The sequence below is a fragment of the Balaenoptera physalus genome (genome assembly GCF_965194825.1).
Source record: "Balaenoptera physalus genome assembly, chromosome: 12".
Lineage (NCBI taxonomy): Eukaryota > Metazoa > Chordata > Mammalia > Artiodactyla > Balaenopteridae > Balaenoptera > Balaenoptera physalus.
Genome location: NC_138897.1, coordinates 20,664,904 through 20,809,082, shown reverse-complemented (window position 1 = coordinate 20,809,082; position 144,179 = coordinate 20,664,904). Strand labels below are relative to the sequence as shown.

Sequence of the window (144,179 nt, the reverse complement as noted above, 5' to 3'; positions counted from 1 at the left end):
ACTGTACATACTCAATAATGTATGCTGAATGAATGCACAAAAATGGCAATACTCACACAAAATTGTATCTGTGCAGGAAGGATGAACCCAGAAGAGAGAGAGCAAGTTGTAAGAATCAACTGCTAAAAAAGCAAATCTCTGTGTAAAGAGGAGACATAATAGACTAAATTGAGTGATGTAAACACATCACAGTTGTAATGAGAACAGTATAAACTGATAATAAAAATAATGGGAGTAAGGAAAAGGAGAAATGAATGACTGAAAAAGAGACTGAAACTTGAGGAAATAATAATGTCCAACTAAAGATGGAGCAGCTCACTGATATTCATCAGTTGATAATCTAGAGTGAACATCCAAATAATATCAATCAACTAATATCAGCATCCCATACATTGATTACAAATGATTTTCATAATGTTTCATCATCTTAAAAATGAATACATCTTCCTCCTTCCCATTCTCTAACATTTGCTGAAGTCGGCCCACAAGGCTTGGGGCCAAAAGAAGAAGGTAGCCGGGGAAGGTGATATACCTGTCAAGGTCAAGAGTTTGTTTACATGCAGGGAACTGGACCAAACAAGTAAACATACTGAGAATAGCAGGAGTAAATGTCTCACTGTCAAAGAAGGGCGTTATAAATATAGAAAGGAACGGTCTAGAACAAACCCTCTAGTGTTGGATTAGAATTGGAGGTAGCAAAGTGAAATAGTGGTTTTCAATCTCTACAGAAAGATATAAAAATAAATATAGGTACCAATATATATACATAATCTATATACATGTTCTGGTGAGTGCTTATGTTTAAATATGACCATCCACCAATCCATGTACCTCCCCCCGACACACACATACACATATGTAATTTATCAATGGATCAGTAGTTTGTTTCTTTGTTGGTTGGTTTGTTTGTTTTTGGCCGTACCCTGAAGCTTGCGAGATTCCCTGACCAGGGATAGAACCAGGCCCCGGCAGTGAAAGCACTGGGTCCTAACCACTGGGCTGCCAGGGAATTCCCAAGTAGTTTTTAAACTTAAGTGTGCATCATCAGAATCACCTCGAGGGTTTGTTAAAATACAAATTTCTGGGTCCCTCCCCCAGAGTTTCTGATTCAGTAGGTCTGGGTGGAGCCTGATAAGTTCCTAGGTGATGCTAATGCTTTGGTCTACACTGGTTTACACTTTGAAAACCACCAAATGAATACACACACACACACACAGATACACACATATATTTCCAAGCTCTATCCACTAAGAGGTCAAGAAGGAGTGACATCCAAGTTGTAATAAGCATGTCTAGCACCATATCCTGATTTTTAAAGACCATTTTCCACTAAAAGAACCAGGGCCCCTTGAAGAAAAGGCTGGCCCCAGAACTGAGGCAGGGAAAGTACGAGATGCTCCTGGAACATGTTTTTGTGGAAGAAAGTATGGAAGTGCTCTAAGAATGATGGGGTCATGTCAAAAGCGCACAGAAGCCAGCTGAAGGATCTAGGGCAATTTGAGCATCAAAATAAATAATGATAGCAACTGATTAAAACCCACTGAATAAAATAGGAATGAATGAGTATATACTGATAGAGTTCTACCTCATAGTAGAATCCAAACTAAATACACTCACTTTTTAACTAGCAAGTAACAAAATCCTTATTAATGAAGTTTTCAGTAGAGAAACCTGGAAGACATCATCTTAACTGAATGATAAAAGTTAATATCACCGGAAATGTGAGATTGTGTGTCTCCTGAAACAGTGCAGAATACAGCATCATATCTAAAATGTATAATCTCACTCATGAGGAAACATCAGATAAACCCAAATGAGGAAAAGCCTACGATGCAATTGACCTGTACTCTTTAAAAAAGTAAAAACCACTATAGGTAAGAAAAGACTGAGAAACTGTTCCCAACTGAAGAAGTCTAAAGAGATATTAGAGCTAAATGAAATGCCTAATCCTATATGGGATCCTGGATGTCATTATGACAATTGGAAGAATTTGAATGGGTTTGCTGGATTCTGTGACAGCAATGTATCCATGTAACTGCTTATTTTGATAGCTGTACTGTGGTCATACAGGACAGTCTTTGTAGGAAGTGCACCCTAAGGTATTTAGGGGTGACAGGCAGCATACTCTCAACGGCTCAAAGAAAAATATAGTAACAGTGTGTATATGCATCTACAGAAAGAGAGCTAGAATGATAAAGCAAATGTGGTAAAATGGCAACAGTTAAGAATCTTAGTGAGGACATACCAGAGTTCCTGGCAACCTTTAAGTAAGTTTGAAACTTTCTAAAAAAGTAAAACAGCTCACAAAATCGTTATGAATAGAAACTTCAACCTTCAGTTCACTCCAAGCTAGACAGTCCTATTCTTGACCAGATTTTTTTGAAAACCACTTTAAGGCACAGAGTAAGGTTAGCATGTGACCTTGACATTTCAGAGGGGGTATGAGTTTTAAACAGAATCCTGATGCTAACTTAATTTCTTTTAATCACGAGCTGATATCTTCATACCTAGATTTATTTTGAGGCAGAACACTAATGGAATTATTGTCATTAACATTTAAATGCTTATGCTTTCCAACTGTGACTCATAATTTGGAAGAAATTTTTCTTTCACACATTTTCCCCTCATTAACAGTTTAGTTTTGTAGCAGAACAAGAAACATGTGGCATACAGATGGAGAAGTCATCTTCACTGTAGACAGAGAAAGCACCTAATCTTCTCTTATTTTTGGCAATGTGATCATTTAGAATTTTTCTTTCCCTTTGAGGAGAAATAAATGTTTCTGAAAAACAACCCAAAAATGCACACGCTGCCAACTCCTGTATATCTTGATGATTTGCTAGTTTTCTCTTAATCATGTAGACAAATTTGTTCATTCTGCTTGCCAAAATATAGTTTTATTATGACTTGTAATGTAGTAACTTTCCTCAGAAAAAGTGTTTACAGCCTTACCCAACTATACATCTTTATGCACCAAGCAACAACACAAATCACTGTCTGGGGAGTCACTGCATAAATAGAGATGTTAACACACTGAGTCAAAGATGCAATTGACAAATATTTCTTTGATCCGCCTTTTAGATCCTGCCCTTTTTCTGGTGCCTTCATGTCTGTAGATTACATTTCTGTAAATTTCACATCATGGCATATACTAAGGAATAACATATGCATGTGTATAATTGTAATTCATTGGAATAACATCTCAGCTGGAAGTATTCCTTTTTTCATTGTTTTTGTTTCCATTGTTATTATTATTAAGCTAGTAACATTTACTATTTTCATGACACTTAACACATGCGGAAGCTTCTCTATCCCCAAACATTCTCCTCCTTCTGTGTCCCCAGTCTCAACAAATTTTTCTAGCCACTTGTCCATAGGGAAACTTGGGAGTCATTACACCTTTTCTTTCTTCTTCTCCACCACCATGTCATAAAAGGCTAATTTCTGTTGGTTCTGGCTTCACAATAGGTCTCTCATCCAGTCCCTCTTCTTTACTCCCATTGCCCTGACTTTGCCCAGACTCATTATCGCGCCCCTACATTAGCCATGCGTTTCCTCTCCCTTCCAGCAGTCTGCCCACCTCCACACTGGTGTCAGATTCGCAACATTCTAGTGATCCTCTCAGCCCTTACTTAAACCCTTTAAGGACTCCCTTTCTCTACAACCTACACACTCCTTACCTGATCTAATTTGATTTCCACTGCCTTCTCTAATCCTGGTTCTTGCTATGCATAAAACTTTAATGCCCTATACCTTAGACCTCAGCCATAATGAACACTTTGCTTTTCCCAGAATATGTTCTACTTCCATGGCTGTGCTAGTCTTTCTGCAATGAAACCTTTACCCCCTGTCTTAGTCTAGGCTCTATAAAAAAGTACCATAGACTGCATGGCTTATTTTAAAGAACAGAAATTTATGTCTCACAGTTCTGGAAGCTAAAAGTCTGAGATCCAAGTGTCACCACGGTTGGGTTCTAGTGAGGACCCTCTTTGGGGTTGCAGACTTCTGTTTTCTCTTTGCATCCCCACATGACAGAAAGGGGGTGAGAGAACTCACTGGGGTCCCTTTCATAAGGGCACTAATCCCATTCACAAGAGCCCACCCTCCCAACCTAATCATCTCCCTAAGGCCCCACCTCCTAATATCATCACATTGGGGGTTAGGGTTTCAAAATATGAATTTTGGAGGGTATACCAACATTCAGTTCATCGCACCCCTCATCACCAACCCAAGTTCATTTAAACAGTTCTATTATCACATCATCTATTCTACTTTACTGCACATAGAAGGTAATATTGTGTTATCAACACTCTTAAATCCTTAACATCAATAACGGTACCTGGCATATATTAGTCATTCAACACATGTATGCCAAATTAATAAATTCTGGATCTCAAAGCCCAAGCTAGATGTTTTCTAAGTAAAACTCAGGCCAGCTGGGAACATAGACAGTGGCAATGTTAGAGGCACCAGAGATGCTCTACCAAGGACATTCAGCCAGGAGCAAGGACACCCAAAAATAAAAGCTGAAAATTTTCAACTGAGGAACAGAAACCCAGAAATAATAGTCAAGAATTTTCCAGGCAAAAAGTCAAATGAGAAAGCAGGTAGGAACAGAAATTAAAATACATGCAAAAGATAGAAACCATGGGATTGCACCAACCTGGGACAATGCCCTGGACCAACATGCAAGGCACAGACCAAGTATGGGACAGAGCTAGGAACTGTGTGTAGCCGAGAACCAGGAAACTGATAGAAGGAGATGGTCCAAGGGGTCAGAGGCAGCCAAGTGGTCAGGGAATCTGAATGCAGTGACTTAAAACAATCAGCATTTATATAGCTCTCACGTGAGCTGGTCAGTGATTCAGACTTGTTCCAGCTGGATTAACACCCTTGCCTGGCAGTCAGCTGCAGTTCAGCTATTCCAGGAAGGCCTCTGCTGGGATGACTGGGGTAGCTCAGGGCTTCCTCGTGTATCATCCTCCAGCGGTGCTCATGGGGGCGAGGGCGGAGGGTGGGCAGAGAATCAAGACAGCCAATGAAAACACATTACGGACTTTTTCAAGCCTCTGCGCACATACCATTTGCCAAAGCCAGTTGCATAACTAAGCTCGGATGGAAGGTGGCGGATTTGGACTCCAGCACTGTGGTGAGGGGAACTGCAGAGTCACATGGCAGAGGGCACAGATAAAAGCAGGGTGAAGAATTGAGGCCACAAGAGCCAGTGATGACTGTAACAGAAGGTCTGAGCATTTGCAGTGTGCAGGGCACTATTCTAAGCACCGCACATCGTCTCTCTAATAATTCTCAGGGCTATTCTATGAGGTAGCATCTACCATCCCATTTTATAGATGAGGAAACTGAGCCTTAGAGAGGGTAAATATAGAGCAGTTAATGGCAGAGCCTAATTTAAACACTGGCATATCTGACTCCAGTGCTTTTTTTTCCCCCCAATTTGGACTTTAGAGAAAATTACTTAAAGGTAAACGGCTGATTTAAAATAAAGTTTGAAAAACAATGAAATTTTGTATAAATTCCAATCATAAGCTCTATATTTATAAAAAGATGTTTCACAGCTCTTCTTTAATAATATTTGTTCGATAGACCAAACCACTAAACATTATTGTTGAATGTAAATGCATCACCCTATTTGCAAAACCCTTAATGAGAATTCATGAAAACAATGGTAAACCTAACATAAATACCAATTCTTTTTTTTTTTCTTTTTTGCTCTGGAAGCTGGGAACTACTTTGAGTTTTACATTCTTGGCAAATGATTGAAAAGAGCCTGAGAAAAGGAGCTGATATGGTTTTACATGTACAAATTCAAGAAGATACTACAATTTATCTTTTTAAGCGAGATTAGAGCTTCTCAAGGAGCCAGAACACCACTGCACTGAATTTAGAAAACCTTAAGTGGGACAGTCACAAGCCATGCCATTTGCCAGCACCGTCCATTACATTTTGCTCATTACCGCAGCACATTTATTACCAACAGTAATACATCACTGAGAAGTACAGGAAAATCTGGCCTCTGACACAGTCACAGCAGCATGATTCGGTAAAAGCTTCCATCAAGACAATCCCCACATGGCTAAGAAATTGTAACTCACCTTGCACAACAGTACCCTTCGATTTCCCTTCCATCCCTCTGTTCCTTAGAGCTCGTAACTGGGATTGTACGGCTTAGGTTTGTGCTACTCCCCTCTAGTTTACTAACAAAAGGCTAGGGGAGTTGGAAGAAGAAAACCCTAAGAGTCATGAATTACATGGTCTAGTAAGGAGTGCCCGAGCCAGGAAGGAGCCAGAAGGACTTTCAAGAAAGGGATTCTGCCCTTGGTTCCGTGGTTGGACATCTACTTAGGCAACAGACTGGTTGTTACACCCTGCGTTTCAGATGGTGAGTCTACTGCAGGGCAATCAGCATCCCCAAGGTTTAGTGGGACAAAGACAGTGTCCCATGGGCAACGTGGATACCTCAGATGGTAATTGGCTTGAGCACTCACCCAAGAGGGTTGCTCATCAGCAAAGAGACCGCATCCAAAAAGTCTGTAGAATAGACCACCAGCCTTGGGAGGTGGGTGTGCTGACTGCATGGATAGCAAAGGACAATCCACAGCCCAATCTCGCAAGATCTCCCTAAGTCCCCCAAAGAACTCACGTGTTTGCCCCCCAGGGAGCCAGCACTTGGACATCTGCTGCAGAGAGCGCATTGAGCTCCCACACCCAACACAGGACTTCAGCCCACTGCCCAGTTAAGTTTAAAAAATAAACATCCTATTTCCTCCTGCCATCTCCAACCCCCAAGGAGCTAGAGACACAGTAGAGGGAGGAAGACTAGAGCATGTAACAGTCAACTGTGCCCTGTCTCCCCTTTTCAAGTCCTTCAGGACCAAGCCTGGTCCATGCTAGGAGGAGGCAGGGAGACAGACAGTTAAAATGTATTAATATTGTTTTAGATTGGCCTAGACTGGACTGGAGTCGTTAATAACTGAAAGTGACTGGAAAGCTATGGGATAAACCTATTATGTCATAGAGGGATGGAAAAGGGCGATTCAGCTGAGCATGGATGAAGGCAACGATTGGAGAAAACTAAAACAATTTCATCCCTGTTCCCTTCCTAAATCAGACTTTTTAATTAACTGGTTACTTGTATCTGGGTCTCCATGTTCACCTCTAAAAATTGGAACTCTCCAGTTCTAGCATTCTCTAAGAGCCGAGCTCTTCATGACTGGATTTTTCACGTGACAACAGGATAGTCTGACGCTGTAGACAAGGTGTGAAATAGCCATGTTTCATCTTGCATTTCTGGTTCTGCTATAGTAAACAAACCCACCAAAATTCATATTTGAAACCATCAGAAATGAGTAATGAACATTCACCAGTGTTTCCATCATCATCGCAGACCTCCCTCCCTTGCACTGTGAGGCGTTAATTCAGCTGTCAAAACATGATTAACTTTGGTCCTGCTTCAGAATAAAAGTAAGTTTCCTAGTTTCTCTTTCTCTCTCTTCAACCCAATATATGCAGTCAGGCCTCTGACAGTGACACTTTACAATATTCTATTTAAGTAGCTAATAATGCTTCCTGCGTTGAGTTTTTCTTTTGAGGGTGTTTTCAGTTTTCAAGAGAGGCTATAAAGGGCCATTGGTCTCCTACTAATTATTAACAAATCACCTATGATTTCACTTGTGACTATTTCTGTCTTTATTAAATAGCAACAGCAGAAACTTTGTTCTGAGTTCTAAAGGAGCCCTTTCCCTGGTGAGCGTGTACAGGTTTTTTGTAAGAGTTTAGCTAATTTAACAATGAATCAAGTTTATGTTCATGGTTGTGATTAAAAGGAAATCCCAAATGAGATTATTTTATGAAGGAAACCATCTCTAGTCTATTTTCTTGCCTATAAACTCTACTTCCCATTCATTAGGCTGCCAAAAAATTAAGTCCAGCTGATTTATTAAAGCTTTGTTATTGGCTGAGCCAAGAAATACCAGCACTTCCGCTGCAGAGGGGGCTGTTCTGGAAGCAGGGGTTCCCCCCCCCCCCACCAGGCTCTGGGGTGGATAAAACAGAGCCCATTGGGAAGATAAGCCTGAGTTGTCTCTGCTTTCCCAAACCTAGAGCCTAAGAGCTGACAAGGAGTTCATGGTAGCTTGGAAGACAGAGATCTTTTTAGCAGGCCGACCTTTGAACCAAAAAGAATTGAAAGGCTTAATGAGATTAATGTGAACTTAATGAGACAGGAGTAAGTGACTTAATAGACCAGCATCACATCCGGGGAAGTGTCAGAGCGTCATGGGGGCTGTGTCATGGAGGAACTCATAGAGGCTGGGGATGGATGGACCATTGTTTTTACTCAGGTATAGGCAGGCTGTATACTGTGTAGTGTGAAACAATCCAGTTTCAAAGTGATCTAAGTTTTACTTCTTTAAAATTCCAATCTAAATTATACTTGTTATATAAGTGGACTTTGGTTTACTTCCTACCATTTAAGCAAGTGATAACAGATAGACTCAATACATTTTTATTGAATGAACAGTTCACCCAGCCCTGGACCCTGGGCCAAAAAACTTTTTGCAAGAGTAACTGGGGAAAAAAAGATCTGTGTCCTACCTACTGGAGCTGCTGAGAGCCGGACTCACATATGCTTACCCCCAGCATTCTCTGGGAAGAATTCTCTTAACCACCAAAGGTCAACTCAATCAAGAAATCCATATCGCTCAGGGAGTATCAAACATTTTCCAAACATATAGCAATGGTAGGTAAAATACAAAAAATTTTTAAATGACATAAGCATGGTACTATGTCTATTACTGAAGAAGACTTCAGGTATAGTAGAGGATTAAGAAAGTACTCCAACCTATATATGACTTGCCGTTTACTACTATAAACTCAAGGGATATCTTTTCATCCAAGGATACCTGATGATGTCAGTTCAAGGTTGTCCTCTGTCTCTTTTTGAGTCTCCCTGGGTCACTCTCAACAGTCACAAGGAAAGTACTGGCACATGATTTAGACCATGTACCTAAATCAATACCATAGGTGATTACCATAGGTGAGACTAAGGTGATTGGAGTCAGGTAGACAGATAGCAGGGGGAAAAAGGATACTGTGAACACAGAGAGAACCAAGCGGCTATCGTCCCCTTAAAAGTAAAATTGTAAATGAGCAAGGCAACATCCGAGATCCTAAAATTCAACGCAGCTATCTGTTCAATGTACCAGATTACTGCTTCCAGAACTGTGCTTCTCGACCAGCATTCACCACTTGGGGGCACCCTTTTGCTTTGAAACAGGAAAAACCCCATCAAGTGGCCTTGCACAAACAGTTTTTAGGGAATGTGATTCTTACCTATCTGGCCTGCCCCAAAGACGATGAGCCAGTTGGTCTCAAAGCTTCTCTCACTTTCCAACCTAGAATGCATCCATACCATGACCATCCATCTCTACCAAAACATGTGCTCTCTAAGCGCTGTTTAAAACCAATTTTTCAAAGCTTTTCATTGATTTTTCAAAATGAACCACAAAGAATAAGCAGTAACCCCATCATTCATCACTGGTGAAGCATATAGGGAGTGTCGCATCTAATTTGGGTGAAAGCCACACTTTAGTGGTGTCTGGCTTGAGTGCCAACAAAATGGAATTGAGTTTTAGTGCTGGAGGGGACACCCTCATTTCACGGGTGAGAAACCCGTGCTGCACGAGGGTAACGAGGCTCAGACAATGAGTGTGTTGCAGACGCAGAGCTGGAACTTCGCTGTATCACCACTCACTCCTCAGTCCCTGCCTCCCTTTCAGGCTGGCTCCACCTGTTCTCAGGTTAGGGTTACCACTTGTTACTCGAGAAGTTGGTCTGTCTTTTAAGCAAGTCCACCCTGCCCGGCAGTCTATGCTGGCAGCTACATTATAGGGTCATCCTCTCCCTCTGCAGCCCATCATCATGCTTCCTTAAGTCTATAGATCGGAGCCTGTAAGGTAAGAGGTGAAGGGTCATCTTTGATCTCAGCCCTCACTCCTCACCTGGCCTCACCAGATTTTTCACAACATTTGTGATTTAGCAATACCTTCACGTATTATTCTTTCATTATATCTTGTTTTGACTCTTGGATTCAATGAATAAAACTTTCCTAATTAGGCTCTGATTCCACATGACAGTAGGTTTCCAAGGGTTGCCTCAAACTAACACTCTTCCCAGACTGACCCTGTTTGGGGCCCATTTACCTGATCTTCCTGGCATGGTATTTTTTATTGGCACCCCGCCCAGATCATCTGTACTGGCTGATACGCCCATCCTCGCTGCTGGGAGTTTTAGAAGCAAATGACTCACAGTTGCCCCCTTCCCTGGATAATTAACCACAAGTAAGAGCCCCCTTACCCAGGACGGGGGGAGCACGGAGAGGAAGCCAAAGCCAGAAACTGATTCAGTGAGCACATAGGCCAGGCCACTTACCTCAGGGAGGGACAATTGTGGTGTGTGACTTGATTTTTTTTTTTCTTGACCCTCTCTCCCCTCTGTGGACCACGCCAAGACTAGACTTTCCCTGAGACCACGTCTTCACTGGGGGCCCCTCCTCTTCCTATCTTGCCCTTCTCCCTCTCTTACAGGTTCTTCTCTGAAGGGATCTCCCTCATTAAATCCCTCTTATCCAAATCCCCATCTTGGACTCTGCATCTCAGGAACTCAACGTAAGACCCCCGACCTTGCAGGCCAGCTGCTGGCAGGGTCCACACCCCATGTAGTGAACCTTGGAGGGATTCAGATTCCAAATCCATTCTGGGATTTCCTAGCTACCTAAAATTGGCCAAACTATTTAACTTTTGTAAGCTTCAATGTCCTTATCTCTAAAAGGGGATACTAGCAAAGAACTGTTGTGAGAATTAAAAGTTATAATGTTGCTAAAAGTCACCACTTTAAACATGCCTAGGCTAGTGCTGAACATACTTTTAATACGTTAACATTAGTAATAAGAGTAGTTAATGTTTATTGGACATTTATAATACTATGTTCCAAACTCTGTATTAAGCATATTACATTCATTAGTTTATTTACTCTTCACATCAACTCTCTGAGGTAGTTCTGCTATCACCCCCACTGCACAGATGGAAACACTAAGACTGTAACTTGACCAATGCCTCACACTTTGTGACAGAACTCAGATTTGAATCCAAGTACTAGCCTGGCTCCAAGAGATGGCACTGCCCATCGCCATCGGTAGCATTACATCTGCTTTCTTCCAGCCACTTCTTCCCTGTCACTTCCATTCTAAGCCCTTCAACTCCTGCTTCCCTTATGACACCCATTCACCCATAGCATTTCACAATTAAACGCCCTCATACACTTGGTCTCCATCCCCCAACAAAACTTAACACTCCTATGCCATGTTCTGCCACAGCTGATTCTGAGGGTCCCAGGCTCACACAGTTATTACATGACTGAAGACTGAAGACATGTATGTATAGCAAGCTCAGCTAAACTTTGTGCTTTAAACTTGCCCTTCAATGACATCACCCCGAGAAGTACATCATGTCGTAATTGCAGGCATCTTGGTGGGTCAGTGGGAAAAAATATTTGTGAGCAGGAAGTTTATTCCCAGGATCTCATAAATCCTCCCACATGGGTGATTGCCACTTTCTCTCTGTAAAACATTCAGAGCCAAACCCGTGTCTCAGAGGATTACACACCTGATCGCTAGGGGATCAGTTTTCCATTAGCCCACCCAGACAGCTCCTATTCAGTCACCACTACCATCACACACATTATGTTTTTGTTTTATTTTTAGACAGAAAACATGCTTCTATTTCTAAAAAGCACCAGGGTCAGGTGAAAAGGGGAAAGGGGGAGAGAGAAAGATGGAAAATAAAGATTAGATAAGATCCTCTCTTTTCTAATGTGTCTCATTTTATTTTAGTTCACTTGCACAATTATCTAAATTATGCTTAAGCAGCAAAGCTTCCTTCTTTTGTATTTTCCTTGCAGACTTCTGCATTAGGTAGAGGAAAGAAAGTTTCAGAAAAAGTTCCTCTGAACAAATGAGCCTTTAGATGAAACTTTTCATTAGGCACAAAGCTCACTGAATCTAATCGGAGAGATTCAGACGAGAGTCACACTTGATCTCAGCCCTCCTCCACTGGGGTGGAGAGTAGAAGCTCAGCCTGGCCTTCAATTTCAGAATGTCAATGAAAGCAAAAATGTCCAGAAAACATGCTTACATGGATTATGCATAATGAAATGGGGCCTTTAAATCTGTTTCTTTTTTCTTTTTTGTACCCATAGGGAACCCAACAACTTTCCTTAATAATCAGAAAATAGGCTTAGCAATTCAAAAAAGCATTATAGGATCACATTTCAGATATAATGGCTAAAAACCACAGTAAATAATCCAGAAAACAAGGGTTGCAAAGTGAAACAAAAGAAATCAGATAATAAAAGTTAATCTCCTTAGATCATTAACTGGAAAAAAAACCAACAACAACAACAAAAAAACCCCGAGAAAAACAAAAAAGCAGACTTACAAAACAGCATACACAGTATCATCTCATTTTAGTTAAAAATTGCATATATGTATATATGCATTTGTTAAGATGTGGGAAAATATATGATACATATGTATGTGTGTATATATAGATATAGGTATAGATATAGATAGATATGCATTTTTTTAAGATGTGGGAAAATATATGATAAAATATTACCAGTGATTATATCTGAGGCATAGAAATATAATTGTTACTGGTTGAATCATTGTGTCCCCCAAAAAGATGTTGGAGTCCTAACCCCCAGGACCTCAGAATGTGACCTTATTTGGAAATAGGGTCTATCCACATGTAATTAGTTAAGAGAAAGTTATACTGGAGGAGGGTGTGTCCTTAATCCAATATACTGCTGTTCTTTTAAGAAGAGGAGAGAGAGAGGGACTTCCCTGGCAGTCCAGTTGTCAAGACTCTGAGCTTCTACTGCAGGGGGCGTGGGTTCCACCCCTGGTCAGGGAACTAAGATCCCTCATGCCATGAGGCTGGGCCAAAAAAAAAGAAAAAGAGGAGAGAGGCACAGAAGAAAGACATACAGGGAGAATGCCAAGTGATGACAGAGGCAGAGATTAGAGTGATGCAGCTCCAAGTCAAGCAAAGCCAAGGATTAACAAGCAACTACCAGAAACTAGGAAGAGGCCAGGAAGGATTCTCCCCTACAGGTTTCCCTTTGAAATCCTTGTCAAAGGGGCATCCTGCCAACACCTTGATTTTGGACTTTTAGCCTCCAGAACTGTGAGAAAATTAATTTCTGTTGTTTTAATAAAGCAACCCAATGTATGGTACTTTGTTACAGCAGCCCTAAGACACTAATACAGTAATACTTTCCAAACTTTGGCTTATCTGTTAAGTTTTTACTTTCAACAAAGCATACATATTCATTTTGTAAGTTTTAAAAGGTCATTTTAATAAAAGAAGGAAGGAAGAGAAAGGAAAGAAAGAAGGAAGGGAGAAAGGAAGGAAAAACGGTGAGACTGATTTTTTCATTGTTAACCACCTTGGATGAGGCCATGGGGTGTATTTAAATAAAAGAAAAATAAAAGTCATGGCTGACCACAGGAGCACTGGGATACCAGCAACACAGTTCATAGGGCTTTTCTCTGCATCCCTTGGTCACACCATTGACTGGTTCGTAATTGTGTCTTGCCCTCCGTTAAATTCTCCCAACTACAGGCAATGTGCCCCCTGATGTGCCCCTGGTAATGTACCCCTCCTCTTCCATCAGTCAAGCCCTACCCATTCTCAGTCCCACTGCCCCAGGGCCCTGCTCTCTGTATGCCATCCTTTTATTTATTCATTCATCAGATTGAGCACTACTGTGGGCTGGGCAATGGGCTGGAAATGTAAAAGTAAATAAGAGCAGTCCTTGCCTACACAGAGTTCAAAGTCTAGTGGAGCAGAAAGACAAGAAATGGAAAGTTCATTAGCGTGTAGGCAGTGCCTCAATCTGGAGAGCCTTGCAGGGGTCTGGGAGCCTGTGCTGTGAGAGCCGGCAGTAAAGCCCCTTCACCCAGACTTGGGAGGGAGTGGGGAACTAGGGAAGGAGGCAAATTTTGAAGCACATATAAGATCCAGTCCAACAAAAAGAGGAGAGGGACTTTGCAAGCAAAGGAGGAAGCAAGACTGTGCTAATTCAGAAATTTGAGAGCCTCAGGGTCAATCTGGAAAAACCTTGGGATGCAAGTGGGGATTGGGGAGCAATGCTGCTGGGGTAGAAACCAGCACCCCATCGCCATGAAGGGTCAGAGATGCAAGGTGAGAGCTCTGAAAAGAGTGGATATATGTATATGCATAACTGATTCACTTTGCTGTACACCTGAAACTAACACAACATTGTAAATCAACTATACTCCAATAAAACTCAAAAAAAAAGATGAGAGCTCCAAACTTGACTCTTCAGGCTTGGAGAAAACATTGCAGAATGTTAGCAGGACAGGGTTATATGATCAGAGTCATATTTTAGAAAGATTACCGTAGGTATAGTGTGGGGGGTTGTTTGGAAAGGGCAAGAATGCAGGCAGGTAGAATCATTGGGAGGCCAAGGTGAGGACCCTGTATGAAAACACTAGGGAGAGGGGAGGGGAGGATGGGCTGGAAAGGGTACAGGCAGCAGAGTGGATGAGAAGAGTAAATTCTAGAGCCCATCCCAGGCATGAATCCTAGTGCTGCCATATACATGCTGTGTAAAATTGGGAAGTTATTTAACCTGTTTGTTGTGCCTCAGTTTTCTCACTTATAAAGTGAGAACAATCATAAGATTTACCTCATTGGGTTGTGGTGAATATTAAATGTGTCAATGTAACAGAATAGTGAGAGGGCATAGGAAGAAGGAGTAGACGTGTCAGAAGAGACTGAGGGAGTCTGACATCTTTGCCCTCTGAGGTGTTGCCCTGACATTTAGCAAAACCAATAGGAAATCTCTTACGGATGATGGGGGTTTTCACAAATTCTTTTTGTAGATGGAACTCTCTTGGAGCCCCTCAAAAGACACCATGCGGGCAGCCATACTTCTAGTATACATCAGCCCATCTCTACTAGCTAATACTAACTGAGTGCTTACTATGCACCAGGGACTATTCCAAACCATGTACTGTCTTACTGAACCCTCGCAATAATAGCAGGAGGCAGGTCTAATCATCAGCCCCATTTCACAGATGTGGAAACTGAGGCACTGAGATCGAATCTGTTGTGGCTTTCTCTTAAACCATAATGGTAGCTCTCTAGATACATCAGAAAACAAAACTGTGGGGACTTCCCTGGTGGCACAGTGGTTAAGAATCTGCCTGCCAATGCAGGGGACATGGGTTCAAGCCCTCATCCGGGAAGATCCCACATGCTGCAGTGCAACTAAGCCCGTGCGCCACAACTTCTGAGCCCACATGCCACAACTACTAAAACCCACGTGCCTAGAGCCCGTGCTCCACAACAAGAGAAGCCACCGCAATGGGAAGCCCGCGCACCGCAACGAAGAGTAGCCCCGCTTGCCACAGCTACAGAAAGCCTGCACGCAGCAACGAAGACCCAATGCAGCCATAAAATAATTAATTAATTAATTAATTATTTTTAAAAAAGAAAAGAAAACCAAACTGTGTGGTTGCTAAAGCCAACTGTCCAGCGGATGAGGAGAGTCTCCAAGTTGATGAAACCCATCTGGTTTATATAAAAGGTCTGAGGGTTTTATCCGTTAAGAGCAAGGCCCTATCCTCCCTTATTAGAAACACCTCTTCCTGACTTTGTTCGCTGGCAATTCTTCTCTGGCACTCATTCCTGGCAGCTGATTGAACACATTAAATCAGCCCATAGGAATAAGTCAAACTCTATTAGTCACTCTGTAAAAATGCTATGTCTATTTATTTATTATGAGTTATTCATAAACACCAAGACTAGACTCTATAATTTAATACCAGCTGCAATGATTCCTGAAAGTGGCAAGGTTTTACCTGTACAATCTGATTAATTGACCTGGTCAAACAGAGCTCCAAATCAAGCATAACTTCCCTTTGACAGAAGTACATTCATCTTCATCTAAAGGCAGCCTTCTTGACTCATCAGGGGAGAGCAGAACAGTGCATCACTTGGAACCAATTAACATCATCTGGATAATACGCACGTTCCACTAAAGAAATATTTATAAGCTTCTAATATTTCCTTAATATATATATATATATATATATATATATATATATATATATACACACACAAGGAAGTACACACTTTATGATTTCAACTATATAGTGTCTGAAAACACACAAATGTAGTATATGCTGTCAAAAGACAGGACAATGGCTTTTCTTGGTGGCCGAGGTGGGGAGACCCAACACCTGGGACGGGGCAGGAGAGGGGCCCCTAAGGGACTGGGTGTGTTCTGGGGGCTGTGGTCACTCTGTGAATACTCTTCATATGAACACTGTATTTATATATGCTATACTTTACTAAAATGTTTGCCAAAAATTAAGAAAAAAAGAAACTCATACTTAAGTAGCAACATAAGCCTGGCATTTACCTAAAAATGATGCTATCTCAACTCTCCCACATTCTAGAGGCATTTAGATGGGCAAGTCACATTAAATTAGCCTTGATTTGCTCACTTGTAAAATGAGAATAATATGTACATGATAGATGGATTAAATATGACTAAATGTATAAGCAATACATGTATATACATGTTTACATATAAACAATATATATATACACAATCTGTCAACTTGTAACTTGCCATGCAAATTAAGCATTGTTACTATTATTATTATAATTATTGCACAATCCTTGCTTTCAGCAATAATGCACATCACTCTTCCTGACAAGAGTCTGAGCAGAGAAGTCAACATGTTGATTTTTTTAAATTTTGTATTTGGTTCATCCAAATAGTAGTAAGAGGGTAAAACTAGTTAGTTACCACAATTTTGCTGTTGTCTATGAGTCATGAAATCCCATTGTCCCTGAAATTCCCAGGCAGGGCCAGCCTTTTTCCTGGAAGAGTTAGCAGTCTCTTACACAGAAGTTTTCCAGAAATTTTCCTCAAGGCTTGAACTAAAATTCAAACATGAGTCATTCCTTTGCTTGACAATAGAGAACAACACTGTTCACAAGGCAATCGTTTGGAAGAGAGAATTTAGTAGACCATTCTCAGCCATTAACACCTTTTCTTAAATTACTCACTTTTCCAGCCTCTCACCAGGGAAGCAGTGTCCTGGGGGAAGGAAAACAGGAAAGGTGGGTTTATATCTATAGAAGATCAGATGCTCCACCACTGTATGTTGGATGTGTAGGGACAGATATCTTGTCCTTTCAGTTCTTAGGTCACCAGTGTCTAGGAAGCCATATCCAGTTCTGAGGAAGAACACTGTAAACTCCTAGGATATTTTTTCCCAGCAGAAAAAAAAAAAAAATCACATATTTTATGTGACTTAATTCTTTTCCAAGGTATCTCCAAGAGCTCCCAGGTGATGCCAGTGCAAATGGTGCAGGGCCCACACTTTGTGAAACACTGGTCTACTTTAAAGGTATATAAATGTGTCTGGCATAAATGATTCTGAAAGATCTTAAATCGGTTTGGAGGGAAATAATCTTAGAGACGTTGGTAGGATCTGAACTTCCATTTTAAGGCAACAGTAGATAGTTTCCATCAGTGTCCAGGGGCGCTCCCCAGGACCCAGGAGAAACAGTCAAAATAGCTAAAAGCAAACACAAGCTTGAGGTAGACACTGAAATGGAAAAGAATTCATTTGCAAGAAGAAATTGCCATCACAGGGACAGTAAATACTTATGTAGCATGACTAGCCCACTAATCCTTTATGTAGACCTACAACCAAGATAAGGCCAAATCTGGAAAAAAAAAGAAAAAAAGCAGTATATGCTTTCAATATTTAATGTACCAGTCTGGCTTGACACATTCATCTCATACAGTGGAAGCATCAATACTCAAAATCCAGAATCCTCTACATTAAACTCCAGTACGAGTATAGCCTTATTCTTGGGACCAGAAATACTCAAAGGCTAAAACCCTCCCAGCTGGACATGTCCAACCTGTGCTGTTAAGACACCACTTTTCTTGTATTTCCACAGACAACTGCCTTCAGATTGTCCCATTCTAAAAAAAAAATTAAAAAAAAAAAAGATTGTCTCATTCTTTTCAATGATATGGTAATGCAGTCAAATCATTTACATTCAGCAACATTCATGCCACAAATGATTGTGAATACGTGTCAGGCGTTGAAGAAAACCCCTAAGCTCCCTCCCCTTACTGGGCTTACAGTCTAGAGACTGTAAAAGGGTTTCACGGTCAGGTAAGTACAGTCAATACTGCATCCAAGATCCACTTATCAGAGATTCACAATATTCCCTAGGAGTAAATAAACCTGTATCTCTCTTTTATCACCATGTCTCAATCTCATTAGATGCTTTTAGCATGGCATACACATGAACTCTTCTGGAACCCTGAGAAACAAGTGATATGGATTAAAATAGCTCCAAGAATTAAGGAAAATAAGCCAACAGTAAAAATGGTGACAGAAAGGCTTACACAGAGAAAAATGAGAAGTACCTGCATAACTTGGTGAAATTCAGCCTCTGTTCTACTAAATCGTCCAACGTAAACAAGCTTGGAACTGAACTGGCTTCCCAAGGACACGCTTGACCCAAGCCTACCTGCATTATAGAGTAACCATGTCTATCTCTTGGACCTTCTAGAATGAAGCAGGAATCTGGAGGAGGAGCCTTAAAGGGGAAGAGCAGAAGATTCTGCAAATGAATGTGGCCCATTTCAGGATTTCATCTAAAGCTGGTCTGGTGGCCACTGGGCAGCCACTAACACCCAGGATTCCAGGAGCTAACATGCCTCCCACCAAACGGAAGATGCAGAAAATCACATTCTCATCTGGCAAAATCTAGTTTGATTACTTCAAATATGCTGACAAATCTCATAAAAGGAAAGAGCTATTCATTCACTGGGAAGAGGTATTTTCTTACTTAGCAGCAATTCCATGATCCCTCATTATTCTACTTTAGAGTTTTTCTGCCTAAAAAAGACCTTAAACACTATCTAGGGCTTCCCTGGTGCTGCAGTGGTTAAGAATCTGCCTGCCAATGCAGGGGACACGGGTTTGAGCCCTGCTCCGGGAAGATCCCACATGCCGCCAGCAACTAAGCCCGTGCACCACAACTACTGAGCCTGTGCTCTAGAGCCAGCGTGCCACAGCTACTGAGCCTGCGTGCCACAACTACGGAGCCTGCGTGCCACAACTACTGAAGCCCGCGCACCTACAGCTCCCGCTCACTGCAACTAAAGAAAGCCCGTGCACAGCAACGAAGACCCAACACAGTCAAAAATAAAATAAATAAATTTTTTAAAAAAGGAAGCACACACATGCAGACACACACGCACACAATCCAAAGAAATAAATGGAAACCAACTTTATAAAAAAAAAAAAAAACACTATCTAGCCCAGTGTTGATAAAACTTGATTGCAACCACCTATGAGTGAAATGAATTCAGTGAGTCTCAACCAGCATTTTGCTCTAAATGAGATAGAATGGAATGAAATGAATTAGAGGATATCAGAGCATCAGACACAGCAGGAGTGATTTTTTTTGCAAAATTTTAATTTACATTTATATATCTATTCATATATGTATATATGTACAGTTTTATAATATAAAATATATTTCTTACTGTGAGCTGTAACCAGAAATATTTAATAACCAGTGATGCAGCCTAATGCCCTCATTCTATGTCTAAGTATATTGAAGCCCAGAGAAGTTAAGCAACTTGCCCAAAGACACACAGCTAGAAAAAGCCATACTTAGAATCTAGCAACTCTGACTCCTTGTTCAATATTCTTGGCATTCTGCCAACTAATTTTGTTCAAAAAACAAAATTATACCTCATTTCTACCTTTTAAAATAGAACAATCCTGCCTATAAGGCTTGTTTAAAGATGCCTTTTCAATAACTCTCCACTCATTGCCTTAAACAAAACTCTAAACAAAATAGTAATATTGACCTTCGCTGAGATCTATGCCAGACAAACATGAAGCCTGAGGCAAAACCTGAAGGTGTTTAATGTTTTGCCTTGTAAACTTCCTCACTAAATATGACAGAAGGGAATATAGCTAGAAGCGCTATAAAATTCCTATTAAACAATGTATCTCTTAAGTAGGTACTGCTTACAAAATAAACCATACTGTCCCATTTTCTCCTTTATGATCTAATTTTCTTGTCATCAGAGCTTAGATATTTTTTTCTGAAGAAGAAGGAAAAGATTACTTCAGCAGCAGTAGTGACCTTCCGCCAACCAATGAGAGCTTGTTATAAACAATAACGAGACCCTAAAGTTTTATGATAGCCTTTAAATTTCACAGAACTCTCTCAAGGGCATTGAGTCAGACATAAAACCTGAAAACGTAGTATTTTCAATGAAGCTGAAGATGGGCAAAATTGGTAGAGAAAAGGAGAAAAGTGGATATGGCAGTGGGGAGGGTTTGTTTCTTTTTCTTTAATTCTTTTACAAATAATTATACAAGGAACTTCAAGCCACTCAAATTGAACTCAGAGATGGCAAAAAAAAAAAAATTGTGCGTGGTTTTGAAAACAATTCTCTACAATAACTGGCACATAGGAAGATGCTTGCTGACAGATGTTTCAAAGACAACTTTTATTTTTGTTTTGTTTTTCCCCTGGGGCAACTTTGCGGGCCATCATTTTTCTTGAAGGATTTCTCTCCCCTGAGGTGTTCCACATATATGCCATAATAAGAAAGTGAAACAGATGCAATTCAAAATGTATGTAAGGGAGAATGTGGACAGAATAGATTTTATAGTATCCCATGGTACTAGCTTGAGTGATGGGAAGATTTTCCACTGAAATGCCCGAGTCCCCTGATTTACGTTATATTCAGAGGAATAAGAATTTCTTAGTATCCATCCTGTACCTAGTTTGTGGGTCCACAGAGCAATTGGGTTAATTAATATGACACAATGACCTCATATGAATCATTCATTAGGCCCTGACACATATTCAATGAAGTCAAGTCCTGACTTACCAATATTAACCTTTCACGTATTGGATTTTAATTCAGCTATCTGCTACTAAACTCTCGTTTTGCCATTAAAAAAGTGTGCAGTGCTCACAATAACAATCATTGTAATTGTAATATATATTAAATAGTTTCTTTATGTCAGCCATAGTTCTAATTGCTTTACATGTTTTAACTCTAATTTTCACAAGCTGATAAAGTAGATGAGGGTAAGTTCTAAGAAGGCAAAGATTTTTGTCTGTTTTGTTCACTGCTTTATCTCTATCACTGAAAATAGTTGCTGGCATACAGTAGATGCTCAGTAAATGTCCCCTTTATAGAGCTGAGAAAAGTGAGGTCTAGAGAGGTCTCTTGTCCAAGGTCAAAGAGGTAGGAAGTAGCAAAGCCCAGACGTAAAATGTGTACCTGATGACTTGTAGTGTTAGTCAGTGGTGACTTGCTATTCAGTTATTCCTCGTGCTGTATTTTTCAAAACATCCAATTTTTAATTGAATGTTTCTAACTTAAAAGTTCTTTTTATTGAAAAGTTTTAAAATTCTGAAGATATACACAGAAAACAAAAAAAAATGTATCCCACTAATTGGATGATAACCACTGATAATGTTTTGGAGTGTTTCAAAATCTCTGATAAATTTCTATGAATGTACTTATGAGATTAAAGGATATGGTCTCCAAAATATGCATTCTGAGTTTGGAAATTATATGACCCACCAGTTTTTACGCCCACATAAAAAAAAAGCTGGGTTAGCCTTGCCCAGTGATGATGGAAAAGGTCTGTAGGTGCCAATAATTTGCTAAAAGTGCATTAGATACAACATTATAACAAGATATTACAATTATATAATATAAAAATATAATGTTACAATGTGTTCTATCTCTTACAAACAGAGCTACCTTCGCCTGTAGTCGGGACTCAGAGTCTCCCAACAACCATTCATGTGTAGGAGCCCAAAAGTTCAACCGTCAACAACAACCCACCTAACCAGGAAGAAGTGAACTTGGATTGCCAAGTAACTGGGTTCAAGTTACGAGGAAATTAAATCAGTATGAAGATGTGCCCAGAAATCAAGGAAATGCGTGAGAATGCCTAAAAGAGATAGCCTAAGACAAAATCAGACCAGTGGCCTCCAATTTTCCTTCGTTTCACCACTATCAGGAAAAGTATTTTAGCATATGCTTTTAATATAGGGGGTTTTATTAGAACATATATACATGTATCACTGTATTGGTATATTCTAAACCACAGGAAAAATAAATATTTTTAATGTGATGAAATTAATTTAAAAATAAATGTTAATGGGGACTTCCCTGGCGGCGCAGTGGTTAAGAATCCGCCTGCCAATGCAGGGGACACAGGTTCGAGCCCTGGTCCAGGAAGATCTCACATGCCGCGGAATGACTGAGCCCGTGTGCCACAACTACTGAGCCTGCACTCTAGAGCCCACGAGCCACAACTACTGAGCCCATGTGCCACAACTACTGAAGCCTGAGCGCCTAGAGCCCATGCTCCACAACAAGAGAAGCCACTGCAATGAGAAGCCCATTCACCACAACGAAGAGAAGCCCCCGCTCACCGCAACTAGAGAGAAAGCCGGCGTGCAGCAACGAAGACCCAACGCAGCCAAAAATAAATTTAAAAAAAATTTAATTCCTTTAAAAAAATAAAAAATAAATGTTAATGTTATTTTTCCACACACCAATGGATCATTGCACATCCTGGAATACTTTCACTCTCTTATATAGAAACTACTGATGAGTTGACTGAGGCAGTCTATGTTTTTAAGGATTGTACCTGTTTCTTTTCAATTCAAGCCATTTTGCCTTACGGTGGTTTTGCTCATGGTAGTAAATAAAGTCTAATTTTTTTTTCTGTTCACAGGTTTGACTGATCCAGATTTTTTTTCACACAAAAGTCAATAAAAGACCGATAATGCCCAAAGTGCTGTGCTGGGTACCATATCACAAAGTCATTTCACGTCATTCCCCAAAACCAAGAGAGATTAAGAAACTTCTCTTTTCAGATGAAAGGATAAAGAAGATGTGGTATATATATAGACAATGGAACACTACTCAGCCATAAAAATGAACGAAATATTGCCATTTGTAGCAACATGGATGGACCTAGAGATTATCATACTAAGTGAAGTAAGTCAGAAAAAGAAAGACAAATACCATACAATATCACTTATATGTGAAATCTAAAATATGACACAACTGAACTTATCTATGAAACAGAAACAGATTCACAGACATAGAAAACAGACTTGTGGTTGCCAAGGGGGAGGAGGGGTGGGGGAGGGATGGATTGGGAGTTTGGGATTAGCAGATGCAAACTATTATATATAGAATGGATAAACAATAAGGTCCAGCTGTATAGCACAGGGAGCTATATTCAATATCCTGTGATAAACCATAATGGAAAAGAATATGAAAAAGAATATATATATATATATATGTATGTTTAACTAAGTCACTTTGCTGTACACCAGAAATTAATACAACATTGCAAATCAACTATACTTCAATTTTTTAAAAAAATGATCACCTCAAAAAAAAAAAAAAAAACTTCTCTTTTCACAAATCAAATGAATAAGTAATTAACTGCAGGCATTAATAGGCAGTTCAAAAAAGAAATAGAAAAATTAATCAAATCATTAAAAGAATAACCAAAACAATCTTGAGAAAGAACAAAGTTGGAGTACTCATATTTTCCAATTTCAAAACTTCTCCAAAGCTACAGTAATCAAGACAGTGTGGTATGCTAACACATATATATGGAATCTAAAAGAAAAAGAAAAAAAGGTTCTGAAGAACCTATGAGCAGGACAGGAATAAAGATGCAGACTAGAGAATGGACTTGAGGACACGGGGAGGGGGAAGGGTAAGCTGGGACAAAGTGAGAGAGTGTCATGGACTTATATATACTACCAAATGTAAAATAGATAGCTATTGGGAAGCAGCCGCATAGCACAGGGAGATCAGGTCAGTGCTTTGTGACCACCTAGAGGGGTGGGATAGGGAGGGTGGGAGGGAGATGCAAGAGGGAGGAGATATGGGGATATATGTATATGTACAGCTGATTCACTTTGTTATAAAGCAGAAACTAACACACCATTGTAAAGCAATTATACTCTAATAAAGATGTTTAAAAAAAAGAAAAAAGAAATAAAAGTGTGATACTGGCATAAAATAGATGTACATATCAATGGAATAGGATTGAATGTCTAGACATAAACACATACATTTATAGTCAATTGATTTTTTTTTTTTTTTTGTCAATTGATTTTTGATGAGGGTACTAAGACAACTCAATGGGGAAAGAATAGTCTTCAACAAATGATGCTGAGACAACTACATTTTCACACCCTAAAGAATGAACTGGACCCTTCCTTTACACCCCACATGAAAATTAACTCAAAGTGAATAAAAAATTTCAGTGAAAGAGTTAATGCTATAGAACTCTTAGAAATCATGAAAAAATATTTTAAATCACTGACAATCAAATATTAAAATTAAAATAATTAGAAATTATTTTCATCTCTCCAACTGATTAAAGAAATTCTAAACACTAGTACAAGCTAGGTTTGGAGGAAAAGGAACTCTGATGTACTTTTGATGATTATGTAAATTGACAGCTTCTGGAAAGCAGTTTGGTAACATGGGCCAATGTTAGAATGTACATCCACTTTGACTTAGTAATTCCACTCGAAGGAAACTATCCTTTCAAAAAAAAGATTTGATAAGAATACAAAATTGTATGTGTGAAGATGCCCATCTAGGCATTGTAAAGAAAAAGAAAATTGGAAGTAAAATTGCCCATCAGTTAAGGTTTGGTTAAAAATATGTATCTAACAAAATAATAAGCAACCATTAAAATTGTTGATGAATACATATATTTTATTGAAATGGAAAGATGCAGACAATCTATCATTATGGTAAAAAAAAAAGTAGGCACCCCCAGGCCAGATAGGGAATACAGAAAAGGGAAATTAACACCCAAAGGGAGTACCCAAGGTGCTAAAGTTGAACATTGTGTTCCTCTCTGCTTTTTCATGGGTCAGACCTGGCTGTATACTTCTTCCAATATGCTAAAGGTTAATTTTTCTCTTATCAATATTTCCTGGCTGGAAACAATTTGAACATTGGGACCAACAATCATAGGTTAATGTAATAATTCTAGATTGGCTGGCAGATGCTAAGGAATGTGGATGCATGATTAGACAGCTTTTTCCAATTACTCTAGTCAATGGCCAGAGATTCTTTTTTTTTTTTTTTTTTTTACTAGCATTTTAATGAACTTTTATTGGGGGACAGAAGTAGAGATAAATGCACGTGTTAATTCTGCCATGCTGAACCAGAAGTTGGGATGATTTCCTTTTTAAAAAATTTTTATTACTATGCAAATACTCTGTTCAGTTCCTTCCTGTGCCAGTCAGTGTCCTGGGCACTAGAAGTCCATTGGTGATCAACACAGACACTGCCTTTTCCTCACAGCACTTACAGTCTAGTGGGGGAGATAGACAGTCAAACAGGAAATTTACAAGTGAGAGAAACACTGTGAAGGTACAAAAATATTTAAGGCTTGTGGAAGAAGTAATATCTAATCTAAGGTGATTTAGATAAGTAAGAGCTAGCCAGGTAAAAGAGGTGGGAAAGACGTTCCAGGTAGAAGAACAACAAATATTAAGGTTTTGGCCAGAGATTCTGATCTTTGGATAATTGGGAAGGACGACCCTAAATTACCAGATAACCCCAAAGATTCTAAATCTGTTTAAGAAAAAGAAATAGTAACAGCCAACGTTCTCAACTAAGTGGTAGTACTCCTTTGTAGTATAAAACATGAGTCTGAGGAATATTTCCATGTTCACCCTTAGTTAGAACCCTCTGGAGAAAGGAGCTGTCTGACCCAGGGATATATTTATTCCTCCCAACAAGTTCCCGGGGGACAAACATCTGTCAATACAACTATAGCCTAACCTCCCCCAAATGGAGCAAAAGTCAATAACTATGTTTCCTAGCTCCTTCAAGAGAGTGCTTAGAGTATTAAAACAGCCCATAAAAGATTAGAGATCAACTGTTTTATCACTTGCCAGCTGCCTGAGCTACATTTTGTAACAATTTTGGTCTGACCTCCAACAGTCACCAAAAATGTTCCCTGGATGAACTACCTTATGCTAAAGTCCACGGGATCAAGCAGCTTGGAAAGCCCCAAAGTGAGAAAATGCTGAGGACCTATCACAGACGCTCTCCTTCCCTCCCAGGTCTTAGCCCAGAGCACACACTCTCATAAATTATCCATGCATTGCCCAAGCAAAAAGGAGCTTGACATTCCAGGGAATCACTCAATCAAGTGTATATTTAGTTTCACTTCTGAAATGCTCAGTTAAATGTGGCTGTAGAGAGGAGACCTTCAAGATGGCAGAGTAATAAGATGTGGAGATCACCTTCCTCCCCACAAATACATCAGAAATATATCTACATGTGGAACAGCTCCTACAGAACACCTACTGAATGCTGGAAGAAGACCTCAGACTTCCCAAAAGCCACTGGGCTGACAGGGTCTTGGTGCTCCGTCCAGGTGTCAGGCCTGTGACTCTGAGGTGGGAGAGCCAAGTTCAGGACACTGGTCCAAAAGAGACCTCCCGGCTCCACATCATAGCAAATGGTGAAAGCTCTCCCAGAGATCTCCATCTCAATGCAAAGACCCAGCTCCACTCAACAACCAGCAAGCTCCAGTGCTGGACACACTATGCCAAACAACTAGCAAGACAGGAACACAACCCCACCCATTAACAGAGAGGCTGCCTAAAATCATAATAAGGTCACAGACATCCCAAAACAAACCACCGGATGCAGCCCTGCCCGCCAGAAAGATAAGATCCAGCCTGATCCACCAGAACACAGGCACCAGTCCCCTCCACCAGGAAGCCTACACAACCCACTGAACCAACCTTAGCCACTGGGGATGGACACCAAAAACAACAGGAACTACGAACCTGCAGCCTGCGAAAAGGAGACCCCAAGCACAGTAATTTAAGCAACATGAGAAGACAGAGAAACACACAGCAGATGAAGGAGCAAGGTAAAAACCCACCAGATGAAACAAATGAAGAGGAAATAGGCAGCCTACCTGAAAAAGAATTCAGAGTAATGATAGTAAAGATGATCCAAAATCTTGGAAACACAATGGAGAAAATACAAGAAATGTTTAACAAGGACCTAGAAGAACTAAAGAGCAAAGAAACAATGATGAACAACACAATAAATGAAATTTAAAATTCTCTAGAAGGAATCAATAGCAGAATAACTGAATCAAAAGAATGGATAAGTGACCTGGAAGATAAAATAGTGGAAATAACTACTGCAGAGCAGAATAAAGAAAAAAGAATGAAAAGAATTGAGGACAGTCTTAGAGACCTCTGGGACAAGAAGAAACACACCAAGTTTTGAATTATAAGGGCTCAGAAGAAGAAGAGGAAAAGAAACAGACTGAGAAAATATTTGAAGAGATTACAGTTGAAAACTTCCCTCATATGGGAAAGGAAATAGTCAATCAAGTCCAGGAAGTGCCAAGAGTCCTATACAGGATAAATCCAAGGAGAAACATGCCAAGACACATATTAATCAAACTATCAAAATGTAAATACAAAGAAAAAATATTAAAAGCAACAAGGGAAAAACAACAAATAACATACAAGGGAATTCCCATAAGGTTAACAGCTGATCTTTCAGCAGAAACTCTGCAAGCCAGAAGGGAATGGCAGGACATCTTTAGAGTGATGAAAGAAAAAAACCTGCAACCAAGATTACTCTTCCCAGCAAGGATCTCATTCAGATTCAATGGAGAAGTTAAAACCTTTACAGACAAGCAAAAGCTAAGAGAATTCAGCATCACCAAACCAGCTTTACAATAAATGCTAAAGGAACTTCTCTAGGCAGGAAACACAAGAGAAGGAAAAGACCTACAATAACAAACCCAAAACAATTAAGAAAATGGTAATAGGAACATACATATCGATAACTACCTTAAACGTAAATAGATTAAATGCTCCAACCAAAAGACATAGATTGGCTGAATGGATACAAAAACGAGACCTGTATATATGCTGTCTACAAGGGACCCACTTCAGACGTAGGGAAACATACAGACTGAAAGTGAGGAGATGGAAAAAGATATCCCATGCAAATGGACATCAAAAGAATGCTGGAGTAGCAATTCTCATATCAGACAAAATAGACTTTAAAATAAAGACTATTACAAGAGACAAAGAAGGACACTACATAATGATCAAGGGATCAATACAAGAAGAAGATATAACGATTGTAAATATTTATGCACCCAGCATAGGAGCACCTCAATACATAAGGCAAATACTAACAGCCATAAAAGGGGGAATCGACAGTAACACAATCATAGTAGGGGACTTTAACACCCTACTTTCACCACTGGACAGATCATCCAAAATGAAAATAAATAAGGAAACACAAGCTTTAAATGGTACATTAAATAAGATGGACTTAATTGATATTTATAGGACATTCCATCCAAAAACAACAGAATACACTTTCTTCTCAAGTGCTCATGGAACATTCTCCAGGATAGATGATATCTTGTGTCACAAATCAAGCCTTGGTAAATTTAAGAAAATTGAAATCATATCAACTATCGTTTCTGACCACAACATTATGAGACTAGATATCAATTACAGGAAAATATCTGTAAACAATACAAACACATGAAAGCTAAATGATACACTACTAGATAACCAAGAGATCACTGAAGAAATCAAAATCTAGAAACAAATGACAATGAAAACATGATGACCTAAAACATATGAGATGTAGCAAAAGCAGTTCTAAGAGGTAAGTTTATAGCAATACAATCCAACCTCAAGAAATAAGAAACATCTCAAATAAACAACCTAACCTTACACCTAAAGCAATTAGAGAAAGAAGAACAAAAAACCCCAAAGTTAGCAGAAGGAAAGAAATCATAAGGATCAGATAAGAAATGGATGAAAAAGAAATGAAGGAAATGATAGCAAAGATCAATAAAACTAAAAGCTGGTTCTTTGAGAAGATAAACAAAATTGATAAACCATTAGCCAGACTCATCAAGAAAAAGAGGGAGAAGACTCAAATCAACAGAATTAGAAATGAAAAAGGAGAAGTAACAATTGATACTGCAGAAATACAAAGGATCATGAGAGATTACTACAAGCAACTATACATCAATAAAATGGACAACCTGGAAGAAATGGACAGATTCTTGGAAAACACAACATTCTGAGACTGAACCAGGAAGAAATAGAAAATAAAAACAGACCAATCACAAGCACTGAAATTGAGACTGTGATTAAAAATCTTCCAACAAACAAAAGCCCAGGACCAGATGGCTTCACAAGCGAATTCTATCAAACATTTAGGGAAGAGCTAACACCTATCCTTCTCAAAATCTTCCAAAATATAGTAGAAGGAGGAACACTCCGAAACTCATTCTACGAGGCCACCATCACCCTGATACCAAAACCAAAGATAACACAAAGAAAGAAAACTATAGGCCAATATCACTGATGAACAGAGATGCAAAAATCCTCAACAAAGCACTAGCAAACAGAATCCAACAGCACATTAGAAAGATCATACACCATGATCAAGTGGGGTTTATCCCAGGAATGCAAGGATTCTTCAATATATGCAAATCAATCAATGTGATACACCATATAAACAAATTGAAGGAGAAAAATGATATGATCATCTCAATAGATGCAGAAAAAGCTTTTGACAAAATTCAACACTGATTTATGATAAAAACCCTCCAGAAAGTAGGCACAGAGGGAACTTACGTCAACATAATAAAGGTCATATATGACAAACCCACAGCCAACATCATTCTCAATGGTGAAAAACTGAAACCATTTCCACTAAGATCAGGAACAAGACAAGGTTGTCCACTCACCACTATTATTCAACATAGTTTAAAAGTTTTAGCCACAGCAATCAGAGAAGAAAAAGAAATAAAAAGAAACCAAATCAGAAAAGAAGAAGTAAAGCTGTCACTGTTTGCAGATGACATGATACTATACATAGAGAATCCTAAAGATGCTACCAGAAAAGTAGCATCTAGTAGCATCCTAAACATGCTACTAGAGCTAATCAATGAATTTGGTAAAGTAGCAGGATACAAAATTAATGCACGGAAATTTCTTGCATTCCTATACACTAATGATGAAAAATCTGAAAGAGAAATTAAGGAAACACTCCCATTTACCATTGCAACAAAAAGAATAAAATACCTAGGAATAAACCTACCTAAGGAGACAAAAGACCTATATGCAGAAAACTATAAGACACCGATGAAAGAAATTAAAGATGATACAAACAGATGGAGAGCTATACCATGTTCTTGGATTGGAAGAATCAACATTGTGAAAATAACTATACTACCCAAAGCAAACTACAGATTCAATGCAATCCCTATCAAACTACCAATGGCATTTTTCACAGAACTAGAACAAAATATTTCACAATTTCACAATTTGTATGGAAACACAAAAGACCCCAAATAGCCAAAGCAATCTTGAGAAAGAAAAACGGATCTGCAGGAATCAGGCTCCCAGACTTTAGACTATACTACAAAGCTACAGTAATCAAGACAGTATGGTACTGGCACAAACAGAAATATAGATCAATGGAACAGCAAAGAAAGCCCAGAGATAAACCCACATACATATGGTCGCCTTGTTTTTGATAAAGGAGGCAATAATATACAATGGAGAAAAGACAGCCTCTTCAATAAGTGGTGCTGGGAAAACTGGACAGCTACATGTAAAAGAATGAAATTAGAACACTCCCTGATCGGTCCTCGGGAAGATGGCGGAAGAGTAAGACGCGGAGATCACCTTCCTTCCCACAGATACAGTAGAAATACATCTACACGTGGAACTGCTCCTACAGAACACCCACTGAACGCTGGCAGAAAACGTCCGACCTCCAAAAAGGCAAGAAACTCCCCCCGTACTTGGGTAGGGCAAAAGAAAAAAGAAATAACAGAGACAAAAGAATAGGGACGGCACCTGCACTAGTGGGAGGGAGCCGTGAAGGAGGAAAGATTTCCACGCACTAGGAAGCCCCTTCGCGGGCGGAGACTGCGGGTGGCAGAGGGGGGAAGCTTCGGAGCCACGGAGGAGAGCGCAGCCACAGGGGTGCGGAGGGCAAAGCGGAGAGGTTCCCGCACGGAGGCTCGGCGCCGAGCAGCACTCTCCAGCCCGAGAGGCTTGTCTGCTCGCCCGCCGGGGCGGGCGGGGCTGGGAGCTGAGGCTCGGGCTTCGGTCGGATCGCAGGGAGAGGACTGGGGTTGGCGGCGTGAACACAGCCTGAAGGCGTTAGTGCACCACAGCTAGCCAAGAGGGAGTCCGGGAAAAAGTCTGCAGCTGCCGAAGAGGCAAGAGACTTTTTCTTCCCTCTTTGTTTCCTGGTGCGCGAGGAGAGGGGATTCAGAGCGCTGCCTAAACGAACTTCAGAGACGGGCGCGAGCCGCAGCTACCAGCGCGGATCCCACAGCAACAGGGGCGCAGAGGGAAAAACGGAGAGATTCCCGCACAGAGGCTCGGCGCCGAGCAGCACTCTCCAGCCCGAGAGGCTTGTCTGCTCCCCCGCCGGGGCGGGCGGGGCTGGGAGCTGAGGCTCGGCTTCGGTCGGATCGCAGGGAGAGGACTGAGGCTGGCAGCGTGAACACAGCCTGAAGGGATTAGCGCACAACAGCTGGCTGGGAGGGAGACCGGGAAAAAGTCTGCAGCTGCCGAAGAGGCAAGGGACTTTTTCTTGCCTCTTTGTTTCGCGGCGCGCAAGGAGAGGGGATTCAGAGCGCCGCCTAAACGAACTCCAGAGAAGGGCGCGAGCCGCGGCGATCAGCGCAGACCCCACAGCAACAGGGGCACAGAGGAAAAAAACGGAGAGACTCCCGCACAGAGGCTCGGCGCCGAGCAGCACTCACCAGCCCGAGAGGCTTGGCTGCTCGGCGGGCGGGGCTGGGAGCTGAGGCTCGGGTTTCGGTTTCGGTTGTATCGCAGGGAGAGGACTGGGGCTGGCGGCGTGAACACAGCCTGAAGGGGTTAGCGCACCACAGCTGGCTGGTAGGGAGTCCGGGAAAAAGTCTGCAGCTGCCGAAGAGGCAAGAGACTTTTTCTTGCCTCTTTGTTTCGCGGCGCGCAAGGAGAGGGGATTCAGAGTGCCGCCTAAACGAACTCCAGAGAAAGGCGCGAGCCGCGGCGATCAGCACGGACCCCAGAGACGGGCGTGAGACGCTGGGGCTGCTGCTGCCGCCTCCAAAAAGCCTGTGTGTGAGCACAGGTCACTCTCCACATCGCCCCTCCCGGGAGCCTGTGCAGCCCGCCACTGCCAGGGTCCCGTGATCCGGGGACAAGTTCCCCGGGAGAACGCACTGCCCGCCTCAGGCTGCTGCAACGTCACGCCGGCCTCGGCCGCCGCAGGCTCGCCCCGCCTCCTCCGTACACCTCCCTCCCCGTGGCCTGAGTGAGCCAGAGCCCCCGAAGCAGCTGCTCCTTTAACCCCGTCCTGTCTGTGCGGGGAATAGACGCCCTCAGGCGACCTACACGCAGAGGCGGGTCCAAATCCAAAGCTGAACCCCAGGAACTGTGCGAACAGGGAAGATAAGGGGAAATCTCTCCCAGCAGCCTTAGAAGCAGCGGATTAAAACTCCACAAACAACTTGATGTGCCTGCATCTGGTGAATACCTGAATAGACAACGAATCATCCCAAATTCAGGAGGTGGACTTTGGGAGCAGGATATATTAATTTTTCCCCTTTTCCTTTATTTGTGAGTGTATATGTATATGCTTCTGGGTGCGATTTTGTCTGTATAGCTTTGCTTTACAATAGCTTTATTTTACTTCACTATATTATAGCCTCTTTCTTTCTTTCTTTCTTTCTATTTTTTCTCCCTTTTACTCTGAGCCGTGTGGACGAAAGGCTCTTGGTGCTCCAGCCAGGCATCAGGGCCGTGCCTCTGAGGTGGGAGAGCCAACTTCAGGACACTGGTCCACAAGAGACCTCCCAGCTTCACGTAATACCAAACGGCAAAAATCTCTCAGAGATCTCCATCTCAACATCAAGACCCAGCTTCACTCAACGACCAACAAGCTACAGTGCTGGACACCCTATGCAAAACAACTAGCAAGACAGGAACACAGCCCCATCCATTAGCAGAGAGGCTGCCTAAAATCATAATAAGGCCACAGACACCCCAAAATACACCACCAGACGTGGACGTGCCCACCAGAAAGACAAGATCCAACCTCATCCACCAGAGCTCAGGCACTAGTTCCCTCCACCAGGAAGCCTACACAACCCACTGAACCAACCTTAGCCACTGGGGACAGATACCAAAAACATCAGGAACTACGAATCTGCAGCCTGTGAAAAGGAGACCCCAAACACAGTAAGATAAGCAAAATGAGACGACAGAAAAACACACAGCAGATGAAGGAGCAGGGTCAGAACATACCAGACTTAACAAATGAAGAGGAAATAGGTAGTCTACCTGAAAAAGAATTCAGAATAATGATAGTAAGGATGATCCAAAATCTTGGAAATAGAATAGACAAAATGCAAGAAACATTTAACAAGGATGTAGAAGAACTAAAGAGGAACCAAGCAATGATGAAAACCACAATAAATGAAATTAAAAATACTCTAGATGGGATCAATAGCAGAATAACTGAGGCAGAAGAAAGGATAAGTGACCTGGAAGATAAAATGGTGGAAATAACTACTGCAGAGCAGGATAAAGAAAAAAGAATGAAAAGAACTGAGGACAGTCTCAGAGACCTCTGGGACAACATTAAACGCGCCAACATTCGAATTATAGGGGTCCCAGAAGAAGAAGAGAAAAAGAAAGGGACTGAGAAGATATTTGAAGAGATTATAGTTGAAAACTTCCCTAATATGGGAAAGGAAATAGTTAATCAAGTCCTGGAAGCACAGAGAGTCCCATACAGGATAAACCCAAGGAGAAACACACCAAGACACATATTAATCAAACTGTCAAAAATTAAATATAAGGAAAACATATTAAAGGCAGCAAGGGAAAAAAAACAAATAACACACAAGGGAATCCCCATAAGGTTAACATCTGATCTTTCAGCAGAAACTCTGCAAGCCAGAAGGGAGTGGCAGGATATACTTAAAGTGATGAAGGAGAAAAACCTGCAACCAAGATTACACTACCCAGCAAGGATCTCATTCAGATTCGATGGAGAAATTAAAACCTTTACAGACAATCAAAAGCTGAGAGAGTTCAGCACCACCAAACCAGCTTTACAACAAATGCTAAAGGAACTTCTCTAGGCAAGAAACACAAGAGAAGGAAAACACCTACAATAACAAACCCAAAACATTTAAGAAAATGGGAATAGGAACATACATATCGATAATTACCTTGAATGTAAATGGATTAAATGCTCCCACCAAAAGACACAGGCTGGCTGAATGGATACAAAAACAAGACCCATATATATGCTGTCTACAGGAGACCCACTTCAGACCTAGAGACACATATAGACTGAAAGTGAGGGGATGGAAAAAGATATTCCATGCAAATGGAAATCAAAAGAAAGCTGGAGTAGCAATTCTCATATCAGACAAAATAGACTTTAAAATAAAGACTATTACAAGAGACAAAGAAGGACACTATATAATGATCAAGGGATCGATACAAGAGGAAGGTATAACAATTGTAAATATTTATGCACCCAACATAGGAGCACCTCAATACATAAGGCAAATACTAACAGCCATAAAAGGGGAAATCGACAGCAACACAATCATAGTAGGGGACTTTAACACCCCACTCTCACCAATGGACAGATCATCCAAAATGAAAATAAATAAGGAAACACAAGCTTTAAATGATACATTAAACAAGATGGACTTAATTGATATTTATAGGACATTCCATCCAAAAACAACAGAATACACATTTTTCTCAAGTGCTCATGGAACATTCTCCAGGATAGATCATATCTTGGGTCACAAATCAAGCCTTGGTAAATTTAAGAAAATTGAAATCGTATCAAGTATCTTTTCCGACCACAACGCTATGAGACTAGATATCAATTACAGGAAAAGACCTGTAAAAAATACAAACACATGGAGGCTACACAATACATTACTTAATAACGAAGTGATCACTGAAGAAATCAAAGGGGAAATCAAAAAATACCTAGAAACAAATGACAATGGAGATACGACGACCCAAAACCTATGGGACGCAGCAAAAGCAGTGCTAAGAGGGAAGTTTATAGCAATACAAGCCTACCTCAAGAAACAGGAAACATCTCGAATAAACAACCTAACCTTGCACCTAAAGCAATTAGAGAAAGAAGAACAAAAAAACCCCAAAGCCAGCAGAAGGAAAGAAATTATAAAGATCAGGTCAGAAATAAATGAAAAAGAAATGAAGGAAACAATAGCAAAAATCAATGAAACTAAGAGCTGGTTCTTTGAGAAGATAAACAAAATTGATAAACCATTAGCCAGACTCATCAAGAGAAAAAGGGAGAAGACTCAGATCAATAGAATTAGAAATGAAAAAGGAGAAGTAACCACTGACACTGCAGAAATACAAAAGATCATGAGAGATTACTACAAGCAACTCTATGCCAATAAAATGGACAACCTGGAAGAAATGGACAGATTCTTAGAAATGCACAAACTGCCGAGACTGAACCAGGAAGAAATAGAAAATATGAACAGACCAATCACAAGCACTGAAATTGAAACTGTGATTAAAAACCTTCCAACAAACAAAAGCCCAGGACCAGATGGCTTCACAGGTGAATTCTATCAAACATTTAGAGAAGAGCTAACACCTATCCTTCTCAAACTCTTCCAAAATATTGCAGAGGGAGGAACACTCCCAAACTCATTCTACGAGGCCACCATCACCCTGATACCAAAACCAGACAAAGATGTCACAAAGAAAGAAAACTACAGGCCAATATCACTGATGAACATAGATGCAAAAATCCTCAACAAAATACTAGCAAACAGAATCCAACAGCACATTAAAAGGATCATACACCATGATCAAGTGGGGTTTATCCCAGGAATGCAAGGATTCTTCAATATACGCAAATCAATCAATGTGATACATCATATAAACAAACTGAAGGAGAAAAACCATATGATCATCTCAACAGATGCAGAGAAAGCTTTCGACAAAATTCAACACCCATTTATGATAAAAGCCCTGCAGAAAGTAGGCATAGAGGGAACTTTCCTCAACATAATAAAGGCCATATATGACAAACCCACAGCCAACATTGTCCTCAATGGTGAAAAACTGAAACCATTTCCACTAAGATCAGGAACAAGACAAGGTTGCCCACTCTCACCACTATTATTCAACATAGTTTTGGAAGTGTTAGCCACAGCAATCAGAGAAGACAAAGAAATAAAAGGAATCCAAATCGGAAAAGAAGAAGTAAAGCTGTCACTATTTGCAGATGACATGATACTATACATAGAGAATCCTAAAGATGCTACCAGAAAACTCCTAGAGCTAATCAATGAATTTGGTAAAGTAGCAGGATACAAAATTAATGCACAGAAATCTCTTGCATTTCTATACACTAATGACGAAAAATCTGAAAGTGAAATTAAGAAAACACTCCCATTTACCATTGCAACAAAAAGAATAAAATATCTAGGAATAAACCTACCTAAGGAGACAAAAGACCTGTATGCAGAAAATTATAAGACACTGATGAAAGAAATTAAAGATGATACAAATAGATGGAGAGATATACCATGTTCTTGGATTGGAAGAATCAACATTGTGAAAATGACTCTACTACCCAAAGCAATCTACAGATTCAATGCAATCCCTATCAAACTACCACTGGCATTTTTCACAGAACTAGAACAAAAAATTTCACAATTTGTATGGAAACACAAAAGACCCCGAATAGCCAAAGCAATCTTGAGAACGAAAAATGGAGCTGGGGGAATCAGGCTCCCTGACTTCAGACTATATTACAAAGCTTCAGTAATCAAGACAGTTTGGTACTGGCACAAAAACAGAAATATAGATCAATGGAACAGGATAGAAAGCCCAGAGATAAACCCACACACATATGGGCACCTTATTTTTGATAAAGGAGGCAAGCATATACAGTGGAGAAAAGACAGCCTCTTCAATAAGTGGTGCTGGGAAAATTGGACAGGTACATGTAAAAGTATGAAAATAGAACACTCCCTGACACCATGCACAAAAATAAACTCAAAATGGATTAAAGACCTAAGTGTAAGGGCAGACACTATCAAACTCTTAGAGGAAAACATAGGCAGAACACTCTATGACATACATCACAGCAAGATTCTTTTTGACCCAGCTCCCAGAGAAATGGAAATAAGAACACAAATAAACAAATGGGACCTAATGAAACTTAAAAGCTTTTGCACAGCAAAGGAAACCATAAACAAGACCAAAAGACAACCATCAGAATGGGAGAAAATATTTGCAAATGAAGCAACTGACAAAGGATTAATCTCCAAGATTTACAAGCAGCTCATGCAGCTCAATATCAAAAAAACAAACAGCCCAATCCAAAAATGGGCCGAAGACCTAAATAGACATTTCTCCAAAGAAGATATACAGATGGCCTACAGACACATGAAAGAATGCTCAACATCATTAATCATTAGAGAAATGCAAATCAAAACTACAATGAGATATCATCTCACACCGGTCAGAATGGCCATCATCAAAAAATCTAGAAACAATAAATGCTGGAGAGGGTGTGGAGGAAAGGGAACACTCTTGCACTGTTGGTGGGAATGTAAATTGATACAGCCACTATGGAGAACAGTATGGAGGTTCCTTAAAAAACTACAAATAGAACTACCATACGACTCAGCAATCCCACTACTGGGCATATACCCTGAGAAAACCATAGGTCAAAAAGAGTCATGTACCAAAATGTTCATTGCAGCTCTATTTACAATAGCCAGGACATGGAAGCAATCTAAATGTCCATCGACAGATGAATGGATAAAGAAGATGTGGCACATATATACAATGGAATATTACTCAGCCATAAAAAGAAATGAAATGGAGGTATTTGTAATGAGGTGGATGGAGTTAGAGTCTGTCATACAGAGTGAAGTAAGTCAGAAAGAGAAAAACAAATACAGTATGCTAACACATATATACGGAATCTAAGGGGAAAAAAAAAAAAAAAGGCCATGAAGAACCTAGTGGCAAGACGGGAATAAAGACACAGACCTACTAGAGAATGGACTTGAGGATATGGGGAGGGGGTGGGGTGAGATGTGACAGGGTAAGAGAGTGTCATGGACATATATACACTACCAAATGTAAAATAGATAACTAGTGGGAAGCAGCCGCATAGCACAGGGAGATCAGCTCGGTGCTTTGTGACCACCTAGAGGGATGGGATGGGGAGGGTGGGAGGGAGGGAGATGCAAGAGGGAAGAGAAATGGGAACATATTGTATATGTATAACTGATTCACTTTGTTATAAAGCAGAAGCTAACACACCATTGTAAGGCAATTATACTTCAATAAAGATGTTAAAAAAAAAAAAAAAAAAAGAACACTCCCTAATACCATACACAAAAATAAACTCAAAATGGATTAAGGACCTAAATGTAAGGCCATATGCTATAAAACTCTTAGAGTAAAACATAGGCAGAACACTCTATGATATAAATCACAGCAGGATCCTTTTTGACCCACCTCCTAGAGAAATGGAAATAAAAACAAAAATAAACAAATGGAACCTAATGAAACTTAAAAGCTTTTGCACAGCAAAGGAAACCATAAACAAGATGAAAGACAACCCTCAGAATGGGAGAAAATATTTGCAAATGAAGCAACTGACAAAGGATTAATCTGCAAAATTTACAAGCCACTCATGCAGCTCAAAATCAAAAAAACAAACAACCGAATCCAAAAATGGGCAGAAGACCTAAATAGACATTTCTCCAAAGAAGATATACAGATTGCCAACAAACACATGAAAGAATGCTCAACATCACTAGTCATTAGAGAAGGGCAAATCAAAACTACAATGAGGTATCACCTCACACCAGTCAGAATGATCATCATCAAAAAATCTACCAACACATGAAGAACCTAGGGGCAGGATGGGAATAAAGACGCAAACCTACTAGAGAATGGACTTGAGGACACAAGGAGGGGGAAGGGTAAGCTGGGACAAAGTGAGAGAGTGGAATGGACATATATACACGACCAAATGTAAAACCGATAGCTAGTGGGAAGCAGCCGCATAGCACAGGGAGATTAGATCATTGCTTCGTGACCACCTAGAGGGGTGGGATAGGGAGGGTGGGAGGGAGGGTGACACAAGAGGGAAGAGATATGGGGATATATGTATATGTATAGCTCATTCACTTTGTTATAAAGCACAAACTAACACACCACAGCAATTATATTCCAATAAAGATGTTAAAAAACAAAATCTACCAACAATAAATGCTGGAGAGGGTGTGGAGAAAAGGGAACCCACTTGCATTGTTGGAGGGAATGTAAATTGATACAGCCACTATGGAGAACAATATGGAGGTTCCTTAAAAAACTAAAAATAGAACTACCATACAACCTTGCAATCCCACTACTGGGCATATACCCTGAGAAAACCATAACTCAAAAAGAGTCATGTACCACAATGTTCATTGCAGCTCTATTTACAATAACCAGAATATGGAAGCAACCTAAGTGTCCATCGACAGATGAATGGATAAAGAAGATGTGGCACATATATACAATGGAATATTACTCAGCCATAAAAAGAAATGAAATTGAGTTATTTGTAGTGAGGTGGATGGACCTAGAGTCTGTCATACAGAGTGAAGTAAGTCAGAAAGAGAAAAACAAATACAGTATGCTAACACATATATATGGAATCTAAGAAAAAGAAAAAATGCTTCTGAAGAACCTAGGGGCAGGACAGGAATAAAGACGCAGATGTAGAGAATGGACTTGAGGACACAGGGAGGGGAAGGGTAAGCTGAGAAGAAATGAGAGATTGGCATGGACATATATACACTACCAAATGTAAAATAGATAGCTAGTGAGAAGCAGCTGCATAGCACAGGGAGATTAGCTCATTGCTTTGTGACCACCTAGAGGGGTGGGATAGGGAGGGTGGGAGGGAGATGCAAGAGGGAGGAGATATGGCGATATATGTATATGTACAGCTGATTCACTTTGTTATAAAGCAGAAACTAACCCACCATTGTAAAGCAATTATACTCCAATAAAGATGTTTAAAAAAAAATGTGGCTGTTTGTTCTTAAAGTCAAAAACAAACAAACAAACCCAGACCTGAATAAAGTGAATGTTCCCAGCAAGTACCACGTCTTCATGGGTCAGCTATTTCCCAAGGAAGAGGAAGAGGACTGCATGTCACGTAATTCCAAGAATCACTAACGCAGAAGCTTTACCTTTTTATTCTTTTCCACTCATGAGAAATCTGGTGCTCCTGGACCATTGCATATGCAGACCTTCCACATTTCACCTCCATTATATTGTATCTTCTTTTGTATTCTGTCCTTCTGAATTCTTCTTGCCACCAACTCTATTTTGAAACCCTATGGGTTATTGGGTATGGTATTTTTAAAGAGAATCTCTACTTGGCTGACACATTTGGGAGAGGGAGTTATTTAATGTTGCATGGGAAACACCTGGGTGCCCATATTTCTGTCCAACAGGAGATCCATTTTCAACTCTACTTCTGATCAGAAAGCTAATTTTTCCATCAACAGCAGTGAAATCCTCTTCTTCCAAGCACTAAGTGTAGCTCATGGAAAACACAAGAGCCAATGGCCAAAGCCTTGAGAACAATTGGAGCAGAGGATGAGAAAACTATACGAACAAATAGCTATTATCCCATTCTTGGGATAATAATAATCAATAACCAACAGTTTTGCTGAAAGTAATATTCATCAGGAACAGAGTGGAAAAATACTGTAAGTAAAATAATTTGGGGCCTCTTCTTAAAAACAAAAACGTAGTATTTTCAACTAGCTAGGGCCATGATAGAAGCAAGCGAAATCTCTGGTACACAAATATGGAAAAAGTACAGTATAAAAAATACATTAGAGGATAACCAAGATTTATGTAATGGTGGGACAGATGTCCAGATTAGACAAGAACAGGGCCATTTCTCTTTACATTCACTCGTCATTTCCTTAAGAGGAAGAATCAGACCACAACCCTACTCTATATCACTTTTAATTGGTTGTCCATAATTATTTTAAGGGTATAGAAAACCTGTGTTGCTTTCATCTCGAAGTATGAGTTCAGTCATTATGAACTAATACATCGTCACAAATTTCTGAATTAAAGACTACCTCCAGATAGCATGAAAAGGGGATATCTGAATATGGTGGACCCAAATGACTATGGCGGTCAGGATTTTTGTACCTGGTGGGGAAGGCACCAGCTACATAAAGAATAATCCTAGAATGTCACCCTCTTCTTAATATGTTACTTTAGCAGGTATTTAATCTAAGAATACACTTTGCATTTAGTTTTTTACTTAGATGACAAAGATGTGATTCTGATTCTTCTTTCTAAGCAAGGCCTAGAGAAAAGAAGTCCTATATTTTAAAACCTGATCTGCCTATGTGAACAAGCAAGGTTTCCAGCAAGTGGAGTTCTCTGTACTGACTTAAGTGACTTAGTGTACAAGGGGGGGTCAGCCACTGAGATAAACAAGAGTCTCAGGAGTAACTGTATAGTCAAAGCATTTCAATGAAACAGTCACAGTTTTCTTCCTCCCCTTCCTCCCCTTTCTCCTCCTCCCCATCTGCCCTCCTCCTCCTCCTCCTTCTTGTCTTTTAGTGATTCCAATGCTTCATAGTTATTAATATTCAAATATAGTCACGATTTCTAAGTCAAATACTAATTTTTAGTATCTGATATTTTAGATGAAACATGTTACTGCTGCCTCTCTGAAAAGAGAGAACCTATCAGTGTTTCACCCACTTTTTATAGACTTTGCTCAGATGTCAAATCCCTGTTCCTTTCTAAAGGTATCAGTAACTGTGCAGGTGATTCCCAAGTCTTTCATGCAACAAGCTTGTGTGAAATACTCCTATGTGCTAGGCCCCAGGTGCATAAAGATGAGAAAAACAAAGTTCCCGCCCTCTAAAACTTTTAGGGGAAACCATCAAAAACACAGATTGCACTATAGAAACATAAGTAACATAATAGAGATCTCGACAAAGGCATGAGAACATGGAGGAGTTGATGATCTGAGTGTCTGTTCCAATGTGGTTTACCAGCTGTAGATAACATTCTGGATCCAAGAAACAGTTCTATGCTGTTGTTCAGTGTTCTGCAGGAATGTATCTGCTTTCCCTTTGCAGGATTTTACTACCAGAGAGGATTACAGGCTCAAACCAAGCATAATACCACTATTACTATTCATCACGCTAAAGGGTCATTTTTCTGGGATTCATCTTTAGGTGTCTTCTCTGCTAATTCAATCCTGATGAAGTCTTTGACTTCATAAGGATGTGAAGTGATAGATTTATATGAGTTGGTAGATGAATAACAAGAAGTCATTCCAGATTATAGACTTAAAGAAATTAGAATGAAATGGAGAAAAGAAATGAAACGGGTGGTCAACAGCTCTTTCAGAAATGTATTAATAAGATGCCCAAAACTACTATCTGTGCAATCAGGTCTCAATTTATGTATTACATGCCATCTCAGAAATTGGACTGTGAATCAACATTTGAGTCAAATTCTATTTGAAATGTACCCCAGGGCAATTTAAAGAAATAATTTAGTAAATCTCCTTCTAAAGCAGAGACTCTTACAATGTGAATAATCACTTCCTCATTTTATGTCTTGTAAGTTGGAGTTTTGTCAAGTTTACTTAATGCAAGGCAAACTGCACATTGCAGTTTATGTAAAAAAAAAAAAATTACTATGAAGGAAATGGCAGCACACTGGCTGACTTTATCTCCATATGCATTCTAGTCACTAGGTTCATGAGATCAGTTGTTCTAGTTTTTAAATCACTTGTACCAGGTAGATGAGTATCCCAGGACAGAGGCAGAATAGGAAGAGGAAAACTGAGTTGCAGACAACAAAGGAAAGGAAAGGAAAGGAAAGGAAAGGAAAGGAAAGGAAAGGAGAGGAGAGGAGAGGAGAGGAGAGGAGAGGAGAGGAGAGGAGAGGAGAGGAGAGGAGAGGAGAGGAGAGGGGAGGGGAGGGGAGGGGAGGGGAGGGGAGGGGAGGGGAGGGGAGGGGAGAGGAAGGGAAGGGAAGGAAAGGGAAGGAAGGGGAAGGAAGGGGAAGGAAGGGAAAGGAAGGGGAAAGAAGGGAAAGGAAGGGAAGGGAAGGGAGAAAAAGAAAGGAAGGAAGGAAGGAAGGAAGGAAGGAAGGAAGGAAGGAAGGAAGGAAGGAAGGAAAGAAGGAAGAAGGAAAGAGAGAAAGAAAGGAAGAAAGAAAGAAAGGGAGGGAAGAAGAAGAGGGAGGAAGGAAGGAGGGAGGGAGGGAGGAAGAAAGGAAGAAAGAAAGGGAGAGAAAGAGGGAAAGAGGAAGGAAAAAGGGATTATCTAAGCCATCACTTATCAAAATTTAATGCACACGTGAGTCACCTGTATTTTGTTAAAACGCAGATTCTGATTCAGGGGTCTGGGGTGAGGCACAGAGGTTCTGCTTTCTAACAAGTTTCTGGGTGATGCCAATGCTGCCAGGCCATGAACCATACTTTAAGTAGCAAGGATCTAAACTGAGTCTCTAAAATAATGGTTAGAAGCATACCTTATACTATGCAGTTTATCAGCAACTTGAACATCCAGGCAAAATGACTTTGAGGTCTTCAAACCATATCAGTGAGGGAAAAAGATCAAGAGAAAAAGGGAACTCACTGAGACAATATTTCCTGTTCCTCATTTTATTTTTTCTATTGCACTCCCAACCCCACCCTCTCTTTTGCTGGGGAGGGCTTTATTTGAAGCAGGAAGTCAGCTACCATAACATTTTTCAGAGAAGTCCTCATAGTATTTCATAACAGCAATGAAAAGGCAGGGCATTGTGGGGCTGGTCAAAGGTTTTAGCTTTGATCTCACGCAATATCATTTCACTGAGCCACCCAAGCTCAGTCTTCGAGCAAAATTAAGGCAGTGTCTTTTACTCTGGCTCTCTCCCCCTCCTGAGATGTCTCCAGAACAATAGTGCTGTATATGTAAAGTTTTTCCTTTGAACTAAGGCAAAGGGAGTACATAAGCCCCAGAACACCTTTGGGTTCCAAGCACTGTATCAACTTTGAAACTAACTATGAGACTATAGCTCTACATTTTTAGAAACACATATTTACTGAAAAATTGTAGGTATGCTATTGCACCAATTTTTTTAAAAAACCTTGGCGCAAATAAAAGCTTATAAAGAACTTCCCCTTATCTGGGCCTCAGGATAATTTCTACACCTTGGTTTTCTCAACAGCCAAAGAGAAATACATAATTAGTTGTACTTCACATTGCCATTATAAGGCTTCCATTTCTACATGGTTTAGAGAATTCCCTAAAACCACAAATCAGCCATAACATTCACTATGATTTAACTTCCTACATAGTAGAAGTAAATTGGCAAAAAGGATACTCAAAATCAAAATAGTCCCACTTAGAAATTGCACATAGCTCTTCTCCAAGCTGATGAAAAAAAAATCTTGAAGTAGAAATAAATCAGTATATCAGAATTGTTATTTCAAGTATATATCAGGCAAAACTAGGATATGACAGCAAATGTTCTTGCAAAATGGCATGCCATGCCAATTAGTTCTACATTTATTTCTTCTTAAAATCTCCTGTGATGTATGTTCTATGCTTCAAAGGAAATCTGGGGTAACACAAACCAATTTCTATTGCTAAATACCCTTTCCAGGTCCATAAAACCACTATAAGTGAAAGTAGAAGTAAAACCACCATAAGACTATACATATTCACTTAGGATAGATATCAGTGTTATACATACTAATATACCCTATAGAAGCTTATAAATATTAAAGATATAGAGAAAGATACAGGAACATAATTTTTACATTACATTTTTTATTAACCTGGTCTTTCTTTATTACAAAACATACCCTGAGTGTTTCAATAGCTATGACATATCTGCCCTCTGGTGGAAAGATTGGTTTAGCATGTCAGGCACCACTGTTCTGGATGCTGCAACAGAAATTTGCCTGCAACAAGAGGGACATCTTTATTGAACCAGCAGAAGAGTATAATTCCATCCTGACTTGATGTTAAAGACACATCGAGGGGTGTCTTTCAGAATAATCAAGTCAGCTCTGCAGAGATATAGTTACATGAGAAATGGAGAAACCCTGGGTAAGAAAGAGCGAATCTACGGGAAGCCAACAGACCCTTATACTTGGTTGCATGACAGTGTCCTAGAATCTGAGGGGAGGAAGAATTTTGAGTACGGCAGGTATCCTTCACTCAGATGGTCCTATGTTAGGGTCTTAGAAAGCTAAGGGCTGCTTACAAAAACTGAAAGATCTATTTTCAGTATTATTTGGGAAGCAGAAGGTAGCACTGCCTTGGAACCAAGAGGATGCGGCAGAAAGCTAGGGAAAGGATGTCCCCTCACTTCCTCTGTCCATGCAGCATGGCACTGTCACATCGAGGGGGCTGGGCATCAAATGGCTTCAGCAGCATCAGTGCTTTAGCACAAGGCAACGCTGCAGGGCCCTTTGGGGTTGGCACAGCACAACTTCAGGGCCATCAGCAGATGTTGGTACCCAGAGCATCTCCGCCAGCAGCAGCACCGGAACCAAGAGCATCACCTTGGCAGAAAATGTCGGGATGTGTCGTCAAAGAGAAGAGACATGAGGATGCCTTGCACGGGCTGAAAAGGATTCTATTCATGAGCAAATGAGATTCTCAGAAGACCCCTAGAAATAACTGGCTGTTGGAGATTTTGAAATTGGAGGAGAGGAAAGAGCCAGAAGAGTAGTATTTACTATTATCGTCAGCATCTTTTTAAGCTCAAACTGATGTGGCCTGATAAAGTTACAACAGTCTTGTGTACAACTGAGAACCTTTAGACGATGTCATGGAATTAGCCTTGTCACGACTCACTGATATTCAGCATAAATACTGTTGCTGATAAAAGAACAACAGTTCTGATGAGTGAACGCAGATCAAGAATGAAGGAAACAGAAGAAGGCTGGGAGAAACTAGTTTAGTTAAGGATGGAACAAACCAGTCTTCTCAGAGAATAAACCCTAGAGAATCTTTAGTTGTATAAACTTCAAACATACAAGCAACCTGTCAGCATCTTCATTGTATTTAATTGTTCCCACCACTGGAATTCATGTTTGGTGAGTATATTTCAATAGGGCTTTTCATTCAGGTATCTGATTTCTCCGTTCTGTAAACTCTATCACAATTCCTGTGATACTGGTCCCATAAGTTTCTACCTGTAAATCTTTCCTTGCTACTTCTTAATGTCATTTCCTCCACAGTGCCTGGCACAGATTAAGGGACCAATAAGTTTTAAACAAGCACATTTTTATGAGTGAAATATTTTTTAAAACACAGAAGGCAAACCATTTGAAAAACTCCCATAGAAATCAGGTTTACCTTCGCCCCTCCTGCTGTTCCATCTATTTCTTTAGAATTAATAGGCCATCAGGAATATCCCAGGAATGGGATGCATCAGCATCACAAGATGCTGAAATTCTCTTCCATAATTCCTGCATTATCCAGGTTTTCTAAAGTAAGCATGTAGTTACTCTTAACATCAAAAGCAAAAGCATTTCAAATTATCCCAGCTTAATTATTTTCCCCCAAACCATTTCCATCTACTTTTTTATTCTCTGTTAACTTGGGGCCACCACCCTCCCAGTCACCTACTATCCAAATCTCAACTTTCCCTGGATCTTTCCTCTTTCCATTGCTTGCCTCCCCTATGCAAAAAAATCTTCAGATTTCATTTGTTTTTTTCCCCTCCACAAAGTCTCTTGCAAACATCTTTCTTCCCATTCCTCTGCCACTCAACATCCTTATGACCTAATCTAGACTCCAGCTCCATCCTGAAAAAACTGCAAAGTTAACCTTAATTTAAATATATATGTATACATATTTGCTTTGTTTTGAGCAAATCACTCCACTCAAAACTGTCACGGCCTTGAGTAAGACATCCAAATGTTCTAGCCTGACAGCTTGGCTTTCACCTTCCCCTCTGGCTTCTACACCCCACCACTCCACTCCAAGCATCACCACCTTCTGGGAACCCCCTGATCCAGGCAGATGGATCTGCTCTTGGCTCTTTTATACAAACCCTTGGGTCTTCCCTCATTATATTTGTGTTCACCCCCTTTTCCACACTTCAACATTTTCTCCTACCTCCTCTCACCGTACCAAATCCTCCTCTTCCTTCAGGTCCTATAACAAGGTGCCCCTCTCCAGAGATTCTGTGACCCCTCACCTCCTAATGCTTTCATTCTCCTCTGAAACTCTGACATTTATAGTTCACGTTAAACATCTGACAGTTTTCCTTAGTGTGACCGTATGTCCCGGTGTGTGTGGGACACTCCTATTTTGCATCTATATTTCTGGTGAAATACTTAATAGCGCCCCCTTTCATGCTCAAAAATGTTTCCGTCCAGATGATAAAACATGATCACCCTACTTATCAAACCCAGCTTTGCAAGAATCTTGCCTCCTGAGCAGGACTGTCCGTGACTCAGTGATGAGAACTTCACCACATTCCTCTGACACCTCTGCACGTGCTGCACATTTGCCCAAAGTAGCAGCTCAAACAGCCCCTGAAAAATCAACTGGTCTTATTTGACAGTGGGCAAGCCAGGAATGCTTATTTTGCTTATCAACTGTCTGCCCGACAGATAATTCTATGGGGAATTACCTATTCTACTCCTCACCACCCTCCCCTACACACACACACTCACATGCACACACACTCACAGTCTGGCCAGAGTACATGTCTGAGCTCTTCCACAGACACTATCTTTACTGTGTGCCTCATTCCAGGTGGGTGGGGCTAGGGGCGCCTTTGTGTCTTGCAAAACCCAGAACTTCTAGATTGTAAATATCTTTACTAAGAATTGGTCTGAAACATAATCCTAACAGTTTGTCGCTGATGACACTCATTTCCTGTTTTAGCACATCCACTGCCTCCTTCATTCACAAAACAATTGATGGGCATCTGCCATGTGCTAGACACCATGCAAGGTGCTGCAGACTCAAAAAATAAGCAGACGTCCTTCCCTGTAGGAACTTAGAATTTCGGTGGCTGAAAAGACACCCAATCAGGACTCTGCATGGCACGTGCTATTGAGAAATGTATAATATCATATGCTAGGGGGACACAGAGCAGAGAATACCGAATTCTGATTGGTCTACTTGGATGAGTTGGAGAAGGTTTCACAGCAGTGACCTTTGAGCTGGGGGACCAAACAGAGAATTACGAAGAAAAGCTACACTGGCAGATAGCTGCAAGAACAATGTCCTGCACGGGGAAGGGGAAGGGTAAGCTGGGACGAAGTGAGAGAGTGTCATGGACATACATACACTACCAAACGTAAAATAGATAGCTAGTGGGAAGCAGCCGCATAGAACAGGGAGATCAGCTCCGTGCTTTGTGACCACCTAGAGGGGTGGGATAGGGAGGGTGGGAGGGAGATGCAAGAGGGAGGAGATATGGGTATATATGTATATGTACAGCTGATTCACTTTGTTATATATTTGTTACACGGGTTCTTTTACTACAAGGGAAAAAAGGGGGAGTTAAAGTGAGGTGAAAGGCCAACAGGCTTCTGCCCACCCTGGGGGTGAAGCTTTGAGAGGACAGTGGGCAACCTTCCAGGTTCAAACAGAACAGGTGAAAAGCAACATATTTGAAAACAGCACAAACAGTCCTGAATTTCAAATTAGAGCTGCCTTTGATTGTACATGTTTAAAGTTACATTAAAGGAAAATGGCTATCTGGGAGATTGTTCTGGAGCCAGCCTCGGCAGGAAGTAATGGGACCGGTCCCTCATTAGGATGAAATAGGGACAAAGCTGTGATTGAAATCTCTGGGATTCAGCTCAGCTGCGAGCCTTGGCCATTTTTTACGTTGCACTGACCCCTAGAGGTTCTTCATTTCCTTCAGAACATGCTAGGCGTTTGGCCCAGGGGAAAAGAAATAATAAAGTATGGGAAAATGTTGCTTCGCTTTCTTAGAATCAAAAAGGGTGTGGAGAGTAGCGGTAAAGCAGAGAGCGGGATCTCACTGCCAAGTGCCATCAATTAAAACCGTCTTAATAGGAGCAAACCATCAGCGTTATTTCTCATGACCCGAGCGCCAGCAGTTAAGCTTGCTGCTGTATTAGTCAGACAGATTGGAAACAAGCGCTTGCATTTTAAATGTGCAACTTTGATTTCCTGCCCCGTGTACCAGCTGAGACCCTAGGCCAGCTGCCAACCACCGCAGTCCCTCCAACACAGGGAAGGCAACGGGGAGCTGTGTCCCTGCGTGGAGGCCCCGGGCTGCCTGGGATGCGGCATCACTTGCATCACCCCTTGCCTTGCTTCATTCCTCATCTCGAAGAGAAGGTTGAGTCACGCTAGGTTGAAATACCAGCGCTGCCACGGAGGCCGGGGGCGCGGCGGACACAAGTTACAACATTGCCGCCGAGTGGGGGGAAAACAGCTGTGGCGTGTCAGCTTCTCCCAAGAATCTTAATGACACACTTCTGGCAACTGAAATTTTGATTTGTAATACACAGATCACCCAGGGATCTGTCCCCATATACAGGGGGATTGAAGGAAAAGAAGCACATGGAACACTGAGGGAGCTGAGATTCCGAGTCTGCAAGTCTAACTTTGAGGGATGGGCGATTTGGGGGGTGCATTCTAGGGTTGCAATGAGGAATGAACCCCCCTAGGGGCAGACAGCCCATGTCGATCAGTCTGAAAGGAACTGGGGTTGTACTCTGAAATTCAAATGATCCGCAGTTATGGTCAGGGAATCTACATAGTGTCACAAAGCGGGACAAAGGAAAAATATAAGGAACTTTGGAAACAGCTCCAAAACAATAGCTCTATCACCCTCTAAACGTCATGTAAAGCCTCCTTATCCTTGAAGCAGCCCAGACTTACCTAAAGGGGTCCTCCCCTTCCAGGACATCTCTGGTTTAAAGCGGCTTTGTTTGCACCTGGTCGTACACCGGGGCTCAGGGCTACCTGATTGGAACTGGAGGATGCTCCCCGAAGGGGTTGCCAGCTAACCTGGAGAGGTCATTGCAGTCCATGGGTGAAGCAGCATAGTGTCCACTCATCGGTCCTCCATTGTCTTGGTCTGAGCAGGCAAGAGTTCGGATGAGGTTTCCAATCTATTTTCCTCTGGGCAATAATACTCTCACCTACAAGATCGCTACCCTAAAGCTCCTTTCCTCAGCGGTGGTAATCGTTAACATCTCAAACAAAGCCAGCCTCTCCAGAGCATACACCTGGGAAGAGGCTGAATTTATTGAAAAATGGTGAGTCTGAGAAATATAACCGCAGATAAATCTCTTTATCCCTATGAACTGTGGAAGAAGGAATTTTAAGCCGGTATATACGTAGGTGACTTTTTTTCTTTTTAAAAATGAATACCTGTGGGGGGAGAGGGGATGACTTCTCATCTAGACACTTGATTTGACACCAAAAATAGAAACATAGACGGTAATTAAACAACTCGTGTCTTGTGGCTAAACCAGTTACCCATTTCATGAAAATAACAACTGTTAGTGTCACTATCCTTGACATTATCCATTTGGAATTTCAGGCTGTCTTTACTACTGATAGTCTAATAATTGATCAGGCAGTGATCTGATTTGATGGGTGACTAGCTGAAATAATTGGATTGACAGTTTCCACAGATGAGGAGCTTACACACCATCTTTTGCCCATTAAGATCTCATGCATTTCCTTCAGTAGATCCATAGAGCGTCATAATTATTCACAAAATTTTCCAGTGCCCTACTGCAGTTGTCACTCAAAAAGTATGTCCAGAAACCAAGGAAAAGAAATACATAAGTATGCAAGCATTTATCAAATGTATCCACCTTACTGCCAGTCTAAGGGGTTCCCACTTTCATATACAAGGAGTCCTGATGCAGTCAGTCCTAAGACTTACAGCACTGATTGTGCCTTCAAATATATCCCTTTTCCCCATGTGTAGTTTGAGTTCTAAAAAAGTATCAGAGCAAGCACTTGCTACCAACTTGTAAGCCTTCATAGTTATGTCTATAATTTCTAAAAAAAAACCTGGGAGAATACCAATCTTCCCAAATTACAAGAAGATGTGATTTATACTTACTTTCCTTTTCAATTGTGTTTTGTTAGTTAAGCACCTTTTGCCCAAGGGAATGAGGCATTTCTATTTGTCCTCTGGGCTTGGAAGGTAGAAGAAAGTAGAAAATACAGCGGCTAAGTAGGCGGGAAAAGCAAGTGCTAGTTGGCTAACTCCTGTACCCACCCCAGTCCAAGGATGCAATTTCTCCTTTAATTTTGTCTTTTGGACTAGAAATGATAGAATGTTGCTGGTTTGCATTCTCGGGAGTTCCCCTGGTGAAATTCAAAACCGGCCCCAGTATGCAGAGGACAAGGAGTGACCATAGGCAGGCCACTCCAGATTGGTAGGTGGCAGGTGTAATAAGCAAGAGAACTTACCTACAAGGCTTGTCTTGAGCCGCTGCAAGATGAGTAACTCTCCGCACCTGCCCACCAGAATCTTAAGTTTATATAAAGCCCTTAATGGAGTTGTCACATACATGGTCCAGGTGGTCTCAATCAGACATTACTCTCTCAAGACTTGTTCCTTGCAATGGCTGCTGATATGAGAACAGCAGACAGGTGGAACATACACCCCAAGGACATGGGACGGGGTGAGAAGCCTCTGATGTCATGGTCAACTGGTGGCCATATCCTCTCTGTGACCTCCTCCAACTGTATTTAAAGAAGCCTAATGCATGGACATATATACACTACCAAACGTAACATAGATAGCTAGTGGGAAGCAGCCGCATAGCACAGGGAGATCAGCTCGGTGCTTTGTGACCACCTAGAGGGGTGGGATAGGGAGGGTGGGAGGGAGACGCAAGAGGGAGGAGATATGGGGATACATATATATGTATAGCTGATTCACTTTGTTACACAGCAGCAACTAACACACCATTGTAAAGCAATTATACTCCAATAAAGATGTTAAAAAATATATATTACCTTCCTCACAGTGTCCCTGTGAGGATTAACTGAGTTCATACGTGGAGCACTTGAAAGAGTGTTGGGTACGTTATAAGGGCTGTACAATGTTGTGTATGCGTGTGTTGAATGTGGAGACAAAATGTAGAGTGCTTGTTATTTATGGGAAAGTTATTCTAACAACACCACCCGTATGTCCACCATTAGACCCTAGCATTTTTTGCACTACAAACGCACTAAGAGTCTGATGGATGTGTGCTCATAATGTAGGACACAAGTTTGCTTTATGATTTCAGCATGTTTATGGACCCCAAGTAGTCCATGGGCTCTAGCCTCGCCTTATGCTGAAATCAGGTTTACAGTGAAAACATGATGGCACAATGAGCATTAATATATTTTTAAAACTTCACCATCTAAGATGTGGTATCAAGGATGTAGGGAGTTATGGACTGAACTGTGTCCCCCCCCAAATTCATGTCCATATGTCTAGTCATAGCCCCCGGTACCTCAGAAAGTGACTCATTTGGAGATAGGGTCTTAAAGAGGTAAAAGACTTAAAACGAGGTCATTTGAGTTGACCCTAATCCAATCTGATTGGTGTCATTATAAGAAGAAACTGGACTCAGCCATATAGAGAAGGAAAATGATGGGAAGACACAAGGAGAAGATGGCCATGTACAAGTCAAGGAGAGAGGCCTCAGGAGAAATCAAACCTGCTGACTGCTTGATCTTGGACATCTAAGCTCCAGAAGTGTGGGAAAATAACATTGTGTTGTTTAAGCCCCCCACTTTGGGGTGCTTTCTTATGGCAGCCCTGGCAAACTAACACACAGGGTAATAGAAACAGTGACAGCATTGGGGTGTGATGAACCAAAGAGCTGAAAAAGTTGCAAAAAAGAGGGGGAACACTTATTCCTTTACACTTAGATGTGTGAATATGGAAAAGAGGTGAAGAAAAACAGTTGCGATTATGAATTTTACTGAGACCTTGTTTGAAATACTACATCCTTGTTTTGAAATTCTCAAACTGTTATCCCACGTGAGACTCTATGAGACTGTCCGAATGAACCAACAATAAATACAAAACCTTTGTATCGGATGAATTTAATTACATGGCAAGAGGAAAAGATTCCATAGGCAAGTGTATACAAGCATGAATGATGTAGATGCAGGTGTTATATTTCTGATAGGGGGAAAACTGTCTCTGTCCTTTGTCAAAACACTAGTCACGTTTGGCCAGAGAGCAGAGATTGAAATCTCCCTGTACAATACTCAAGCTACAGCCATGCATAATTGAGGGTAATGGTAGGGCTGCTACTGCAGGCAGAAAGGACATGAATGTTAGCACCAAATGTTGTTTCTAGGAAAATAAGAGCCCAAGTCTGTGAGCCAGGTTGTTTTTCTCTTTTAGAACAGGTCCTGAAACAAAGCCCTGCATGCCATGGTGATGACTAAAGAGAAGGAAAAGGAAGGGAGGGGAAAAGCAAAGAAGGAAGAGCAGCCCCACCATGTAAAGGCTTCCCTTCCATCCAGCCTGGGCAAGAATTGCCTACTAGCTCTGGAAAAGACTCAGGACAAAATTCTGAAAGAATATGGTAAATGGAACCTCAGAAGAGTTCTCTTGGAAACTCAGCACTGACTTTTCAACACGTGCTTCTTGGAGCACATTTCATTGTTAAGTATTTCGTGGACATTGATGCATGAGCTGGCAATGCTCCTCTTAAATTTTTTTGAATAAAAACAATTCAGGAACTAGCTTGCCTACATTTTGTATATGATTTTTAGAAAGAATGTAGCATTCAGGAAATATATTACATTGATGACTTATTCCCAAGAGTACAGAAAGTTTCCCATTTACCCTGCCTGGGTCATTACCTCGGCTTGGCCCATCTGAACCTGAGCTATCTCGACAGCCAGTAAAAAATGAAGGTAATGAGGTTGCCTCTCCAACCAAAGGCTAGGAAAAGTGAAGCATTAAAGAAATAAAGCATGCCATTTGAGTGAAGATGCAAAATGCTGAAGAAGCAACATTTTCTAAAATATCTAAATGTGGCTTCTTTCAACATGGGACTCTTGCTCCTGTTTTCTTGCAGATTTTGACACAGGCTTTTTCTTTACAATTTTCTTTACCATTCCCTGTTTAAAAAATATATATATATATATTATTGAATATGAATGAATATATATATCTATTTCTATTTCAAATCATATTTTCTCACCTTTTCTCATTCTTTTCTCATTCCCAGGTCCACTACTCCACTCAAATATCCCTACTTTCCACTCATTTGAGTTCATGCCATTTCTCTCAGTTCTGGGGTTTTTACAGGAATGTTGCCAAAAAGGTTGTTCTCCCACTTTAACATAATCCATTCCTCTCTAGAATTGGGGCACACCCTCATGCTGTTCTTCCTGTGAATATGCTAACCCGATCCACAGAGACAGAATGGAGAGGTGAAAATGGTGTCCTGAATGGACTCTGGCACCAGCTGGGTGGCCTTGATGAAGGTCCTCTAAGACTCAGTTTCCTTATCTGCAAAATGGGGATAGTAATGTCTTTCTTGCAGGGGATATTGTGAGTCTAAAATGAGTGTATGCAGACATCTGTCATTATTATATGTTATCTCATAAGCGATTTTCTGGGAGTTCTTCAACTCAGTAAGAATTGATAAGCCTTTTCCATGGAAAGAAAAACAGATTGTAATAGGAAACAGAGTAATGCTTCTCCTGGAAGTGTTTGGTCTGTGTCTCTTCCCTCTGTGCCAGCAGAACCACATGGAAGAAGGTCCAGTCACTGCAAAGATCATCTTCCTTCCTTACGTGGCATCTTAATGTGATCACAAGGGTGACCCTGGGCTTATGCCCCATGGATCCTTACCCCCGCTCATCTGTATCTTCATACACAGTTCTAAACATAATTGGATCTTTTGAAGGCCCATCATTGGGTCAAACTGAAAGTTAATTATTAAGTTCACTAGTCCAGCCTGCCAATTTTCCATTAAACACCACCATAGAGTGTGAAGTCAGAAGTCAGCATTTTTCTTCAGGCATTAACCAAAACTGCCACCAAAACCATCCAACAAAAGAAAGAAACTGGTCACAAGGAAGGAAAGAAATTAAAAACTGAAATTTACAATAAGGGAGATGCTATGGTAACATAAGTTTCATATTTGACAACTGCTGACCAAGATTCATCTGGAAAGTCTGCCTCTTCACGGAGATTCAGGAGGGTCACACACTGATAGATGAGACAGGCAACACACTCCTTTCCAGCCAGATCAGCTGGATCCACCCTCTGGATCTACCCTCTGGATTAGCAGTATAGGAGATGTTGCAGCCAGAAAGCCCTCCTATCCATGTTTGTTTAGTACTAGAGCAGCCAAAGAAATTCTGATTGCCAAGGGTGAAAGTAGCTAAAACAAGAAAAATGTCACTCAAAATACTTGGTAGGGAAATGTTCAGATGAATATACAGTTAGGATTCCAAAAGAATATCATTAAGGTTATGTGATAGTGTTTTTTCTTTTCCTCTTTAGACCCACAATGGCTGTGATTACCAAGCAAACAGCATTCCCATATTATGTTGGGTTAAGCCAGAGGACAAAGAAGGTGTCTAACTCATGTGTTGCATTTGGAGAGTATTTTGTACATTCGTTACTGTATCCAGCACAATCCTGAGCATATATTAAAGTGCAACTCTCTGAAACAAAAAGCAGAATGATTAAAAACAGAGCAATTGTCTCCTATTTGAATTTGACTTACATTGAATTTGGAAGTTCACTATGCATAGAATATGATGCTACTCTTTTGTTTGATCCTCTCCACCATAAGATGTGTTAAGATGATCAAGTTTTGATCTTAAAACAAAGTGGAGTAATGTCCTTCAACAGATGAATGGATAACCATGGATAAACAAACATCCACAGCAATAAAAGAATGAACTTTCAATACATGACTTATTCTCAGATGTATCATGCTAGGTGAAAGAAGTCAGTCCTGTAAGGCTACATACTGCATGATTCCATTCATATGGCATTCTGGAAAAGGCAAAAGGCTATGGACATGGAGAACAGATCAGTGGTTGACAAGGGTTTAGGGTAGGGAAGTGGTTAACAACAAAGGAATTCGGAAGGGTGATGATGATAGAATATTTCCATATCAACTATGGTGGTGGACATATGACTTTCTTCCTTTGTCAATACTCACAGGCCTGCACATCAAAAATTTTAGTGTATATAATTTTTAAAATAAATATTTTTTAAAACCAAAATTATGTGTAATCCTCTAGGCAAGCAGGAGCACTTTAGAATTCTCTACCGGGCTTCCCTGGTGGCGCAGGGGTTGAGAATCTGCCTGCCAATGCAGGGGAAAACGGGTTCGAGCCCTGGTCTGGGAAGATCCCACATGCCGCGGAGCAACTGGGCCCGTGAGCCACAATTACTGAGCCTGCGCGTCTGGAGCCTGTGCTCTGCAACAAGAGAGGCCGCGATAGTGAGAGGCCCGCGCACCGCGATGAAGAGTGGCCCCCACTTGCCACAACTAGAGAAAGCCCTCGCACAGAAACGAAGACCCAACACAGCCATAAATAAATAAATAAAATTTAAAAAAAAAAAAAAAGACTCTAAGACTGAACTGGCTGAAAGCTCACCACTTTATAAAAAAAAAAAAAAAAAAGAATTCTCTACCCACCCACCCATCCACCAACCCCAGTTCACATCTAGAGAGTGACATTTACATGAAAGGCAAAATAAAATGCTCAGATATATCCACATTTTGACCATATGTATTTTGGAACCTCAGGACCCCCCAGAGATCATGACTCTATTGTAGAAATAATGTGTCAAGACTTGTTCTCCTGTCCTATAACCTCACTTATTGGTTTATCCCTTTTACTAGATTTTTATGACTAGCATCGTAAGATTAGCATCAAGAAAGTTCTAATGTGATATAGATGAAAGGATGGATTTTTTAAAAGGTCTAAAAAATATTGAATTAGGGGTAGGATAGACCTACGACTTTGTAATTGCTGCAATAATTATTATTGTTAAAGTTTAATGGAGATTATTGCTTTTTCTTTCTAGGAGGTAAAGTGTTTGCATGATTACTCAGTCTGTGGCCTTGTTGTTTATTCCTACACCATTTATTTGCTCCAGATTAAGAAAAAAGAAAGCAATTATGTCTTAAGTATCTTATATAACTTGTGAAGAAAAAGCAACAGAGAGATACTCTTGCTTATTTTACATTACAAAGTGCAAGGAAGTATTCCTGTATAATAAGAGCAAAGTTGAAAAATAAGGTTTTAGTGGAATGGCACAAAATGCTAATTGCTCTTCAAGTATGATCATTCTATAGCATATCTAAATATTAATTTGATTATCACCGATCTTTGCTGAAGGCTCTAGTAATAACCAGGTTAGTATTTGTTATTACTAAAATACTTACCATGAAGTGTGTAGTAAAGAATTTGGCCTTGCCTAGAGAGAAGAGTGGCCATTGCCCTTGGCTTCTGGGAGGTAATCTATATCATACCTGAAGCGAGTCTCTCTTTTTACGGGAAGGCCTGGTCACAATAGATTTTAGAATGGGGCTGACCATGCCGCACTGTCTTAGGGGAAGAGGGACTAGCCACACCAGAAAGAACCAACCGTGTGACTTGGGTAGAGGCTTTGGGTCAAGCAGTATCGTGGAGACTGAGTTTGGCCATGTGGGCAATCAATCAATCAGCCATGCCTAGATAGTGAAGCCCCAGTGAAACAATGAACCCTGAAGCTCAGGTGAGCTCTCTGGGTTGGCAATACCCGGTGCCTTTTATCACGTTGATGCTGGGAAGGTAGTGTGTCCTAACTCAGCAGGGAGAGGAAAATGGGGATTTTGCAATTAATGCCAGGTATTAAATTGACGAACTCACCCCCAAATTCACTGCTCACATCCTGGAGGAACTTAACACCTAGTTAAGATGAGAAACACTTGAGGAAGGCGCCATATGGAGTCACATACAGTGTGTCAGACAGAGTCATGCTATCTGGAAGGGATAGATCGGAGGGAGGGATGCATGAGAAGCATTCCGGAAAGCAACGCGATGTTCTCGGGCTTAAAGACAATATAGGACTTGGACAATTGTGAGAAAAACAAGCTAGTTTTTACGAAGAAACAAGTAAAACTGAAAGCACAAATGTGGGGAAACCATGACACAGAAGAATAGTGAGTCGTTTGAAGCAGGTATTGTGGTTGACTCCTAACAGCCATATCACTCCCATATGATTAATCTAAGCCATTTGGGGTAATTCCAACCCCCTTTTTCAGTGACTAGTTTAGGAATGGGCAGGTACCCAAATCCAGCCAGTGAAGTATGGAGGAAAGTGTTTGGGGCTTTTAAAATGCAGACGTAGGAAGAAACAGTCTATCTTCTTCCTCTGGCCACTGTCCTGTCTAAACATGTCATCTGGAACCATCCTGCTACTGAGATGAGGATGTAGCTAATAAGTGGAGGGGAGGCCAGAATCAGAAGACTACACAGAAGCAAAGCTGGGGGGCAGCGCTGATGGTCTGCCCTGGGTGTCTGTCCTCCACTAGGATTGTCTTTAATATACGTTTAATATTTAAACCACTTAAGACTGATTTTTCTGTTACTGGTAGCTAGCAGTATGTGACAGACAGAACGGCCCCTGCAAAATGTCCACGCTCTAATTCTTAGTAACATCAAAATATTAGGTTCCGTGGCAAAAGGGATTTTGCAGATGCAGTTAAAGTTGCAGACCTTAAAATAGGAAAAATTATCCTGGATTATCTGGGTGGACTCAGTCTAATCAAATGAGCTCTTAAAAGCAGAGAACTTTCTCTGGCTGGACTTGGGGACATGAGGCAGAAGGGGAGATGAGAGAGATACAAAGCATAGAATGCATTTGACCCGCTTTTACTGGCTTTAAAGATGAAGGGAGTCATGAGCCAGGGAACGTGGGCAGCCTCTAGAAGTTGAGAATGATCCCTGGCTAACAGTCATCAAGGGGGACCTCAGTCCTATACTGCATGTACCTGAATTCTGTGGACAACCTGAATGCACCTGGAAGCAGATCTCCCCCAGAGCCTCCAGATAAAATCTCAGACCAGCCAACACCTCCATTTCAACCATAATACTCTGAGCAGGGAACCGGCTTGTCACACTGTGCTGGGATTTCTGATGCACAGAAACTATGAGATGATAAAGAGGTGCTGTTTTAAGTTTCTAAAACTTTGGTAATTTGTTACCCCAGCAGCAGAAAATGAATACACAGTGTCTGAGCTAATTAAGGGGTTTAGTTGGGAGTATCTTCAGGTAAGGTGTGTCGACCAAGGGCCAGACATCATTTGAGGAATACACACCTGGTCCAGAAGGATAGAAGCCCACTGTAAACATGACCGAGAACATCAGATCATCTAAGAGGTATAGGCGAAACATCTGGTAGCAATAGGCAAAATGGAATGGAGCTGGAAAAACTAGAGGCAGGGACAGCAGATAGAAGTCACTGCAGGAATCCAGGCAGGGCTTAACAAAAGCATACGAAACCATGAGCATGAGAAGGAAAACTGGGTGGGGCTTCCAGTGACTAATTGAATATGAGTGTTCAAAGCTGAGTCTAAAGTTTGGGTATGTACTAATTAGCAACGGCTGCTGAAGATCTAGGCATCCGATCTTAATTAGGAGCATAAGTGTGGCACCAGTACATCTGTGAATGGCTGTCGGGTTAGCCAACCTTCTCTGTGTGCCACACATCACATGGTTAAATAACCAAATAAGAGGTTTCCCTTTTTTGGGACTTCCCTGGTGGTGCAGTGGCTAAGACTCTGCACTCCCAATGCGTGGGGCCCAGGTTTGATCCCTGATCAGGGAACTAGATCCCACATGCCGCAACTAAGAGTTCTCATGCCGTGACTAAATATCATGCGTGCAGCAACGAACCCCACGTGCTGCAACTAGGACCAGGCACAGCCTAAATAAATAAATTTTTTTTTTTTTAAAAAAAAAGAAGTTTCCCTTTTTATTTGAGAATATGAGCCAAGATTTTTATAGCTATTTGAACTAATAAGTGAGTGCTAAGTGGACATACTTGTGAGAGTGTACATTTCTTCATTGTCACATTTGTTTCTTCCCCAAATGTCCTCTGCGATATCTCTGTGCCAGGTAGAAATCTCCTTGAGTGCTTTGAGTTATCTCTATTCTTTACCTCTCACCTGTATTTCCTCTTGCCTCTCAATTGGTCTTTAAGGATATGGCAATGGAGCCTATCGGATTTCATTTAAAAAAAAAAAATTCAGAAGAACAAAGATTGTGACCATTCCTTGGATGAATTTAAAGTTCCAGGAAAGTTGTGAGTGTTTTTGACTCATTGAGTAATACTGCATTTCTCCCCAGTGTTAAGTGTTTTCAGGGTTAGGTGACTAATCCATCCCCTTCTCACAGCAGATTCTGATAAACTAAAATCTGGCTTGCTACAAAGAGCCACAATATTATTTTTTTAAAAATAACAGTCATAGCCGTAAGCCTGTGGTTTTCTCATTTACAACATTATACTAAGTGACTTTATGTTCTGGGGGTGACAGAAGAAAGAAAGGCTTTAAAAGAAGGCATTTATTCCCTTCATAAATAGAACATTCTACCATGCTGCTATTCATATCTTTCCCTTTAAGTTTCCAAATGTTTCTATTTTCACACAACTAGCTATTGTTGGGTCCAAGGCTCTTTAGTGTAAATCATGCTGCGATCAACAAGGCACTCTGACAGCTGGGCACCAACCTCCCACCAACACACCCAACTCCCCAGTTTGGCTCTCTCTTGCTCCAAGAGGTATCTGTCAAGTCAGCAAAATTCAGGACAACTCCCCCCAAAGCAGATTCCAATCCTGAAAAAATCATTGGGGTGTTTTTTGAGGGAGGGGGTTGGTACCATTTATGAAATACGGAAACGGTGATATGTATTCCCTATTGAGAATTTTATGGGAGCTCTGGATACTAGCCCAGGAGAAGGGCACATCGCCACAAAACTTTGCACTTGATGGCAAGAGGTTGGTGGGCTCCTTGACGCCAGGGTACATGAACCCCAGATGAGGAGTCCTGCACTGGAGTAGTGGTCTCAAAACTCTTTTAATAGGGCTTCCCTGGTGGCGCCGTGGTTGAGAATCCGCCTGCCAATGCAGGGAACACGGGTTCGAGCCCTGGTCTGGGAAGATCCCACATGCCACGCAGCAACTAGGCCCGTGAGCCACAACTACTGAGCCTGCGCGTCTGGAGCCTGTGCTCCGCAACAAGAGAGACCGCGATAGTGAGAGGCCCGCACACCGCGATGAAGAGTGGCCCCCGCTCGCCACAACTAGAGAAAGCCCTCGCACAGAAACAAAGACCGAACACAGCCAAAAAATTAATTAATTAATTAACTTTTTAAGAAAAACTCTTTTAATAGTAAGAGTTTAATAACAAACCCTTTTAATAATAACAAGCCCTTTCAAAAACAAAAGTATATGTCCCCAATTTATGGATATTTACTTATAAATCATATACATGTACTACTCTGCTAATGTATTATATCTTTAATTAAATACTCAAAAATTAAAATCTCAAACAGATGAGATGAAAACAAATAATAAAAGGTCAGATACTTTCCTGTAACTGAGCAGGACCCTTTGGGGCCTTCTTGGGACGGATCCCCTCCTCCATATCCTCGGCTGCAGCTCCTCTCTGAAGTATCTAGAAAATAGTATCTGACACAGATTTCCTGAGTTTTTCAGATGCTAAAACCACCACCAAATGGAAGAAATTAACTACCTGATGATCATAAGCATGTAGCCCCCATACCTACTGGCACCTAAGGATTGATATTGTTAACCCTTGTGACACTGCCCTGTTACCTCACCATCCACAGATCAGAGAATTGTGCACAAGCTGATCACATACCCTGGGACATTGCCTTTAAAAGTGCTTTGCTGAAACCCATCAGGGAGTTTGGGTGTTTTGAGCACTAGCTGCCCTAGACTCCTTGTCTAGCACCCTGCAATAAACACTGCACTTTGCCTCACCAAGACCCAGTGTCAGTAGATTGGCTTTACTGCACTCGGGTGGGCAGACCCAAGTTTGGTTCGGTAACATTCCCACCCCCACTGAATGCGTTTACACAAGCCCTAGATGCACGTGCCCCACTTTACAGCCCCTTCCCCAGGCCCTGCGGTCCAGTTGCATCTTGATGCCAGACTTCTCACAGCATCAAGCTCATGAAGCAAAAAATAGAAAGTACTACAGCAGAAAGAAAATGCTAATCCCCTCAGATAAAAATAACTCCCAACGTTCTGCGACTGAGAAGCTGCACCTCTTCTCACCTCTTATAAAAGATTAATCTTAGTAAAGATTTCTCAGCAGAAGAATTCACTGGAAAAGCTTTGACTATTCAGACTGAAAAGAACCAAGTTTCCCATAAAGAGTCACTCTGCCCTGTGTAAGCTTTCAGACCACAGTCACGCTGTACTTGATAAACCAAACTGTTTTGTTCTCTGTCACAGAGAGAAAGGCAGCTTCAGATGTGAGTGGAGAAGAGTGTTGGAAGGTTGCATGGCGTTCTAGAAACAGAAGCCCTCTGCATGCAAATGCCCCTCTCTGCACCTTACCGGCTTGAGTAAGTCAGTCATTAAACCTGTCTGCTTCTTAGATTTCTCAGATCTTAAATGGGGGTAATAGCATGCGTATATGACATGCCTTATATGTAGCTTGAAATTCAAACATGCCATTCATGGAGGTAAACGTGCTCTATACATCATAAAATGCTATATAAAGGAGAAGAAATAAAAACTTGTGTCCTCCTGTCACAAAAACAAAAGCCAAATAATTGACAGAGTAACTTACATGTGCCCTTCTGGAAAAATCAGTATGCAACTGGAAATTTTAAAGTCCACCCCAGACCCTTTGAGACACGCAGGTTTGATAAGCCACTGCTGCGATTCGCAATCCCATAGCTAATGCTATTCTGACTGATGTGATGACTCCACAGGTGGATTTGGTAGCCACTGAAGTAGATTTCATATAGGGGTCACATATGCATCCCAGCAGTGAAGGCGGGCAGGACAAGGGAGCTATGACAGTCTTCGTGGAGGTTCGGAGGCTATGGCCTCACGAGGTCAAGTGTGGCCGCCACATGATTCTGTGGAGAACCCTTCCAGACCTTTCTGTTCGCTAGACATGCCAGCAGCATGACTGAGCAATTTGTCTCAGTAACAAATGAAAGCAGTATCACTGGATAAGCTTGAAAGCTTTGGGGCCCTAACCCCAGTCTGAAGCCCCTATGTCTGGGAAACACAGGTCCTAGATGTTCTCCATAGATTAAGTCATTGAAGATAACTTACACAAACATTTTTAAAGCTTCAAAATTTATTGCTGTACATTTTCGCATAGCATTTACTATGGAAATACTAATAGTGCAAATATTTATTTTGGACTTTGTAGCATTTGAGGGATCACAAAGCTTTTTGATATCTTTTGCAATCATTTATGAAGATCTATATTGTTCAACTTATTTTAGAAATTCAAACAAGTCATCTTCTATTCAAAGAGATTACATAATGCTTTCTAGATCTCCTCTCTAGCACAAAAAACTACCCCGGAAGCCGCCAGGGGCATCCCTTTCTGTAATAATACATACGTCTTGCAAGATTTTTCCAACTGCAAGGCGCTTTGTTCACTAATTCATTCAACAAGTATTTATTGACAAACTGTTATGTGCCAGGCACAGCGCTAGGCTCTGGGGACATGAGGATGAGAAGATGCAATCTCTGCTTTCACTGTGCTTACAGTCTAAAAGTAGAAACAGACATCCAAACAAATTTACAATACAATACAGTAAAGTGCTTCCGTGGAGGTATTGACAAAGTGCAGTGGGAATTTGGAAGAGGGGGGAAAAGAACATCTGCCTGGAGAAATCAGGGACAGCTTCACAGAGGAGGGAGCTGTGACTTGACCAGTGCTCAGGAATTGGCCATGTAGACAGGCAGGCAAAGGGAACGACAGGTGCAAAGGCACAGAGGCCCAAGGGGCACTTCAAAGGAGCAGGTGATGTGGTTTTTCTTGAGCCGAAGGTGCAGTGGGGAAAGTGGCAGGATGAGCTAGACAAGTAGGCGGGCATCAGATCGTGAAGAGGCTTTTGATCATTCGTCCATTTATTCAACACGCACTTATTGAGTGCTCACTGTGTGCCAAGCACTAGGCTAAGCGCTGGGGTTATAACAGGGAACAAGACAGACACATCCTTGCCCTCACGGAGCTTACATTCTAGTAGATAGACAGACAAAAAGTCAACAAATAAATAAAATACAGATTTAGAAGATTTCTACAAAGGGAATAAACAGAGCGCCAAGGCAGAAAATAAAGTATTGCGGGTATTTATAAAGTGGAGGATAGTTAGGGTTATCAGCGAATGCCTCTTGGAAGTGACATAAAATGACACCTGCAGAGATAACAGCGAGAGCGCCCGCTCCAACAGGAGCCCTCACTACGCGCCAGGCACTGTGCTAACACTTGACAGTATCTCCTTTAGTCCTCACAACGACTCTATGAGGTAGGTATTATTATTCCTATTTCACTGAGGACGAACAGGCTCAAAGACATTAAGTAACCTGACAAGTCACACAAATGGCAAAACCAGGGTTCAGACACAGGTTCTCTCCATTTCAAAGTGCTCATTAAGTATGATTCTAAACTGCATACACAGAGAAGTGAGGAATTTCAAGCAGGGAAATGATAAGGTCACATTTGCTTCCAGGACCATTCTGATGACTATATGGAGGAGAAAAAGGAGGGATGGAGAGGGAAGAAGGGAAAGGGGACAGGTGAAAAATAAAAGGAAGCCGCTGAAGGAGCAGAGGAGAGGAGAGGAGGCAGTGGTTGCAGGAATGGAGAAGAGATGTAGACGAAGGTGTGAGAAATGCGGTTAACAATTCTAACAGGATTGATGGGATATTGGAGGCAAGGGGAAGAGTGGCATCTGGGATCACTCCTGGGCTTCTGCCTTGGGCAACTGGATCAGATGATTTGCTTTTACACAAGTCAGGGAATGCAAGACGGTGGTAGGTTTGGGGGATAAGATGATGCATTTATTTTTGGACATGTCCCGTGGGTATACTGGGAACACCTGGACTTATGGGATAGTTCCCAGCTAGACACCATGTAACGGCTTTCAAACCTTGTTCTCTACCTGAGCAATGTATATAAGGACAAAAATCAAAGTTTTGCACGTGTGTGTTTTTCCTTTTACAAAATTTGTTTATAAAGGCATGTACGTCTTGGTTGGATTGCTTTGTGAAGAGAACATACGATCACCAAGGTGAAGTTACCCGAAGCTTGATTACAAATGAAGACTCGTGACTTTGAGGAGTCTAAGCCAAGCCTTTGGACATTCATTCTAACTAGTCATAATAGCTCTTAAAAAGAAATCAATATTATTGTAACTTCCCACTGCCACCCCAGCTGGGACAGTCGGAAGGGCCCAGAGCAGGTACCCTCTGCCACTTGTCTTCCCAGAGTCTGCAAGTATCTCTGCTTATTTGCCAGCAGGATTACTCTGTGGAAATTGGTGGCCTAAAGCCCAGAGATCAAAGTTGCTTGTAAATCAGGAATTCCAAGAAGGTGATATCTAGGTAGTTTTGCATAAGGTCCGCAGAGACAGCAGCTCAAACCTAGCCAGTCATATTGCTTTCACTATTTTCTTTTCTCTCCCCTCCTCGGAAACTGGAAGGGTGCTGGAGGTAGTGATAAAAAAATGTACAAGTGACATTTAGAGGGGTTTGGTCACGTCCTTGATCGCATCATCCTGCGTCTGATTTTGAAAGAACTCAGAGTTAAGAAGTGCATAAACCCTTCGTACAGAAAGATAACATGTTTGCTCTATTTCTCAAAATGTACTTAAATTTGCTTATAACCACTCCCTCCTTTTTTTGGCATCAGATTACCTTAAGTATGTTTTGATTTTTAAAACTCATTTCTCAATGCTATGCCAGTTTTAGTAATTAGATATCAAGGAATTTAACTGGTAATGAAGTTAACGCTTGTGAGTTTCAACAGAAAAAAAGATGTTAATACTTTGGAGGCCGGCTAGTAATTAGCAAAGTATTACAATCTGGTTCATTAAGCAACTCTGCCCAGAAAAATGCCTCTCTTTGTGGCAAAGGGTCTGACCTGCACCTGTTAACTCTGTAAGCCAGTAGACACTGGAAAATGTAAAATGTTCTAGAAAAACAGACATGGACTTCCAGTAACATCTGAAGCGCACCTGTGTACCTAACTCACGCCCAAGGTAAGAAAATGCCTTATTTTTATAGAACTAACAAAAGTACTCGTTACAGGCAAGGGGGAAAAAATTACCCATGCTACACGACAACTTACAATTCTGGTGAAAGCAGCGCAATTCTCATGATATCCAGAGGCATACTGCAAATGTATGAACTATTTGCTACTACCTCCATTTCAAACCTAAGTCCCAGGGATCACAGTTGAATGTGAACCAGGAATCCTAAGGAGGGGCTATGTATTGTGTGCTCCTTAACAGAAAGAATTCCAATCAGTCTGTGAATAGAATCATTTATTTGTCTTTACAGTGATGATGGAAGAATGTACAGGTGTCCTCTTTCAATAAAGTATAAAAATCTGTTTATATACAGTGAAGTCACAATAAGCTTTCATTGGGAAATTTATTTGGTACTCCTGATCCGTTCATATTAAAATTGCGGGGGAGACGAATATTTCACGTTAAGTGCTACATTTCCAGTAGATTGCACCTGGCATGAAAAGCTCAGCTTCATCTTCAGGGTCCTGCTTGATAGATATTACAAAAGGCTAATTTTAAGTCCTGGGACTCAAAATAAACATCATTTTTGAATAATAGATATATACATCAAAAATACATCTAAAAAGGCATTGGTTAGTGCTATTAAAAAGCTCTATGTGCTCGGGTGCATTTTTTTCTTACAGGCAAAACCCAGTGGAAACGTTTTTGTTCAATTCTAGGAATTTTCTCTTGGGGAAAGTCTGTCGAAAGTTACCTGTAAGAAAAACAAACAAACTTAAGTAATTCAGTGATTTCTCAGGTGAGGTTAGCAAAACCTGGAAAAGCAGTTAAAGAGGCCAAATTTCACTTAGAATAGGATTTTTAGAGCCTTGATAGCGTTTAGTTACAGCACTTTGTACATAAAAAGTGCTCAACATTTCCCTTCATTGTTTCAAGTGTTTTATTTTGAAAATAACCCTTAATACTCACTTCATTTTCAAATAAATCATATGTACCCCTTTGTATGCTTATGAAAATATTTTCTATCATTAATTAAATCAGCATAAAAAGAGAAATCACAGGGCATACAAATGAAGAAAACATAATAGACGCAGCCAAATCCAAACATACCTTGAGAAGATTTAGGAAAATTTCTAACAATGATTTATTTTATTTCACAATAATTTATTTTACTTCTCAGAATTTACAGATGACAGAAATGTACTGAAGTTTTATTACTGCTTAACTTGGGTGAAATGGTAATGTGCAATTGCCAATTCAACTATTTATGTATTTGATACTCTAGCTCATTTATAGCTAAATGTTTTAACACCTTTGTTTTTATAGTTATCTTCTTCTTGCAGTCACTCCTAAAATGTTTGATAACCTGGGCACTCCTCTTGAGTGTAAAATCTTAAGTAACACAGCAAACCTCAACCTGTTATTGACGGTGTGTGTGTACACACACACTCACACACACACGCGCACACACACATACACGCACACACATACACGTGCACACACTCACACACACACATGCACGCCTGCTCGCCCCGATCAATAACAGCCTCAGCTCCGTCCTCCCTGACGGGCTCCTGTGTTCCGGCAATCTCTGGAGCAGATTCTGGCGGGAGAAACACATGCAGAGGTGGGCTGAAACCACAGCTGAGCCCCAGGGGCCGTGTGACTAAGGAAGAAGAGCTGAAATCTCTTCTTGCGACTGCACGAAACTTGGAGTTACACCTCTGCTGACAGCTTCCTAAACTCTGCGCCTGCCAAATATATATATATATACACATACAAATTAAGGTCCACTTTGCTAATAAGGACCATCAGAAAGAGCATCCATGTCATAATGTGGTGAACAGACCTAAACAGAACCACATGTTACGAGTTCCATCTCTTAGCAGCCATGTGAACCTGGCCATGTCCCACCTTTAGCCAAGCTAAGTCCTACCTATTCCACAGGTTATTATGAACACCTAATTAAGTCATGTGGCAGTGCTCTGGTTTATTAAACACTTTAGGTGTACGTGGGGCTAAATTAGTGATTTAGGTAAATTTAATTTTGATAATCAAGAAGTACATCTAAATCTTCCATAACCTACAAGTCTAACGGCCTGGTCTAATAATACCATTCTCAAGTTTAGAATATGATACACGTAATGCAGATCTCTCCCTAGCACATGACAAAGTGATGGCTACTCTTTAAGTACATAAAGAGTACTTTAATCCCTCAACTTTAGTTTGTTCGTGCATCAACCACAGGCTCGCTTACATAAATTAGGGTGCTGCCCTGACGTCAACCTGCAAAGTAATCTGCAAAGTAAGTGAGGGTCTCGTAAAACCTCAACTACATGACCCTTGATTATTCTAAATTGTTTTCAGGAAAAAAGTCTGAAAAACAACAAAAAGCTCTGGAGAAGAAGAGGGCTTTCCCAGAGTCAGTTCTGATGTGGTGCAGGAGCAGTGGTCCAGATTCCCACACTGCACTGAAGTCTCTGGAGAAAAGAAGCACGCTGCAGACTTGCCTCTGAGAGACTTCACACACATTAAGTACGCTCATCAAAGTCCATAAAACACATCCTGATCGGGGTGGAAAACAAGATTCAGTGTCAACACGGCACCTTCCTGTCCTCGACATGGAAAACAAAACAAAACCACTTAAAATAGCACTGAACTCGATTTAAAAGGTTCTGCGTGGTCAGGAAACTGTGTGACCGAACGTTGCTGCGGTCACTGACTATGTAAATGGACGACACTGTGATTATCACCTGATCTGTGCCACTGTGGCATGGGCCACTCCCTGAATTGAGACAAAGCACGGATGGGAAGGAAGGATTGTGTTAACAATGAATTCATCCCCCCTGCATGCAACACCCTCAGTATGACCCTCTACCAAACAGGACCCCTCCCCATCCACCCAGTGGCTCCAGTAAAACACCTGCAGTCATTCATCCCACTCTCTCATCCTCCCTAACGGTCAGTCACCCGGTCAAGTCGATTCTACCTCCAAATACATCTCAAATCGGCCTTTTCCTCTTTTTCTCCACATCCGCTGCCGAGACCCTCGTGAAGCCACCATCACCTCTTGCGGGACTATGGCAGCCTCCTAACCGGTCTCCCTGCTTCTAAGCTTTCCTTAGAAAGGACATCCTTTTTCATGCAGCAGCCGTGGGGATCTTGTAAATAAGCACATCTAATCACTTTACGCAGCCTTCAGTGGATTCCCAGTGGTTTTAATGATAAAGCTCAAAATCCTTAACAAGAATCCACAAGGCTCACCATGATCTGATTCATCTCCACACTTTCTAACCCTCCCCAGACTTCCTACATTCCAACCATAGTGATCTTTCCTTTGGTCCTCAAAGGAACTGAGAGTTGTCCCTGCTATTTCTTTTGATGAGAACACGTTTCACCCTAACTTCTGCTCACTCCTACCCGCCTTTCAGGTTCACCGTAAATGCCACGTCCCCAGAGTCTTGTTGGCCCTCACATCGCATTAGCTCCCCTGCCGGCAGCTCTCCCAGCACCTTCATTTTTCCTTTATCGCACGGATCACAGCTGGTGATCATACAGTTATGTGAGCATTTGTTTCATACAACTGTACGGTAAGTTCTGTGGGCACGGGGACGTCCCCAGGACCCAGCACTGAATGCAAGACTGACTCTCAGGACGAGGTGTGAGGGGCAGAGACAGGGCTCCAAGACCAGCACGGGGTTAGAACTCCCACACCCTCCGCTCGCTCTCCTTCTCGGTCCATCCCTTTCTCTTTCCCTCCTAACACCACCACCCACCGCTCAGTTCTGCCTTCAAAGGACGCAAATAAATAATTGGCTTGGGGGTGGCAGAAAGACATGGCCCCCAAAACGAAGCAGGATAGAAGGTGGGAAGCAAGGTGCCACATAAACCCTTGGGGATTGGAGTGTAATCCTCTACAGAGAATACGTATCCGATGGAACAGAGACTGGGAGACTCCTACGTGAGTTCAGGACAGGATCATTATTTGTATTTTTTAAAGTAAATTATTTATCATACTTTAAAATGTCCTTCTCATTCTCCCTGCATCAAGTCTGTGCTAGAGAGAACAGAAACGGAGGGAAAAAAGGAGGGATTTTTGCCTACTTTGTGACCATAATTTTACAGAGGGGGCAACAGACCCCAGGAGAGCTACTGTGGTAGAGGCGATGGCGCCTTCATCTCCCCCAGCCGCTCCTCCCTCCCCGGCAGAGTCCTTTCCTCCTTCTTCTGCTTTTCTCTGGTGACACCTTGGAGACCAGATGCCTTGCAAGTGGCTGCAGGGGTGTGAACATCTTCACATAATGAGAACAAAAGGATGCACACTTATATGGCCCTTAAATATAGAGGGGGCCAAACAACAGCACATGCACAAGATACGCAGAGGAGAAGGCTTTGTAGGCACTGCTGAATCAGGCTACGAGGGCAAAAGCAAGGAAATAAAAGACCTTAAGTTCCACGTCTCTCTGGTGTTGCTTTACCTGATGCTAATCTTAGGCTTCATCTCCACTGTCCATTTCAATGCCCATCTCCTCCGTATCAGCAGCTCGTGACAAGATGTCTGCCATCAGTGCTTCTTCCAATTTCTTACGTACTTGTTGTACTCGCTCTTCCTGTTTCCTTTTTAAAAACAGAGTAAAAAGATACTAATAATTTAGCAAGTATTGGAACAATGAAGCTACCGAAATGGTTTATCTTTACTTCAAAGTCATGAAAATTCCGGAGAAACATACATTTCCTTCTCCTTAGACTTCGCAAAAGTTGCTTCTACCCTCAAAAAACCAAGTCACATGGGGGATGAACTTTGTCCAAAAGAGGGACATTCAGACAGGCAGATAGCCCTCATCTCACAGAGAATTCCGGCAGGAGTAGATTTATTTCAGTGACCTTTTCTACAACTTCACAAACTTCAAATATGTGAAGATTCAGGGTTTTTCCTATAAAGGATAATTAGAAATAACTTAAAAGCAGGGAAGGAATACAGAAAATAAAGAAGGAAAAGAGATTTGCTCAGTGAAGCACTGAGAAAGATGGAGGAGGTGGAGGCATGATGAGCTGGGATTTCGTTGGCATTCTCTGGCTGTGTCAGGGGAAAGGTAGTTGGAGTTCTCCCTGGGTTCCCCGGCCTGCTGGGAGCAGGCCATCATGAAGGAACCAAGAGCACATGATCCTGTACACCAAGGACAGGGAATGAAAAGACTCTTGAACCGAGATGAGCTGAGTAGGTTAAGAATACACCACAAGTTTCCCTGTGTCTTGGGGACTCTAAAGGAACCTCAAAAGTGAGAGTTAGTAACACCGAGTCATAAAAAAGTTCAGAACCATTAGGTGAAAATTAAAGCACAGGAAGAGAGGCTATTGGTATACAATTCATCTTAAAAAAGCAGGAAAAAACAGAGACTAGCTCCTTGACAGGGCAAGAGAGGGATTCCTAAAACAGTTCTAGCAAATGAAGATGGTAAATAGAAATTCGCATCCAGAACCCAGTGGAGAAGCAATGGTTGAAGACACAAGGGAAGGGACAAGACTGGCTAAGTAAAAGACTTCGAAAAAAGCAAGAAAGGGAGAGAGGCAAAGGCCCAGGTGGAAGGATGAGCCCCTTGATTAGAAAACAGGACGAGTCACCTCCTGAGACCAAAGGAAAGGTGGTTAGGATGGATACAGAATGGGAGACGGAGCAGCCCTGGGACAAATAAGAGATGCAACAAGGAATACTGATGGCTCTACTGAAAGAAGAAGTGATTTTCTCCATCAATAGTTGAGGAAGACAAATTGTAACAATGCCCCAAACCTGGGAAAGCAGAAGGGTAGAGGAGCAATGTTCCAGAAGACGCCACTAAGATGCCCTGAGTATTCACCCCTTGGGCACTCAACCAGTTGTAAAGTCGTGTTTACTGTAGTCTAGTCCCCACATCTCTCTATCTCATGAGACTAGCCCCACGTCTCTCTATCTCATGAGACAATGTCCAAGGTAGTAAAATTAACATATACTGTGTAAACACAGTAACTTTAGACGTCATCTTTACTAAACTCTAAAAACAGCGGCAAAGAGATAAAAGGTTTGGACTTCTACCTTTTAAATGAATTTTCAAAAAGAGGGGATCTGTCACTGAATTAATCGGGCTCTGCAGCCTCGATCATATTAACAGAAACTGAAGTTCAACTGATTTTCATGCAGTGGAGCAGAGTCATGAAGAACACAATGTTTATTTCTTCTACAGTTAGCCTTGCCTCTGGCCCAGTGACTCCAGCTTTATGATAAATGGCGTATCAGTCTCATGGCAGTCTCTCATGCCTAGTAACAGAGTATGAGAGTCTACACAACTGCCCTAAAGTCACCCCATCAGGAAGACAAAGAAAATGCAAGGAATGGTGCTTCTGGCTAGAGAAGTATATCTGAAACTCTTGACATTGGCCACTGCTTCTCTTTTGTCTTGAGCACTGCTTCCCACATTTATGAAAACTGAAATTAAAGCATCTGCTGGATGTGGTAGGCAGAATTCTAACACAGTCCCCAAGATGTCCCCACCTGCCCCTGCTTACATTCCTAGTATAATTCTCTCCCCTGAGGGCAGGCAGAACTTATGAATATGATTGAGCTATCATTCTCTGATTAGGTTACTAATAACTGACCTTGAGTTAATCAAAAGGGATTATCACAGAGGGCCTGATCTAATAAGAAGAGGCTTTAAAAGGGGCTGGGCCCTTCCAGAAAGAAGCAGGAGAGGGGATGTGAAGGGAGCCATGGGGCAAGGAAATGCTGGCAGCCTTTAACCGCTGCGAACCGCCTCACCCCACAGCCAGCAAGGGAACGGGCGCTTCATTCTTACAACTGCAAAGAAATGAATTCTGCAACAAACTTAGGAGGAGCCCAAGCTCCAGAAGGCCTGCGGTTCCACTGACACTTTGATTTCAGCTTTGTAAGACCCCAGGGAGGGAACCCAGTCATGCCTGTCCCAGACTTCCGACCTACTGAACTGAGAGCTATAAACAGGTATTGTTTTAAGCTGTGAGGTTTGTGAGAACTTGTTACTCAGTATTAGAAAACAAATACACCCGTGGGTGAAAATAGCATCAAGACTGATGAAAATATATATGGTTAATGTTGAGATTCTTAGTTGAAGGTTTAATACAAACAGATTACTGGCTATCCAACTGGAGAAAGGGTAACAATTCCATTTGCACTCATGTGTTTTGAACCTGTACTAATTCAACAAGACATGTTTGCTTAATAATTTGTTATGACAATGAAATCAAATGGACAATTTGTTAGACAAGTTTACCCTAAAAGGAAAGCATCCAGGTCTGGCTTTGAGACAGCGTCCTGCACTGTCAAAAGATCTGGTGTTGAAGCCGTCAGCATTCCCATGGCATCACTCAGAGAACCTCAGTCAACCCTCAGAATGACCTAGCGCAATCCCTGCTGATTAACTGGGTACTCGCTCCAAGACACGCAGGAACTTGTCTCCGGAGTGATCTCCTTCCTCAAAGGCAAGAACTGTCCAAAGAGCAAGTTGATTCCTTTCCTTGATTTTACATTTTGTTTTGCTTAAAAAAATAACACTGACCGTAAATTCTATGTAATAAAGGCATCTGGATGCAACTTTGAACCATTCTACGTCTTTGCAAAAGGAGCTACTTTAAAACCCAGGAACGGCTTTCCAATTATAAACCTAGCTAGACTCAGGCATTTAAAAACATTCTCATGCCAACTCTCATGGATGTAGAAGAAAAAATACAAATATAATACATGTTTTTTAATTCAAAAGTGCCTTCTGCTGGTTTGGTTTAGGAATAATACTCCAGTAAAGCTTTCTGGTTTACATTCAGAGGACAGAAATAGTGAAGTGTACACACTGCCCTATATTTAAAGAAAATACAGTATACTACACAATCATTCTAGAGTAATAATACTGAAGTTCATAAATCCCATATAAGAATTTCTTTGTGGTCTTAAATATCTGGAATAGTTTTGTTTCTCCTGAGCAATGGTTTGCTTATACTCCTTGGGCATTATCAATCTGAGCTATATGTCTTCCTTTCAAAATTTGCTGCTAAAAACCTAATTTGTGGCCCAGCCTTAGAAAGAGTGAAAGATGTTAACAGATGCACTTGTGTCCGCTCCTCATTCCTGGCTCTGTTTCATTGCTTTACGCTTTGCTTTGTCTTTCTTCTCATTTGCTTCTTATCTGGCTTCACTGTGGTGTGTGTGTGTGTGTGTCTCTCTCTGTGTGTCTGTGCATGTGTGTGTGTGTGTGTGTGTGTGTGTGTGTGTGGTCTCTTTGGAGCCACCTTAAATCTTTACTTGAAACAAGTTGAAGTAGAGATAAATAAATCTCTAAATTGAGCTTAAGTGAGGTAAATATAATCAAGATAAGTAAACTGAATTTTGAAAACACAACCGAACTTAAAGTAGCACGGCAATGATCTGCTACTGCAGACAAACCAATGCAGTCAGCGATCACAAAAGGCATAACTGAATGAAGGGGCTCTTAGAGCAGAAAGGCAGAACCCCAGATGTCATAAGACACTGCAAAAATGATGTGGAGAGAGTACAGCTGATCTGTCCTTCGGACATCATCGTGATGATGTGCCTTATACACAGCACTGCTGCCTTTTTCAAGCATGTATTTGTTTTAAACGTTCTCTATCACCTTTCATTAGTTTCACAAAAGCTCTGTAAAAAAAAAAAAAAAGTATAACTTTCTGATTGATTCATCACTTACTAGATGTGCCACGGAACCTAACAGGCAGTATAAAATGTAACAAGTGTAAAAGACAAGCTTTTGAAGTCATGTTAAGCTGCCTTACCTAATGTCTTCATCTGTGACAATGAAAGCCTTGCAGAGGGGTTGAGATGTGTTAAGCCAAACAGCGGGGTTCTTTTCCACAGCAGCGGAGACTTGCCCTGTGATCGGTGCAGAGCTTGTGTGCAAAGCACTGGCAACAGCAGATAAAAGGGTCTCATCATTACTACCTGGACCAACTCCTGCAATTAGAAACATATATGAGTTAAAGGAAATTTCTAGATGTGCTGAGCAAACCTTATGTAACCGAAAACAACTGATATCTTTATATTCATTTGGGATCAGCTATTTAAAACTGACACAAGCTAAAGCAGCAAAGGATAATAGCATATCTATTTAGTTATTATACACCAAAGAACTAACATTAAAGAAACAGTAACAAAATACCTGAGTGTTATAATAAAACTTTAACATAACTTAAAAATACATTTTCCAAAGTATTAAACTTTTTAAAAGTTGGCTACATTTCCACAAGCAAGTTCAATTATGTTAATGATCTAAGTCCCTTCTAAGGTCATATTACACTCCAGTATCCCTATTAATGTGTCCCTAGGATCCTGGAATAGTTTCCCCTGTAGCTGTTTAACATTCATTTCTAGCCATATCTCAAAACTTATCTTTTTTGTGTAGGGATTTCAAAGGAAAAGCCAATGCAAGTATGCTGTACCTGCACCTTTAACAGCTTTTTCAAATACCTAACGAAATATCCAAATTAACAGAATTAATAATTGCACACCTTGACTACACGTAGGAGACTGGAACCGTGGCTACATTTAAGTGCATTGCTTAAAGTCCTAAACTTGTTAAAACAGTTAAAGCAATAATTTCCAAGAGCACAGAGGGATGAGGCAATATTCTAACCATGAATTATGAGGATTTTTGAGCAATCCACAATGTATCAAGTCTTAGAAGCCAAAGTTCTAATACTTGAAAAATAATGCTTGTCTACAAGTTGGAATTAACATATGATATGACAAGCACACCAGCAGCTGAGGTCTCCACCCCAGATCCCACTCACTCCTCTCCCTGGACCAACGGGCATCTGCTCCCACTGCTACTTGCAGCAGCAGTTTGTGGACAGAGAGGCAGAAGGAGAGCTGTTGGCTGCTTTTTTGATAAGAGCATGTGCTGGGGCCAGATGCTGCTTTGAGCAGGAAGCTTGGGACATTCTGTCATTCAGCTGCATTTGGTTCTAAAAGCAGCACATGGGTTAATTTACATGATGAACCCAACTAACCTAAAGCCAAAATGTACACGCAGAAAAAAATCTTAAGTAAGACGCTGCCCCGACGCATCCCTGCAACATACAAGCTTTTCAGGTACATTTCCTCTGGGTTTACTAAAACCCAAGAGGTACCTCATCCAGCAAGGCGTACAGTCCCCAAAGCAAAGAGTTGTCTCAATCATGTCTGACTCCACTGCACCTAACACAGACCCTGGCACATAGTAGGTACTGCTCAACTGAACTTGGATAATACCTTGAAGACCTTTAGGTAGTTCCATGGTTTTTATAATTTGTTCAGTTACATCTGATGCACTAAGTCCTTGTAGCCTCTTCTCCCAGAAAAGCTGTAAGGCAAAACATCACTGTTAATAGATACATTCTTGGGACAAGAAAGTAGCGCATCGATGCTGTTGAATAATGAAATTGAAATCATTTCAGTAGTTTCCTAATTTCCCCACTTTTTCCTTACAAAAAGCTAAATGATATTCCAAGCATGACTTCAACACATCATAATTCTTTCAAGTTATATTACTCAAAAACTTTTGTTTTGTTATTCTATGCAAACTATTCACTTGTTACATACAATAGATTGTTATGTGCTATGTACTATATATAGTCCTTTATAAGGTATCTTCCAAAGAGTATAACTTGAATTTTTTAAAGATTCATTTGGCATGAAAATTTAATGTTATAATTTACCAGGAAAGAGAAAAACTATATTATGTAATACCTCTTAATCCAATATTGTTTGGGAAATAACTCCTCCACCTATGTGATTTTTCCAAGACACTGAAGTTTAGCCCTTTAGCATACTTTAAGGGGAAAAGGGCCATTTTTTAATGGAAACTTTCCTAAAATGTCTTACATACTACCTTGCTTTTTAAACAGGATGTGATGTTCATGAGCGACTCTCTTCCTGTTGCACAGAGCCTGGGTTGCCTTAGCCACTCGGGGGCCCCAGGTCATCCTTCTGGTACCAGTGAGCACACTGAAGTCTCTTCACACCCTCTGGGGCTAGTGAGGTACGCAATTGCTTATTCAAACACTAAATGGTCCAGGACAGTTCTGTTTGATTTTATACCCTTCCTACACTTAGTTCTCTTTCCTAGTTGGCTATTACTTCTCACTAATATCATTCATCCCTTCGACATGTATTTATTGAGCTCCTACTATGTGCTGTGCTTGTCCTGTGGATGCAACAGTAGATGAGATAGACAGTGTCTTTGTCCTTAAGCCTCATCTCTTTTCTAGTCTGTTTCATATTTACTACAGCCCAAAAAACAGATAAAGGAATTCCTCAGGATTCGATATACCTGTCTTTAACCCTGGATACCCAGGGCCTGTCACGTGGTAAATACTGAAAAAATATTTGTGTGAATGACTGAATGTGGGAGTAAATGGACTCAGAATCAGGAACTTGAGGGACACACAAACCCAACTTGAGAGCCCAGCTATAGTTGTATGACCCTGGACAAGTTCTATAACCTCCGAAGTTTCAGTTTCCTCTTCTGTAAAATGTGGCAGCAATGACTATCACAAAAGATTACTATGGAGATTAAATAAAGCAGTATATGTAAACACCTGTCACAGAGTAGGAATAAGGTTCATTACATTTACTTTTAACAAATTTTGACCACTCTGAGGGCTTTTCAGGCTTATATTCTAACTTCAGGATATATGAAAAGTATCAAATAATCGCCTTCCAGACAAATGAAAAGATACAGTAAAATACTTCTATTTATGGCAGAACAATAATATGTTAGATTATATAATAACCACAATGCTAGCACCAAGAGTAACCTGCTTCACTGTCCTTTGAAGACCTCTGGTATATGGTTAACAGCTCCTTGTATCTCCACACAAATTACATCAGCAGCAGAATATGTGGTCAACACATATGAGGACATGAATATATCAACCGTCATGAGAAAAATAGTTAGGTGAAGGTAATAATTAATGAATGTGATAAATGTCCCAAGAAAGTCTGCCTGCTTTTCCTCTTTGGGGAAATAACAATCATCTATGCTTTGAATATCAAAACTACAGGAAAAAAAATAAGAAAAACGAAAGTGCAGTTAATTCCTAATGAAAAAGCATACAGAGGGAGTCAGTGAATATGAGATTAGTAAGTGCTTTTATAATAAAATTATATATATATAATCTGTAAAAATAACACTGCCAAAAACCAAGTTTGAAAACCTTGTACAGAGATGATTACTAACAAATTACATCTAAAAATTCCAATTCTAGATAGCAAAAGTTAAATTGTTTACCCTCTATAATTTTTAATGTTTAAATTCCTATTAATTTGAAGGAAAACAAAAATTTAGAAAGAAAAATTTTGCAAAATAAATCTTGGATTGAGAAACAAGTGTACAGCTCTAGATTACAAATCCTGGTACCACTACGCGTCATCTGATAGCCCTCAACTAAATGTGAAGTTGAAACTGAAAGGTTGATGAGCTCTTTATAAATGAAATGCTTATGCCATGAAAATGGAGATACATGTATTTATGAATGTATAAGTGTGTATGTGTGTATTTCTCCCTGCCCCTACCCCCCCGCCCCCGAGAAGTAGGGAGGTAGTGGGAAAGTTCAGAGCAGGAAAGGAGGCTAGTCTGAGAAAAGAAAATATTTAACTGGTCAAGGGTACCACTGCCATCCTCTCCATTCTGTCCACCATGCGTTCAAAGCGAACAAGCTTGCCTAGGTTCCATGAGGACTGGAGCCATCTTCACGAGTTAGGTGTCTGTTTACACTTCAATACGTCCCTAACTCACTTTCTCTACACCCATCTTCTCCGGGTCCTACTTGTTTTGTTTTGGAGAGGGGGGATTCTTTGTACTTTAAAATATGTTTAAAATTTACACTGGGGGCTTCCCTGGTGGTGCAGTGGTTGAGAATCTGCCTGCCAATGCAGGGGACACGGGTTCGAGCCCTGGTCTGGGAAGATCCCACATGCTGCAGAGCAACTAGGCCCGTGAGCTACAACTACTGAGCCTGCGCGTCTGGAGCCTGTGTTCCGCAATAAGAGAGGCCGCGACAGTGAGAGGCCCGCGCACCGCGATGAAGAGTGGCCCCCGCTCGCCGCAACTAGAGAAAGCCCTCGCACAGAAACGAAGACCCAACACAGCCAAAAATAAATTAATTAATTAATTATTTTTTTAAAAAAATTTACACTGAGCAGGCATTATGCTAAGTGAAGGAGTCCAGTCTTTTACATATTGTATGACTGAATTTATATGACATCCTAAAAAAGAAAAAAACTATAGGGATGGTTGCCAGGGATTAGGGGTGGAGGGAAGGTCTCACTGCAAGGGGTTAGCACAAGGGAATTCCTTGGGGTGCTGGAATTGTACTCTCTGGTTTTTTTTTATAAACATAAACTTTATCCTGCTGATACAATTACCATTTTTTTTTCCCAAGCCAACTGCTCAAGGAATGATCAACATGCACTATCTCCATTCTCCCAGGCCCAGTTCAGCTTTATTACCCCACCCCCTATGCCATGAATTTCCATTAAGTTTACTGTAAAACTTAGTCAGCTCCTCTCACCAAGTTCAGTGACCTTTTCTCGGTATCTCTGGTCACTTTATAGCCCTGAATGCTTTGGAGGGGTGCAGGAAAAGGGAGAGGTCTTCCTCTGCCTGAAATTAAAATTTCTGATCTACTCTACTCATTTATGTATTCCATGTGTTTACTAGGTGATTAACTGTGGTCATCTGGAGTTCTTTTTATTGCATTTCCATTAGAAGTCTAAAGACAGAAATATCGAAAAGATGAATCTCCCTAAATTTGTAAGGAGTCCCCCACTAGGATAGCTGTCTTGTCCACCATACTTTCATGAACACTATTGCTTTCATAAATCCTAATCTACCCAATGAAAATCTGATTTCACCTGCCAAATCCAATAGTTTTCACGGCTTAACCTTGCTGCCTTGTGTGAGGTCAAATAGTCAATGTAATACTTTTAAGGATCTAATATTTGGAGAAACTCCCTAACGTGCTATCACTCTCAGTTATTACATCCCTTTCTAATCCCCACTAATCAGACCCTCCTCTAACATCATGTTTTCTTTGTCATCCTCCAGTATATAAGAGAACTGGATAGGTCCCATGTGTGCATCACTTTATATTGCCAACGATCTGGGCAATGCCCTATCCAACAAGCCAGTTGATAGAGAAGCACAGGATGGGATTAAAAGTCGTCCAAAACCAAAAAAAGTGCCTAAAATATCACTGACAGGGACAGTGCAGCTTTGGAGAAACCATCTTACTAGAAAGTGGAGCTCATCTCTACATCTTTGCTCCTCACACGAATGTAGGAAATACCTCTATGACATCAGTGGAAGCACAGCTGCAAGTGCTTTATCTATCTTATAGAGTCCCAGAGGACAAGCATGATGATGTGTTACAAAAGCTGCTTCATACGATCAAATCTGTTTCCTGAAAGTAAAACCAACCCAGAATACAACCGTATCATTTTCTTTTTTCAATGGCTGCAGATTTAACTGGGACTTTGGCAGGCTCTTTCAACGTGCCTTACAAATGGTATCCAAAGATGAGGACGAGGAAGAGACGGGGGTGTCAAACAATTCCTCGTGTCATACACAAACACACATCCCAATTCTGATGTGCTGGGAACGAAGGCTGATCATGTTTATGAGGACTGTCCTCCGTCACCCTGAGCTTAATAATACGTACTCTGAAGGGATCTGTGCTCTTCGGAGGAAGTCAGAACAGAAGGTTTTATTGGAAAAAAGCAGTAGAGAATCAATTCAAATTACAGATACCCTTTCAGTGCCCATTATACACAAAGCATTTTGCTGGGCACCAGGGATAGTTATTAGGATAACTGGCAATCAGGCAATCACTGCCCTCTAGCTGCTTACTGTTTGGTAAAAAACTAGCAAAACTCTATGAGGTAGACTGTAATAATTGCAATAATGAAGATACAAAATTAACTTCAATTTGGGAGAATCTGGAAGGGCTTTTAGGAAGAGGTAGCATTCGAAAAATGTATAAGAACTCTATAGAAGAGGAAAGACTACTCCAAGCCAAGGAAATAGCTTAAGCAAAGGCAGGGGAGTGAGACGGAGAGTATGGGCCGGTATTTCTAAATGTTTTTTATACACAAGAATAACCAGGGTGGCTTATTTTATATGCATATTCTAAGACCTCAGCCCCAGAGATTCTGTTCAGTAAGTCTGGGGTTAGAGAGCTGGCTTTTATTTTATTTTTTTAACCAGTGTCTTAGGTGATTCTGATGCAGGCCGGGGATCTCAGTTTGAAAAAGGCTGGTCTGGTCTGTGCTGAGAGAACGGCAGTATACACAGAGGGCTGTGTACACTGATCACCGAGACCTCCGAGTTATTCCTGATTCTACCAGAAGATAAAAAACACATCATGCTATCCTCTCCTCACAGAGAACAGGAGGAAGATATTTGCCTTTCTATTTTTCACTGCAGGAGGACGTGTGTCAAAGTATATTTAAGAGTATAGCAAATTATTTAGGTGTAAACAGAAAAAGGGCTTGCCCGAAGTTCTGTTTATGCCCAGGCATATTCTCTTGGTGGAATAAGAGGAGGAGGACGACAACTCCCACTTACCCACCGGGCCCTTTCCTTCAGCCTGGCGCTGTGCTCAGGGCTTTACATACAGTAATTCGGTTAGTCTTTCCTACAGCATTTTGAAGAAGACATCATTGGTCCCGCCTACAGTAACTCACCAAAGGTGCACAACCAGTCAGCGGTGCAGCTGGAATTAACACTCAGGTCAGTGTGATTAAACAGTCCTGATCTTAACAGTAAAAGCTCTGGAAGAGCATTTACATGCACGGCTCTGTGTTAATAGTAACAGGCCTGAGACCCTTGTAGTCATGAAATCAAAGGCAGATGAAAGATCAGTAACTGCTAAGAAAATTGTCAAGTTGCTCTTAATCCATTCACCTACTAAGTAATGCTGTGTAAATTGCCCACTGTAGGTGACTGGTGCCGACACCTGCCTCCTCCTCATGTAGAAATAAGAGGCCTGGGGCTTCCCTGGTGGCGCAGTGGTTGAGAATCTGCCTGCCAATGCAGGGGACGTGGGTTCGAGCCCTGGTCTGGGAAGATCCCACATGCCGCGGAGCAGCTGGGCCCCGTGAGCCACAATTACTGGGCTTGTGCGTCTGGAGCCTGTGCTCCGCAACAAGAGAGGCCGCGATAGTGAGAGGCCCGCGCACCGTGATGAAGAGTGGCCCCCGCTTGCCACAACTAGAGAAAGCCCTAGTGCAGAAACGAAGACCCAACACAGCCATAAATAAATAAATAAAAATTTAAAAAAAAAAAAAAAAAAAAAAAAAAGAAATAAGAGGCCTGGCTGTGTAATGTATTTTGGCTAAAGCTGGCACAGGGTTTCAAGATGGTATCAAGGGACATCCCTGGCGGTGCAGTGGCTAAGACTCTGTGCTCCCAATGCAGGGGGCCCGGGTTTGATCCCTGCTCAGGGAACTAGATCCCATATGCATGCCACAGCTAAGAGTTCGCATGCCACAACTAAGGAGCTGATGAGCCGCAACTAAGGAGCCCGCCTGCTGCAACTAAGACCCAGCACATCCAAATAAATATATATATATTTTTTTTTAATTTTTATTTATCTATCTATTTATTTATTTTTGGCTGCGTTGGGTCTTTGTTGCTGCACGCGGGCTTTCTCTAGTTGCGGCGAGCGGGGGCTACTCTTCAATGTGGTGCACAGGCTTCTCATTGCAGTGGCTTCTCTTGTTGAGGAGCATGGGCTCTAGGCACGCAGGCTCAGTAGTTGTGGAATGCGGGCTTCAGTAGTTGTGGCTCACGGGCTCTAGAGCACAGGCTCAGTAGTTGTGGCGCACGGGCTTAGTTGCTCCACGGCATGTGGGATCTTCCCAGACCAGGGCTCGAACCCATGTCCCCTGCACTGGAGGATGGATTCTTAACCACTGCGCCACCAGGGAAGTCCCCAAAATAAATAAATATTAAAAAAAAAAAAAGATGATACCAAACCATAATGTGGGGTAGCTCACATGATAAAAACCAAAGAATTGGTATAAAATATATTCTCTACAAATTAGCTTTCTTAGAATTAATTGCAAATATAGATGACATTGAACACCACATTTTTTATTTGGTGGATAAAAATTAAAGACAGAAACCCGTACTCCAAGAAAACTCTTTCAGATAAGTCACACTAACAATGGAGTGTTAGCTCCAATGGATGTTTCATAAAACAGGAGAGATGGAGTGATTTACGAAGCTTATAGAATGGAAGACTTTTGAGTTTTTTCTGTAAGAGTACTATTTTTGCTTACTTATGCGAATATCTATTTCTCATGAACACAAGGAAAAGCATCTAGATCAAATACACATTTTCATCCACCATTATATTTAATTTGAAAAGCACTGTGTAGTGTTTTAAAAGAATTCACTGATTCAAAGAAATTGACCTCCTATGTATGCTCATGACCTCAACTTGAGAGTCAACTGGACAGTAGGAAGATTGAACTTCTGAGTAGCTGAGTGAACGGGACTGGCCTTCAGAGTCAGACCGACCTAGGTTCAAATCCATTCTTTGTCATTTACTAGCTTTATAAACTTAGACAAGTAACATAGCCTGTTTCAGCTTCCTACCCTATGGAATGGGACAATAAAAACAATCTCAAATGGTTATGGACACTACATGAGGAGGTTTTATAAACACTTGAAGATAACCCATAGAGAGCAAATATCAGTTTACTACTTAGTTTTACCCACGGCGTCTAGCACACTGTTTTATCACACAATAGTACCTAGTAAGTAATTGGTCATCTTATTAAAATTAACAAATATAAACACAGCAGAAAGAGTCAGCTCTGAAAGGTACGTATTTACAAAGGAAGACTGAGATGTGCATTCCAGTCTGCCAGTTCCGCCCAGATTTTCAGCGGTGGGGCGGGGGGGCTTTCTTGCTACTCCAAGTATCTTAAAACCCTTCCCCTTCCTTTTCTCATCCAAGCCAGTCTGCGCCCCTCCGGGGCCCAAGGTTGGCTGGGAGAACTCTGGTAAGCAGGAGAGCTACACAGTTTGCAAGGCCCAGTACAAAATGAAAATGTGAGGCTCTTGTTCCGAAAGTTATTAAGACTATTTCATGATGACAGCACAGCATGTGACCAGGCACGGGCCCTAGTAAGGAACTGCTCAGGTCACACGCCCAGGGAGCCAGAGGGATGGTAACTACGTGCCGGGTGGAAAGGAGGAGAGACCAGCAGAGACAGGAGACCCCCGTGCCGTGCAGCAGTACTTAGGGAAACGCTGTGGTATAATCTCATTCTGTGAATTCCTTAAAAGTAGCAGGGCAACAGAAAATTGTTCTGGCCGGATCTATGCAATAACAAAGGAACCTTCCCTTCACTCCGCGTCAAAACAGCCCAAGGATTTCTCTTCCCTCTTGCCACTCCTCATTTGGAAGACTGGAGCAAGGACCCCTGCCAAAGCCTCTGTGAGTGACCTGTACGGTAGGAAGAAGGGAAGCCCAGGGAAGGAGGAAGTCATAATGGGGAAGAAGGACAGAAGCCTAAAGAGGGATGAGAATTTTGTTCTATTTAAAGGACAGTGGATAACATGGAAGCTTTTCATTAAGATTTCCTGAAACTGTAATTTTCTTGTTATTTTTACTCCATCTATTTCCATCTTGTGATGATAGTAGAGCCCTCAGAGAAACCTCAAAAGGCTGTAAGCTTGTTTCAAGAACAGAAGGTAGAAAAGAAACTGGAAACAAACGACATTTCTGTTCCTCAGTGAAGCAACAAGGCAAAAAACTCAAACCAGTAGCAGTAGCCTAGCGCTGAGTTTCTCAATCTTGGCATTACTGACGTTTCAAGTTGGATAATTCTTGGTTCTCAATGTTTAGCGACATCCTTGGCCTACACCCACTAGATACGAGTAGCACCACCCCAGTTGTGACAGCCAAAATGTCTCTGGACACTGCCAAATTTCCCCAGGTATTTGGGGTCGGGGCGGGAGGACAAAATCAGGTCTGGCTAAGAATCAGGGGTCCAGAGAAAGAGAAAGGGGAGAGGAGACAGGAGGTTTACAGTGGCAGGGGCCCAGATCTCAGAGCTGAGACAGAAGGGAGACCCTTCCCTGGCATATGCATCACCACACCAGCCCCCTTCTCGACTTTCAGAGAGTCTCTATCCCAGCTCTCCATTCCCGGGCCTTACCAGAACCACACTAAGTGGCCTGGAGCTGGCTGCCTCTTTTGTCACTGCCAGACAGCCAGGGGGTGAGTACGATAAAGCAGAAGTGGGAGAAACACTTCTTACCTTAAGACCTGAAATTGAACACACTTCCTGATAGAAACATGGTTATAAACAGTAATTATTTTTAGTAATTCAGACACACTTTAGATTTAATTGTCTTTTATGGGCTGGTCCAGGACACTAGAACCATTTATAATATCATTTCTATTGGAAGATGTGGGGTTCCAAAAGACTGAAACACGACATTTTATATCCCAACCTGTAAGTTGAAAAGCATTTGTGTGTACAGATTTTAGAGGGAGTTCTCTGTTATTACCACAGCATCAGAGACCACATGTATGTGCAAAGATGTCACTGACTACTGAGAAAAACACAGCTCCATTCAGAATGACTTTAGGTGTTCAAATACAGGTATGGTAACAAAATAGAACCATGGGTTGATCTTGAACATTTTAACTTCCACAAATTCTTAGTATGTAGCTATCAGTAGGGCCTGGCCAATATTAAATTAAAAGCCCAGGGAAAAAGCATCCCGCCAAACTGAGCCATACAAAAACTTAAAACTTAGATCTTCATATAATTTTCATATCTTGTCTTAAATTACATCTTCCCTTCCCTTTTGAAATGATAATCTCCATTAGAAAAAATCAAACTGACTATATAGAACACACTGAGATTTCGATAGTGAAACTAAATTCATCTAAAACTGCGATATATCCAAACCCCAGATTTCTTGAGCTTTCCTCCCTGCCCCACAGATGGCCCCTGGACCATTTCACCCTTCCTTTACTTTTCTCCTATCTCAGAGGACTAAGTACCCTGCTGTCTTTCTAAGAGCTTCTCTACAGTGATGCTTGGTCATATCTTCTCCTGCCTCCTTCTGATCCTGCCCATCGATTTACAATATCCTCCTCTCACACTTTCCATTTTACCCCTTCCTCTCCTTGGGCTTCTTCCCCTGAAGTGACAGATACACTGGAACATGGCTAACATAAAAAGTGTCCTTATTTAACTACATCTCCTTCAAACCATCTGTCTTCCTCCTTCCACTAGGAGAGAAACTTTCTTGTTTCCTCACCTTCCATTCATTCTTTCCTTCTAACCTCGACTCTGCTCCTACTATTATATTAGCACTGACCTGCCCAAGGTCACAGTAACCTTCTAATTACCAAATCCAATTCCTGATTCAAGCCTCCTTTGCCCTACTTCACTGTTGCCACTGCCTGCTGTCAGAAGACTTATGAAAGTCTGCGTTTTATGATGCTTCTCTGTATGTTTCTGTATTTTCTATTACTGTTAGGCAACAAATTAAGACTTCTAACAGTAATTGTCAAAGAAATAAGACTATAAGCAATTTTTCTAATAAAAACAAATATTTAAAATGTATGAGATGAAATATACCAGGACTTCCCTGGTGGCGCAGTGGTTAAGACTTCGCACTCCCAATGCAGGGGGCCCAGATTCAATCCCTGGTAAGGGAACTAGATCCCACATGCATGCCACAACTAAGAGTTCACATGCCACAACTAAGAGTTCGCACTCCAGAACTAAGGAGCCCACCCGTGTGCCGCAACTAAGGAGCCAGCGAGCCACACCTAAGGAGCCCTTGAGCTGCAACTAAGGAGCCTGCCTGACGCAACTAAGATCTGGCACAACCAAATAAATAAATAAATAAATCTTAAAAACAAAACAGAACAAAACAAAATAATTATCAACATTTAAAAACAAAAGATGTAATATACCTTTTAAAGTATTTGGGCACAGAAGTGTTAATACTTTGTAAAGTAGAAGAACCAAAAGTTACCTTTAAAATTTAACCATTTTATGAATTTTAACTTGCACAGTCTTCATCTCTGTCAAAAGCATGATGCGAGACACTCAAATTTCATGGGATGAATTTGTGGCTAAGTAGAGGGAATACAGGGTAACAGGAAAACCACTGGTTTGGAAGTTTAATGCTTTGGTCCTGACTCAACCATTAACTAGATGTGCTGTCTTAGGGAAGTCACTTAATCGCCTTTGGATGTATCTTCACTAGTAAAACTAGAAATACTAATAACTGCCTTATCTACCTCAGAAGATAAACACTGATAAAAAATGAGGAAGTTCTTTGAAAACATAAAAATTTTATTGTATTGTTTAGAATATTTTCCAATGTTAGGATTCCATAAATTCAATGAATATCTTATTCACTTTTCTAAGGCTTTTGCTAAATCGAATCAAAGAACAAAGGATCTTGTCATGTATTTGTAGACTAAACCAAAACCCAAAAAATGTACACTTTATATTCAGTGATTCATGAAAAGCTAAATATGCAAGACACTGGGTTAGGGCTACACAGAAGAACAATGTTTCCTGCCCAGAAGGAATTTGCTGTCCAGTTTATAAACTGCTCTATTTCAAATCAACCCCATATGATATCTGAGTTGCTAGTTTTGGTCAGCAAAAACAACTTAACTTAAATACCATGGCCTGCAAACATCAAAAGACAAACACGAGCTACCCTTTTATTTTGGGGGAGTGGGCTAGGAAGAAAGGGCTAGATAATGACAAGAAAATTATTACGTAAATCAAGGAAAAGCTTGACTCATGTGGTTGTGCAAACTACAGTGAGATCGTTTGTTAAGGCAAAAGATAACAATGTGGGCTGGAGAGGATGGAAGGATGAAGCAAGAGGCAGTAGAGCTGAGGAGGATGGAGGTGCAGTAACCGCCCGCTGCAGCTGCTCGTCTGAACTCTGTCATGGACGCCACTTCACTTACACAAAGTGGGTAGGTAATACTTGCCAAGTACCTGAAAAGGTACTGTTACCCTAAGATAACCATGGAATAAGAATACTTGCTCATGAGGCCTATAAGTTTTTCATGTGCTACTCCCACAGGAAAAGTGGTAACAATTTTCTTATCAATATGTAAGTCCATATAAGGATGTAGCTATGTTCCTTTATTTCTTGTATGTCATATTTCCACACAGTTGAAATTATTTGTTCAGTGTTTGTTTTCCTTATTAGATTGGAAGTTTTATAAGGAGAGGATGCATGACTGATTTGTGTGTTTGTACAGAACCTGTAATAGAAGCAACAATATACTCTGTTTAATAAATGAATTAATGATTTCAAAACCCACTCGAGTGCAAGAACTTTAATCTCTGATAGAGAGCTATCACTAGTTGTTTATCAGAAGAGAGGCCCTTCAGAAGAGCTTCCCTGAAACTAATTTCAATAGTATAAAGTAATTCCTCATTGTTATAGTGGGACATTAATAGACACTATTTCCTTTTTAATATCAATAAATCAAGAAATAGACGTACATACGTACTATTTAAAACATGACATTGAGCAACGACTAGAACTAAAATCAGGTTACAAATCCTCAAAATTATCAGAAGTATGAATTTAAGTGGAAAACCCAGACCTCAGAACAAAAATATTAATACCAGAAAATGACAATAAAATATTAAAAACAGTATATAAATAGAATGATAGAATCAAGACCAAACATATCTATAAAATCAATAAATGTAATGGTCAACTCGGCTATAAAAGAAAAAATGACCCTCAGATCAGATAGAAAAAAAAAAATCAACTGTATGTTTCATGGAAAAAAAAAAAATTTCTAAAAATAAAGGGACTCAAAAAATAAAAAATAAAAAAAAAATAAAGGGACTCAAAAAACTAACAATAAAGAGTAAAGAAATAGAAAGCAAATATAGACAATGAGAAAACAAAGGCTCCAATATTACTAGAAAATTACTTCAAGGCAGTAAGCGTCAAATAAGACAAAGCTTAACCCATTATAATTAACTAACTTCCATAAAATAAATATTATCTTAATAAATTTGATGATAAAATTGGAGTTTGGTTTTCCACGGGGAAATGTGCATGTATAGACTGAGTTCAAAACTTGTTAAGAAAGCTCTCCCCAATACTTCATTCCACCTTTCACCTAGATACTACCAACATCAGAGAAAAGAGGGTATCACAGATACTACAAACATTAAAAATATTACTAGAAAATATTATGAACATCCTTATATCATTAACTTGAAAATTATGAAATGCACAAATTCCTAGAAAAACATGTTCTCAAAGTTGGTATAGGAACTATGAATATTCATCCATGTACTCATTGAATAAATTGAATCTGCAATTTCAAGGCCTCCCACTTAAAAACAACAACAACGGCTTCCCTGGTGGCGCAGTGGTTGAGGGTCTGCCTGCCAATGCAGGGGACACGGGTTCGAGCCCAGGTCTGGGAGGATCCCACATGCCGCGGAGCAACTAGGCCCGTGGGCCACAACTACTGAGTCTGCACACCTGGAGCTTGTGCTCCGCAACAAGAGAGGCCGCGACAGTGAGAGGCCCGCACACCACGATGAAGAGTGGCCCCGGCTTGCTGCAACTACAGAAAGCCCTCGCACAGAAACGAAGACCCAACACAGCCAAAAATAAATTAAATAAATAAATTAATTAAAAACAACAACAACAACAACAACAAATTAGGCTGAGATGACTTCACAATTAAGTCTTCTAAACATTTAAAGAAAAGTACCAATCCTCCACAAATTCTTCCAGAGAATATTAAAAGAGAGATCACCTCCCAGCTTATTTTACAAGGTCAGCAAAACCTTGATACTAAAGCTTGAGAAGAAACTTATGAGAAAAGAAAAATACACATCAATCTCTCTTGTGACTATAAATGCAAAAAATCCTAAACAAAATAACACCAAATCTAAACAGTGATAACACAACATGACCACACTGAGCTTAATCCAGGAATTCAAGGTATGTTTAAAGGCTTTTCCATTTAAAAAACTCAAGCCTTGCAATCTACCACATCAACCAATCACTGTAATTCACCCTATTAACAGAAAAGAGATCATTATATCATTTAACTAGGTAGGGAAAATAATTTGATAAAATTCAATACCCATTCATGAAAAATATTCTTAGTAAACTAGGAATATAGTGAATTTCCTTAATTTGACAAAGGGTATTTACCAAAAACCTACAGCAAGCACCATATTTAATGGAGAATGATTAAAAACATTCCCTGGTATTACAATAACAGACAAGGATGTCTGCTATCACTTTTATTCAAGATCGTATTAGCATTCCAAGCCAGTGAAATAAGACAAGGAAAAAAAAAAAAAATCAAAGGTTTAAGGATTGGCAAGGAAGAAATAAAACTCTCGTTTGCAGGTGATATGTTTGTTCATGTGCAAAGTTGGAGAGACTCACTATCTAATAAGTGAATTTAGGAAGATAACTGAATACATAGTCAATATACAAAATTCAGCTTATTTCTTCATATTAGCAACAGATAACTAGAAAAAATTTAAATGTAATCAGAATAGCATCAAAAAACATCAAATATCTAGAAATCAATTAAAGATGTAAGATGTCTAGACTGAAAACTATAAAATCTTAATGGTGGGATATACAAGGTTAGTGAATTTTAAGACTTAATATTGTAAAAATGTTAATTCTCCCCCAAATTGATCTATAGATTTAAATCCTGGCAGGTTTTGAAGAAGACTGGACAAGCTGAGTCTAAAGTGTATGTGGGGGACTTCCCTGGTGGTCCAGTGGTTAAGACTTCACCTTCCAATGCAGGGGGTATGGGTTTGATCCCTGGTCAGGAAGCTAAGATCCCACATGCCTCGTGGCCAAAAAAAACCAGAACATAAAACAGAAGCAATATTGTAACAAATTCAATAAAGACTTTAAAAATGGTCCACATCAAAAAAAAAAAAAACCTTTAAATAAATGAATAAACAAATAAAATAAAATGTATGTGGAAATGCCAACAGCCAAGACTAACCAAGATAATCTTGAATGAAGAATAAGAAAGCTGGAAAACTTACACTACCAGACATCAAGACTTTTTATAAAACTACAGCAATTAAAAAGAGTGCAGTATTGAGAAACAACAAACAGACCAATGAAATAAAACAGAGTGTAGAAACAGATTCACATGTACAAATAGGGCAAAGGAGCAGAACAGACCAAAAACAGACTTTCACACTTACACATTTCATTTATGACAGAGGTGACAACACAAAGCAACAGAAAAAGAATGGTCTTTCAGTAAATGGTGCTGGGTCAACTGGATATCCATATGGGAAAAAAATAAGTCTACCTCACATCATACACAAAAGTCAATTCCAGATGGATCACAGACCCAAATGCAAAAGTAAAACAAAGCTTTCAGAAGATGACATGGGGAATATATTGATAACCTTGGGGTAAGCAAAAATTTCTTAAACACGTCACAGAAATAAAAGGAAATAAAAGGAAGAGACTGATAAGTATATCCTTTACTTTTTGTAAATCATCATTGAAGTATTACATACAGGAAAGTGTAAAAAAAACATAAGTATACAGCTCACTGGAGTTTCATAAAGTAAACACTCATGTAACTACCATGCAGATCAAGAAATAGAATATCACTAGCACCCCAGAAGCCCCCACCCCACACTCTCCCAGTCTCTATCCCACCTCCCAACTCTCTTAAAATTATGAACTTACATTTACCAAAAAACACCATTAAGGAAGTGGAAAAGGTAAGTCACAAACTGGAAGAAGATATGTGTGATAGATGTATCTGACAAAGTACTGATACTCAGAATATACAAAGAACTCCCACAAGTCAATGAAAAAAAGATAAACAACATAACAGAACAATACATAAAAGAGTAGGCACTTCAAAAGAAAGGATATCTATGCAGCCAATAGACACACAAACAGTGCACAGTATCATTAAACACCAAGGAAATGCAAGTTAAAACTGTAACAAATACACCTAAACACATACCAGAATGTTCAAAATTTTAAAGACTGATAATACCAAGTGCTGACAAGAATTTGAAGCAACTGCACACTGCTGGTAGAAGGGTAACTTTGTATAATCACTTTGGAAAACTATATGGTAGCATCTAATAAAGCTGAACATATGCATACTCTATGACCCAGCACTCCTACTCCTCTATAAGCTCAAAACCAAAAACACATACTAGAATATTCACTGAAGAATATCCATAATAGCCAACAAGAAAGACAGAAACTAAAATAACAGCAACAGAATAGTCAATGCAGGGAACAGAGAAAAAACAAATATCATACAAATAAAAAATTTCCCTATAATTAATAGACTCAGAGAAGAAAGAGTAGAGGTTGTATCCATAAAACAAGAACAGCAAAATTTTATATACAAAAGCCAAGAAACAGCTGCTGGAAATTAAAAATATGATCACCAAAATAAAAAAATCAAAAAAAGGACTAAAGGTAAAATCAAGAAAATATCCCAGAAAGTAAAACAACAACAATAATAAGACGGAAAATACAGAAGTAGAAATAGTAGAAAAAGTAGAAATAGATGGCTAATACACAACTCATACAAAGAGAATGGAAAGTTAGGGGATTCAGGAGAAAATGGGAAAAAATGACACAGGAAAATTTCCCACGCAAAGGATAGTAGTCACGTCTATCACCTACTAGGTGCCTGGTGAATGAAAAAAGGCCTACAGGCGCATATCAGTGAATTTTTAAAAATCATAAATATACTGAACTTTTTAAGAGAGAAAAAAGAAGACCATAAAAGAGGAAGAGAGATTGAGCATGGCACTGAACTTCTCTTTGGCAACTCTAAAGCTAGAGAACAATGAAGCAATGCCTTCAAAACTTCAGGGAAAATGGTTCTTAATCTAAGATTTCATACCCAGACAAACTGGGTTGTGTCCAGCTGGAATAAAGTTTATTTCCAATGTGCAGGTTCTCAACTTTACGTCCCATTTTATTTTATTAGAAAGCTACTAGAGGATTTGTTACAAACTGAAGGCATCTACTGAGACAGAGGAAGACAGAACTCCAGAAAACAAACTCCCCACACAGAAGCACAGTAAAGAAGATCCTCAGAGCTACAGCTATACAGCAAGGCCAGAGAATGCATTCAGACTGAGGAGGAGCAGAGGTGATTCCAGGAAAGACACAAGAAGGAACCCCACGGATTTCAGCATAAGGAAAGTATTATTGATGGGCATGTAGCAGAAACAAGCATGAGGAAAGATTAACTCTGTTATAAAGAAAACTTAGCATACAATTCCTAAGACTGACAACAATAAAGCATTCTGATGCTGATGATAAGACATTACTTGCCATAACCATGAATAACTTTCAGTCATAGTAATGTAAACCCTGACTATTTAACCTATTTAACTAAAAATGTGGTATAACTATGTTGGGAGCATGAAGCAGAGAGAGAACTATGTACTCATGTACCATTGTGGGAAGTCAAGAAATAATGTCTAAAATTAATAAAGAAATAGGATAATAAGTTTATTATTCAGAAATATAAAGGTAATTATAAAGGGAAGTGACCAGAATTGAGATTAAATGCTTCTGGAAATGGAACTAAAAGACACAAAAAGTAGGAAACTACTGTTTTGAAACACAAGTTTTTAAGCATTGATTTTTTTTTTCATCTATATTCCTACGTTTCTTAGAGAAATACAAAAATCTCAAAAAATGCCATGGACCTCCCCATATCGGTGAAATATTTTTAAGTGATCTAGAGAAATATATGATGATTAAAGGTCACTATGAATGAAAAACCTATGGATTCATTAATTTTTTTTTAAAAAGTCACATATCATCTTTCAGCTGCAACTCTTACCCCCATAAAACTGACAAGTCACCAAACCGGTTTTCTCTATAGGGCTCCAACCCATCATCCTTTACCTGGATCTTTTACTTCCCACAACTGCTTTAAGAGTATACATTTTCTAATACTTATATTCATATTTTATTATTTAAAAAACATTTCCACATTCCAGTCAACGACATTGTTTTCCCAGTTACGTTAAATTTTAAAACTCTCCTCATAGGCACAGCTAATTCATAGATAAATTTTGTCAATTATTTTATGACCAGCATGAAACCAATCTTATCATCTATGCCCTAGCTTCCTATACTTTCTTCAACGGTCTCCTGGCCTTAAGTCAGTTATCATATTACATACAAGAGCCAGATTAAAACCTCTGTCTAGGGACTTCCCTGGTGGCACAGTGGTTAAGAATCTGCCTGCCAATGCAGGGGACATGGGTTCGAGCCCAGGTTCAGGAAGATCCCACATGCCACGGAGCAACTAAGCCCGTGCACCACAACTACTGAGCCTGTGCTCTAGAGCCCACGTGCCACAACTACGGAAGCCCATGCGCCTAGAGCCTGCGCTCTGCAACAAGAGAAGCTACCACAATGAGAAGCCCAGCACCGAAACCAAGAGTAGCCCCCGCTCGCTGCAACTAGAAAAAGACCGTGTGCAGCAACGAAGACCCAACGCAGTCAAAAATTAAATAAATAAATAAATAAATAAATTTAAACCTCTGTCTAGAATGTCCTCCCCATACTTCTCTTCTTTCAAAGACCATATATTCTCTCACTCCTCTACTTTTTGTTTTCATTGCATTTACCATGCCATGACACATTATATATGTATTTATCTGTTGTCTCTCTCCCTATCACTCTAGAAAGTAAGTTCCATGAGAGCAGGGACTTGGTTTTGCTCACTGCAGTATTCCCACCACTTAGAAACGTGCCTGCCACAAGTTGAGGGCTCAATTTATGATTTTTGAATTTAAAAAAAATTCATTCATTCATTAATGTGACAAATATGTGTTAAGCACTGACGTAATGGAGACACTGTGGATAAAGCAATGAACAACTAATACAGTTATGATCAGAAAAGGAGAAAGGAGAAGCACTAAGGAGGGTCTCTAAACCTAGACTTCATGAATCAGGTTTCTTGAACAGATGAAGCAATATCTAAGTTCAGACTTGAGGGATGAGTAGGAAATAGCTAATTAAAGTGGGAAAGAAAGCAGCAGGAAATATGATCAGGGAATGCAAGGGCAGGGTGCAGAGGGGGAGATGGATAGCACATTCAAAAATCTGCAGTTTCACATGATTCAGTTGCAGAACAAGGGACGAATGTGAGGCCAGAGAGATACACAAAAGCCAAATCATGAAGGACTTTGTAAGTTATGTTAAGTGTTTTGACTTTAAAAGTCATGTTTAGGGGGCTTCCCTGGTGGCACGGTGGTTGAGAATCTGCCTGCTGATGCAGGGGACACGGGTTCGAGCCCTGGTCTGGGGGGATCCCACGTGCCACGGAGCAGCTGGGCCCGTGAGCCACAAATACTGAGCCTGCACGTCTGGAGCCTGTGCTCCGCAACAAGAGAGGCCGCGATGGTGAGAGGCCCGCACACTGCGATGAGGAGCGGCCCCCGCTTGCCACAACTAGAGAAAGCCCTCGCACAGAAACGAAGACCCAACACAGCCAAAAAATAATTAATTAATTAATTAATTATTTTAAAAAAGTCATGTTTAGTTTTTTTTTACCTAAAAACTAACACGAATTAAAATGTTTTCAGCAGAATAACACTATTAGATCATTGTGTCAAACAGATCTTCAGGATGCAGTATGAAGAAAGAATTGAAGAAAATAAGACAAGAAGCAGAGAGATGAAATGAGAGTTACTTGGTAGAGAGATGGAGCAAGTGAATATTTAGGAGGTAGGGTCAACAGGACTCGTTGGCTAATTAGATTTGGGGGTAAGAGATGGGAAGAGTCAAGGATGATGCTCACTTTCTGGGATGATGCTAAATTTCTGGCTTAGGCGGCCAAGTGGGCAGTGGTACATACAGTGAGATAAAGCATACAGAAGAAAGAGCTGGTTTGAAGGGATGATGATGAAGTTTGGGAAGATGGATTAGAGATACTGGTGAGACTTCCAAGCAAACAATGTTAGTAGATTGAGTGATACAAACAACTGAAGCTCAGGATAAAGATGTAAATTTGGAAATCAGTAACATATAGATGATAACTGAAGCCGTGACAATGAGTGAGATCATCCATGGAGGGTTTACATCCAGAGGAGAATGCACAGTATTCCCCAGGAAACCCCACCGTTTTGAAAGATAGACACAGAAAGAACACAGGATGGGGACTGAGAAAAAACAAAGAAGGAGGAAAACCAAGAGAGTACAGTGTCACAGAATAAAAGACAGTATTTCAGAAGGCAGGAGTAGTAGTCAAGAGTGCCTAATACTAAAACAGGTCAAGTAACGTAAGGACTGAAGTTTGCTCAACCAATTTAATTAGGGTCATCAATAATCTTGATGAGAACAGTTCAAGTGGCATAGTGAGAACAAAAGCAGTATTTCAGAGATATAAAAATTGAAGAGGTAAAGTAGATAGTAAATACACACAACTCCAAGAAGTTTGACTGTAAAGGGAAAAGAAAGAAAATGAATTCTAAAGGAGACACAGAGTAAAATAAATAAATTCTTAAGATAGGGAAGATTTGAATATATTTAAATGCTTTGGGGAAGAAGCCAGTTTAGAAAGAAGTTGAAGATGAAAGGTAGCTGACATAATCCATTGAGTGAGCTGTCTGAGAAGGTAACAGGGAATGTATCTGGGAAGCACAGATATTGGTATTAGCTTTAGGTCACAAGATATGGTCAAGTTCAGTTCAGAGGGGTAATAAAAAAGCTACTCCCTTGTTCAAATCCTTTAATCACTTCTCATTTGCAAATTTAAACACAAATGCTTTAGTCTGTTCAACTTCACGAATATTCAAATAAGTGCAAATTTAAAATGAAATACAGTTTTTATATAATGAATTACCAAGAAGAAGAAATATTGATAATAATACCATAGAAGGTAAGCTGAAACTGAATTGTACATAATTTGTCAATAGACTTTTAATTTGGTACAAGTCTTTGGAAATCAACTTGCCAGTATGTATCAAAAATCATAAATATTCATATTAATTATATTTCTGGGAATCTAGCCCAAGGAAATATTGAAAAATACAGGAAGGAACTTACATACATAAGGATACTCACTTGAGTACTACCTATAATGGTGAAAAATTGGAAATAATATGGAAATGATAAAGTAAATTGTATGCTAGTACAATGCACAGTTTTTGGAATAATATACAGTTAATTATAAAATTATAGCACACACATTATATAAAACATGGATTAATTGTGTATAATACAATGTTAGGTGAAATGTTTTAAAGTATGTATATATACATGGCATCTTTCCAACATCACCCACAATAATGTTTTTAAATAATACTGGACAACATATCTATTTCTTCTGCCCAGGCAGCCAATTTATCTGTCTAGAGACAAGGAATATAATATCCTCCATGGAACTCTGTGCTTTAGCTTATCTATTTCTCAATCATAAAAGCATTATACTAAAGACTAAACTAGAAATAATAGTCAGGGGTCAGGAAGAAGTAAATGTTAAAATGCCTGGAATGAACAGCAATTTTCAGGATTATAATAACTGAATAATAAAATATTTTATAAACTTTTCACACACAATGTCTTTAAAGTGCACATTTTTAAAATCTATCTTTCACCTAGAAAGTTTCTTCTAACATGTAAAAATAGTCACTCTCGGTTACTATCAAAAAGATGAGATTTAAGTGCTGGCAAGGATGTAGAGAAAAGGGAACCCTCATGCACTATTGGTAAGAATGTAAATCGGTACAGCCATGATGGAAAACATTTGAAGGTTCCTCAAGAAATTAGAAATAGAACTACCATATGACCCAGCAATCCCACTTCTGGCTATATATCCAAAGGAAATGAAATCAACATCTCAAAGAGATACCTGCACCCCCATATTCACTGCAACTTTATTCACAATAACCAAGTTATGGAAACAAACTAAGTGTCCATCGATGGATGAACGGATAATGTGTGTGTGTGTGTGTGTGTGTGTGTGTGTGTGTGTGTGTATATATATATATATGTATGTATGCATGTATATACACACACACAATGGAATATTATCATCCATAAAAAAGAAAGAAATCCTGCCATTTGTGATAACATAGATGAAACCTGCGGTCATTATGCTAAGTGAACTAAGTCAAACAGAGAAAGCAAACACTGTGTGATCTTGCTTATACGTGGAATCTCAAAAAACCAAACTCATAGAAACACAGAGTAGAATGGTGATTGCCAGGGGCTGAAGGTGGGGAAAATGGGGAGATGTTGATCAAAACGTACGAACTTCCAGTTACAAGATGAATAAGTTCTGGGGATCTAATGTGCAGCATGGTGACTACAGTTAACGATACTGTATCATACACCTGAAAGTTGTTAAGAGAGATCTTAAATGTTCTCACAATCACCACCACAACAAAAAAATGGTAATTATGTAAGGTGATAGATGTATTAACTAACTTTTTTCTGGTAATCATTTTGCAATGTATACGTGTATCAAATCGTCACATTGTACACCTTAAACTTACACGATGTTATATGTCAATTACATCTCAATAAAGCTGGAAAAAAATCATTACAAAAAAAATATTTGCAACGTATGCAAGGTATGTCAGGTATGATGACATATCTAACATATATAATGACACAATACAACTCAATAATAAATACACTAACAACCCAATTTAAAAATTGGCAAAAGATTTGACTAGACATGTCACTAACGATAAAATACAAGTGGTTTATAAACTCATGAAAAGATGGTCAACCTTAAGAGGTGTGGCCAAGATGGTGGTGTCGGAAGATGCTGAGCTCACCTCCTCCCATGGGCACACCAAAATTACAACTGTTTACAGAGTAGCTATCTATGAGAATGACCTGAAGACTAGCAGAAAAGATTTTCCACAACTAAAGATATAAAGAAGGAATCAAACTTATATGTGGAATCTAAAAAATAATACTAACGAATATATATGCAAAAAAGAAACAGACTCACAGATACAGAAAACAAACTAGTGGTTACCAAAGGGAAGAGGCAAGGGGGGAGGGGCAAATTAGGGGTATGGGGTTAAGACATACAAATTACTATGTATAAAATAGATAAGCAACAAGGATATATTGTACAGCACAAGGAATCACAGCCATTATCTTATAATAACTTTTAATGGAGTACAATCTGTAAAAATACTGAATCACTATGCTGTATACCTGAAACTAAAATAATATTGTAAAACAACTATACTTCAATAAAAAAAATTTTTTAAATAAAAACAAAAAAAAAAAAAAAAAAGACATTTCTGGAAGGGAGTAAAGGAAAGTTTCATATCCTTTGAACAAAGAATTAGCTAACAAAATAAAAGGGAAAAAATCTAGGATCAACTGGAAGATTTAAATCCACTTCTTCGGTGATTTAAATGTTTACTTTTGGGTAAAAAAGAGAATATTCTGTAAGAAATGTAATTAATATTCAAAGACTATCAGAAACACCTAAAGCCTATAGGCTTTAATTAAAAGGAAGAAGTAATGGCTCAAAAGATGAAGTTTCTTTGATTTGAGGATAAAAAAAGAGAAAAAGCAAGAGACCATAAAGTGTCAAAGATGACAGCATGAAAGAAACAGATATGTGAGTTCTTCATATATTGAAAGAAGGAAGCTAGGAAAGACACCCTTAACAGCAAAATCACTATTCAATTAGATTAAAAAGAATTTGGGGCATGTTTTACATATCTGGCCAAATAAGGATATTTCAATGATCTTACTGTTTGGGATAAGAGTCTTATAATTGGTAGAATTCCCTCCACCCCAGTCAAAATTTCTTTTTAATCTAATGACAAGACAAGTACATGTGAAATATGCCGATAGTACGTACAAAACTGGTTGGCTACTTACCCTATCATAACAGATTTTACAAATGCCATCTCTACCTTATAATTTTAATTGTAGGCAGAAATCACTGCTGAATTCTGTTTAATGCACTTTTGTTTGCATACCCTAATTTGCCCTTTTAAAACTAAGGCATTTTCAAGGAGTCAATACATTAGAATTTCATAATTTATACATTTTATAGAACTCAAATTAGACTGCCATAGAGACAGAACTAGGCATATGATGTTTGTTATATAAAAGCAGAATTATGAATTTCTATGATTGCTTCACATCTAAACTAATCACTTCAAACCGATTCAAGGTAAAAGATCTAAAAATCAAATCCTAGTTCTAGGTCTCAAAATTCAACACTCCGAAAGGAATTAAAATACCACTAGCTTGAATATCTCATTAAAAGAATGTGATACAGTTAAGATAAAAACATATCTGCAGGAACCTCAAAAAAATAGAAACCTCATTGTCTAATTTATTTACTCTATGATCAAAATAACTTCTCCAAATGAAATATTTGGCAAGTTATATTACTAATCTAGTTCAATGAAGCTATGCAAAAGGTAGCAAAATTGGAAGAATCATTTTTGCCTATGTATTTTATGCCAACTATCTCCTCAACAATAATAGCTCACTAGCAGTCATCTGCCATATGTATGCCAAAATATAATTAAATCAACATCTTTCCTTTACTTAAAAACCTGAATCTAAACTGGAATAGTCAGGATGACAGATCATGATTTCAAAAAACATTAATACCAAAGTTGTCTCTTTACTATTTTCCTGCATTTACTCAATGCACAGTCCTATATTTTGAAATCCTGTTAGTGAGACAGTAGTCAAATATTATCTCAATTCTTACATTCAGGATAAAGAAGGGGGAGAGACAAATAATGTCTTAGTGTAATCAAAAACATCCAGCAAAAATTGTCAGGTGACAAGAGGATGATGTGAAAAACAGTGCAAACATTTGGAGAAGTAACCTCCAAAATAATTTTAACACTTCCTGTCTCTGAAAGCTAGAAGGAAGATAAAAACCCTCAAAAGATCTGGGTTAAAATGACATAAGTGGGTTTTTTTTGGTGGGGGCAGGAGATGATTTAGCTTTTTTGACATATTATTTTCACTTGAGAACAGTCTCATAAATGTTAATTAAAGAAGGAAAACTTACAACTACTCAACATACCAAAAAATAAGAAGCAACTAATCTGGTTACTTCAGCTTTAAAAATCTACGTTGCCAATATCTCTACAACCAGATAAACACCCAGTAAATATAATAATTACTGTTTTTAAAATCTGTGACCGAACTTAAGTGCAGAAAACAATTAAATTCCTGTTAAAATGACCATAATTTGCTACTCGGTTTGTCTTTAACCAAAATATTTGTTCACAGACTATATTGAGAATGATTTGACAAGGAAAAGATGAGGATAAAATTTACGAAACACTATCTGTTCTCAATGAGACAACTCAAATTTTTAATATGGAACTAATATTATTAGTTATTCCACTTTCTTTATCTTTCGGGCTCTTTGAAGCAAACTGTCTTACCCAATTACATACTTTCAAATTTTTCAATTAATAAAAATCTTTACAAGGAAACGATTTTAAAATCACCAAAAAGCCAAAGGACAAGATGTTCAAGACTTTAGACAGTATCTAAGAAAGAACACAATCAGGGAGTGGCTTTGTCAAGGTGGGCAAAGTTCAGAATGGCAGAATTCCTTCCCTGTTGGAATGAATATACTAAAACTGCCGGTGGTTTGGTGGCTACCACTGGGTGCAGTAGTAAAACAGAAGGGAAAAGCCTGGCACAGAAAGCTGAATGGCCCAAAGAAAACCTAAGTGGTGACAAGAGCCTAAAGGCACATGCAGGTACGCATCTTTTATATTGGATGTGATACACTTACATGGCCCCTGTTGAATCTCTTGGGGACCAACAGTAAAGCAAGTTTAGAACTTCAAATCTTGAGACATCTATAGCAAGATGCTGATCCAATGTGGCTCCAAATATCTTCTGTTTTCCTGGCTCACCTGAAGAGGAAAAAACACTACAGAGGATGTGGGAACTGAATTTCTTTATGTAGTTTCTTCTAGAGCAACTGTCTGAAAGTTTTGGCCCAATCCTTTTTGAAGTCTGGAGATGAGACACTTGAGGGACTAGCGAAAAACCAAATTCAAATGAAAAGGTGGAGTGAGACATCTAAAAGGGGAATACGAGAGCAAAAGATACTGGTCGTAGGTAAATCAGTGTGTCTAATCCTTAAGTGGGAGGAGGCAGAGAAAGGAGAGAAAAAATGCACCGAGGTTTCTCCCTCCGCTCCCTCACCCCAATTGCTACTAAAATTTCACAAGGTACCTAAACTTTTTGACCGCAATTAGGGAGTGAGTGAGCGAGACCACTTGGAAAGTTTAAGCGTTTTGTCAAGTCTCCCTCCCCTGGCTAAGTGGCATTATTAAGCAGCAGGGAGGCCTTTCAGATAATACTTTTTTTCTAAGAAAAGATTCTGGTGGAATACAGCTTGAAACAATAAAGAAAGAGAAAAATAAATGCAATTTATACAAAAATGGAAGTCACAGGACAATATACCATATTGACAAAGTTTATTTACTGCTGTTTTTCCAAAGGGGAGGGACTGCTTTCATGTAATAAGAAATCAGAACAAAAAGTCATTTCCAAATAATAGAAAATATTTTTAAACTAAGCAACACAAACTGCATGCTTCATCCCCTTAGGAAATATTATCCCTGGAAAGATAATCTTTAAAAAACTAAGAAGAGCAGAACCAAGTCTGATGTACACTACCACACAAAAGCATAAAAGTGGAGTCCATAAAATTAATTTGATTTTTTTAATTAACTTAATTTTTTTCTTAAAACATTTTACCTAAATGTTATCTTATCAGAGTTATTCTCCAGCACTCATGTAATAGCCTAGGATATAAAACAATTTTCTTTCCAGATATATTCCATTTTAACCAGAGTTTACTTGAACTATATCTGGTAAAGATACCAGAATTTTCTGAAAAATAAGATTGGAGAACCAATTAGATCCTTACCTGACGTGGCTGTTCATTCATTCGTTGTGGATCTGATTTCACTTTATTACTAGGATGATTTGTGACTTTGGTTACCGGTTGTTTGAAAATTGATGCTGTTTGTCTAATTGGCAATGTTGTATTCAAGTCTGGTTTACCCTGTGGATACAAGTGTGTTTTAATTAATAAATATTATATATAAATACAATTAGATGAATTTTTATTAATTCAATATGTATTACTTTAACTTGGATTATTCCAAACTTCTCAATCTCAGCATTTTAAATACTCTGAAGTACACTTTAATCACTTTATTATGTAAGACTTATGCAAACTTTTCTCATAATAAAAAGCTTTCTGTATTCTTTTAAATGTAAGAAAATTCTCTATATTAAAATTCATAATAAATTTGATTAGCAAGATACTAGGAACTTTTAGGTGAACAAATATGTTTAAGGTTAGGTTACACAAAAGGAAGGAGGGTTTTCAGGACAATAATCGGAAAGCAGTCATTTCTACATTCTGAGAATGGAGGAAACTAATAGCGTACTTGGCCATTAAAATATAAATAACCTCATGAGCTGTCAGGGGGCCAGGCTTACATAAAACCACAAAGGTTAACCTTCCCTTTTATATTAAAAAAAAAGATAATTAGAAATGAAAGTTGTAATTCCACAAACAGAGCTCAATTTAGAAAAATGTAATAAAATAAGGAAATATTCTTTATCTTTAATATTTTATAGCACATTTAATGCTTTTTAAAAGTAAACTTAAAATTGAAGTTTCAGAAGGGCAAGCAACATACTTATATACTTTTAATCCACCAGTAAAAAAATTAAGATATGTTCTAATGAAAAGCAAATGTGGCACAGAATTGCTATTGAGCTCATTTGAAATACTCTAACATCAGGTGGGGGCAGAGGCGAGGAAAAAGAGGAAGAAAAAGAACAAAATGTGATTTAATCACTGTGTATTCTGATTCTGGCAAAAACCATAAAGGGTCAAATATACCTGAAAGCAATATACCTCAGATAATTTTAGTATAGAAGTATACTTGATAAATCATCTACAGGATATTCAATGAACTTTTATCTTTATAACTATCTCCAAATAAAAATTATATCAACTTCGAGACTCCAGAACAGCAGTTCTCAACCTTGAGCATGCATCAGAGTCACCCAGAGGGCTGATTAAAACACAGATTATTGGGCCTCGCTCCCAGAAATTCTGACTCAGGAGGTCTGAGGTAGGACCTGGGAAACTGCATTTCTATTAAGGTCCAGGTGATGCTGATGCTGGTCCAGGGACCACACTTGGACAACTACTGCTCTACAACACAGACTGCAAGTTGGTGGCGGGGAGACCAGGTCTAACCCATAGATGTGTTTTGTTCAGTTTTTAGTTTCTTTAGTAAATTAAGCCAACATCTACAAGTAAAATTCACAGCAAATGCAGAATTCTAGCTTCTCTTAAAAACTCAAAGATCTAGAAATACTGGACTGATGTGGCCAAAGCAGGCCATTATCGATTAGTAATGGCTGCCACTAGAGGTGTCAAGGTTTGTTCTTTTGCAAAAGTCTTCAATTCACATTTGCAAAGCTGTCTGAGCCCTACAGGTACTGAGTTTGTGATCTCTGCTTAAAGAATATCAGGATGACTAGAAAGGTAAATTAATCTGATCATTATTACACTTACAGTATTATTTGGACTCACTATTAAGTATGTCTCTACCCCCAGCCCCAAACACACACACACACACACACACACACACACACTGATCTTCTGTACCTACTGGGCATGCTTGTCATTTCTTGCACTCAATTTTCTCCCCATGTATGTGCTTACCTTTAAGAGACATATTCATCTTTCATAACTCTAATATTATTTCTCAGGCATTTCACTTTATCTTTATGGTTTTCCAAAAAACTTAGAGGTGTGGAAACTTGACCAACAGGCTGCAAGATAACCATTTAGGATGCCATCTCTGAAAAGTGTGAGGCCCAGAAATGTGTATTTTTTAAAGCTCTCCTGGTAATTCTGTGATGCACAGGTTTGGATCCCTCTGATTTATGACATCTAGAGCATTCTGAGTCCCTAAGTGAAGCCATCCAACCTATCACATAGTCAATATTCAATCCTAAAGAAGCTTAACACATAAATGCTTATGAAGAACTTATCCTGTCACTAATTAGTTATAATTAGTATCTTCCACTAAACAATATCTTGTTTGGTTTTTAATGTTTGTGTTCTTGAATAAAGAACACTAAACTCTGCTGGTATTAGAACAAAGATGGCATCAGCAGACAAAGAAGTATATAACAACTATTTGTATGAGCAAACACAGTCGAGCCTGTAAGATTCTCATTGTTACAAAGAATGACTGGAGGAAGCACAGACTAGTCTAAACTATTCAAAACTATAAAATCCTGAATCCACACAGATTGGAAGGAAGCACGGAACATGTAAAACGACCTGTGCTACAATAGTTAGATTGATATTTTTTTCATTAACTTATGTTCGTGGTGCAATTAATAAAAATTTATTTACTGGCTAAAAGTATTCAAAATACACCATTAACTTCCATTGTCTGACAATGAGACAATTCATTTCCCAGTGGCATGGAATGAGATTATTCAAGAGTGTGCTGCCTTGCTCTTCTGTTGATCTTATTTTGGTTTTTATTATTTTTTTCTTTTTTAAACTGGCCTGAAAGCTCTGAAGACAGAAAGAATTTTTTACTAATTACTTTTGTATTCTACAGCAGTATCGTGTAGAATAATCTGAGAAGCTGGACGAACTGGTTTTCCCAGAAACTGCCACAAAAACAGTATATTTTATTACCATTCTCCCCTGAGGACTGTCAAAGAGTCACTGTTAATTCACGCCCAGTTGTTGTGTGAGTTTTTCTAAATAACTACCAATCTGCCATGAACTTAGGAGTTATAAAGCAAACACTTTTTTTATGGGACAAGTTAAAGCTATTCATGTATCTGAAATTTTCCCTTTCAATACAAGAAAAAGTAAAATAGAAGTTCCTTATATTAGAAAACTAAACTGACAAACACCCACATTCTAATAAAGTTTCCAACCTTTGATAAATCTTCTCAGTATACAGGCTAGCGCTCAAATCAAAATTTAATGTATTTTATAATAATGTGTATATTAAGCTGGAAGTATTCAAATAACTCAAATTAACTGTTAAGGGTTTATTCTATCCTCCTGGGATGAATACAAAAATAAATCTTTTAAAAAAATTTTTAAACTTTTACTTCATCTCTTTCCAATAAATATCTGAGATGGCTCTTAAAACTCACAAAGGACAAATATGCAATAAAAATTAATTTTAAAATTAATTTTTAAAAATCAAGGAGAAAACAAATTTCCTTTTGAAAAGGTTAACAGTGATTGATACTAGAGCTGAGCATCAAATGTGGATGTGAACTTTCTAGGGGTGTGGATGAAAAAAGAAATATTAAATTACATATCTATCACACTCAGAAGGGAGGAAGCATACCAATTAAGGAGGAAAACAAAAGCTGTCCTGGTATTAAACCTAGAAAAAAAATTAAAGACACTTAACATCACAACAAATATTTAGCAGATTTCAAATGCTTTTTCTTTTTCCAACGACCTTCCATTAAAGCCAAGAACATATTTAAAGGACAACTCAGTGAAGATGATTCTGAAAAAGACTAAACCAGTGTGGTCGGATTACTGTGTAAACTTTCAGTGATCTAACGTGATTAAGGCTAGAAAAGAGGATAACTAAAGAGGTGATGCAGAGCATGTTTCATAAACCGGTCGTTTTCAAATACTGTTTCATTCCTACCCCTAAAAATTTTTTTCAAATATATATACCCCACCTACATTTTGAAGTATTTCACATTTTAATGTAAAGGGTTGGGGAGCGGGGGTGGGGGATGAATTGGGAGATTGGTATTGACATGTATACACTAATATGTATAAAATAGATGACTAATAAGAACCTGCTGTATAAAAAATAAATAAAATAAAATTTAAAAAAAAAGAGTTGGGGAGGATGAGCTTACTAAGGTATTTTAAATACTGACACTTTAATAATAAACTGTTACATCATGTTAAAATGTATCTAACAGGATCTAAATATACCCACCATCAGCCATGTATACATAAACAAAATCTTCAATAGTAATACATTTATTATACTCCTTTTCCCTTTGAACTAACAATTCCATTCCCAGAATTATTTCTTATTTTAAACTTGAAAACCTTTAATTAATCATTTATACATCATAAAGTTATTTTTTTAACTTTCTGTGACCTTAAAGTTCTTAGTGATAAAAAAAAATTTTTTTTCTGGTTTATTACAATTATTAGTATATAACTGACCAAAAACAGTAAATTATACATTTTAATAAATAATTATTAAACATAAGAGATAAAACTATACATGAAAATAATTTTTTATTTAAAAATTAAGTCCATAGCCTTAGATGAGTAGTCCTAATTGCTAGAATAAGATTTAATATCGATTCTATTCCTATTCTTCATTTTTTGATAGATATGACACTAAGAAACCTTGTTCGCATAAATGAATAAATAGTTTTAGTCTGTGAATTTTTTGGACTTCTTTTGAGTTATATGTCAAAATATCACATAGCGAACCACCAAAAATTTCAATAATTGACATCTACATTAAGTCCTCTGTAAATTTTATTGCGGGCAAAGAACTGTACTAGTATAGTAGAAAGACTTGACAATTGCCAAGTCATTCATTTTCTCAGTATCAACACCAATATTTCAAACTGTCCCTTTATTGGAGGTCAAACGTTTTATACCATGGTAAATTTGCACACAAGCGAGAAGAGTATTACTCTTCTATAAAATGGGAGAGAGTTGACTATGGAAGGGGAACTGGGGAAAAAAGAACCTGTACCTCTATCTCAGGTACATTCTCAGAACCTAAGGATACAGAAATAATTCCTTTAAAACCACCCATGCTGTGTATACCATATTAAGCCTCCACATAACATAGTTTGAACAGCAGGAACTTAAACTATATATTCTAAATACCACTTTTCTCAGCCTAGCTTTGAAACAGTATGATAGTTCAGAACTGTACATATTGTATAACAAGCGCCTAGGGGATTCATTTTATCTTTAAAATGCATGCAAACTTTGCATTTTATTTTAGAAATTAGCCATGTTTGTTTTAATGTAAAAATGTTGCTCCCCTACCCAAAATGCTTCAACAAAACTGGACACCTCCAATGGAATACTACTCAGCCATAAAAGAATGAAATTTTGCCATTTGCAGCAACATGGATGGACTTGGAGGGCATTATGCTATGTGAAATAAGTCAGACAGAGAAAGACAAATACTGTATGATATCACTTGTATGTGGAATCTAAAAAATACAACAAACTAGTGAATATAACAAGAAAGAAGCAGACTCACAGATACAGAGAACAAACTAGTGGTTACCAATGGGGAGAGGGAAGGGGGGAGGGGCGATATAGGGGTAGGGGACTAAGAGGTACAAACTATTAGGTATAAAATAAGCTACAAGGATATACTGTACAACATGGCGAATATAGCCAATATTTTATAATGGCTATAAATGGAGTAACCTTCAAAAACTGTGAATCATATATTATACACCTGTAACTTATATAATATTGTACAGCAACTATACTTCAATTTAAAAAAACAACAAAAACAAAAGGAAAAAAAAGAAAATTAATCATTTAAGTATCATTTTAATTTTGTGGCTCTGCATATCCCCAAGAGATAGGCATGCCCCAATTTGAGAAGCAAAGACTTTATTTTTCTAAGGTCACTTTCCTCATCTGTAAATGAGGGTAAATACAATAACTATTCATAAGATTCTTATAAAGATCAAACAAGATAATTCATGTATGATAATGAAAGCTCATGCAGCTTTCATTCAGTCACTGAACAAACACTGAGTGCCTACTATCTGCCAGGTACTGACCGTACGCTGGGTATAGTATCACTCACAAAACACCAAAATCCTCAGAGCTTACATTCTCAGGGTAGGGATAAGACGACAATTAACAAAATAGGTGTAGAGTTTATAGTCATGTTGGCACACAAATTCTGAAGAAATAGGAGCTATTTTTATTATCAGCACTAACATGTTATTGAACATGCTACTAAAATTTAGAAACTTGACCTATTAAGCTTTCCCATAAGGAAAGCGATCTGCTGCTTCACACAAAGAGGAGCCTGAGTGGTATCTTCAGGTCGAAACAAGATTATCCTCAAAACTTAATTTCGGATTTTCTCCAGAATATGCACAGTAGCCAACAGCTAATGCGTTTCCACAAAAATCAAAAGCCAACAATGCAAAGTGCTTTACAATCCTTCAGTTTTTTATATAATTCACACACCATAAAATTCACCATTTTAAAGTATACAACTCAGTGGGTTTTAGTAGATTCAGAAGGTTGTGCAAGCTTCATAGGCTTCTGCAAAAAGTAAAGAAAAATATATCTGGGATCTAGGATTTTGTACTGAAAATCCACTTCATGTAATATCCTAAATGAGGAATAAGATATTACCTTTTAAGGAGATCAATGGAATATTAAAAAAAATAATGAAATGGGTATACTATACTTTGAGCTCATTAAAAAAGGACATATACTTGTAGTTAATTGAAGAAGTGGAGGTTTGAAATTCATCACTGAAATCAAGCTTTGAAGAGTTTTGTTTGAAAAAATAACTTCTTGGAGATTTAGTTAATATGGGGTCATAAAAGGACAGATGGCAAAAGATTAATGAGTTTCGACCAGAACAGCTCTACTCAAACTAAGGCATCAACTGCATGGAATTCATTATCTCCTTTACATCTGTGTTGGCACTAGCTGAGTACACATCCCTAGAATTATGGAAACAGTCACCCAAATCGTTTTCTGTAGGGCTTCATTCTCTCGTTGACCTAGAGTCTACAAAGTCAGGTAACTCTTCAAGACCTATAAAACTTGGTGAAATTCACTCAATTGTTGACAGAAAACCAGGCATCCAAAATAAATCTTGACAAAACCATACCATGGGCACCTATGTCCCCATATCTACCTTCATTATTAGCACAAAGGCCAAGCCAGACCCTCCCAAAGGGTCTACTGTACCTTGTTACCTTTGAAGCACTAACTTATAACATGCTAAACCTGCTCTCATACTGAAGAGTATACTCTCATCAGCAAGTCTATCTGCTAACATGGCTCAAGTTCTCCTGTTCACTTTTTGCTTCCTAGCAATCTTTATACAATCCATACCTAAATACCTATCTTAAATTAGCCAAAAAATGGACCAGTGCTGTTAGTTAATAACTTGTTCATTATCTTCATTCATCATCTAAAGATAAATAAATATCCTTTATTTATTTATTAAGGATATTTCTGCATATGAGAAAATCAGAAGTTCTCTGGAATACTAAATACAGTTGACCTTTGAACGAGGTGGGAGTTTAGGCGTCAACCCTCCACACAAATGAAAATCAGCATCTAACTTATAGTCAGCCCTCTGGATCCCTGGTCCTGCATCATGGATTCAACCAACTGCTGATCGTGCAGTACTGCAGTATTTACTATGGAAAATAATCTGCATGTGAGTGGGTGCATGCAGTTCAAATGTGTTGTTCAAAGGTCAACTGTAGTTCTAGTGTCTCTTGCTACAACTTACTCTTTCTTTATTCATTAAACGACCACTGTCCAAGGCATCATCTTCCAAGCCTGGGTAAATAGCCTCTTGCTGTAACTGGCCCCCAGCTCCCACTTCTGCACCTCTACAGTACATTCTCCACACGGCAGCCAGAGAGCATATCGCTCCCTACATAAAGTCCACAAATCAGCATTGCATACCACTCCTTATGGTGGCTTCCCAAGTCCTGTCATTAGGTTTGCCTTCTTCCTTGACCTCACCGAGTACCCCTCTCCCACTCACTAACCTCCCACCACGCTGGCCTACTTTCTGCCCTCATATGCTAAATGTATCCGGCCTTAAGGATTCTGCACTGGCTACTCCCTCTGCTTGGAACACTCTGCCCTCCGGTTTTTATAGACCTGACTCCTTCTCATTCAGATCTTGGCCAAAAATCACGCCCTCCAAAAAGCTTTCCTGATCACTCAGCCTACAATAGCCACCTAGTCGATCTCAACCATTCTTAATTTACTGTGTAGCATTTAATACTTAAATTGTGTATTAGTTTGTCATACCACTAGAATAATAAGCTCCACAAACATATAACCTTCCTCTACTATATTTCCAGAATCTGGAATTATGTCTGAGCACACAGAATGTGCTAAAAATTTTTCTGTGGAATAAATGATGCATAAAATGTCTGTTACATGTAAGGTCTTGTGTTATGCAGCCCTTACTCTTGAATACTCTCATTGTCAGCCTGAAACGTACCCATGCTACGGAAGTGGAAATTATTAACTCAACATGGTCTATAATATCCATGTCAAAATTATTAAGCATAGTCATCTGTATTATATACCTCAAGATTACCAATGTAAAATAATCCCCAGACTTGTTCCATTTCTTAGTATTTAACATGAAGTTATGCTTATAGATACACAGCCAGTCCTACACAAACATCCCATGGGAAAATAAATCCTCAGATGGTGTTTTTGGCAAAGTCACTGTCAATTATAGTGATGTTACACCATGAAATAATGGGAAATAAAGAGTACAAAAAATGTATAACTCAGCAGACTGCCAACATGAGATTAAGACAACAAAACAAACTATGTACATTGGCAGAAAGCATGCCATATTGCTCCTAGAGAGCCACGGTTTAGGAAAAATGTTCTTCATTATGGATCTGAAAACTTGGATCATCTCACTACAACTTACTGGCCATAACAACTTTTCATCTGTATAGTAAAATAACCAAAATTTAGCGGTGGTCTAGACAAAGGAGACTGGTATGGAGATTAAAACCTTGGGCCAAAGTGTAAGGTCAATAGGATGTCAACAGGTAAGTTATAGAGATAAGACAGGTGATCTCTTGGTTGTTACACCAACTCAAAGTTGGTTTAAGTTTAATTGATAAGAATAATAGGACTACCCTGGTGGCGCAGTGGTTAAGAATCCGCCTGCCAATGCAGGGGACACGGGTTCGAGCCCTGGTCTGGGAAGATCCCACATGCCGCGGAGCAACTAAGCCTGTGCGCCACAACTACTGGGCCTGCGCTCTAGAGCCCACGAGCCACAACCACTGAGCCTGCATGCTGCAACTACTGAGGCCCGCACGCCTAGAGCCTGTGCTCTGCAGCCAGAGAAGCCACTACAATGAGAAGCTCACTCTCCGCAACTAGACAAAGCCCTCGCGCAGCAACGAAGACCCAACACAGCCAAAAAAAAAAAAGAAGAAGGATATTAACTTGGAGATAAGCAGAGCTACTCAACTTGAATCCTAAAAAGTTTAGTGAGAATTCAGCCTGCCCCAAATGGTAAAACTATTCTCTCTTAGGGAGGTAAGCAAAGGTGTTTAAGGAGCCCATACTCTGCTGAGTAGTCCTGTAGCAGATCACTCATGTAGGAGGCTGAGAACTAAGGCAGGAATAAAGCCAGTTCTTTTAGGGCTCAGAGTTCCAGACAGGTCCTACCTGCCTAAGAAAGTTCTTCTGAGTTCATTTGTAATAGTTATCTGGCAGAGGTACACGTACCTCCTTTCTAAAAAGTCAGGACAATAATATTTCAAATGTTTGTATACTCTGCTCTAGCAATTATCAAAATTAATCCCATCACACCCCACATTCTATCTTGATAATAACCAAACGGCCAAGTCCCCCAGATCATAGGTCATCACCCAGTACTCATCTCCAAAATATTCTGTACATCCACGCCATAGTTCAGTGGCTCTCAAACTTTTTTGACTTCGACTAAGAGTAGAAATATATACTTTACATCATGACTTAGTATACACAAGGGTGTGTATCACAAAAGTCACCTAAAATACTTATCCTTGCTAAATGGGATGGACACTATTTTCTATCTTATTGCATTTCGTATCTTAAAAATTCCAGTCCTGAACAATTACATTGACTTAACCATCTGACGTTTGAAAACCAACCCCCCACCTTACCCATCCCACCCCCCCCAGTCCTTGCACTGTACACTCGAGTGACTGATCCGCAGTCTCTCCTATACCCTCAATATTTTCTTTAAACATTCTCTCAAGTTGCTGGGCTTACTGAAACTTGGCTGTCCCTCAAAGGTCCTATCTTCCCTAAAGTTCTTTCAAATTTAAAGAGAAAGTGTTTTTTCTCTCTTTCTCTCTCTCTTACAACTACATATCTAAGGGGCCAGGAAGTGGTTAATTTCCTGCTTTCTCCCCATTTTTCTCAAATCATCTATTTTTCCTCCTCCAAAAACAGGAGCTCCTCTGAAGCTCATAGGATCTGACTATACTATTGTCTACCCTTTCTCCTTGCTTTCTCCTTATTCACTAAAGACTTTAGTTTCTGTTCCATGTTTTCCTCTCCATCCCAACTCTTGTCCTCATTCTTAAAGGCCTCAGTACCCATGTGGATAATCCACCCAACATCCTGAGTCCTCTGACCTATCTGTCTACCCAACCTCACCCACCTAACATTATAGGCACAGGCTTATCAACACTAGTAACTACACCATCTCCAATATCTCAATCAAGCATCCACCTCTCCAATTTCTACTTCCTATCCTTGTAACTCACTGAGGACTGCCCTCTGCATTCTCTGAACCCATCAATATTTCCCATCCATTGACTGACCATATTTCTTACTCTTCCATAACCTCTTTCACATTCCTCCCTACCCAGTATAGATTCCATGGTCCATCATCGTTATTACACTGCAAATATGCTTAACTTTCTTGACCTCTGTGGTTTTTCCACTTGTGCTACAGACCCCATTCTTATCCTTTCCACAATCTTTAAAATGGGAGATTACCCAAGTCAGCATCCCTTTCATCTACTACCTAGTGATTCTCCTTCCTAGCCAAGAAAATGTATTGAAAGAATTGTCCATGCTGACAATTTTAACTCTCATTCACTTTCAGCCCAATCCAATCTAGCTTCGCTTCCCACTGAAACTACTGCTATCTATCAAGGTTATTAATAACCTTCAGGCTGCCAAACTCAATGGAAATTTCTGTCTTCCTCCATTCAAACTTTCAGCAACAATCAATGTAACAGACCACTCTCTTTTTTGAAACTTTCTCCTCTTCTATGTCTCTACTACCTTACTAGCCATTCTTTCACAATCCACTTTGCTGATTCCTTCTACTCTAACCCAAATTTAATTACCAGACTTTCTCAGAGCTTTGTTCTGGATCCTTCTATCTATCTACCTATCTATAAACTCCAGTCCCATTACTTGGAATACTACTTACGTGCTAATGACTTTCCAGCTCAGACCTCTCAATTAGTATACACACATGACACGACATCTCCATTTGGATGTTTAATAAGCATCTCAAACTCTGCATGTTTGAAGCTGAATTTATTGTATTCACCCATATAAATTCTTTCCTAAGGCAATCTCAGTAGATGGCAATCCAATCCACCCAGTCACTCAATCTATCTAAAATCTAAGGGCTCACACTCTGAGTCTTCTCTGTCATCTTTCACAACCAATTCATTAGTAAATTCTGTCAATTCTATATTCAACACGGAACTAGGATCTATTCACTTCTATCACCACATATGTCTAGGCCATCGCCATTCCTCATTGTACCATTGTTAACAGCTACTCGCTCCTCACTTCCGCTTTTGTCAATTTCATTTCAAATTAACAGAAACCTGTACTCAAGAGTGGCCCACACTTAAGTGAGATGCCAGTAATCCCCTGTAAGGACTTCAAGGCCTAGAAATGCTGGATTCATCAGCTGTATTCTACTCTCTCCTCCTTCCACCCCCAACTATATCCAACAGAGAGAGACCAAAAGACACTCTGTTCAGCAAGGGCTTAACACAATGATGAAAAAAGCACCAGCATCTTTGGGAAAGATTTTACTTTCCCAATAGGCCAGGAATGTTGATGTAAGGAATGAGGTCTCTGTTTTCAGTCTGGATGGAAAGATTCTAGGAAGGGAGAAGCCAAGGGGTACTTCTTACCACAACACCAGGAGTTGGTAATCAGACTGATCCTACCACAGGGCCCTTTAGTGCTGGCTAATTGACAATGGGGTCCCTAGGACAGAAATAAATCACCCCTCTAAGGTGCTACTTCAGTAACTGAAAAATTCCTAATCAGTTAAACAAATGCCTAATTTGAGCTACAGCAAATGAGCTGGTCTTTAACATCTTCCGCCAAAGCCTTGCTCCCTCTTCCTGTCTGTAAAACAGTAGTTATTAACTTTTTCGGCTACAGTCTCCTTTGAGAATTTGATGAAGATAGACTTTCTCCTTAAAAAATTCATAACAGGGGCTTCCCTGGTGGCGCAGTGGTTAAGGACCTGCCTGCCAATGCAGGGGACATGGGTTCGAGCCCTGGTCCGGGAAGGTCCCACATGCCACGAAGCGACTAAACCCGTGCACAACTACTGAGCCTGCGCTCTAGAGCCCGTGAGCCACAACTACTGAAGCCCGCAAGCCTAGAGCCCGTGCTCTGCAACAAGAGAAGCCACCGCAGTGAAAAGCCTGTGCACCGCAACAAAGAGTAGTCACCACTCACTGCAACTACAGAAAGCCCACGTGCAGCAACAAAGACCCGACACGGTCAAAAATAAATAAATTAATTAATTTTTAAAAATTCATAACAGAAAGTATTACACACATTTCAAAGGTTCCTGGAGAGCATCCTGAAACGTGGGCTCTCAGGTTAGACACCTCCCTAACTCTACTGGTTCCTGCCAAGTTGGCCTCTTTCAACTTTTACAGGAAAAATAACAATAATAATAATGTTCCTTGATGGTGCATTCTCTTCTGAATATTGTCCTCTTTGCTCCAACTCTCATTCAAGCTTCACAAGAGTAGTCTAACCATTTTATGGGGAGATGTAGAAATGCACATACGCGTACGTGTTTGTAAATGCACAGAAGCTCTGAAAGGACATACCAAAAAAAAAAAAAACTGGTTAACAACAGTTTCCTCTAGGGAAGAGGCTGAGCTTGAGAGACTTAAAGAGGAGAGAGATGTTTCTCATTGAATATCCTTTCTACCATGTGTGCAAATCCTAATCAAATAATATCAAATAAAATTTTTTTAAACTTTTAAAACAGCAGGCTACATTTTTGCTTCTAATTTCTCATTTCCCAGAAACTTTCTGGCATTCTAAATATGACTTCTGGTCTTTCTATCCCTCCAAAGCTGGTTATATCAAAGTCACCAGGTGACTTCTAATTTGAAAATCCAATGAATACTACAAAGTCTTTATCCTCCTTGATCCCTCCATGGGCATCCAACAAAAAAATCTTTCCTAGGCTTTTATAACACCACATTCTCTTCATTCTCCTACTACCTTTCTGGAAGTTCCTTCTTACTCCCCACACAACTAATTTATTCACTGCCTACAGTGTGACAAGATACTTTTCTGTTTGCCCCTATGTTGGGCGATCTCAATATGTTTTAGCAAACCACTAGGACAGGAGTTCTCAAAGTGTGACCTGGGGAACCCTGGCGGTCCACAATTTCTTTTCAGACCTCCAAGAAACAAAAGTATTTTAACTCAGTCTTGCTCACCAACTCCCTCCCCAAATCTGCTCTTCTTGTCCTACTTCCTACTGACCCCTGCCCCAAGTGGCTCAAGCCAGAATTGTAGCTAGCATCAACAATGCCCTCTCTCTACAATCATCAGGTACTCATATCCACTAATTTCTCTTGACTGAGTCTCACACCTTTTCATACCTCCTAATACAGCATTAATTCAAGCCATCATTATTTCTCTGGACTAAAACAACTCAAACTGCTCTCCCTACTTCCAGTCTCCCCTTTTCCCAAATCGCACCTACTCGATATTCACCTATCCAATACCCAATCTGACTTCCACCATTACCACCAGCTCCCTTGAGTTTCTCAACTTGCACAAATATTGCTCCCAAGATATATGAGCTCTCTACAAGAATTTGTTATTATTTTGTTGAAAATAATTAAAGCAAACACCTGCTAGATGGTTTGATTAAGTACTTAGGACACAACCATACAGAATCCAATGCTGTGTTTATAATCACAATAGCATACTACCATAAATCAAGGTAATTCATGACAAAATAACGGCAGACTTATACAATTAATTCCTTCAAGAGAACATAATGCTCTTTATTTCCAAATGTATCAAATTTGTGAAATGTGATGAAAGAGCTGAGTCTTTCCAAGGTATTAGCAGAATTGACAAGTCAGGCTAAAATATAATTTGTTCCATACCATATTCATATTGTGAGCAAGCTATAAAATATATGCCACATTAATGTTAGGGAACTTGAATTTTATTAGTTTTGTAGATTTAATTCATAAACATTTCAGTGTTGTTAAGAGCTAGAAACACAAGGAATTCAGTTTAGTATTTACACATCTGAAATATTAATTTCTAGCAAGAAAACCAAGCTACTCAAGTTCCTTAAACATATCCTGCACTAGAAACACCGTACTCTTCTTTATCCAATCTTTCTCTAATTTTTAAAGAAATGTGTCTTTTTAAGAAATTAACTTCCTTCATAAAATGTTGAGGGTCCTATCTCTAAAACACTGAAACATCTCCTCTTTGAAAAAGCAAAGCCTGCATAAATACCAACACAATATTCAGCTTTCGAAGCAAAAGTTGTATTGAGAGGCACAGCTCTGGAACTGTGTGGTCCAATATGGTAGCCACTAGGCACATGTGGCTACTTAAACTTTAAATAAAACTAAAAGTTCAGTTATTCAGTCACATCAGCCACATTTCAAGTACTCAACAGCCACATGTGGCTGGTGGCTAAAACATCTCCATCATCACAGAAACTGCCATTGACAGTGCTGCTCTACAACTTCTCCCTCTGAGTAAGCTTTGAGAAAGCTGCTCATGACGTCAAATATCAGCTCTAGGCTGATGACTTCCAAATCTTTCTCTAGCCTTTTTCCATTAACCTAATGGAATATCTTTAGTAACATACTCGATATTTCAATTCTACTTTATCAGCTGAAGAGACGGAAGTTGCGGCTGGAAATAATCAAGGCAGTGGGAAGAAAATCCATAAGGTACAATGTAATCAAGAATGGAACAGATTTTCAGGGTAAGGTTAAGACTGAGTTTGAGACAAACGGGAATAGGTACTGCAAGAACCTTAGTAAGTATCAATCAAAAGATAATTTCCACTCCACTGTACCCACCTATCCTAAAAGAATTAAAAACCATTTTGCAAAGATCTTCAAAAGATATTTTTCCAGACACACCTGAAGATATTCACCCAGTAAATTCCCCTTTGATATAAAAGATACATTAAAATCACAGTTTATAATCAGTCAATATAAACTACAATTTAGCCTGTTTCAAAGTTTATTTTGTTCATTACATTTCTAATTCTTTAAAGATACGAGTCTTTAAAAAAATTTCACTCCTAGGTATACAGTGGAAGAAAAAGCAAGCACTAATTTGGAAAGATACATGCACCCCAATGTTCACAGCAGCATTATTTACAATAGCCAAGATATGGAAGCAACCTAAGCATCCATGAACAGATGAATGGATAAAGAAGATGTGATATATAAAGATATACATATAGACAGATACACATACACACACACACACACACCCCTGAATACTACTCAGCCATAAAAAAAGGATGAAATTTTGCCATTTGCAACAATATGGATGGACCTGGAGGGTATTATGCTAAGTGAAATAAGTCAGACAGAGAAAGACAAATACTGTATGTTATCATTTACATGTGGAATCTAAAAAATAAAACAAACCAGTGAATACTAAGAAATAATAATACAATTAATAAAGCACTTCAGCCAGGTTCACAACTACATAGCAAAACACTACCTCAGATTCCTGTTTATCACTTTAAATCTCTCAATTTTCTCTATACTGTATTATTATTAAAAAATACCTAATATAGTTATTATTAATTACCCACAAACATGTTTTCTGCTTAATAGAGATATTTAATATTGGTGTTACTCCAAAAGAGAGCATACTTTAAAAAAAAAAGGAAAAACTCCATCTTCTGTCTATTCAACTAAAATAAAATCAGATACAAAAATAAATCAGGCCCCCCAAAATTCAGACAGAGAGCTTCAGAAAACAATGATAATAAAAGGCATTTCCAAAATATGTATGGTATATTAATTTATTCAGTAAACATTTATGACCACTATAAACTTCTGGAATGAGGTGAATAATACACAAACATTCAGCAAACATTTATTAGGTACCTACCGTATGCTAGGCTTTGGACTAAATATACCAAAACAAAACAAAAGACATGGACCCTGCCCTCACGGAGCTCACAGTCTAGCTGAAGCCGACAAACAATCACAAATACAACGGCCAAGCACCAGGGAGGCATTATGGAAGGAAGGACTGGTTCTGCCTGGAGGATGCAGAGCGGCTTCACAGAGACGAGACAATGGAGCTGGGCCTTGGATGAGGAGCAGTTCACCAGATGGAGGGGGAGGGGGAAGCACATTCCAAGCAGAGGAAACAGCACATGAGCAAGCAGAATCTTGAAAGCACATGCCACGGTGCAGGATGACGAGCGGTCCAGCGCAGCTAGCGGGGAAAGGTGCACACAAACTAAAGAGACGAATTAGTTTTAGGTTTTTAGTGAATCATAACTACCAGGAAGTATATCTTCATATTACACTTAGCGCAGCTTAACTGTGATTCTGGTAACAACAGAGTAGTTTGAAAGCATTCCATTCATTTCATAAATATTTAAGCCCCTTCAAAAGACATCCAGCACTGTTCAGAGTTTTAAAAAGGCAGTTTCAGAAAAATAAATCGTAATTTTCCTCCGTACATTTAAGCAGCAAAATAAGCCCAGAATAAAGACTCTCCTAAGCTGAAATCACCCAGCTTCGCCTCTACACACTCAAGGTCCCAAACTGAGCACCCCGACTCCTACCACTACCTCATATCCTCCTTAACACCTTCAGAACCGCCCACCCACAGTAACACCACACTTAAGCGCTACAGAGGCAATTCCAGCCTTCCCTTCCCGCTCTGCCTCTGAACATGGTACTTGCCGATGCCCCTTGGGAAACCATGCCAGGTAACTAACGCAGTATGTGAGGAAACAGTGCATTCTCACCCCACACCATTTTTTTTGGAAATCAAACTATTGTTAAAAAAAAAAAAAAAAAAAAGACAACTGTTAAGCTAAATTCTGAAAAAAAGAGGGATATGAAGCAGAGACCCCATATTCTCCAGGAAAAGTAAAAGGTGAGGAGGAAGAGAGCTTGGGTCAGAAAAGCTTCCTACACTGGCCACCAGGCAACACTGTTCACTGAGGTAGCTCGCTGCTTAGGAAGCTACAACGGGAACAGGAAAGGAACTTGCTAGGTAATTTCACATAAATTCCTGTTTACTCCTCACAACAACTAAAGGAAAGATCTTATTACCTTAATTTTACAAATGAGAAATCTGAGGCCATCAGAGGTTAATAAAGTTGCCCATGACTGCCTGAGCTGGTAAGTGGCAGAGCCAGTACATCAAAACATGCCCGCCCCACTCCATACGCCACCCCGGTTCCTCAAGTGAACGCGGCACTCCCAAGGGGCACGCAGGGCTACATCGGCCAAATACCTAGAAAGAAAAGCCCTTCCTTTTCCCTCCACCATTTTCATGGTCAGTGTGAGACAACGGTGGTGGCAACACACATACATGTGTCTCTCTGAAATTTAGAGGGAAAAAAACTGGAAAAAAAAAAAAAAAGGTTATCTAAGATTAGTTGTTTCGGGGCCACAGGGAGGTGGGGAGCTTTCTCTGTAAAGATACTGGGTGCTTTAATACAATTAAATTAGCATCAGAATTCAAATGCTACTCATTTAAATTCCTGTACAATAAACCATCAACTAAGCAACCCAGTAAAAGTAAGAGCTAGTGGAACAATCTCCAATTACAGTATTAGAATGAGAATATTATTCCTAAAGGTCACTATCCTCAACATCATCAAAAAGGCAAAATAAAAACTGCTCTTTCTCAAATCCTAATCCTGAAAATTAACAGGTAAGTATAAACTATGTGGTAGGTAAGGATACTTGCGCCACAATAAAATTTTGCCTCTTTCTGGGCAACAGGAACTATTTTAAGAGGGAGAATAAAGGAGACAATTAATATCAACAAAGAAATCTTTTGTAAATAGTCCCAATGGGTCAAAAGTGTGATGTATGTTGGCCTAGAGAGATACTGAAATGTTGTCTTCAACTGTGCACAATTTTACTTAGGCTATCTCTCTGTAAGCCAACTACCAGAAAATTAATCAGATATATAAGTCAAAATGCTTTGGAGGGGGAGGAGAAAAAAAAACTGGGACATTCAAACAACCAAAATTCCAGTGACATAGTACAATGTAAGATACTTTTGGGAGAGCTTTTGGAATAGCACTCATTTGCTATAAGTAAATTAACCAACCTTATTTTGATTGAGAGGATCATTCCGCAGTCTCTGTTTGTTCTTCTGTAATTTACTAGGCATCATCTTTCCAGTTCTGAAGTCAAAACTGCTGAGGTCAACAGTATTTCCCAGGTACCTTGCCAACTGAGGTTTGCTTCTGAACTTCTTACCACTTGGACTAGAAGAAAGATAACATTAATTGTACAAAAGACAACAATATTTACCCTAGATCACTACATAAACCTTTTCTTCAGGCCTTCTTTTCTGCTCCCAATTATTATCACATCACGATTTTACATATTTTTTTTCAAAGAAATATTAGAAGTTTTAGAGGAACTTAATTAGAACTTTTTATCTCCTGTAAAAAGAGATAATGTGTCACCTAATATAATACTCCACTAGGTACACCCCTGGAGCACATAACAGATGTGAATGCCGATTATCCCACTGGGCACTCACCCAGCAACCATTAACAGAATCCCAACCCAAACAGCATGCACAACACAATGTGCACACTGCAAACGTCTTCAATCTTACACATTTTCCAAATTCATGTTTGAATTCTTTTTTTCTGTTATTACATATACACAATGCCAACAATAATCACAAAGAACTTCAAAACAAATTGTTCTGAAGTCAACAACTCCTGTTAACAACACATTTACACAACACTTGGAACCCACATAATCTTTGCGCTACCGATTTGAACTCATAACATTCATAACAGAAAAAAAAAATTGTTGAATTTTTGACAATATTTAAATGCTCCCTAATGTTACTGAAAGGAGAAAACTAAGCCAAACATTTGCAAATGTGTTTGTATGATGCTGACATGACTTTTGTTAGCCTAACTCTTATCTGAGAGAAGGGTATCAAGAATAACTTACTTCCTGTAAGAAAAACTGTTGAAGCTGGAAAATGACAGAAGTGCTGGAATTATATAGAGGGCTAAACTAAACTAGTGTTTCCTAAAAAAATTTGTACCATATTGCACTGAAATGGAAGAAAAATTTTATATGAAGAATACCCCAAAGTCTCATCTAATAAATTTTCTGAAACAAATGTGCTAGAATAAACTGCAGTGGGATATGTTACCAGAAGAGAATTGTGAGAATTCTCAAATACTTCTCAAAGAAGCCAACATGTCATATTGAGAACTTAACCTTGCACCAACTGACTACAGTAAAAGAAAAATAATTCAACAGGAAGACAAAAGAGAAAAGGCTGGAAAACCAAGCAATTTACATTTCCCTGGAACAGCAAAACTTCTCTCTGGGTCAAGTCCAAATCAACACACCCCAGTCTGTCACAAACTCCATGGTATTCTGCCACCACAGACTTCAACACAACTGAAGATCGTATCAACATTCTTTTTCCACAATCACATGACGTAGCTATTCCTGAAACACAATTCAAGGTATAGAATTCAGCCTACAGATGAAGATAACAGCCAGTTAAGACCAGAATATAACAGAATGGAAAGAAGCAAACAACAACCAGAACATAGCAGAGGAAAGAATATAGAATTACGTATAAACAAACCTCAACTCCCAATCTAATCCAGATTTCCAAATATGCTCAGTATCACAAAATAAAATAGCACACAACCCTCAATACTGTTTAAAACCTGAATCATTTCTGCTCACTGCAAACTTCCACCCCCAAACCTGATCTTCTTGTGTTGCCCTCTACTGTAGCATCACTGTCTACTTAGCAACTAAGCTTCAAGCTAGAAGGCCAAACACAATGTTCAGTGCTCCATCCCTCAGCCCACACATCCAATCCCAAGTTCTAAATGTTCAGAGGCTCCCCAGTGCTGACAAAATAGTTTTGCCTCCTTAATAGAACATCAAAAACCTTCCATCTGTTCAGGTTTTTTTTTTTTCCTGACTTTTTCCCACCAGCCTTGAACACGCCTCACGTTCTAAACTCAGTGTCACCAAAACATGCCATGTACCTCTGACTTCCAGTCATGTCTTTCCAGGTGGAAGGATGAGCATAAGCAATATCCTGTCTATCATAAAACTATTAAATCCTCCAAACCCAGCTAAAATGTCACTGCATCTATGAAGTTGTCTGTGATTCTGCAAGCCCACTTAGAAATAATCCTACTATCCCTCAATTCTACTTCATTACAATTCTAAACATTCCCTTGATTAGTAAACAACCAAAGATTACGCTGTCCCTTATTAAAACCCTCAAACATAACATATATAGGCTAGTACTGAACAAAGTAACTTCTGAGAGCAAAAAAAAAACCTCTCAGTTGAATAGTTAAGAACATGGTTTTCATTTGCAGACACAATGGAACAGAAAAGTCTATGCTTATATAAAACTTACACTGTCTGGAATTTAAAAACTGAACTGGAAAATATTTTCATGGTTAATCTTATACTACATAAGAAATGAAGTATTACTAAAAAACCCAAGTTAATGAAAAATTGGTAAAGAGTACCCTGTTATTATATCACTTATATAATTACGAATAATTTTAATTAAGCTAAAATAGGTATATAGTCCTTATAATCAGATATTCCAGTTACTGGTAAATAAGATTCTGATAAACTACTTGATATACAGATACAAGCATCTGTAATGCACAGCTACAAGTACTGGTCATACACACTGTTGCCTTCAGAACGTGCTACAAGCCATTTTCTTCTCCATAACTGCTATAGCTTGTGCTTGGTGCTTTAAGGAAAGTCAACCTGGCTGCCCCAGGGGATTTTAAGACCAGGGACCTTCCTCTGCAGGAGATGAAGGCAAGCATATTAGAAAGGCAAGGCCCATGGGAATGGTTAAGCAGAAATTCTGTCCGTAGGGACCATTGCACAACGGCAAAATGACTCTGGAAGTGGCCGAGGAAGTCAGTGCTAGATAAACAAAACGACTGTATGTCACTAAAGTGACTAAGTTATCATCTGTCTGCCCTCTAAGATGGCTGCTGTTAAGTAACAGTCTCAGACATACCAGGACTTAATGTGACTAAGCTTTTATTCTAAAAGCATCAAATTGTAACTTAGGGAAATTATTTTTTTTTAAACTCTAGTAGACTAGTGAAGGATATTAGTCACTTTCAGTTTTCTCTGCCCAAAGCGATTACTTCTAATCCTGGTAATGAAATACTAATATTTCACTTTCAACCACAAAAAATTTCCCTACCAACTGCCCCCTAGATCTGCCTATCCTGAGCCAACCTGTGATCTCACCTTTAACTTGTCCTCCCCACTAAATACTCTGAAGAAAAGTAACTATTAAATGAAAATCAAAAGCATGAGTTACATTTTTCCGGTTCATATTAGAACATTTCATCACTTGAACTATGTCTTTGCTTGCCTTCATTTTGATTAAGCTGTTTAAAGCAACTTTTTTCTTTTTAATTGAAGTATAGTTGATTTAAAGCACTTTTTAAACCTAACTCTACCTTAGAGGTTTCTAACTATAGATTATCAAACAGAAATAAATTTTATTTGGCATCTGACTTTCAAATCTAAAAAAACTTTATTGAGATACCAGAAAGACTTAAATAACGGTCACCTTAACTTAGTAGTATTCCCATTATGTCACTCTATAAACTCATCTGTAAACAGCATTACTGGAGCTAGACAACTGTAATATGCCCTGCCAGTCTATGACATGAAAATTAACTCTCTGAAGACTGCTGCTTGCATGTGAAACTGCACTCTGAAAATGAGTAGTACAGCAAACGTATTTTTTCATGTTACTTTGGTAGAATGGATAATCATGATGTCTAGTCAAACCATTATGAGGAGACCAGAGGTCTGAGCAAACACAAGGATACCTTCAAACCAGTTTCTAACAGGATGAACTGTGGGGGTGGCGGCAACCAGAGTGGAAGAAGATGGACTGGCCTATCAGCAGGAAGGAGCATCGTGGACGGCAGATGGTTAGGTCTACGGCTCAAGAGCAAGTTCTAACACGCATGGCTCTCCAACAACATCAGGAAGTGCTTTGTGGGGAATAATAAAAATTCTAGAAGCTACAGCACTGGAAAAGTTTGAGAATAAAGAAACATCAACTTTCTATTTTTTCTATCCCTCTAAGTGTTAAAGTTTACTTGTTACTTACAAGAGTGTTAAGTATTGAAAGAAAGATTTCTCTAACTTTAAATAACAATTGTCTCCAGAAATCAAATTTTAGCTGAGACTAAAAATCTGAAATTAAAATTATCTTTTTGTACCTGAGTACAATCAGAAAACTGCCAAACCAATTAATTCGAAGAAATATATACCAATTTTTTCAAAACTACATGACATACACACAGGAAAATCCATCTAAAAGTCAGCTCCCAGTCCCCCTTAACTCCTTTCCTCCCAAACTTTAAATGTAGGCCTTTCCTAAAATGAACATCCTCAGCCCTCCTCTATAGTTTGTCCCAGGCAGAATTTATCTACTCTTATCTTATCTTACTTAATATCTCCCACCTCCAATCAATTACAAAATCCAGTTCCTTCATAATTACCTTTGAATCCATCCTTCCTTTCCATTTCCATTGCCACTGCCTAAATCAAGTCTTTATCACCTCAAGTCTCAATCACCACAATAGGCTGATTTTCTATTTGCTAGCCTCTTTGCATCCTAAACTAGCCAGACTGCTCTTCCTCAAACACCACTATTACCAAAGTTCCAGTTTAAATGCCTTCAACGGACTTCAACCCATTAGCAAAAGGAAGCCAAACATTTTGGCCCTGCATTTGTGATTCTCTGTCATCTAGTCTTCTCTTAACCTTTCAACCCTATTTTCCACTCCTCTTACCCAGTGACTCCTGCCATATTGATTTATTCAAGTCTATTCTGAATCAATAGGCTGAATGATTTCCCTCTTCAGCCCTATGCAAACCATGTATTTTACTTTGTCCAGCATGCGTGTCTCCACCCCCCAATCCCCAAGAGCCCAGAAACACTAATCCATCTTATACCTCTTCCGCAAAGCCTTAACAGAACAAAGTAACAGGAATTACGTAAATAATCATGAATTACGTAAATAATCATGAACCGCCTGTTGGCATCTCTTGCAGTCTAGTTTGAAATACTGAGTTCTGTATGGCTGGCTGTAAAACTTCTACAAGTTCAAATCTTATCTTCACAAATAGCATACTGAAGTATAATTATTTATGAATGAAATGATAGGACGTCAAATGTGCTTCAAAATAATGAAGGCTGAGTCAGGGTAGTAGATGTGGGTATGGAAGAAATAAGGCTGTCAACTGCTGAACTGGACACTTGGTAGTTCTTTATATAATTCTACTTTTGTATATATGTCTGAAATGTTCTATAATAAAATGCTTAAAATATAAACATTAAAGTATGCAAGCTATTTCCCCATGAAAACTGAAAAGTAGTTTTTTAAAAATATGAAGAGTTTGGGCAAGTAACTTGGAGCATGAAAGAATTTCCTTAGCAGCTGGGGTGGGGGCTGGGGTGGAGAATTATTTTTAAAGTATCAACAAGAAAAAAAAAATGTATTTACAATTTGGCGACTGATAAGATATGACAGCATTCCACCTTTTTCCTCGACTTAAATGTTTAAGGAATCACCACACAATTTTAAATGGTATGAAAGACCTTTAGTAGAATTCAAATTCTGTGCCAATCATCCTTATTCCATAAACTAGCATTTATTTAACAAAAATTATATGCAAAGAGTATACTATTGGTAGCAAATTCTATTATCTCTATATCATGGTTACGAATATGGTTAAAAAGTCAGGGTGATCCACTAAAAAATGAATGAACATAGAATTCTACACCTAATCTCATCCCACTGCCACAAGCACTCACCTTCTGAAAAAGCAAAAACACTGGTTATTTTGGTTGAATTGGGGACTGAACACTGTTATGGAAATGTCAGAAATTAAGCATGTCTGGAAATTATTTCAAAATATAATGGGAGAGGTGGGAAGGGGACTGGATATTGATGAAACGAGACTGGCCAGGAGTCGATAATTGTTAAAACTGGTAGACAAGTACATGAGGAATTCATTACACTTTTCTAACTACTTTTGTTTTTGCATATGTTTGAACTTTCCCATAATAAAAAAATATACATATAGATAGATAAGAACACCCAAAAAACAAACTATATTTCTTAAAAAGAGGTTAGGGGTCTCTGGAAAAGACCTTTTTAAAGAAATGCATACATCACTGCACACATGTTAAAAAGAATTTTAAGGTCATTCATCCTTGCTTTAATCTATGGATTCCTCCAGTATGAAAAGAACTATGAAAGAACATACACATGTACACACACATGTGTTGGGGTGTGTGTATGTGTATATGTGTGTGCACAGACAACTATATTCAGAAAACAGAATGGAAGACAATGTGTCAAAATATTAACAGTGATTCTCTTTAGAACTATGTAAGGATTGTCATTTCTCTTTATATACTCTTCTGTATTTTCCCAATTTTCCACACTGAGCATAGGTTATTTTTATAATCAGGGAAAAAATGGAATATTTTTTAAACCTCTGATGAACTTGTATAACCTAAGCTCTACCTTAAACACATTTCAAAATAAAAATATTGCAAATCCTCACATAATTAACAAGCACATGCTTCTATTTATGCTGGGTAATTAAGTGAAGAGAAAGGAACAAAGATTTTACTGATCTATTGACCATCTACTACACGCCGAATGCCTTACATGTATTTTCATTTAATCTCACAAAATTCCATGGAGTAGGATTCCTACCCCTGATTTACAGTTGAGAAATCGGAAGCTTACAGAAGTTTAAAAATCTGTCCAAGTTAAAACAGTAAAGCAAGATTCAAGATTCAAGTCCCAATCTTCTGACTTAAAGTCCCCATTTTTATTCTAAACCAGTGCTATGCAAGTATAGTTTATGCACAGACTTACTTCAAACAAGGTCTTCAAATAAGTACAGAAATGGAGAGAAAGCATTTAGAAACTGCTATGGCAATATGACATGGTAAATTTATGACTTGTAGCATCTAACAATAAAAAGTTGCAGTGTGTATTTCATATGTCCACTTTTGTATTATATTGCCCACTTCTGCTAGGGGCCTCCAGGAAAGATCTTTCTTTTTTAAAGAGATGCATACATCACTGCATACATGTTAAAAAGAATTCTAAGGACATTCATTTTTGCTTTAATCTATGGATTCTTTCAGTATAAAAGGAAGAGGAGGGCTTCCCAGGTGGCGCAGTGGTTAAGAATCTGCCTGCCAAGGCAAGGGACACGGGTTCGTGCCCTGGTCCGGGAAGATCCCACATGCGGTGGAGCAACTAAGCCCGTGCATCACAACTACTGAGCCTGCGCTCTAGAGCCTGCAAGCCACAACTACTGAGCCTGCGTGCTGCAACTACTGAAGCCTGCGCGCCTAGAGCCCGTGCTCCACAAAAGAAGGCATCGCAATGAGAAGCCCACGCACCACAACGAAGAGTAGCCCCCGCTCACCACAACTAGAGAAAAGCCCGCGTGCAGCAACGTAGACCCAGCACAGCCAAAAAATTAAAAAAAAAAAAAGAAGAGGAAAAGAATACCAAGATACAGTAGTCAAAAATCATCAAGAGGATGGATGATGTTCTTCTTCCTCACATTTGTAAATCACTAATAATTGTTCCTGACAAATGCTAAGTGTTCAATTCTTAAGATCTAATTTTAAATTATATTTACTATCATTTGCATTTACACACTGCTTATGTAGCTAAGTTCCCAAACAAATGAGTTTGAATTTATACTCTAATAAGATAAGGCAAGATCATAAGATCCACATATATTATTCAAATTTCACCTTATTTCATACTTCTCCTTCCTTGACAAGTTTTAGTTTTTAGAAGTTCTGACAAAATTAAGTAAAACTTCATTTTTCAATTTGCCTAGTCATTTCTTAGTGGAAATGGCAAACAACAATAAAAGAGCAACAGACAAGAGCTGCAAGTAATACCTATCAAGTCAAACAGTAAATCCATGAAATAAGAGTTGATGACTTATTTCTAATTCATCATGCTGGGCTAAGAAATCTCAAATACAAGCTAAACATTATGAATCTCTATTAGTCCCACTATAAAGTGTAAAACAAAAACAAAGCAAAAAAAATCATCATCAACTTCACAAATCATCTGCTTCTGTTCCACTAATTAAAGTTAAATTACGAAAAATTAAATTGTGACTCTATATCTCACAAATGAAATTTTAAAGCAATTTGAAAAAAATCATACATCAGTTTCTGTTGGAGATTATTTTTAGAATGTACGTGTATCGGTTCCTTTTGAGCTATGTATTTCCTCTACTACAGGTATTATGCATGTTCTGGCAGGTGAGACTTTGCATGTCAGACTCTAAAAATCGGATGTAGGACAGATGGCAATGTTGCAACCTAACAGAAATCCCACTAGCACATCACAAAAAGATGTGATGGTACAGTTGAGAAAAGAATTATCAGAGTACAATTTCCACCACACCTATGACTTTTATTTCTGGATTCAGGCTTCAATCAGGCATTATCAAGAAGAGACTAAAAGCAAGTTAAACTTTCAATTACGCAATAAGCATTTAATAAATATTGTATTTTGTTCCTTTCTCCAACTAAAGGGATTTTTTTTTTAATTGGTCTGTAGGATACATTTCAACTGTATCTCAACTCTGAAAGAAACATATAAAGCTTTTCCCAGGAACCATATAAAACTATCTCATAAGCTGCATTTAGCCTGCAAGTTACAATGTGATTTCTTCTATTTAAGTGAAAGCTTTTAAAATGAAGAAGATCTATATAGCTTGCTCCTTGGCGAATGTGTTGCCTATCTGAATATCTGATAAATAAGAGGGGCAACCCTAGGATAAACAAGAAAAAGAGAAAGAGAAATATTTCTGAACAAAATGGTCACTTCTGGTACCCAGAAAAAAAACTGCTTTAATTATGTTAATTTACCACAATCTTTCCATTTTTTTTTTCCGCTTCAATATTACATAGAACTAACTGGAAGATCATCTTTTGGTACAATAGCTTCACTGCGAAATAGGATTTAAAATGTACCCCTTGTCAACTTCAGGATGCAAGCATAATAGTAAATAATTACATTATTTTAGTGGTACACCAAGTTTAATAAAGTAGATTAGGCAAGAGATGTTGCAATATTTCAGAATATAACTAGAGGTCTCTATGTGAGGCAGCAGCAGAGCAGGGTAGCTAAGAGCTGTGGGGTTAAACCACCTGCCTCAGGATTCTAACTCTGCACCTACTAGCAGTACAACCTCAAGCCTATTACCTAACTTCCCTGTCCTAACGCCCCACCTATAAAATGGAGATAATTGTACAGTACAACATCACAGGTAATATAAACCAAAGGCTAAGAGATCATTTAAGCCCTGTTTTACAAAATGTTACGTGCCATGTATCAAACACTTATGTAGTATCTGTGTGTTCAGCACTGTGTCTGGGGGGAGGAAGACAGCTTTGTGAGAAAGCCACAGGTTCTAGGGAAATGAACAACAGAGTAATACAGGAGACAGCACGTTTCACTACATAGGGATGACCAGAAAGAAAATATTATGGAGAAAGACAGTTTACTGAACGTCAGCGAGACTTCAATTAAGAACTGTGACCCTTGCAACTATACTCCAATAAAAATTATAAAAAAAAAAAAAAAAAAAAAAGAACTGTGACCCTTGGCCCACTGAGCTAGTTTTTTCCAACAACGACTACAAGGGAGAGTCTATTATTTTTAAACCAAAAAAAAAAAAAAAAAACAGAGGGAAAGAGCCTAGTTGAACCTTGACATCCTCAATGATTCAGAATTCATGCCCTCAAAGACCATACCAGCCTTTCATAACAAATGAGATACGCCTACAGACTTTTTTAAACCTATTTATATGTTCAGTCCATACAACTTGAGTTATTTAATGAACTGTTTTCCTTAGTCCTTAAACATATCCAAAGCTTTAAGGCATCTACATATTTATTTTGGTGTTCTGGAACTGAATCCTTACAGCACTATCCGGTACAGGTACAATCATACCCGCTTTACAAACAGAGAAACCACAGCACTGGGAAGTGTAAATGACATGCTCAAGGCTGCACCATTGGTAAATGCAGAGGTAGAATACCAGTTCCAGACCTTAACCCCCTGTGCCCTGCTGCTTTTCCTGGAGACTCCTACTTTTAACATCTCACTCATGATTTAAAGCCCTCAATTATATTGCCTCTGAGTCCTCTTCTTTCCAGATCAAGGTGAAATCTCTTTAGTCTCTCATCATGCATCTGCTCCTTAATGATTATTTTAATTGTTCTCTGGTTCCATTTTATGTTTTCAGAAAATTGATCAGGTGTGAATGCATCATAATTTGATAAAAGAGTCAAAAATGGTTACTATTATGTTTCCAATACCCAACCAGATGATATTTTATGGCAGCAGCTGTAGCAGTTTACCATGACTCCCAGGCCTTTAACCCAGTTATAACCAGAAGTCTAGAACCCAACAAGACATCGATAGAGAGCTCACACCAAGGTTAAGCACAGACTTGATTTTAAAAAAGGCATAAGACAGCTACTAAAGGTTCCTCTGCAGAGGAAAACAATATTTCAAAAATATCAATCTGCAAGTGCAAGAACCAAAAACTAGAAATGACAGGAGTCAAGTAGACCGGTAAGAAAAGTACTGTTCAAATAATGGGCTCATGTGATGGCAATGAACTTTTTCAGAAACTCTACCAATGGATCCAACGCTTGATGAAACCACGCCCTTTTAAAAAACAAACTTTGGATGATCATATACAAACTGTCACAGTACTATCAGTAATCCTGACAGAAGGCATAATTATATTGCTTAACTAGCAACCAGAGGCATACCTTCCTATTAGAACTTGGCAATCTCAGGAAACAGCAAAAAAAGAAAAAAATTCTACCAAAATTTGAGGCTTTCTCAATGAGCTTAATTTAAGTCCAATTAATAATTGTAAGACACACCCTGCGTTAACAGGCACAGATTTGTTTAAATTAATCTTCCCATGGGCAAGCTAAATCAGGAGTTAGCATTATTAGAATCTATGTGCACACAACTGTGTGCAGGTGTTCACATTACCAACGGAAGAGTTGACTCTTAACCCACCTATTAACAGATATGGCTAGTATTTTGTGAGCTACTGGTTTTTAATGAGTGGCAGGTATACGGGCATGCTAATATTCAAAGCAGTGACACTGCGGATTGAAAAATAGTGTGTTCACCTCTAATATAAGTAGGTGACTTCCAGCATTTATCACTGAAAGCAGAAGTCAAAGTCAGAGTAACTACTATATCACAAGTATCACATCACACTCTATGTGTCCTCCTGTCCCAGAATGTAACCTCTCAGAATGAAATCGAGACTGGATGCTACAATCTTGTAGAGTAACTAAGCTTTGTAGGTAGACAACAAACAATAGACAACACTCCCTCCAGCCCTGAACTAAGCACATGTGGCACAAATCTGTTCAATGTGTCTTTTCATTTGGCATAAACAAGTAAAAAGCAAATCATGTTGCACTGTCTCATAAAAAGGCTTTAAGGGACTTCCCTGGTGGCTCAGTGGTTAAGAATCTGCCTGTCAACTCAGGGGACACAGGTTCGAGCCCTGGTCCGGGAAGATCCCACATGCTGCGGAAAGCCTGTGCGCCACAAATACTGAGCCTGCACTCTAGAGCCCGCAAGCCACAACTACCGAGCCCTCGTGCCGCAACTACTGAAGCCTGAGTGCCTAGAGCCCGTGCTCCGCAACAAGGGAAGCCACCACACTGAGAAGCACACGCACCGCAATGAAGAGTAGCCCCCGCTCGCCGCAACCAGAGAAAGCTGGCGCGCAGCAACGAAGACCCAGTGCAGCCAATAATAAAATAAATAAATTTATTTTTTAAAAAAAGACTTTAGTTTTATAAATTAAATAAATTTTTAAAAAAGACTTTAATTTTATGAATTTATTTATTAAATAAATTTATTAAAGAGTTCAATTTTATAATTTATTAAATTTATTTTAAAAACTTTAATTTTATAAATTTATTAAATAAATTTATTTTAAAAGACTAATTTTATAAATTTATTTATTAAATAAACTTATTTTTAAAAAGACTTTAATTTTATAAATTTATTTTATTACTGGCTGCATTGGGTCTTTGTTGCTGCACGCAGACTACTCTTCATTGCGGTGCGCGGGCTTCTCATTGCAGTGGTTTCCCTTGTTGCGGAGCACAGGCTCTAGGCGCACAGGCTTCAGTAGCTGTGGCTCGTAGGCTCTAGAGGGCAGGCTCAGTAGCTGTGGCGCACAGGCTTAGTTGCTCCGCTGCATGTGGGATCTTCCTGCAGCAGGGCTCGAACCCGTGTCGCCTGCACTGGCAGGTGGACTCTTAACCACTGTGCCACCAGGGAAGTCCCAGACTTTAATTTTAGAGAGTAATTATTACTATACTGGTTTGTGATTCTTCACAGGATGAATTTGTTTAGAAAGTTTTAGATTGATTATATCAGTTTTTCTACCATAAAATAATCTATTGAGCTTGTATAGAAAAGTTAACATCGAAAATTTACAACACATTAAAAAAAAGGTGACCACACATCAGAATGAGCGCTACAGCAATCTGCCTTTTTAAAATAACTTTTCCAGGTACTGCAAGAACAGCAACAAAAAAGCTTTGCAGTAACCAAAAGTAAGTTCGAACAAATACATCATACCAAAACCAAACAAACCATATCCCAGGAGAAATGCCACAGGGAGTGAAATTCAAAGTTGAAGATGCTCTATTGAGAATAGACTAGTCACTTATTCCTCAAGGAGTTCAATCCCAGACACAGAATGTTCTTGTCAAATATAACTGGCTAAAAGACATCAATACAGAGTTTACATAAAGAAGGTTATGCATACTACTTGCTTAAAAAGGAAACAGAAAGAGCTGTTAACGAAAGAATATGCAAAAATGAACAACTGTGAAAAGCACTAAATGAAACAAGTGAACTTGAGAGTAACCATTTGTTCCACAATAACTTTCTTAGTATTATTGAAATAAACTTAATATGTAATGATGGGGAAATACAAAACAAGATTATCACCTTTGTATGTTTAAAATAAGTTTTCTAATTATCATTTAAGATTGCAAAATGAGTGGTCTCGGATTAAGTGACAAAATAAGTTCTAATGCAACACCACTTTCATTTTACTTTTTTTTTACTTCAATAGGTGAAATAACTTCACTGAAACTACTCTTCCATATATTTGAGCAACTATCAGGAATATGTTCATATTTACATGTTATACCAGTAGTGATCACATTCTTGTGTGTATGTATATATGTACATACTCATATACACATATACCTGTATTTTTTTAACCTCAAATCTATTTAAGAATATTTTCAATTCATGAACATTGTATTTTGTGTGTGTGTGTGTATATATATATATACTTTTACCCAGGGGTAATGTATTAAACCTACTTGATGTCGGAAAAAAGGAAATCCTTCCTACAATACTCCAATGGCTAAATGGCAAACAACAACTACTCCAACACGCATATATCGTCCCTGAAAATGATTCAATTAGCCCACAAACATGGCCCTCCAAGCCACAGAGTAAAACATGTTTATATTTATATTCTCTTCGAGAAATGGGACTGTTTATAAGAAAAGTTAGTAAATTTGTTGTTAAGAAAATTCCATTGGTATCAATAGCCAAAGACACTTCCCTGAGCTTACTGGGTCGGACAGCATGACCACAGGATTCACCATCAAACTGAAAACCTGTTATCATTCAGACCAAGTTTTCTCAATCCAGCACTTGTGACACTTGGGGCCAGATAATCCTTTGTTGTGAGGGCTGTCCTGTGTATCGTAGAATGTTTAGCAGCATCTCTGGCCTCTACCCGCTAGATGCCAGTAGCACCCCCTTCCAAGGTGTGATAACCAAAAATGTCCCCAGACATTACCGAGTATCCCCTGGAGGACAAATTTTGGTCTAGGAGTCTAACAATGTACTACAGTGTTTCGTTTCAAAAGAGAGTAAATTCTGCAACACCAAGAAACTACAGGCATTCCAAGTGGCTACTTCATAAGAAACTTTCGCGCATCCCACAAAGCAACTGAAACCTTGTTACTGTAGATACCTCATTCTTCCACATGTGCATGATTAAACACTCTTGTGATGATGAATCTGGGACAGGAGCCAACAGTGACTGGTTTTATAGTTTCGATGAATTACACCTTCTTTTAACCCTTCAGAGGAATAATCATCCCTGCCAGAGTAACCCTTCTTTCCGCAAGCCATTTTCCCCAACACTTTACCCATAAGAGGCCCTCCTATGGGCTCTCACCATTCAGACATTGTGACTGTCACTGCACTGGGGTCAACTCTCACCCAAGGGCTCGGGCACCTTCTACTACCAGGCCAGTCTGTCTCTGCCACTCCCCTCTGGCCCCTGCTCTCCTCTTGACATCCCCTAACAGGTCAGCTCTCGACCCTTGACCCCGGCCTGACCCTGCCGCCCCCTCCCCGCCCCCAAGGCGGTACCTGAAGTAGTAGACATCGCTCTTGCCGGCACTGAGCCCAGATTTTCGGATCACTTCCTCCTTCTTCCATCCGGGGGGGAGGGCCGGGCAGTCCATCCTCTTCCCGCTCTCCGTGGCCCGGGGTCCCCTGGGCCCCGGTCCCGCGCTCCCCGACGGGAAAGGGACCGGCTCCCGCCGGGGGGCGCCGCCGCCACCGCTGCCGCCGCAGCCGCCGCCGTCGCCGCCAAGGCCGCTGCCGCCACTCTGGGGACGGCCGCGGCCCCGGCCCCGGCCCCGTCCCCGTCCCCGGCCACGGCCCCGGCCCCGGCCACGGCCACAGACGCCGCCGCCCCGGCCCGCCTGCTTCCACCGCCCCCGGCCACGGCCGCCGCCCCGAGCGCCTTCCCTGCGCACGCCGCTCACCGGGGACGGGGCGAGCGCGCAGCCCTGGCCCCCCTGCTCTATGGCGGAGTCGCCGCCAGCGCCGCTGCCGCCCGCCGCGCTCTCCCCCTCCTCCTGCTCCGGGCAGCAGCGGCCTCCCCCCGGGTGCGCGCGCATCCAGCCCCCTCCCCAGCCGGCGCTGCGCTTCTTCCGTAACCGAGCCCTTGGAATCCCGGAGACCCGCCCCGCCCGCAGCGCGGCGCGCGGGGGACGCGCGCAAGCATCATAGAGCGGGCGCGCACAGAGAGGCCCTCCCGCCCGGGGCGTGGCCCCAGCCAGCGCCTCTTAGGTCCTCCAAGCGGTCAGGGCGGCCATCTTGTCTCCGCCTCCTCGAGGACACGCCCCCAGCCCCACCCGCTCCGCCTCCGGCCGCGCCCTTCCGGCCCCCACCCCCACGAGGCGCGGGATTTGGGCCCAGAGTCACTTGTAGAGAAATGTTAGGACTGCGGTTAATTTGTTTCAAACTGGGTTAACCTCTCTCACTGTATGATTTTACCTACGTTTGCTTCCCAATTAAAGAGGAACAAACAAAATGTATCTCATATTTTATGTTTACTGTATAAATATTCATTTAACGGCGTAGAAGATACCCCCTTTCCTGCCTCGACATCGTAGCTTGCCAGGGAGCTCAGATTGATGGATTGAGTCGAAGTGTCCCCATAGAGGAGTATCACTATCCTCCACAGTCTGGCTTCCGGGCCTTAGGACCCTGGATTGATTATTCTCTTAGAACTTTGTAAGGCTACAGGAAGGTAAGCGACAACTTGGAAAGTTCCCTCCAGTTCTACAGGTTTTACCGCTAAATTCCCCATAAAATGACCAGAATTCCTGAATCCACCTAGAATTTACCAAATTTCTCAGGATCTTTTCTTAATTTGTACTTCCTTGTCTAATGACCTTTGACAAATATCAATGGCCTTTGACTTGGCAAATACACCTGTATGTTGAAAGACCAATTTAACCCACTGTCACCAGCCTTTAGGAATCTGGATGGAATTCACTTGGACCTGCCAACTCATTGTTCAGGAGTGATTTTTAAAGAATAATACCAAATTGATTACGAAAACTGATTGCCATTTCGGAGGAGAACAGTTTCTATATCTTTGTTTAACCTTTTGAAATTCAAGATGATATATTATGAAATGTTTGGAATACTGAAAATAGTGTTCAATTATCTTCAGTTTTTGGACACGTGGGACCTAAAAGTTGAGGGCCAAGTTTAATGGATAGAAAATATTGATTAATATAAAATAATGGAAAATCTAAATTTATTTGATTTGCCTTTGCAGCATATTCAAACACCAGCTCAAACACACAAACTTGTCTATCTCTGAGCTTGATCTTAGACTTCTTTTAATGTCCTTGAGTTGAGATATGCTAAGCTATAGCTTCCTCCATGAAATCTGTCTAGAAATGTGTCTAGCAAAGAGTTGGAAAGTCAAGTTCTCAGGAGAGAGGTCAGTGCTGGAGACATGCATTTAGAAGTCATCTTGTGAAAGTGACAATTGAAGGAAACCCTGCAAGTAAATAAGATCGCCAAGGAAGAGTATGCATGGTAAAATAATTAATTAATTAATTAAAATCTTAAAAATAATAGTTAAAAAAAAGAAAGAGGAACCAAGAACTGAATCTTAAGGAACACCTACGTTTAAGGCTCAGGTGAAGGAGTAAAAGTCAGAGAATTATGAAATCAAAGTTTGGATAACAGGGAATTCCCCGCCGGTCCAGAGATTAGGACTCCATGCGTCCACTGCTGGGGGCCCAGGTTCAATCCCAGGTCCGGGAACTAAGATCCCACAAGCCACACGGTTCGCAAAAAAAAAACAAAAAAACAACAGAAAAAAACAACCTCTGTAAGAGGAAGGGCTTGATATTCACACCTAATTAAAAACGAAAGGATAAATGTGAGCAAAAAATCTCAGTAGAAATGGTAGTTGAGATAAGAGATGGGAAAAGATATATTTTGGAAATTTTTACCTTTCCATGCTGTGTCTGACAAGGCTATAGATCAAATGATGTAATGGATATAAAAGCATGTTCAAAAGAATAAATCACTATCATTTTAAGGTAATTACTTTGACTTCTATTAACAGATTCTATATGCTAAATCCCACTAGACATAGTGGAATGTTCCCTCTGTTAAGAAAAATCTCATTTAGAGCATTTCAAAAGCTTTTCTGGTCACATTTGAATTTTTCTGTTGTGATACCATAAACCAAAGTATAAAAACAAACAAACAAACAAAAAACATTTATTCTCCCACTAAAAGAAGAAAATAGTGTAATTAAGTAAACATTAAATTCTCACAGGAATTAGATTGACACATAAAAGTATTGAGGATAAATGCTAAATACCTAAGAGATAGGTCCTTTTGTTTCCCTTAAAATACTGGACAAATAATAACCCTTTTCTAATTCTGAGAAAATGCATTTTGTATCACTCCTTGAAGAATAGCAACATTGTTTTTCTCAGGCAGGACAGCTGTGACCAAACTTTTCAATTTTATCTCTCTTACAGTGGAAAAGGTCTTGCTGGCTTCACTAATGGAAAAAGTGAAAGACAACAAGAGAGAATTATGTATGAAATCTGGCACATTAAGCAAACAATAGAGATTTAACCACCTCTGATCTCTTACTCCCAGGTGTAAAAGCAGGTGCTGAGACACCAACTGTCACCCCTGGAAGACTACCTGTTCTTTAAAATATTTTCGCTTTGTTATTTCCAGGGAAAGCTGAGTTTAAGGCACTACAGAAAATGCAGTTTTCAAGAAAAATAGGTGTTAGTTTGGATTTGTATTAAGAAAAATAGAACAAATTCAGGGAATGAAACTTAAAAGAACGTGAAGTAGTGGCCGGTTTTTAGATCTGTATATTTATTAACAAGTACATAACCTGCATTTGAATTTTCAAGTGTGATAAGATACTAAGTAAATGAAGGATTTAAATGTTGGAAATTCTTCTTATTTCTAATGAGCATATTTGCATCAAGTGATAACAGGGGCATAACTTTCCCTCTCTTAACAGAGTCCAAGCAGTATGGTCAGAATTCATCAAGACATTAAATAAGAGTGAGGGCATAGCCAAAAACCATTTTCCAGCTCTAATTAGCAGGTTTTATGATTCACTGAGTTGGCCCAACTACCGTTCACCTAATTCCCAACTAAAACAAAATGCTGCTGGCATGGCATGTCAGGAAACCTAATGACACTTTCAAGTATATGCAGTATAAATAAAGTTTCTTTTGCTTTTTTTTTTTTTTTTAAACCTGCCACTTGGAATGACTCCAGAGGAATCTTACACTGCATAGTTCAAACTAAAAAGAGAAGAGTTAATTACTTGAAAGGCAAGAGAAAACAAGGAAAGGTAAGTTTTGTACCAAGGGAAATTATTTCATAAGATACTGTGTGGTATTTTTTAAATTTTCTGCTGGTTGTTACATTAGCCATAGGTATGTGGCTGGTATTAAGTGTTTAGGATTAAGGGGCAGAGAGATGCTTATTTGATTTAACATCCTAAAAAATAGAAAACACAGTACTAGGAGTAGAAAGAAAACCACATTTAGGTTTCAGAGTCCTAAGATACCACTTAACACGCCAAACAGTGGGATTTTTTAACTTAATTCTGGCTACAAAACACCAGAATGCTCAAGCCCAAGTTCCCAAAGGGTGGCAGCCGCAAACCTCAGGCGACTTGCCTACACTGCTCACCCCAAGCTCGGGAAACGTGCTCGTGCCCACGTCGCCAAGGGTCTCAGGCTCTGCCGGCCAAAGTCCCAGGCCAAGGCTCAAACCAAGGCCAAGCCAACTGCAGCTGTGTCTCCAGCTCAGGCTCAGGCTCCCAAAGATGCCCAGGCCCTCACAAAGGCTCCAGAGTAGAGGCCTCTGTGAGGACAGAATGTCTTGATGAATTCTGCCAATTTGAGGACAGAAGGACCGGTGTGACCCCTGGGCTGCATGGGGCTGGTGTCCTCCTGTGCTATTTGTACAAATAAACCTGAGGCAGGATCTGTCAAAAACAAAAACAAAAAACAAAAAACCACCAGAATGCTAGGACACGTGATCCAGAGAAATAAGGGCTGACAATGGCTGCTGTTCACAAGAAGTGGAGGAGTAGTAACTGAATAAATCGGAAAACGCATCTTACCAGGAGATTTCATGCTGTTGAGTGGCCTTCCCAATGTCTCACATATGTCTAAGATGTAGCAGAGCTAGGGCTAGACCCCAATCCTCCTGACTCCCAAGTTTAGAGCTTTGTCTGCTTAGCTGCTTTCAAACTGCCCCATTGTCTCTGGTTTTCTCACCCTTGAACTTGTTCCTACTTCAGAGTGGAAAAAGCTCCTTTGCTTCTACCCCCATCCCCACCCCAGCACCTGTCTTTGGCTAATTCCTATTTATCCCTTAGGTCTCACCTTAGACATCACTTCCCCCAGGGAGCCTTTTCTGACCTCCCCTAACCCTCCTCTCCTGCACCCCCCTGGGTTGTGTGCTGGATGTCACACTATCCTTAGGTATTTCCCCCATCCACTTATTGTACTTTATTGTAATTTGTTATTTGTCTTTCTTCCCCTACCAGCCTAGAAGGCCATTCTTCATGTTCACCGTAGCACCCCCAGTACCTATGACTGGGCTTGCCTGGAACATGGGAGAGGTTATTAGATACTTGATGAATAAATCAAATTAACGCATTTTGTAAAAACTGTGCACTCTCAAAATAATGGGCAGCATATTTTATTCTCAATGGAAGTATATAATCACATGGATTATGTGGAATCAGAGTATTAACAGCTGTTCTTATCTTAGAAAATGTTACTAGGTTTCCATGTCCCAAGAGTTATTTAACAATAAATTTGACTTAATTAAAAATGAGGCTTAAATTTATTTTACAAACATGTTTAATTATAAAACAATTATAAGATTTTTTTAGGGTAGTCGCTCCTACATGAATTGAAAGTAACTATTCATCGGTTCCCCCAAAATTTTGAGGAATATGTATCATAAAAGAATAACAAAATAAGAGTCTACTTCTAAACAACCATTCCTGAATTGGTATATTTATCTACATTTGTTTCTCCTCTTTGACTTCGAATAACTTGACTCCTCCTAATAGTCTGAAATTATATGCACACATATATTTCAAAGTCTTTTTGTTTATTTTGGAATCTTTTACAAAGTTCTGAGTGCTTTTTGTTTGTTTGTTTGTTTTTGAGTTGCTAATTTCTGCCTTACCCCTAATCTGTGGTACTTTTTAGCATAGCTTAAAAAAACTAAGAGCAAGCCCATGATTTGGCCTTTTGATTCCATTCTGAAATATTTTCAGATTTTATATCCCAACCTTTCAACTACCTCGACTCCCCAACAAGTTAATCACAATTGTACAGACAATCTTGAGTCCTCATATTGCTTATCTCCAAGCATCTATTATTAACGTCACATATTCTTCTGCACAGCCTGGAAGTCTGTCCTCTGAGATGGAAGGTGGGAACAGCAGTGACCCAGCAGCTGTCTGTCACCATCTGTGGCAGACACATTGGTTGGTCTAATGCAACACCCACTACCAATCTCCCTTGCCTGCCTCTATTATAAAGACTAAAAAAATCTAAGTACTAGCTATCCCAGTGTAGTTTAAATGAGAACAGGGAAGAACTGGCAGTGGTTCTGAGAAAGTCTTTACTTCTCTATTAAAGCAAAACAAAAACATGATTGGCACTACCCTCGTCCCTTTGTCCCTGCCTTAAACACGGACATGATCTCTGAAGCCTTGACAGCCACTTGCAACTGTGAAGCAAAGAACAGAAAGATAAACGGCAGACATCCTAAGAACAGTGGAGCCAGAGGATGAAGCCTGAATGGCCTGATTGAGCAGCTGAACCAAATCGTGCAAAACTCTTTATCGCCAGACCTTTGTGTTATTTGAGAAACTAGACCATGTTTGGATTAAACCACTTTTGGGTTTTTGGATAACTGAAGTAGAAAGCATTCTTTACTGAGATATGGTTCCTACCCTCAATGAAGTGTGTGTATCTTGCTGGAAATTGGGCAGCTCCCGAGCTTAAGATCGCTGGGTAAGAGATTGCAAAGGGTAAGGGAGAGAGTCAGGGAGAAGGGAAGAGAGAAAGCAAAGGAGAATGGTTGGTAAGCTTTGCCCCTAACAGTAGCAGACCAAGAAAGGCCTCCCTTTCATACTCTGATAGAAGGAAAAGCATTCCAAGAGATCCCCTCTACTTCGGCTCTAATTTTTATCCCCTTGCTTCACACAATGACAGGTCCAGCTCCAGAGAGTATCTGGAGTTCAAGTTATCTTTGAACTTGATCATTTCATTGCAACTGTCATCTGAGCCCTGAGTAGAGTAATAAGTATGGGGAGGGAGAGCCTAGGCAGTGTTTCTACAGCTGAAAATTCCGTTTCAAGAAAATCTTTTGTTTAAAAAAAAAAATCCCTAACGTAAGAATAAACACCTGGTGTCTGAGTCATGCCACCTTATTTCACTGCCCAAGATTGATCTAGTTGGTAACAGTGCTATTTTGAATGACATTGACTAATGACAAAGGGAGGGACAGATGCCAGCTTAATATGTGAACGATGAGGTTGTGCCATATGAAAGCCAAATAACTTCAGGGCACGTCGAATAAAAAGTTTTGCTCTCTTTCAATCAGAGAAAAGCGGTGGGAAAGCTTGTTACTTGACGAATACAGTGGTGTTCATAGGCCAAAACCCAAACTATCTGACTAGTGGCAATCGGCGCCATGTTCACTTGAAATCAGTAATTTGGCTTCAGGGAGGGGGAACGGGCTTTGGAGGGTTTGGGAATCATCCACAATAGTAAACTGAGTTAATTTGATAATTTTACTTATATTTAACTTATAAATTTGTTCATTTTTAATTACATAAGAACCGTAAGCATAATGAGGTTAAAACAAGTTTCATATTTTTACATATTTAAGTAACATCAGAACAATAATTTAACTCAACACAGGGAGGGGAGGGTCCTCAAGAATTTTTTCCTTGTAAAAGAAATATGTGTATTTCTCAAGGTTAAGGAAAAGGGCCCTAATTTGCAGTCTCCTGGTCATATCCTTTCT

General features: G+C 39.7%; 1 protein-coding gene and 1 long non-coding RNA gene across 4 annotated transcripts; one reads left to right on the top strand and one right to left on the bottom strand.

The window, feature by feature from the left end:
• Nucleotides 1-66,910: 66,910 nt before the first annotated feature.
• MBD2 (methyl-CpG binding domain protein 2) lies at nucleotides 66,911-137,419 on the bottom strand. 3 transcript variants are annotated; one of them, XM_082416638.1, is made up of 7 exons: nucleotides 136,683-137,387; nucleotides 122,189-122,348; nucleotides 103,667-103,804; nucleotides 76,914-77,004; nucleotides 75,440-75,617; nucleotides 71,110-71,248; nucleotides 66,911-67,385 (listed from the first exon to the last, which is right to left on the bottom strand). In XM_082416638.1, exons 1-6 carry the CDS (start codon nucleotides 137,216-137,218, stop codon nucleotides 71,122-71,124), a joined length of 1,230 nt encoding a protein of 409 aa, XP_082272764.1. In that variant the 5' UTR covers nucleotides 137,219-137,387; the 3' UTR covers nucleotides 66,911-67,385; nucleotides 71,110-71,121. The 3 variants fall into 3 exon arrangements, 2 of the variants coding, with proteins under 2 accessions (XP_082272764.1, XP_082272765.1); XR_014251635.1 differs by lacking the exons at nucleotides 66,911-67,385; nucleotides 71,110-71,248; nucleotides 75,440-75,617 and adding an exon at nucleotides 102,518-102,641 and having other exon boundaries at nucleotides 76,950-77,004; nucleotides 136,683-137,410; XM_082416639.1 differs by lacking the exons at nucleotides 66,911-67,385; nucleotides 71,110-71,248; nucleotides 75,440-75,617; nucleotides 76,914-77,004; nucleotides 103,667-103,804 and adding an exon at nucleotides 119,890-120,349 and having other exon boundaries at nucleotides 136,683-137,419.
• LOC309639462 lies at nucleotides 88,015-96,265 on the top strand. The gene is made up of 2 exons (XR_014251669.1): nucleotides 88,015-90,107; nucleotides 90,418-96,265. It is a non-coding gene; the product is annotated as an uncharacterized lncRNA (long non-coding RNA).
• Nucleotides 137,420-144,179: the final 6,760 nt, after the last annotated feature.

Bases quoted from the DNA above. Each gene is read 5' to 3' on its own strand.
- MBD2 (XM_082416638.1), bottom strand. From the start codon at position 137,218: ATGCGCGCGCACCCGGGGGGAGGCCGCTGCTGCCCGGAGCAGGAGGAG. The intron at 77,005-103,666 runs GTAAGGATCTAA...TTTGCCTTACAG, and splicing joins TGAATGAACAGCCACGTCAG to CTTTTCTGGGAGAAGAGGCT. The intron at 75,618-76,913 runs GTATTATCCAAG...TTCTAATTGCAG, and splicing joins ACTACCTAAAGGTCTTCAAG to GAGTTGGTCCAGGTAGTAAT.